The sequence below is a fragment of the Ylistrum balloti genome, unplaced genomic scaffold (assembly GCF_031769215.1).
Source record: "Ylistrum balloti isolate Yb309-2 unplaced genomic scaffold, AGI_CSIRO_Ybal_v1 Utg370386, whole genome shotgun sequence".
Taxonomy (NCBI): domain Eukaryota; kingdom Metazoa; phylum Mollusca; class Bivalvia; order Pectinida; family Pectinidae; genus Ylistrum; species Ylistrum balloti.
In genome coordinates this window covers 443,452-587,630 of record NW_026782268.1, presented here as the reverse complement: position 1 = coordinate 587,630, position 144,179 = coordinate 443,452, and the positions used below count along the sequence as shown (strand labels likewise).

General features: G+C 35.2%; 10 protein-coding genes and 1 non-coding gene across 11 annotated transcripts in view; 8 read left to right on the top strand and 3 right to left on the bottom strand.

The window, feature by feature from the left end:
• Nucleotides 1-3,470, bottom strand: part of LOC132554223 (vacuolar protein sorting-associated protein 26B-like) — a 20,936-nt gene extending 17,466 nt beyond the window's left edge. The window contains exons 1-3 of the mRNA XM_060218529.1: nt 3,459-3,470; nt 2,068-2,083; nt 1-47 (exon numbers count right to left, since the gene is read on the bottom strand). The exon at nt 1-47 is cut by the window's left edge and continues 97 nt beyond it. Of these exons, the coding sequence (XP_060074512.1) occupies nt 1-47; nt 2,068-2,073 (53 nt within the window). The 5' untranslated portion in view covers nt 2,074-2,083; nt 3,459-3,470. The remainder of the gene's footprint in view (nt 48-2,067; nt 2,084-3,458) is intronic.
• A 15,959-nt stretch (nt 3,471-19,429) lies between these two features.
• LOC132554222 (muscle LIM protein Mlp84B-like) lies at nt 19,430-33,267 on the top strand. The gene is made up of 9 exons (XM_060218528.1): nt 19,430-19,555; nt 23,068-23,233; nt 24,200-24,357; nt 24,723-24,888; nt 28,609-28,775; nt 28,882-29,047; nt 31,377-31,518; nt 32,234-32,327; nt 32,760-33,267. Exons 1-9 carry the CDS (start codon nt 19,459-19,461, stop codon nt 32,825-32,827), a joined length of 1,224 nt encoding a protein of 407 aa, XP_060074511.1. The 5' UTR covers nt 19,430-19,458; the 3' UTR covers nt 32,828-33,267.
• Nucleotides 33,268-46,931: 13,664 nt separating this feature from the next.
• LOC132554230 (uncharacterized) lies at nt 46,932-60,251 on the top strand. The gene is made up of 4 exons (XM_060218537.1): nt 46,932-47,013; nt 55,925-56,100; nt 59,246-59,359; nt 60,103-60,251. The coding sequence occupies exons 1-4, from the start codon at nt 46,932-46,934 to the stop codon at nt 60,157-60,159; spliced, it is 429 nt and encodes a 142-aa protein (XP_060074520.1). The 3' UTR covers nt 60,160-60,251.
• A 4,908-nt stretch (nt 60,252-65,159) lies between these two features.
• On the top strand, nt 65,160-68,557 carry LOC132554228 (uncharacterized). Its single transcript, XM_060218535.1, has 4 exons — nt 65,160-65,284; nt 66,909-67,087; nt 67,827-67,937; nt 68,250-68,557. Exons 1-4 carry the CDS (start codon nt 65,200-65,202, stop codon nt 68,307-68,309), a joined length of 435 nt encoding a protein of 144 aa, XP_060074518.1. The 5' UTR covers nt 65,160-65,199; the 3' UTR covers nt 68,310-68,557.
• Nucleotides 68,558-76,474: 7,917 nt separating this feature from the next.
• LOC132554150 (uncharacterized) lies at nt 76,475-81,655 on the top strand. The gene is made up of 4 exons (XM_060218451.1): nt 76,475-76,559; nt 77,242-77,417; nt 77,766-77,876; nt 81,593-81,655. The coding sequence occupies exons 1-4, from the start codon at nt 76,475-76,477 to the stop codon at nt 81,653-81,655; spliced, it is 435 nt and encodes a 144-aa protein (XP_060074434.1).
• A 4,122-nt stretch (nt 81,656-85,777) lies between these two features.
• Nucleotides 85,778-91,487, top strand: LOC132554226 (uncharacterized). Its single transcript, XM_060218533.1, has 4 exons — nt 85,778-85,955; nt 88,595-88,770; nt 90,244-90,369; nt 91,357-91,487. The coding sequence occupies exons 1-4, from the start codon at nt 85,868-85,870 to the stop codon at nt 91,423-91,425; spliced, it is 459 nt and encodes a 152-aa protein (XP_060074516.1). The 5' UTR covers nt 85,778-85,867; the 3' UTR covers nt 91,426-91,487.
• An 11,108-nt stretch (nt 91,488-102,595) lies between these two features.
• On the bottom strand, nt 102,596-106,981 carry LOC132554229 (uncharacterized). Its single transcript, XM_060218536.1, has 4 exons — nt 106,900-106,981; nt 105,132-105,307; nt 104,603-104,722; nt 102,596-102,658 (listed from the first exon to the last, which is right to left on the bottom strand). Exons 1-4 carry the CDS (start codon nt 106,979-106,981, stop codon nt 102,596-102,598), a joined length of 441 nt encoding a protein of 146 aa, XP_060074519.1.
• A 4,764-nt stretch (nt 106,982-111,745) lies between these two features.
• Nucleotides 111,746-116,258, top strand: LOC132554227 (uncharacterized). The gene is made up of 4 exons (XM_060218534.1): nt 111,746-111,876; nt 114,111-114,286; nt 115,022-115,147; nt 115,691-116,258. Exons 1-4 carry the CDS (start codon nt 111,795-111,797, stop codon nt 115,745-115,747), a joined length of 441 nt encoding a protein of 146 aa, XP_060074517.1. The 5' UTR covers nt 111,746-111,794; the 3' UTR covers nt 115,748-116,258.
• Nucleotides 116,259-119,281: 3,023 nt separating this feature from the next.
• On the top strand, nt 119,282-123,368 carry LOC132554148 (uncharacterized). Its single transcript, XM_060218450.1, has 4 exons — nt 119,282-119,372; nt 121,867-122,042; nt 122,462-122,587; nt 123,312-123,368. The coding sequence occupies exons 1-4, from the start codon at nt 119,282-119,284 to the stop codon at nt 123,366-123,368; spliced, it is 450 nt and encodes a 149-aa protein (XP_060074433.1).
• A 7,034-nt stretch (nt 123,369-130,402) lies between these two features.
• Trnai-aau (transfer RNA isoleucine (anticodon AAU)) lies at nt 130,403-130,476 on the bottom strand. The gene has a single exon. It is a non-coding gene; the product is annotated as a tRNA-Ile (tRNA).
• A 1,060-nt stretch (nt 130,477-131,536) lies between these two features.
• Nucleotides 131,537-140,263, top strand: LOC132554224 (protein FAM199X-B-like). The gene is made up of 7 exons (XM_060218530.1): nt 131,537-131,706; nt 132,848-132,955; nt 133,233-133,414; nt 134,847-135,042; nt 135,432-135,583; nt 135,909-136,036; nt 137,544-140,263. Exons 1-7 carry the CDS (start codon nt 131,678-131,680, stop codon nt 137,733-137,735), a joined length of 987 nt encoding a protein of 328 aa, XP_060074513.1. The 5' UTR covers nt 131,537-131,677; the 3' UTR covers nt 137,736-140,263.
• Nucleotides 140,264-144,179: the final 3,916 nt, after the last annotated feature.

Genomic DNA, 144,179 nt, shown 5'->3' with positions numbered 1-144,179 from the left:
TCAAGGACGATGTCAATGTCGGCACTTTGGCCAAATCCAAAGAAACTCTGAAATATAACAGAAATGTTTGAAATCCCTTACATCGCCAGAAACATGAACAAACAAGCTACACATTTCCATTCTAACTTGGATAACTTCTTGGTCACTTTAAAGAACATTGTTATCTGACGTCATGTATACATAACATTTAATATTGTTCAATTGGTAAGTCATTTCTCATTGAACATATTGTTCTATATCAACTTTTTTTAAACAAAGGAACAAAAAAAAAAAAAAAAAAAATAAAAGTTACCTATGCAAACAGACAAGGAAGGTTATTCATAATGGGGAGACAACTGTGTAAAGCAGTTTTTAAAATGCATGCACATGAAAACCAGACCATTTCTTTGTGCTGCAGTCCAAACAACCACCATGCTTTCAACTGTTATTCCTAACTATGTTTCCAATTGGATATTGCTCTAAGTCTCAATCACTTGTCCTTTCTTTTTTTCTTTTCGTGTATCATAACTTTGATAATCATAAAATAATCAAATAGCTTTGAGAAATTTGTGAAAAAGTACCATTCCAGCTTTTACACTTATTCTACCTACATATACTGAGAAATGGGAATTAATAAAAAACAAACAAACAAACCACATCAGAAAATTAATCAATGATATACATGTACCATACCATGATCATATTTTGAATTTGTCTCAGAAAAATTTACGAAAAAAAAATAAATTAAGAAGAAACATGAATTTAAAAATATGTTATTTACTTTAAATACAATGTATATCATAATATATGTGCATACTGTGGTGTATGTATTCAGAGTCATTGTTTGTTTTAAATACAAACATGTAAATATTTATTCACAATCACAAACTCACAAGTCAACTGTTTGTGATGGTAGAAATTGATATCAAGAAGCACGGACTGATATACTATAAACACTGCACCCAGGAACAAGTGTTACGTAATCGTTAGGAATATAGGACATGTTTATTGAGAGATTGTACAGCACACAAAATCAACCAGGAATCTGTGATACACACCATTGTCCAACATCAATCAGGATAATACACAAAGGACCAAAACCAGTAACAATTTAATATCAACATAAATAGCTGTCCCCTGACTGCAGAAAATCTATATAAATAACAGCACTTAAGTAGAAGCTAATGCACTAGTGAGCTTAAGGTGATTGACAGACGGACTAGTTGTCAAACAATATAGGAAACTGCACATGCCATACAAGTCGATGAAGAGTTTACATAGCCTTGAGAAACGAATTTAAACAGAAGTTAGGGAAGGTATACGTGTATATCTACAGTGTATATTTCCATATTTTCAAATCTATTTCATTGTCTGAAGAATTTATTTTTTTATTCAATTAAGACGATTTTTGCAAAAAATTAATTACATTTTTAACTTCAAACCGGGAACATGTAAATTTCAACAGTTAAATTCACATGGTAGAATAATTTAAACTTGATCACTACTTTCATTTAAGTTTTGTATGTAGAACTAACTTAATGGTATGGTATAGCTATTATAACATTATTTCCTTAAATTCAAGAATATAATTCAAAATTAATTGATTTCTGAATTCATTCATTTAATTTATTTTAAAACAAACACAAATTAAAATGGCTCATTTCCACTAGCTGTTTTCATTTTTTCACACAGATTGATAGCCACAATGAATAACAGAGAATCAGTTATGTTTGATACTGGAAGCATCTGATAAGCTCTAAAATAATGGCAAAAGGTCATCACCAATATAGGTACCAGGTACTTCACAAGAACTTATTTGGACAACGGATCAAGATCGAGCAACATGAGATACAAGTTCTATTCACCGTCGTCTTAGTTTCAGTTCAAATTTACTTTGATCATTTACATTGGCCGAAAAAAGCCTGAAAATGTTTAATTCTGTGCTTTTTATGTGCTTTAATCTTCAATTACCTTTAGTCACTAAATATTATAAGCCTGTTTTGTACTGCAGTCAGCCCGAGGATGTAGAGCACTGGTTTTATTATAGGAAATATATAACAGATGAACAAACAATTTGTTTACACTTACAATCATGGCTTCAGTTCTGTAAGAAATACATAAACATGGAGACTGAAAAATATTTTGAACTGCAGACAGATAGAAAATATATTACAAACATGACAGGACCTCATTAGATTTACAAATCTGAGGGTCTTTATATGTGAAACAAGAGGCTACCTAAATAACACGTCATAACAACCAGTTCCACATGGAACCTGACTACCCAGGACACTTCATCTTCCCTTCTGTGATAGTTTAAAAGAAATTTTGTCAGAATCTGTTGACCTGTAATCAGCCATTTTTATGAGCTGAAAATTCTGAAATTTAGCACATCAGTTACACAGTATATCTGCTGTCTACTGAATCCTACAGCTGGTGAACATGTCTGAAGTGTTTTTTCAACAATTAAAAACCTTTCTGTACTTCTACATATGATTGTTTACACACCTAAGTTGTATACATGTATGTAGTAAACAGCAGATCTCTATTTGTTACAACATGATTTGATTGGTAGAATGTTAACTTTCCAACTGGAATATTTTTACAGTTTTAAAACTAGATCTCAGCTGAAAATCTAGAATATGCAAAAAAAGCCAGCAAGAAGATCACATATTCAATTTGTGGTATGCGGATATACCAGTTTCAATTATCTCTTTCAAGACTTTCTGGAAAACTGAACCTGAACATTCAAAATCATTCATATTATATTTCAATGTATGTTGAATTGTATCTTAATAAATCTTCATCCAGGAATGTTTAAACTCTATTACTTGTGTTGGATTGATGTTTCTTACAAATGACTCGTTACATACTTTAAAAAAGCACTATATCTATGTATGTCTTCAATGAAATGGCCTGAAATGCATGCATAATTTTGTGAACAGATTTTTTCAACTCGCTAGTCGGAGATGTGTACAGTAGTGAGTACTGTATCTGCGAATGTACAGTACATAATCTTAACTGTGGAGTAAATCTGTATCTAGCAAACTACCAGCGTTTGAGAGCCTGGTTCCAAGACGCCATTACAATAATACCGATATAGCTTTTCACATTGATGACAGACCTCCTCACCATAGTGTGAATTTGCAGAAGGGGAAGTGTAACCAAATTTGATTTTCCATTGAAAACGCAAAAGATTTTGGTTGTAACATGCATTCACTGCATTACATATCACGACAGCGTTTGCTAATAACAGACGACAAACGTCATTCCGTTCGCTTTGGAGAACTGTCATACAGTCACATGATGCTGCAGCAACACGGTTAACATACCTCCCACTACAACAAGAATTTACATCAAACTACATCAGTATTACAATATAATTTGTGACTTTGGAGGCACGTTTACGCATGTCGTGTTTATAAGTGAAAGCAACGCGATAATCAGATCACTATTGCAGGTGAAACGCGTTTATTTACCATCTCTGGGTCCCTCCTCCTTTCGGCTAGTACATCAAATATGGCGTCCAGATCTCGCGGAAGTGACATTTCCATAAATTAAACTCAAAGTATTGTTAATGTTATTTATGTGAAAATAATATTTCATTTGTTGTTAAATATTAAGAAAAAGGCGAAAATTTATTAAAATGTTTCCTTTTGTATTTTGATATATTTTTTCATCATAATTTTTTTTCAGGTGCGTTCGATTAAGAAGTTACTTTTTAACCTTGTCTGTTCGATGACCTCCACTTATTTGGCTAGAACGATTAAGATAGGTCAATTAACGTTTTCCTAACGCATTATACGTAGTTATTTTCATTTCATTATGGATACGAGAAACCTCCCGACTAAATAGTCTTCGTTTATTTTATGTTGCTGGCAAGGTTTGATTTATTTAAGACTGCTTTGTATAATACAAAAGTATAACAAACTGGACTGTAGTGAAGAAATTTGAATCCATTTTTCACCAAAAATACATAACTAATTTTTTTCGAAATAAACAGTAGAAGAAGGCTTAATCATTTTCAAATTTGATTGTTCCAACACTTTGATGACTGATAGCTCCTGTTAACTATTTATATCTGTAAAAAAAATTGCTTATGTTAAAGCTATTTTCAACTAAAATACCACCCAGTGTTGTATATCACATTCCGTCCAAACATCATTAAAGCAGAGATGTATGTGATATATACGTCTCTGATTAAAGAGATAGAAATTTTAAAAAATGAGTAATTTTCCAATTGACGCATATAACTTTTGTGATATGTCACTTTAATTTATTAGTATTATTTTTGTTAAGAAAACGAGATTCACTTCTCACTAGCCGACAGAATGGCTTTGTAAGGCTGGTAAGTGCTAAGTCCACACAAACTACCTCACAGAGGCACAGGTATATAAGAATATTTTTCTGATAAGAAAAACAAGATGGCCGCCATGGCCACCATCTTGAAAGAAACTCGTGCTCAGTTAGTCTGAAGAGTTGTGACTATTTATCCGCATAATGACCGCGACATAGACAAGACAGATAGTGAAAAATTGCGGATAAATATTCTTAGTCAGAGGCCCTTTCGATTAGCTTGGTTGGGAATTGAAAATAAAAACAAGAAGAATGGAGAATGAAAGAAGTGTTGTTATTTTTTTGTCTGGTAAAAAATAAACAACATGGCATAAATGGGAGTCATTTTACAACATGATTGCATAATCAACTTATTTTCAAGATAACAGCTGTATCAATATGATTTCTTCTTAAGCATTTTATGTCATGGCGGGGAGTCCGTTGTCAGTCTGCCGTCAACTTTTCTCCTGAAACAGCTTCCTCCCTATAAGAAAATTACCCATGACACTGATAACGGGCCAGTACCATACTTCGATATAGGGCTATCAAGTTTATTCAAATTAAAGACCTTGATCCACATCCAAGGTTACACGGGTCAGATGTGTGGTAAAATCTTCAAACAACTGTATGAAGGGCATGGCCACCAGGTTTGTTCAAATATTTGACCTTGTCCCACTTTCAAGGTCACACGGGTCAAACGTTTTAAAATTCTAAACTACTTCTTCTCAATAACCAAAAGGTCCTTGGTTCTAATATTGCATCTGTAGCATATTTGAAGGACCTGGCAACCAGGTTTGTTTAAATATGTAACCTTGACCCGCTTTTAAGGTCACAGGGGTCAGAAATGCTAAACATGTCTTCTTATCAAGAGTCAAGATAGTCAAGATTCAAGAAGTTTTATTTAAAGTCACATATTACAAACAGGACAAACATTAGCACTGTAGTGCTATTCTTGCGACAAACATAGGTATAAGATTAACAATATCACAGTGCAGTTATATAAATACTATGTACATAACAAGATCAATATCAACATATCACAGTTAGTTTAGACCTAGATATAATGATTAAAGATACAGTTTAAAAATGGATTCTTGTATCTCACACAAGGATTGCTAAATGTTGTATATCAACATTATTGTGCACTGTACTTGAGTTACCTCCCCCTGAAATTGGACTGAACTTGTATACTCAATGGTGACACCAAGCAGTTTTTGTAATTGTTTTAATTAAATGTTGACTAATATGTAATATTAATCCTATTACAACGCGTATGTATTTGTCAGTTGAACCATGCACATATTAAACTATGTTTTGTAACTATTACACACTTAAAAATACCTTAAAACAATTTCACAAAGCCGGGAATAGGCCTAACAGCAAGCAGTCGTGATGCGTGGTGGAAAACCCTGATCTCAGTTACATGGAACTTGACCAATCATCTATAACAACCAGCAACACGTCATCAAATAGTACATGATTTTATCCAATAGAATTGATTCTATTTTGAAATTGGTTTCACCCGTAAATTAGGAGTTTCCTTAGGTAGTTTTCTAAACGGTGTAAACCGAATTAAGCGCCAACCAAATTAGACCGGCTTGAAAAAAGTGAACACGCATTTCTTTCATTTCATTGCATTTCATACTGATAAAACAAATATCTTTCTGGCATTTCAACAAATAAAATAAATAAAATGAAAATAATGAATAATAAAAAAAACATACATATAACAAAGGAAAATACAAAAAGTAAAAAATACAGACATTTGTAAGTTAGATATAAGTAAATTGAGAACTTTTTCAAGCTTTTTTTCATTTTTGTGCAAATAATCTATTCAATACATCTAGATTTCAAACATTCTTTTCAAAATACCTTAAGCTTTCAGCGTTATATTGCTTGATGAAAGCAAAAGCAAAAATGTGTTTCACCTTTTTATAATTTCATGTAACGAGAGAAAAGGTGTCTTTTCTAAATAAATGATCACAATATTATGAACTATAAATGTGTATACTGGTAAATAATCATCTATTGGATATATAATGCTTTTTGGCACTTAACAAGAAAATAATAAAGAAAAGAAATTTGAATCACAAAACATGTAATGAAATACAATTTTCAATGGATATATCAATTACACATATACACCAACACTATTTAAATGTGCATTATACAATTAATGCAATTCAAATTGGATTATTCAATCAATATCTAGAAAGCAATACCATTTTGAATGGATATCTATATCTTATGTAAAATACCATTATGAATGGAGATGCACCATGCAAATTACCTGCCCAGAACCAGGTTCACAATGCAATAAAAAATTTGATCTTCTGACACAAACGTTTTGTATAAATTCAATATTAGTTTGGCATGACAGGTTTTGGAGTTATGGTCAGTGGCCATACATTTCCAACACATTCTTCTCTCCTTTACTCTCTTTTTATGTGAGAGAATTGTGAGTCTGTTTTGCTTTTCTAACACTTGTTCAAGCACACATGTACCTTTGTGAGAAGTGCCTCTAAAAAACTGCTTTGTTACAATGTCGTTGAGTTTTTCTAAGCCCTGCTGGCTGTATCGGACAATAGCACCATATTTTCTGGTGAGTTCACCTACATGATACCTAAGCATATCAATGTACGGGGTGACATCTATGGCTTGATAACAACTTATGTACAAGTCACACCACAACTTTGCTTTGTATTCTATGTCATCAGCATCTGGGGTGTCAGATTTAATACACAATGCTCAGCTCTCTAAACCCATCCCACAACTTCTGAATCTAAACAGCTTTATTTCGGCCATCAAAAATCTCGGCTGAATCAAAACGGTCAAGCAGATAAATTTCTCTGGACCAGTGAGCTCATGATACTCAAATCTTTAACTATCAACGTTTACACCAAGTTCAAAATGTATTCCCAACATTTGCAACACATTTTTGAGCTTCAAGACATTCTTTAACTTATCTTGCACTGTAAAGGTAAAAGTTAAATTTTCTGTTATGTTTTCCATGCACCTAAGATCAGCGAAGATTAAATAATTTGCCAGCAATGCGTAAAAACATGTGAAGGTGATAAATCTGTGTTTGACACAGAGAAACAATTATTGCCATTTTTTCTCCTTTTTCCCTTGGACATATTTTGCCTTTGTACCTCATTGTACTTGTATTCAAGCCTAGCCCCATGAGTAGTCCCAGCCCCATGTGTAGTATCATCCATAGACCAATGTTTTGACAGATCTAATTTCTCAGTTTTGCTACATATGTAGTAAAGGCAAAAGTCTTGTCAAGCAATTGAATGTATTCCAAAAACTATCGAAAGAAATTTGTAATCACCCCAAAACATTATTTCAACTTTGAAATTTCTTTCATCGACTGTCAGTGTAGTTCCCTGTAACTGGTCTACTTCTTTTCTGAGGTCATCTAGACCAATTTCAAGGTCTTGATATTTCTCTTTTGTTCTACTAATAGCTAATGGGTAGTTACCCTGCGCAGAAGCACTCTTGTTCTCATTGATAATGGTAAAAGTCACATTTTCAACATGAACTCTCTTTCCCACATTAGTGCCATCCCCAGAAATTTTAATTCTGATGTCTCCATCTGGTGCAAAGTTTTTGTTCATAAAATATTGGACAACACATTTACCAAGTGTTTTTTCAGAGATTGTTGAACACCAAGGCCATGTGGAGTAATTTCAATATTGAACTTAGAATTTAATTCAGCCACAATCTTACTAATAGCATAACTTCTTGGAAGTGCTTTAAATAACATACTCAATTCATGGTATGCTTCATTACTAATACTGAAAGTATCCAAGATGTATATAAGGGTATTTTTGTCATCAACATTTTGATTCAAGTCTGAATTTTCTTTAAGACTTATAATCAAAAAGCTTCAAAACCTTGTCTTCATTATTTCTCGTAACTGCAACTGAAATAGGAGTAACCCCATTTTCTGTCAGAAAACTTAATGCTGTTCTACACTTATCTGTGTCTCATTTCCTAAGTTTTGATTGATACCCAGGTGTACATTCTGTGAATGGTTTGCGCTTCAGTGTTTTTTTTTTTTTTCATTTCTTGAGTTTCTGTTGCTAAACTAAACTTACATAACTTTTTTCATTGTTTTCTTTTTCCTTTTCTTCTAACTGCCTCTGACTGACTGCCTTTATTGTCTCAACCATTACCTGTGTCTCTTCCTTGTCAACCATGACATCCCAACTATATTTTGTAAACCTGAGTCCCTCCTTAAACTTCTTGATCTGATTACCACCCTTTACTTTAGCTTTCAAAGCCTTTGTCTTTAATCTGAAAAGCTCCGCACTTAAATATTTAAGACTAAGGTCATTTTGCAAAAGTTTAAGTGTACAAGGCTCTTGCACAGCTTTCGTTTCAAAACTGATCTGATGATAAAATCTAATTCAAAATTTCTCAAGTAATTACAACCATTTTCTATGACAGTATAACTAAGATTTCTAATCAACAAAGTCATAAAAACAGAAGTCTTTTGATAAATTAAAGTAAGGAATCATTAAGGAGATGTGGCAACATTCTTTGGTTGCCGACACACTTAACAAAAGTAAACACTAGCTGTGTTCCTCTAGAATTTGAACAAGCTTTCAATTCCAGTTGATCACTCTCAGGTTGCTTCTTGATTTCATATTCTCTCAAATATCTTCGCACTCTTAAGTAGAATTTCATAGTCCCCTTCCGCTTTCAACACACAGCAGTCCCCAGTTTTCCCGAAAATTTTGGTCAACATAAATCTGGATGAAATAGTATATGTGGTCCTAGATCTTGTCACTTTGTGGACAATAGCAACATCTTTTAATATTTCAAAATCTTTTTCAATTAATGGAATCCGTAGGTATACAAATCTGTTGATCTTGGTACCAACAGTAAGGTGTTCTTTGATAAGGACACCTAGATCCTTCAGAGCCTGAGGGTTGCTTTCAGTTTCAATGAATGGTTCCAATTTATCTTCTTCTATCAGTCGATCATATTTTTTACTCCAACCTGTTACAGAAATGGAATTATATAGTATACAAAAATATTTGTATGATATAGAACTAGAAAAATGTCTCTGCTACCCTATAATCCGTGGCTCGCTATATATAGTGATTTGGGAACAGGGCACAATATGACGGACAGATGGACATGTGTGCTTATATATTTATATTGTATATATGATTTAGAGGGAATTTCCAAATTCATTCAAAGTTCTGTCTACAGATCTCGAAAGAAGTATGATTGAAAGTAGAAGGTTATAATGATGCAGTGAAAAACACTGTTAAATATTTCATTGATATAAACATCATATTTACCAAATGTTATTCTTGGGCTTTATATAGATATTGTTAATTACTGTGGGAATTCTATCTTCACTCAGATTTAAGGCAAGAGTTTTAACTGGAATTAATAAAGTGAAAACATTTAATTTGACAGTTACCTATGAAATGGATTTTCACATAGCCATCAAAAGTTTCTGTGTCGTCTAATATCCGGACAGGATATAATCCAGGAGTCCATGTAGGCCTATCATCTGCCCCGAGACACTTTCCCCTTGCAGGTCCAATATCAACAGAATTCAGTTCTCTGAAATCATAATAAATTAATGAATTTCATTTCGACACTACCCAGTATATAATGATATATAGGTATAGGCTGGTTAGGGATGGGATTGGGGTTATGTAGGGGAGATGGAATTGGGATGTCGGTTGTGGTTTGATTATTAGGCGTAATGTCCTACAATTTTCACGACACCGGATTGCAAAACTAATAACTCCCGTATCACTTCAGTCTAAAATCATAAACTATTGTTTTAACACTCACTTCAACTATAAGTTAACATTGATATCATACTCACTTATAAGAACCTACCGGGTCTCCAGTAGCTCCAGCTTTGCGATTTGTAACTCTCCGCCTTCGTGCTGTTGCCCTTTTTCTTTTCTCCCGGCCTCAGGATAACAAGGGCAGGTAACTCTAATTCATTGTGCAAAATATAGTTGATATGCTCAGCATTTTATCAAATGCACGGTGACCGCCTTATATTCCGAAGGCCCAATAGTCCGAGCGAAATAAAACAGCCACCCGCGCTCGTTGCAACCTTGTCCTAATATGCGGAAAGCCCGGCAGTTCTTCAGCATCCTCATCGTCATCAACAATTTCCGCCAATATTTTGTCGAAGGTCTGTTTTATTTGGACAGTTGGGCCATCTTCAATCGCTGCTTTCATTCGGTTAAAAGCAGCTCCAGACTGGATGACGACATCGTCTGCAGGATGTTCGTGTTCCGTATTCTGAAATGTTTACAAAGGATATATTTACATTATATATAGTTTAATAACAGATTTGAATTTGTTATCTATATTATGTGACTTGTATTTAGGTGAATTTGATCTGCAAATAAATAAGAAACATTCTGTTTCACTTCTATGATAAAATAACTTAACATTTATAAATCACGGTTTTAAAATAAAATATGTGGCTACCTGTTTCAGGAGTTTAACCGACAGAAATATTTGGGCAAAATTCTGCAAATAATCGCCATTTTATATTTACAAATATATACATTTTTATATATGCACTATCTAAATTAAAATTGGTAAAAGTACACATTTGCTACATATCTCAAGTACATTGAGGTCAGCATGTTTATCGTCAATGTCGAATGAATTTGAAGTCAGCGCTGCACGACATTCCTTTCGCCAACATCGCCAATATATTTTGCGGCAAGTATCGCGATTTATATGGTATATGAATCCATTATACACAAAGATTTTACCCTGTTTGATTCCATCCATACAGTACGCCATGTTGTCCGAAGGACAAACTGGTTTCAGCTTGAGCCCTTTGTTTATACGCAAGACTTTAAAATGTGTTTTTTGTTCCCGCGCCGCAAGTTTTCATTATTTTTTATCATTCAAGTCGGAATCCATGAAACTTTTACCGTGCAGGATTTTCCCAATTTTTTCTTTTTTCTTTTCGCGCCATCTTCGCCGCTCATGTACGTAGGATTCCCCGTACTGTTTACCGTGTATGATTTCGTCTACATTTTTTTTCGCGCCATTTCTGCTTACATTCCCGTCGCTTAAAAATATAAGTCGCCTTTATAGTACAAGACAAAAAAATAGGGCCATTTTTTCTGATGATTTTTTGTACCGAAACCTGAAACAGATATTACGAAGAGTTCTGATATTATTACTTAGCTATTTTTTTTTCTTCAAATTTCGTCATTATTTCAATAACAGTGGAATAAGAAACAAAAATTTTCGGACGATCGGGCCTTCGGACTATTGGACTTTCAGACTATTGAGCCTTCGGACTTTTAGGCCTTCGGAATATAAGAGTGTCATTGGTTTTGCCCCATCAAAGAGCATAATGCTATCACCACAGTACCAGCGCAACATTACACTATATACAGGTATGGCCGTTTTAACTAGGGTCGTTATTGCAGTGAGGCAGTTTTGACCATATACCAAATAAATCATGAAATATCCTAATTGCGGCATAATTAAGAATCTCGTGGGGAATGGAGTATCTATGGTAATGAACATTAAATTGTCCAGATTTGGATAAGCTTAGGATTTCAAGGGAGACAATCGCAATTGAGAAACGTTATTGACCTGAAAAATGATAACCGTTAGATTAAATTGTTAATATTGGTGGTAATTGTGTAAGATTTTTGTATATTTGGGTAAGATAATGGTACATTTGGGTAGATTTGGGGTATATTTGGGTAAATCGTCGCGCCGGTCAATCTGCGATTTCGTTTTTTGGTCTTTTGTTACGGAGGAGAACCCACCGCCCCATATATAAAAAATCCCAAATACTTGAGACCCATGCATTCAGGCAATGTTTTATATAATTTACAACAGCGTGATAGTTATAAATCATAAATTGATGGAAAGACATTCTTCTAAATTACTTGTATATGTGTCAAAACAATTAACTGTTGTAAACCAAGAATTTCCACTCATTTTCCCCGGCAACTTTACTTTCCAGCATATTTACAACGACAGCCATTACACGGAATCACTCTCGACCCGCGGTTGTAAACATACCAAAAAAGAAATTCTCGCGAGATTAATGAAAATGGTATATTTCCAACCACAAGTATAGAGATATGAAGGGCTGCCAAGTTTGTTCAATTGAATGACATTTTCTCATTTTCAATGCCACGCGGTTCAAATACGTTATTGTCGCCATACGAGTTTAACTGGCTTGTAGCATACTTGGATGGAGAGCCCTCATGCTTGTCCAGATGAATGATCTCGGTCGGGTTTTAAGGTATCGTGAATGCCAAATGTGTTAAAAACTGGAAAAAAAATATTTTCAACAAACATTAAGTCATGCACGTGTCCGGGAATTTGTGTGGTAGAATAGGCTTTCTAGTTTGCATGTACTGACTTAACGAAATGACATAGATTTTTGTGTAACACAACAGGTGAGCGATTTGAGCCCATTAGGCCTTTTGTTTTTACCGCCCTTCAGTTCCACTGACGTAATGATCTGCAACTTTGTAAGAATATTTAGAAATCGTTTCCGTTAAATGAAAGTTTTGGGGTCTCATTATTGGAATTATTGGAAACTTGCCAATGGAAAATTCAGCATGCAGTGCTTGCTAAAATGATGTGTTGAAATTGTTTCCACGACAACCGTTAAATGCCGCAACATGATGTCCTGTCCTAGGGGAGGTAACCCGTGCTCAATGTTTACGTTTTGGGCCGTGTGCAAAATGTTACGGCTACCTTGTATGTCATATGCATGTTGGCGCGGTCAGCTCACACACCGGAAATTATCCACTCACCTGGAAATCCGTCCAAACAGGTGTGTTTTCATACAGGTAAGTGTTTAAACATAGAATCAATTATTTCTTACTTGTTGTTCTAACTTATGATTCAATGAACATGTCCAAAGCCAGGACAAAAGTTTGTTGTCATTGCTTTATTCAGACGGTATCTGTTTATTTTGCCAGTTAAGATTTGAATGATAATGCAGATATATTTGTTTACTCTGTAGTGTGATCTGTCTCTCGGGCGTGTTATATTAATCGTCTGTGTTGATTTGATCTAAACATATTACGGCTATTAAACTCAATGCCTTATAGGTCTACGCAACCGTTTATTTACTCATATATCTGCTGAGAAATGAATCATCAGTGTTTCTGGTATAAAGATGATTTTTTATCAGCGGAACCAGAGACGTATAAAAGGTAGACTCAACTTGTCAGTTGGGTGTTGTCTATAAATTATTATAATGAGTGTATATTTCCTGCAGTAGGTGTAAAACTTACCTGAGAGAAATTTTCACAAAGACTTGCCAATCTTTTAAAGCCGCGGGTTGATATATGTGGAGATTTGTCAGATTGAGTATACAATGTACAAGCTTATCTCCCCGCGGGCTCTGTGGTATGTTGAATGAATTCCTTAGATCAGGAATCTTAGATTCCAGTGTATAAACTCCATTGAAAAGTCTGAGCTTAGATCATGGTTTTACCATGGTCAATGACCTGTCAGGGTTAAACAGATTGGTTTGTAATTTTATATGACATGAATTATCATTCTATAAAGTTGTTTTTTTATTAAATTAATCTTTGAAAAATTGTAAGACATCTTTTTTTTCACTTCTGAAAATTTAAAATGAATAAGTAAATTTATATAGATAACTTGCAAGCCATTTTATATATTATATAAATACCATTTTGATATTATACATATTGCCTTTGAACAAATATGTAATTTGATTTTTTTAACCTATATTATGATGGTATGTTGGCTCTCAATGACTTGCATCTGACAATCACAACGATTACTGATTTTTATGAGATTTTTTTTTCATGTTCTTTCCCCACTGTGAATTTGATTGACAGATGATTAATGAGTCAAGGAAAACGATTTCTCATGAATAACATAATGATGTGTAGTGACTTCATTTGTCTAACACAAGAAATGTTATCAATTATATTTATAGAACCAATAACTTTTTGTACAATATATATATGTATCAATTTTGATATAGATGAGATATGTTTCATTGTATCTAAGCTCTCTGTGTTAACTAAGCTCTGTGTTAACTAAGCTTTGTTAACTAAGCTCTCTGAGCTCTCTGTTTTAACTAAACTCTGTGTTAACTAAGCTCTGTGTCAACTAAGCTCTGTGTTAACTAAGCTCTGTGTTAACTAAGCTCTCTGTTAACTAAGCTCTCTGTGTTAACTAAGCTCTCTGTTAACTAAGCTCTCTGTGTTAACTAAGCTCTGTGTTTACTAAGCTCTCTCTGTTAACTAAGCTCTCTGTTAACTAAGCTCTCTGTGTTTACTAAGCTCTCTGTGTTAACTAAGCTCTCTGTGTTAACTAAGCTCTCTGTTAACTAAGCTCTCTGTGTTAACTAAGCTCTCTGTTAACTAAGCTCTCTGTTAACTAAGCTCTCTCTGTTAACTAAGCTCTCTGTTAACTAAGCTCTCTGTGTTAACTAAGCTCTCTGTTAACTAAGCTCTCTGTGTTAACTAAGCTCTCTGTGTTAACAACTTTGTTATCCTTAATATGATATACATGAAATTTATATATTCTACTCTAATTAATTCCTCTATACAAAAAGGAAAAAAAGAAAATGAATTTATTATTTTATTAGAATTTTAGTTGATGCAGAACAAGTCGGGTATATTTAACTGGAATTGAGTGTTTTTCTGTCAGTCCATCTATCTGTCAATCAGCAGACAGAACTTTGTGTAAAGTTAAAACTTCTTATTGTGGAAGTCATTATATATTGATATATGATTAGTAGACTTGAAAGACTTGCCTTGTATTCCTAGTAGCTAGTTCATGACGTAAATTGAGAATTAACGATCAACAAAACAAAAGGAGGGAAAATATCAACCTGGAGGATTCCTGCATGGTTCTTTTTCTTAAAGAGAAAACTTCTGTAATACCAATAGTTTGACTGTAACGGTAAATGAAACCAAAATACTTAAAAATGTAATTAATTTTTTTTATTGTACAGCAATTAAAGAATTTTATAACTGATACTAATCACTCTTGTTGGTTCTGAGTGAAGCTTGCTCTTGTGGGGTAGAGAGAAGCATGAGAGGGGTTTTACTATGGGAGGAAACCGGAATACCCAGGGAAAACCAACATGGTCGGGCAGGTGACTTAAGTTTCATGTCTTGCGGGTAGGATGGAAGAATTGCACCTGGTGCCCAAATTACATGATCATAAGAAGAAACGTGTGATCTTATCTTTTCTTACATTTCTGCTTAATGCTCAACTTTGTGGTATTGTAATGACTAGTTCACCCAATGTAACCGTTCGGTGTATCTTCCTGGGGGCCTTGAGGGTTTCAGTGTGACAGCACTATAAATTTGGCTTCAGTTTTGTACTATTACATGCAGGCTTGCAAGTACCCTCCTCACATGACAATTGCTGTGGATAAAACATTAAAAACAATGAATATAAAACCAAACCCAGGAGATCTATGAGTGAGAGATTAGTATATCACCGTTACTGTACTCCCCTATTATCTAAATGCTTAAAACAAATACCTTTTAAGGTTGCAGAGAACATGCTTTGTTGAAAAGTGACCCCATAATGCATCAGATCACATCTGATTGGGAAATCTGTTTCAGTGAAAAGGTCAAATGTATTCCACTGTGCCCTGCTGCTGTAATATCTTAAACAAAATTTTTCTTGTATTAAACTTGTAAACAACAGGAAGGGAGTATCCAAAACTATCTAGTTAACAACAGACCCCTGGAATTAATATCTGGAGTGCCTCAAAACTGATGTCCAGCATATTGGATCAGCATTCTGATACTTTGGCTCTGCCAGGGAAGTTTACCAGCAATTTTTTTATTGAACACGTAAGCTAGTTGTGGAAACAACTGTGATTTGGGTCATGGAACACAACATTTCTCAGTCACTTAAACATTCTATAGATGTTGAATATATCCAGTGGCCTTTACCCCTTGTTGACCTGTGTTTGACCACAAACAAACTACTAGTGTTTTCCTGATATTACTAATCAAGGTAAGAGGTATCCACATGCAAGCTGACAATGTTTTTCTTGGCATTTGTTTTGAAAGTCGATATAAATCAGAAGGATGAATAATTGTACCTACAAGGGACATGACTGGCATGATGGCATAAATACAGATTGTGCCGACAGTGATCGTTTTGTCATGTTTTACAGCAAAAAAGATATTTCCAAGGAATAGACAAAATGTGTGTTATTTTCACAAAATAAAGAAAAATCCAAGAATGTTTTTCAATTTGTTTTTAGAAAAGAAAACCTACATTTTCCCATTTTATGAAAATAAGGACTGTTGTAAAATCAGAGGGGAAAAAGACTGGTCCACTCTTTTAATGATGGTTAAAGGCTAAGGGATTGACTTTGATTTGAACGTGATATTCCCTGCTACAGGCACTAGATAGATAAGGTAGACAATGTGTTCTGGTAAGGAAATAGTACGCCATATAGGATTAAAAGGACTTGATTCAATGTACATAGAAATATTTTGTCAAGACATATCACATGCACTATTGGCCGGCGTGACCTCACACCCTGACAATTTTGATTGCTGTAACATCTCACGCTTCCAGGAAAAATAAAAATAGTGATTTAACTCAAGAATACCAGTACACCAGTACGAGACGTCTATACCAAGTGTTTCACAAGTACCTGTCCTTCACATGTTTATGACTGAAACAGATCGTCTAGAACTGTCATTTGCAACCATATACAGGATGATTTTAAGATTGAATTCAAAATAACCAATGAAGATATTGTTATGTAAACCATACATAACGTCAGGCCCTATTTCTGTTCATAGACAATCTTTAAAGGCACCCAAGCCAAATAAGTTCAAAAATTGTTTTTTTTATGTTTAGGAGACACATCAATGAAATAAAGGATTATCTGTGTACAATTCATTGGCAAACTTATGTTAAATGTTTTACTGACGATCTTGATAAATTGGCTTCCATTGTCTGTTTTTCGAGGATAAATAACTAATAAAACGATGTATTGACAGAAGCAACAATCACCAACATCATCTTGATACGAATCTAATTTCTAAAACTGCTCGATGATGTCATAACAATAATGTCACAATACATGTGTACACAATATAATATTGGCGCTAAACGATATATCAGCAATTCACGACATCCTGGGGGCGCGCAAAAATAAACATATGTTTTAAGTCATTAACTATGAAAAACGTAGTGCATATCATTAATTCAATTAAAATCAAGAAGCAAATTATAAAGATGCCAGAAAATACGGTATATAGCTTTGGGTTAGTATCTTGTCAACAAGTAATCAGTATCAGTGGGATAGATTACATAAGACTTGATGCAAATTGCCAAGTCATGGTGTACTGTAATAACATTAGAGGGCCATGTATGAACAGCCATGATACTAATTGACTGAGATTTTCTGACTAATTTTGAACATCACCATGCAGATAAAGTTTAAGTAACTTGAGTCATTATAGCTGGTGTAGACCTGTGTTACCACTATAATTACAACTTTGTTTGTAGAATATTCTACAGACGTCTGATATCAATAACAGGTACAGTGTATTATCAATAACGAGAATTTTGTTTGATGTCTAGTCATCTCCATAATCCAATAACCTCTCATCTGTTCTGGGAAATTTGTTTAAAATTGGACACATAATACTGTCTCTTATCCTGAAATAAAGGTATAAAATCCCTCTTTACTATTCAGGTCACATATGTTTTTGAGAAGCAGTTGATGTCATATTTGCATTCGGTGTAAATTAAGCTAACAAGACTTTAAAGTACTGGTTCAGGAAATATATATTTATATTTGTATACACATGTAAGTCAGAAAATAATTCATGATGAACAGGAAAGATGTTAGATCGTTGCCCTCAGCTGTTGTGTGTCATGATCACCATCCAATGATGTGCTGAACTACATCTGTTGTGTGTCAACATGCAATTGTGTGTGAAATCACATGGCACGGATGAAATACACAGACAACAGTCTTTACCATGCACCAGTAAGGCTTCCACATCTGGCGAACATGTAAATCCAGAAATACAAGGAGTGTTAAAACTAAAAATAGATTTGGAAAGCAGGATATCATGTTCAAAACGGGCAAAATAAAAATATTTTACAACAAAAATAGTGAGGCTGATGAAGAATGGCATGAAGGAGGTACACCTCTGAATCAGCACTATCTGAACTAGATATTATTGCTGTGATAATGGTGCTGAGTTAAATGACCTACACTCTTCTATTTCGCTCGGTGCCCTTTATATTTTCATCCTGATTTTTATTACCAGTATAGACAAAGCCTGTTTTGAATGATGATAAGATGGGTTTACTGTACACGTTTGGTTTTATGTCGGGTCATTGGCTTTCTCTCAAGTGCAGCTGAAATAAAAACTGGTGGTGATATACAATATTACTTTCCATTTTTGTTCAGGTATATACTGTAGATACAAAATTAATGGGTTTCTGTTTCTTTCATAAAAATATTAATTTTTATTCAGGTACATTAGGCTCATCCAGAATGACGTAGATATGAATTATTCATACAAATTGAAGTCTAACTAGTTTCCCAATGTCTTTTCTTCTGTCAATCTGCTCCTAGTGTTCTTTGCTACTTGTTACTTGTTTGTTTTTTTTCTTTTATCAGCTTATTGTATTATTTATGTAAAATGTGACAGACTTGATGCTGAAACATGATCTGCTTGGTCCAGTTCCTCCAGGAATACTCATGATCCAGAATCATCTCTCTAATGCTTACAATGAAGTACAGTTACAACCTAGTGCAAAAGATGATGTGAATTTTTGTTCACATGGTCTCAATAACTTTTTGGTTTAAATGTTTACTCCTACTAGTTAGGACAGAGTACAGACCTTGCCTGTTCTGTCAGATTCAGTTCTTACTGCTTGTATTAAACACACAGTATGGCTAAATTGCCTTAAAAATTCGGTGAGCGAATTTTTGTTAAAAACTGCACTATGTACTGTACTAGGGATCAAAGTTACAGCCTCTTGACTGTCACTTGGAAAGTGCCCTTGAAAAATCCCAGTTGATATGAAAGCAAGTTGTATAATGATTATGATGTAATTTATGTCTTACAGAATTTTGAAGAAATTTGAACCAGCATTATAAACAGAATGGCAGAACGGTGTCAAAGATGTATGAAACCTGTGTACTTCGCAGAAGAACTTCGTGCCTTAGGAAGGAAATGGCATAAACTTTGCCTAAAATGTGGTGAGTAGTTTCCCATATCATCAGGAGTGACCCTGGGTGTGTGTACATTAAACTTGGAAGATAACTCAACTCTTCCCCGTGATGATAAATCAACTAATATAATTATAGATCTACATATCTATATATATGTAAGGAGTGATCATATGATTTATCATATATAACTTGTTAAAAGGTTCTACATTTCAATGAGAATTTGTCTACAAGGTTTGAGTGTAGTTTTTATTTCCATAAATCAAAACCATTAAGTCTAAATGGATATAAAGTAATATATATGATACCGGAATACGAATTAATGGCAGCCATCAAAAATGGGTAATAGATGCAAGCTGTATATAGTAGTCAGGTGATGTTGTTGTTTGTCACATATAACATATAAGAAGGTACTCAACACAAATAAGTAAATACACTTAATTATATCAACAAATTAATGGTATGATGATGAATATATGTGCTCAATATTAAGACAGGTTTTGTTTTCTTCAGTTAAGTGTTGTCTAAAATACCCCTGTTTTCTTTTGTGTAAATATTTTGTAGAGAAATGGTGGTGAACTTTATGAAAACTTTATTATAAAATGAGTCAGTATGATAAATATTTGCACTAAGCCTTATGGAACGACATTTTACATCACGTTCAAGGTGTCCTTCTATTCAAGGTCGACTGTGTCATCAGACCATGCAATAATGCAGGTTAAAGGATTGCAGTGTTTTGAAAAACATGGATGACTTTCAGATTTTATAAAAGAAGAAAGATATCAAATGACAGTTTAAATATTGATATTGTTTTAGATATGTGTTAATATTGTCTTAACAGAGTTATCTATCTTGATAGCCACTAATGACATCCCAATACAACTTATGACATCATAATTATATCATTGTTGATGATGTCACTATATACATATACACTTAGGTAGAACTAACCTGTTCCAGTATTTTGTAGGACTTAAAAATATCCTACAATTTTGTCCTAAAGAAGCCGACATATTTCGGCCGAAGACCAGTCAACATATAACGGCATTAATAAATAATTAGAAACATCGTATATCTGGCTTGGTGCGACCACCTCCTAATTCAGATTCTTTTCTAATTTCTGTACATTGGAATTTCAGTTATTTATTGTATATTTTGATAATTCAATTTCGTTGGTAGTTTTTCAGAAGATCCCTTCTGGGCACCGCCTTAAATCAAAGGTCTAGTGCTTTTGTATTGGAAAAATGATTTTATTACAATTTATGTTAAATGTATGGGTTTTGAAAATCCTCTCAAGTTCGGCATTACTGGAATGGAGATCAATTTATAGCGTAACCCTCCTCTACATATCAGAGTTTCCGGTAGCTACGTGATTAATTGAACATCATATTTGCGATAATAGTATCTTTGTAAATATTTGTTCAGTGTCAAATTACAGGATGTCAGTGCATCTGACTTTCAGATTTCAAAGAACCCCAGGATGGTTAGCAGGGAAATTGTTTATGTGAACAGGTTTTCTGAAGATAAAGGTGCAGCTAATTTAAAGAAAGTTTCATGCATTGATTTAATTTCGCAACATTCTTGTGAAGAACATGAAAAACCTGAAAAAACATGAAAGTGAATTTCAAAGGATTTTTTAAAATTTGGCTCAAAACTAGTGATGGATATCTAATGCTGAACAGCACTATTCCTAGTATGCGTTTTATTTCATATCATTAATCAAATGATAAAGGGGAAGATATGGGGCTAATGCCAAAGTTGAACCTGCTGTGATGTGAAAGTAAGCTATTTACTTAAAGGTGAGATAGACCCGATATGACTCATCTGTGTTCTCTCTGTATCGGTCATCATCTGCCTTATAGTGGAGAGGTTCTGTAGGAAATGCATTGGTATAAATAGGCACATCTGATAAATTCTTAACTGTATATAATTAACAGTCAGTTATTGTCCCTCGTTATTCAGTGAGTGATTTTCAGTGTATGGGAGAAAGTTTGGCTTGACTAGAAGATTTAGAGAGTGAGAGTTCATGTAGTGCTTAATTCGAAACATACTGAGAACTGGTTAAAATACCAATGTAAGAGGAGAGAGCAGAGTGAGAGATGGTAGGACAAGAGACAGATAAACGTCCCAGAGGAGGGGTAAACAAAAGGAGAAGGAGAGAGAGAGGGAGAAATTGAGGAGGGAGTAGAGGAAGATGGTAGGTTAAGGGACATATTAGTTTGAGAGGAGAAAGTCAAGACTGACATGGTAGGACAAGGGTCAGATTAGTTTGGAAGGATGGATTAGAGAGAGAGAGAGAGAGAGAGAGAGAGAGAGAGAGAGAGACATATATTAGGTTGGGAGAACAAAATAAATTGTCAAATCCTTTTTGTTGTTAGTTTTGAGTACCAGATAATCCTGACAAAAAATGATGGTGGCCCCACAGATTTTTCCATGAAAAAGAAACTTGAAAATCCTAGCTATGTAATGTACACACTCACAAATTTGGACATACATTTTCTAAAAAAAAACTCCACACATTACATGGGTTTTTACAATATGCATTATTCTACAGATGGTGTTAATTTAGGACATCAGTAATGTTTTGTAATGTTGAATGGCTTCTGTTTATTGACATAAATGTTGACTAGTGTTATATACTAAACCTCAATCTACATCTAGATCTGATGATGTTAACTTCCTATGACATTTAAAGCTACTATTTTTTATCTGTTCTGACCATAGTCGCCAACATAGATGGACACACAAAAAAATCAATGTAATAGGGTTAATATGGATGTCACTTCAGCCCCTACATAGCAACAGTACAGGTGTTACAACATCAGTTTCAGATATCTGATCTAGGTGGAGCAGGTGTGAGACCAGAAATCTGATACTTGAGAGAGAGATTAACATGTGTTTATCAGCAAGACATGTAAGGCAGCATCCACAACGCGTAATAACTCATTGAAATAGCAAAACAATTTTTATGGTTTACTAATAATATTTTCACTAGTGCAACTCGGTGTACCACTGTGCTATATATAGGGCCATTTAAGTGTATGGCATTGTCAAAGTTTTGTCTTTTGTCTCTATACCTAGACACCAAAATGAAAAAAAAAGAAAGAGAGTTTGTTTAGTTTACAAACTGTGGGACATTCCAAATTAATGATAGATCTACCTTGGTTTTGTCCTACTGCTGAAAGTAATTTTAGTTACTAGATAAGGAATTTGTGAAATAGACTAACCAGAAATAATTCTCATATTGTAACAAAGCAGAGAGTTACAAATTAGATTGCTAGATAAATAAGCAAAACATATGTACCAGGTATTGATATAAATATTTTAGGGACATTAACTTATCTTGTCTTATAGTCCAAAAGTAGTTACCGAGATGCAACAGCATACCTGTGTAATGGACTGTCTACTTGTTCATTGACAAGCATTACTAATACAAGGGGAAATAACTCCAACTTTAGCTATAACAGGTTTTAATTACTAGATAGTATTAACTGTGCATTGTGTCCAACAACAGGGGAAGTAACTCTAGTCTTCTCTTACAGCCAGTTGCAACAAATTGTTGGACAGTACTACCTGTACTGACCATCAGGGGGAAGCGTTTTGTAAGGCCTGCTACGGAAAGAATTTCGGACCAAAGGGATATGGCTTCGCAGGTGGTGCTTCAGGCCTTTCTGCCAACAGTACGACCAAATATGGACAGGTGGATGGGTAAGAAGTATATGCAGTTATGTACAGTTGAAAGATACCTGTATTAGTACAAGGGGTGCCAGGTAGGGGCAGGGGGACAAGGGCTGCCAGGTATGGGCAGGGGAACAAGGGGTGCCAGGTAGGGGCAGGGGGGATAAGGACTGCTAGGTAGGTACAAGGGGTGCCAGGTAGGGGCAGGGGGACAAGGGGTGCCAGGTACGGTCAGGGGGCTTAGGACTGCCAGGTAGGGTCAGGGGGACAAGGGGTGCCAGGCAGGGGCAGGGGGACAAAAGGTGCCAGGCAGGGGCAGGGGCACAAGGGGTGCCAGACAGGGGGATAAGGACTGCCAGGTAGGGGTAGGGGGACAAGGGCTGCTAGGTTGGGGCAGGGGGATAAGGGCTGCCAGGTAGGGGTAGGGGGACAAGGGCTGCTAGGTAAGGGCAGGGGGACAGGGACTGCCAAGTAGGGTTCAAGGGGACAAGGGTGCCAGGTTGGGGCTTAGGGATGGACATAATGAACTGTACTACTGACTTAATTTGAAAAAACATCCATGAAATATGCAACAATTTAGTACATGATCTTTTGAACATAATTGATGCTGGCAGATGTTTCAGGACATGGCAAAACTATAAAATAAATTATTAAATTTCAATAAAATTTGAGTATAGAATGAATTGTTTTCACCTCCTTTTAAAGCATTTAAATGTAAGTGAGTGGAATATATAGACTGGGAAAAAAAGTTCATACAATAGATTGTGTTATGTTGATAAGTGTCTTTTCATTTGACCAGTGAGCATTTTGTTAATTAGTGAGGGTGTTAAAATGTTCAGGATTCAGATAAGTGTTATTATTTGATGTAAGTTTTACACTGCGAGTTTGGGATATTGTATAAGGTAAGTCTTGCTAAGTATGAGATACATTGGTGAACCACATGATTTGGGTTTGTAAACACACTATCTGACGATGGGGTTGACTTGCTATGTCCAGAATCAATAACTTCGTTAAGGCTGTATCAGCGCCATTGCTCCAAACACCGGCCAGTTGGGCTGCACGGGATGCATGCCTTCGTTGTGGACACACCGTCTACTATGCAGAGGAGGTTCGTGCCATGGGACGCAAGTGGCATAAAATCTGTCTCAGTTGTGGTAAGTTGTATTCAAATTATCTGCTTGGTGCTAGTACATTTCCCAAGTACACAGAGGCATGCTCTTCAGTTGTTTAAACACATTTATTACTTTTTATGTACCTGGACAATCTATTGAAGTCAGTTTGTTTTAACAGCCATGATACAAAATATTTCACCATAGTATTATTAAATATTGAATAGAAACCAGTTTTGATTATTCCAGAAACTCTCTTTAAGCCCTGGTTTTTCAGTCATAACTTTACTTATAGACTTGATTGGACTTAAGCTACAGCTGATCTTGTTGTCAGTTGTATAAATTGCTGTAAACTTGATATGAACACTTGGTATACCTCAGTATGCACTGCAACCGTCCTACTATTTCAGGGCATTGTGGGAAGCCTCTGGATAGTTCCACTTGTACGGATCATGATGGAGATATTTTTTGTCGAAACTGCTACGGCAAGCTTTTCGGTCCTAAAGGTTACGGCTACGCTGGCGGAGCTATGCTGCTCTCCATGGATACGGGACGTCCTTACGAGATTCCCTTGGAGTAATGAACTCATTTGCATACACGTATTTGTTTGCATTTGTTAAAATGTTTCATAGTGGTCTTGCATAGAAGCTACAGAGCAATGATATTTTTCAACTTCATCTTGTACACAAATTTAATTAACATGTATGTACATGTTTATAACAACTATCCCCCCCCCCACCACCTCCCAAAAAAAATTTTTTTTAAAGAATTAAAATAATCTTTTCCAATTTTCTAAATGCACTTAAGAAGGTGCGGCTTATCCGTTAAATACGGTAATGCATTTTTTACATTAGATTTTAATAAACCTTTATATCTACAACAATTTAACATTTTCAAAACTGTACGATCACAGCTGTATATATTCAAAAGGCCATAAGCCATACCACAATACTTAAGGAATACCTACTGCTGAGGAATATAATGGTCTGAGTCAGTACTGAAAATTTGTTTCCCTCAAATTCACACTCTCTTGAAAAAATTCATGCATAATTCTGTCTTAGTACAAACATGAAAACATTATACCTCTGATGTTCATTTTTCTTTATTCTTTATGAAAGTGATGAAGTTATTTACTTGAGAGCATGGTAGTTTAGTTGTCAAGACTGATGAAAGTTTGCCTTGACCAGCCCTATAGTGCATTGTGATAGCTGAAATGTCCAATGTTATAACACGCATGATGTCCTCAGCTTCAAATAACTTACTCCAAAGGTTGAAAACTAAATCAATACGCAACTCGGACGGTACATTTAATTTCAATTTAATTTATAAAATAGGTTAAATTGAAGATGATTTAAGTCATTTGCATGTTTATAATGTTGATAGAAATGTTTACTTGTAACTTAACATGATATTGTGATTTGATATAAGTATAAAAAAAAAAGGTTGGACAAAAACATGAGAAAAATTAATACTAATTATGAGGGAAGATTATATAGAATGAGTGATTACTATTTAGAGGTAATTATCATAGGGAGATTCTCTTTATATTTCGGAACATTTTCTACAGGATGGTAATGTCAATAGAATAGAAGTTCTTATAACAAAACAAGTAGAGGATTAGAGTGTGACGTCTTGACGACATTACAGTCACTTTCATCAGACAAATGACCAGTGTGGAGCGAACTAGCACTGATGTATGTAGTGTCTGAGATGGTAAGGAATTGACCAACTTTTTCAGCTATATTAAATCCTATGTACCATAAGGTTGAAAATAGAGAGACAAGATGGTAAACAGATGATAGACCGAAAAAAGGTTTTCTTTCTGATATGAGTTAAACAGTTTGATGCCACAACACTTTAGGTGATTGGAATATCATAAGTATGTTACCAGTTCAAATAAAATCCACGTTTAACTGATGTAAGTCAAAGTCATGAGGAAGGCAAAGAAATCTATCATATTTTTATATAGGAGAGTTTTTACTTCATACAGAAGAGTGGTGTTATCTACATCTGTTTATCATATTGTTGTAATCAGTGAATTCATTTGAGCCTTGACATTTGACTATTTCAGAAGTCAAATAACTTACCTGAACAGTCAAAATGTGTGTGAAATAGACATTTCCTCTCAAACTCAGTCAAAAAGATACTTTCAACAATTAACTAAATGTCCTGATTATCAAATATTTGTCTTGTAACCATAGTGATATAGGCCTCCTACGTCACATCACAGAACAGTTACATAGGTATGTGATTAACTGTGATTATCCTGCAAATAAGCACAGGGGACCAAAAGTCTTACTTCTAACTCAAAGTTTGTGGATGGGCTTATTACAGGACAATGAAGTGGCATTTGTTGATAAATTTTCAAAACAGCAATATACATTGGTGAGATAATTACAAAGTATCGGCATATTGCTTGACAAATATATTTTAATGTGATATTCTGAATGATTCTAACGTTATTGTGTCTATGAGACATGTTATAATTAAGATACTGTACATGGTTTTATAACAAATATATGAATTAAAATCTGTTACATTATGATTGGTGTTTGTTGTTAATTTAACTGAAGCATTTTTTGTTTCTGTAGATCTTGGAACTTGCATTGGTATACATGTAATGATATTTCTTACTGTCTTGTCTTTTTGTATGTTTACTATTGTTAACCTGATTTAACCTCTATGCTTCTTCCTGTTAGAGTTGAATAATTCCATCTTTTTTGCAATGCAGAGTTATCTGCCCTTGTGACCAGGTATTGGTTGTTGCATCATTTGTTTGTAAGGATAAGCATCATTCGTTTGTAAGGATAACATCTAGAAAAAAATGGTGTGATTTTCTCACACAAATTAATGGCGTAACCATAAATATATGCTCATAAGAGCAGATAACTCTGCATTACAAAAAAAAAAAAAAAAAATGGCATGCAATGTAAAAGAGACAGTTATATGACTATCTGTGTAACTGGTAATTTCTTTTGTGTTTTTGATAAATCAGTATATTTCTGATTTGTATATTCAACCATGTTGTTATTTGACATATAAAAATGATTTTGAAGCACAACAATGCTTTGTATTTATGAAGCTTGATATAAAAAGCATGAATTCTGAACTAACAAAGGCAGCGATTGCACAGTTTGTAGATTCTGAACTTTGTAATCTTTGGGAATATCCTTGAGTATGATGTTTCTTACCTATGGAGGTTTGTGTTTCACAAGAAGCTGAGAAACACAATTATCAGGGTAGTTTCTTGGACAAGATACAAATTACTTAAGATGTAATGTGCCTCTAGCACGTTCTTCATTGAGGAAGTCACCAGCTCCGACATGGAGACCCAGCATGGAGTGACCATAGCTGTTTGTGGGACAATAAATCTACACAAACATTTTGACATAGTGAATTTAAGTATACAAAGTGGAAACTGTGTATGGCTTCAGAGCTCTCCCGGATTTTTATTTATTTCATTTATCATTGAAGATAAGGGAACTGAAAGGAACTTTGTTTTTGCTTATCTTGTTTGATATCCTTAACAAACATTTGAAGATGTTTGTGTTTCGGATAGCTGTGTAAGTAAGCATGTGAATGTGTTGTTGATATATGGTGCACTAGACTCTGCATGCTGGTGCTGCAGATCTTGCCACATTGATAGTTGCCATGGCTCTGAAAGTAGCCATGTTTCCTGTTTGTGCAGGACAGATGCTTTGGTTACTAACTAGCTTAATTTGTGATAGAAATTATCTTTTTGACTTATACATAACTGATAATGGTCAGTGGTTCAGCATTTATAATGCTGGGGAAAAACATGGTGACATGTACATGATGTTCTGTACTTATAAATGGTACATTTGTAATTATATATTTATAGAAAATAAATACATTTCTGCATCAATATTGAATCTAATAGTAGAATGAAGTAGTGATAAAAACTTCCTTTTTGGGAAGTGGAAATAATTGAAATTCTCTTTCGAGATAAAAGGTTAAAGGTCATGACCCTTTTAATTTTTTGTTTAATTAATGGATTTACAGGGAAAAATAAATTTACATACAATATTTTATGCCAAGGCGAAAATTGCTCCTGTTAAAGTCTGCAGTGAGTGATGCTTCCAAGTCCTGTAATGCCCTAGAGGACATTCTGATTGGGTTCACCAACACTTGCTACACTAATTTGAAAGTATAATAGATTGGAAGAAATATTAAAATGAACATTTGATAAACATTTAATGTTCCCAATAAGAATGCAAGAGTTCGCTACCTTTTCTCCCTAGAGTTATCTGTAATTGTTTTTTTTATATTTTTCAGCAATGTCTCGCACTATGCCCAGGCCCAGGCTGCCCCTGTTATAAACGGTGGAGGTGGAAATCGGTTTGGTGGTGGTGAGAAATGCCCACGATGTCAAAAGACAGTATTCTTTGCAGAAGAGGCCCGCGCTAATGGCAGGAAGTGGCACAAATTATGTCTTAAATGTGGTGAGTGGTAGGAAATTCTTTTTAAAAAATCGTGTTTTTCAACTAAGTGATATTGATTAACAACAACCTCCAAATGCAGTTTAAAAATGTGTTGATGATCTTTCAGCGAACTGTAATAAAATGCTGGACAGCACCACCTGTACAGACCATGATGGAGAAGCATATTGTAAAGCATGTTATGGCCGAATGTTTGGCCCAAAGGGCTATGGTTTTGCTGGGGGAGCATCTGGACTATCCATGGACACAGGCCGAGCAGGGGAAATAACTACAGAGTAAGTAACTCTAGGGTAAGGGTCTGGAAATTCAATTGGAATGTTAGAGCAAAGAATTTATCAAAAGTTGCCCTCCAACACCAGGTGACCATAGATAACATTTATTGTAATTTCATATGAACATTTATTAAGTAGTGAAGGGATGTAAATTGAAGCACTTGTCAGTGGTCGCTGGGCCAAGCGTTTTTTTTCAATGATTTATAACATCCCTTAGCAGAAAAATGTTTCAGGTATATATGACATATATTGTGCCAAATGTCATACATATATATGTAGCCAGAACACTGACGTTGGTCGGTGAGACGATACTCAGATACGGGAGGAGTCACGGAGACGGAAAACCTGTCAACCAACCAACAGTCGACAGAACACTGACGTTCGTCGATGAGACGACACCCGGACACGGGAGGAGTCACGGAAACGGAAAACCTGTCAACTAACCAACAGTCGACAGAACACTGACGTTCGTCGGTGAGACGATACCCAGACACGGGAGGAGTCACGGAGACGGAAAACCTGTCAACCAACCAACAGTCGCCAGAACACTGACGTTCGTCGATGAGACGACACCCGGACACGGGAGGAGTCACGGAAACGGAAAACCTGTCAACTAACCAACAGTCGACAGAACACCGACGTTCGTCGGTGAGACGATACCCAGACACGGGAGGCGTCACGGAGACGGAAAACCTGTCAACCAACCAACAGTCGACAGAACACTGATGTTCATCAGTGAGATGATACCCGGCACCGGGAGGAATCACAGAGACGGAAAACCTGTCAACCAACTAACAGTCGACAGAACACTGACGTTCGTCGGTGAGACGATACCCGGACACGGGAGGTGTCATGGAGACGGAAACCCTGTCAACCAACCAACAGTCGACAGAACACTGACATTCGTCGGTCAGACGATACCCAGACACGGGAGGAGTCACAGAGACGGAAAACCTGTCAACCAACCAACAGTCGACAGAACACTGATGTTCATCAATGAGACGATACCCGGCACCGGGAGGAATCACAGAGACGGAAAACCTGTCAACCAACTAACAGTCGACAGAACACTGACGTTCGTCGGTGAGACGATACCCGGACATGGGAGGTGTCATGGAGACGGAAAACCTGTCAATCAATCAATCATACAGATATGGAGAAGATACTGGACCTGACCCTCATCTTTTAAAAGTCTTACTAGGATTCAATGGAATTTTGAGGTCATCTGACCCAAAAGGTTGTTCGTTGTCCATTGTTAGTTGTCATCTGTTTGCTGTCTACCATTTTCTACGGTCTCCAGGTCCTTAGGGATCAAATCAACATTTTGAATATGGGAAATGATTGCCCTCTCTAAATGATTTTTCTGACAAACTTTGGTTAAAATCCATCAAGAAAATAAGATAGAGTAGCATTAAATATTGTCTAACTTCCCCTTTTGGGGCCCTGTCCCCAGGTCCCTAGGGGGTCAAATTAACATTATGTATAGCACATATAACTGCCCTCACCAATGATGCATCAGACCAAATTTGGTTGAAATCCATCAAAGCTTGTAGAAACAGTAGCATTTCAATGGAAAAGAATACACATAGCAATTCCTTGTATTTAAAATGTTGAATTGACCCCTAGGGACTTGATGTGGGGCCCCAAAACAGGAAGTAACTCCTTGTTTTACTTTTGATTTGATCCCTATAGACTTTAGGAAAGGGCCCAAAAAGGGAAGGAAAGGGCCCAAAATGGGAAGTTAGGCAATATTTTGCTCTAAACCGCTGTTCCTTCTTAATTCCAGGGTAGATTTGACACCCATATTAGGTCTGAAATATTACTAGAGAATGCCTGTAATATCAGTGGTCCTGAGATTGTCCTGACCAAATCTTACTTTTTGGTTTGGTCCAAAATCCAATATAAGTCGTCATGAATAAATAATGTGAACTTCTTCAGTTTCATTTGCACCATTGAGAAACTGTTTTGAAGTTTCATTTGTTAAGGAAAAGAAACAGATGATATGTGATATGTTGTTATTTTTAAGGCTTGTCAAAACTTTGATATGGTAGGCACATTAGCCATTTTGTAACATAATTGCACAACTGTTTTTTTTATTAATAAAATTTATCATATATTGGTTTCTGATACATTCAAGGAATGTGCAGAATTTGAATTCTTCAAATTTGTAATACAACCATCAGCAAAAATTCTGTGGTCCGTCCATCCATCTGTTGTCGTCAGATGACTGGTAAAGGCCGGAGCCATCTTGTTCAGTTTTAGGAAAGAAGAAAGTTATGATTATGTCTCCTATTGGATGTTTATTAACCAGGAATATTTGTTGTTTCTCCAGGAATGTATCACGACTGGCAATGGCACAGGCTGCCCCTCTGATAGAGGGAAACATCCAGCAATCCAAATATGGTGGTGCAGAGTTGTGTGGTCGGTGTGGCAAGCAGGTGTACTTTGCTGAGCAGGTCATTGGAGGGGGAAATGTAGGTGGCTTTTCCTTCATTAAAGTGGTGAAATTTGCTGAAACACATTCTTCTCTGGAGCCTTTAAATACTTAATATTTGGAATCTTCATTTATGAAATATTTATCCTTCACTGTTAAGTTGTATATCTACCATGTTGAAATTTTTTCTTTTAAGTAGAAATGTCTTGTCTTCTCAAGCTTTATATTCTTTTATTAACTTTTGTGGTGATAATAACCTAATTGCAGGGTGTGAAATTTCAAATGTGGAACGTTTAACAATATTCTCTCCTGGCGGTTCCATATTATCTGCTCTGTTGTTTGTAATATTCGTTAGGAGTTAAATTTTGCTTATGGTCATTAAAGACACAGTAAAATCAAATTCCCAGCAAGCATTTTTATAATCCATCAAAATGTTTTAATGTGTTATATGTCTGTTAACACAGATACCAATTAAAGACATGCATGTTATCCTGGTGAACTAGCACAAACTTCTGAGAAATATTAGCCATGAAATTACATAACTGTCCAGTATACAGTGCCACATTTATATATTGTCTGCATTAATATATAAAGGGGTGAAATTGTGTTGACAGTAAATTTATATCATCCACACCTGTCTGTCGGACTTTTAGTTTTCTCTGTATTTTACACAAAGCCTGCTTGAAGTGTTCTGTGCTCTGTGTTTCAGACTTACCACAAGGCCTGCTTTAAATGCTCTGTGCTCTGTATTTCAGACTTACCACAAGGCCTGCTTTAAGTGCTCTGCATGTGGAAAGAACCTTGATTCCACAACACTGACACAAAATGATGGAAGTATTTTCTGTAAAGGTGTGTATAATGTTGTAATAAATCAGAACAGAGTCTGGGAATTCATGAAAAGCAAGCATTGTTTCAATCCCTACTGTATTTTGCGGATTATAAGCCGTAGCTTTTTCCCTAGGCATTAGGGCGTGCAGCTTATATACAGGCACAGCTGGACAAAAAATCAACAGAACGAAAGAAAAAACATAATGGTTCAAGCGTAAGAAAGGGTGTGGCTTATATTCTGATGCGGCTGATATGTGAATCTAATAGAAAAAATTGTTAAAAATTGGCTCTGTGACTTTATATCAGTGTAGTTTGTAACACAGAACATATGTAAATAATGCCACTGGCACCTGCTGGACAAACATGTTGTTACAACAAAGAACACTTGTTATTTTTCTTACAAAATTGATGCCTTCATGCCTTTTTTTATTATTATTATTATTATTTTGACAGCTTGCTATGGGAAGCATTTCGGACCAAAAGGGTTTGGTTTTGGCCAAGCACTTCAGCACACTGCCTAGAGACATTACAACAGATCCCTTGTTACATATCAGAGGACCAACTCTGGGACCAGACTACAAACTCTCACCTTGTGGACTTATGAAACCAAAAGGAAATACTCACTAGAAAATTTACCTCAGTTATATCGAGTTTTTTTGCACAAGTAACAAAATTTTTATTCTGAAAATTATAAGGTCAGCTGCTATCTTACCTATTGATGGTTATGTTAAAGACTTTAAAATTTCATTTGTTTGACAGAAATATTTTTATCAGAAATGGTATGTCACTGAATTATAGTACAGAGAATCTGGTCCACTCTGCAATGTTTTATATCGGCTGATAAGTCTTAGACACAACATCATCAACACCATCAAGTATGCTTATTTTTATCGCATGTGCATTTAACTCTCAGTTCTTATCGTTGTTTTCTTTTCCATTTTATATTATATTTTTTTTTCATTATTCCAGAATTTAGAGACATTTCTATCACAATTACTTTGTTAACAATGAAATGTTAATCTCGTAAAATTAAATCTTAATAAAGAATCTCAGAAAGGAAAATATTACAAATAAAAAAAAATTGAGTGTAAGAATTATTAACGGATATTATAAATAAGTTTTAAATATCAACACTCAGATTTAGAGAGAGAGAGAGAAAAAAAGATTTAGAGAGAAAGGTTTCTGAACATTCGATGTCTGAACAGAGCATATGTACATGTTATATTGGTATCCCCAGTTTACCAATAAAAAGCCCAGGGAATCTTACTCATTGGATACGGGTACAGTAAAACACGTTTATAATGAATCTCTCGGCACTAAAATGACTATTTTGTTATAAGCATTGTTTGCTTTATACAAATTAAAAAAAACATGCATAATTTGTTACAGGAAATATTGACACAATGTTACAAAAACTGACTTATTTCTTAATGATAGGTACGTTTAGGCATTGGTTCGTTACGTGATATTTGTTATATATAGGAATTTTACATACAGATGAAATATTATATATATATTATATGTCATCAATTCATTATAAACGTGTTTTACTGTAAAGGGATTTTAGTTGGTATTTTTATTTTGGAAGTTGACACTACATGTGTCAAAAGAACTCTTAGTTATGAGGGTGGGCTTATTACCAAGCATAGGCTAATCACCTGTTATATACAGTAAATTAATGTTGTGTTTAGTTTTGTATTTTTTATGTATATTTGTTTGTTATACCAGCAATGTATTTTACCGGTAGCTTTTTATGAGAGTTTTATTTTTGTTTTAGACAATATTCGCACAATGTAAGTCAGTTTATGACTACAAAATATATACTTTTCCTTATCTGCAATTTTATTTCTTACAATTATTAACCTGATGTTTATAGATAATAACTGGAAACTCTGAATTTAAGATTGATAACTTTGAAGGGGAGTTAACATTTCCTCAGAATTTTATCATTTTTGTTGATATCAGAGATGTTGATTGTTGAACACTCTTAGCATGTGATTTAAGTGGCACACTCCACCTCAATTAGGTGTGATAGATTTGGAAAAAAGTTCTATACTTTATTAATTTATCCTACAACTGGCACCTGCCACAGATTTTTTGCTATATTCAGCAGTGATGGAAACCAGCATGTGCGATAATTTGACAGAATTACTCTCTGAATTTACTTATATATTACATGTAGGTGCTATGAAGACAATGAACACCAAAGCTATGATTGATTTTCATGTAGATATTGTTTCAGTCTATTTATCTATATAAAATGTGAAAACTGGTGTTTATCTATATAAAATGTGAAAACTGATGTTTATCTGTATAAAATGTGAAAACTGGTGTTTATCTGTATAAAATGTAAAAACTAGGATTAAATTTTCTCTCTTTTGATGTTTATATGTACTTCAGTGCTAAATTTATTCAGAAAATATTAAAACCCTGTTAATGCTTTCTTCACATTAAATCATGTACTAAGTAATTATGAAAAATCAAATCCTTGTATTTTCTCTCGTATTTGTTTACCTTGTACTTCAGTATTGTTTACAAATAATCATTTATATATAATTAGCATGTTGTATAAATTTTACCTATTCTAATCAAACTTGAACAAAGATATATCAGTGTCATTTACAATACTATAAATCACATGAACACATTTAAAAATCCAGTGACTGTACATGTAATTCTATACAGGAATCAAGAAAGGATTTAAGAAACCCTTTGAGTACAGCAAAATTTCAAAATCATAATTTATCAGTTAAATTATATACCACTAACTGCTTCATTTAGATAATGTACTAAAATGAGACTGCTTACAACATTAAAAAAAATGCCAATTTATGAAAAATGTAACAGATATGATATATATTGATTGTCATAATATTAAAAGGTATTTTTACTGTCAGCAGATACTGTAAATCATTTAGGTTTCGCATAATAATTTATTTCGCAAATGCTGGTCTAGAAATTACCTTAATTTCATGAATGAGGAGTTATTTAAGACGGGGAACCTGTGATTGGGAGGGATTTGGATTCATGATTGACTTTACTGGGATATTAATGCAAAATATAAGTGATTTACAGTTAGGTCTGACAAGGTACTGTAAATATTACATTAATATTTGTTAGCTGTGTTAGTTCACCTGTTATAAATTTCCTATAGATTTTTGTCAGAACACTCATTCTCTTGTTAATGTTAAAGACATTTTATTTACCATGCCAAGTATAAATGGTTATAGGATTTCATTTAAACAAGTCCATTAGACGTTTTCTTGACATTTGTTGTCTTTGATGCAATGTTGAATGTATTACATGTAATATGGACCAAATGAGGCTTGCAAAGTTACCTACAAAACAGCTGACCTGTTTGATATTAATGTCTATGTGTGGCCAGTTTCAAGAGTATTAAGATTTTGGGTAGAGTTACTGCCCCTGATTGAAACTTTTTGTTATTGATACAAAGTACACAGTACTTTGTAATCTAGTGCAACCTTAAAGTTTGATTGCAGTATATGAACTTTTCTTGTGCTAAAGTTCATCTACTTTGCTTATGAGAGGCAATATAGGGCTCTGAATTTATAGCTTTGTGACATATTTTAGATTAAAAGGTTTGTTTGATATATGAGTGAGGGCTATATGGGACTACTAATACTTGAAAAGTCCTATTTTGTGCTGTTTTGATATGGCTGAGATTGTGAAGGTTTATAAAGCTATTTATGCTGCCCTAGGAAGCCTGTTTGAAATTGTGTTTTGACTTGTTGAAGTTTGTTGATGTTTGAACTTTGTTGGCGGAACTGTTTTTGTCCGCAGGAACATATGTCAGTGCCTTACTTGTTAGTCTAAAACATTTAAGCCCATGTAGGATATTATCTGGATGTTGTTACAATAAGAATTGTAAGTTCAGGTGCTTTGGAATCATCAATACATTATGTTTTCATCCTAATTTTTGTTGTGTATGATTTTAAAAATTATGTCAAATGTGAAATATTTTAAAAATTGTTTAAGTAAGAATTTTCGTGAGTGGAATTTGAGACTTTATTTATTGCCAAAGAAAGGAGATTCATTTGTCTTTATATCATTATGGAAAATTAATTTCAGCACATAAATCAGTGATTAGGTATTCTAGTAGCACCAGTGTTCCTTTAGGTAAATTGTACATCTATGACAAGTATTAAACAGGGAATTCGTCCTTCACATTGCATGTATCTCAAAAGTTAATTTAAGGCACGGTACTATCTTCTGTCTCCACTATAATTAGACTATGCCTAGACTATGTTAACAATATTTCATAATCTTTCATTCTTAATGCTTTTAATATTTTCAGTAATTTATGTCTTCTGTAAAACTAACCTGTGTATATTAATGGAGTAGAAATCTGGCAGTTTTCAAAATGGAGACTATGTTCTGCCAAACGGGACAACTGGAGATTGAGTTATATAACATTTGTCTGTACATTAGGCTGTTACAGAGGAAATTTATTGTAGATAGAAAGATACATTCTGATTTTATTCAGATTTATACAATGTATTTATATTCTAAGTCATTACCTTTTTCATGTATTAAGGATTTCCAGATGTTTTTCAAGGCTTAGCTTATGTTGATATCACTGCAGTATTAAATGTCGTTAAATGTTGAGTAGAGTTTTTGTTAGCTCACATGGCCTGAAGGACTGGTGAGCTTATGTCATGGTCTGGCATCCGTCGACTTTCACTTAAAATCTCTACAAGTCATGAATGGAATAGAGAAATTTATTTGAAATCCTTCTGTAGGAATGTGTTAGTGTTGTCCTAGTTTGGTCTGAACTATGCTTGTGTGAAGTAGAATCAGTTTGTATATATAATGGGGCTTGGCCCTCTGGGGTGGGAGAAGAGAAGTGGTCGGAAGCATATTTGGGTGAAGGGGAAGCAATTTTGTAGAAATGGTGGGATTTGGCTCTCTAGGGTGGGACCAGGTAGCGACAATAGAGGAAATGTGGGAACGCCTATTTCTGTTCTGTTTTAGTCTGAAACATACCTAATTGAATGGAACCTAATTTTTCATCAAATAAGTCTGACATCAGAGATATGATGCCTAATAAGGGAAACAACAGTTCTTAAAATCCTTCCTTCTAACAAGGAAATTGTCCAAGTTTGTTCAAGGCCTGGGTCCAAATAGGGAAATTAATCGTCATATTTGAAAGGAAGTAACTGAATAACTGAATTAGCCAGGTGAGCGAGGCAGGCCCCATGGGCCTCGTGTAATGCTTTTTTTGAACTAGTCATAATTCTGTCTTATGAAATCATTGTTGCTCTGGGTATGAATTTTCTGCAGAACTTTGCAGATTATATAAATCAGCCATTCAGTTTACAGCTCAGTTTTCTGAATAAAAGTAAGAATTTGCATCTAGAAAAACTGCTATACAGTACACTGGAGCATTGAGCCTTTGGACCCTGATTTAAGGGTGTATGTCACCTACAATTTAGTGATTGGTTAAATCACTTGAAAGATACACACAGATATTTGTACATCATCCTAGATTTTGAAATAAAAGGTGATAAAAAAAGGCATTTAAGATTAATTAAGTCAGAGTAATATTTATTTGGTCATGTATAATTTTAACAGGATTTTTGTCGTCAGCTATCCCAGTGACTGTATTTAGTGTTTCAGATCATCCATGAAGCATTCCCGCTTTAATGTACACATATATAACTGGTTATTTATTTTATAAACATGTTGCACAACTGGCCTGAAAGCATGTTTTGATGTTAGAACACTTACACATTGTGTACATCAATGTTACTGTGTTCAGAAAGAAGATTAACATTCTGATTTTAAATTGCATTGGTTAAAGTGGTAGATGTGAGTTAACTTTTCCCAAAGAATGGTTTTTCTGTCAGGTTTGATATTCAGTCAGATATTGTCAGGCAGGTCTAACGTTTTCAACTACATTTTGACTACCAGCATATGAAAAAAATTCTTAAAATTGGAATAGATTTTCTGGTTCATAAATGAGTTGAGAAGTATTTCCTGGTATAAGCATGATTGTTTTTTTATGGTGAAAAGGTCTTGCATTTCTTTGTGTATTTTTGAAAGTTATTTTACTCTTCAAGATTATGCAAGGATCAGGTTTGAATGTAACCTTGAAAAGTGCCAATTTTTGTCAAATGTAACAATGTGATTTATTTTCACTGTGTTTGGTAGATTGTATGGCCTGTGTTGCTTACACAAGATTCCAAGGCTGGCGAATTTTATCAGCAAGCAAGGTATTTTCTGTCTAGCTTTTCATAGATTTTCATACATTTTGTTAAGTTTAGAGCCTTGAAAAGTGACCAGTGTGTAGAAATTGACCTGGCTCCAGTTCCTTAACTTAAGGAAATTCCTTAAACGTAAAATGTTCCTAATTGCTGTTTTTCCTGTGCTACAATGGTTCTCTGTGGCATTATTCAGTTATTGAATTTCCATAATTTAGGAATATTACTGAATCTGGAATCTGTGTACTTCTTGGCAAAGCTGGTTAGTCATTGGCCTGAAGTCGAGTTCTTGAATTTTTAAAGTCAATTGGGATGTTGGACCTGAATTTCTACACTGAGGTTTGGTTTAACCTATTTAGCCAGTGTGATCCAGAGTTGTGGCTCTGTTCTGGACCTGGATCCATTTAGAAGGATAGTTTTGGTGGGACCATCAGAACTGGTTGTGACATTAACCTAGTATTTATTGTACATGCTTTTTGTTTTTGTATTGTTTTCATTGATATTGTCTGAATAAAGCATATTTGTAGAAATGTGATTTTGTCGCGTGGTTCATTTATAAGATGGAAGATCCCGTCTCTCATGACAGGATTCTCAAGTTGTATTGGGAAACTTGCTGACTAAAGAATGCTCTTCCCCAAATGAGATCTCCCTGTGTTGATCAAGGATATGAAAGATTATATCGTTATGACCAGCTGAGTGAACATTCCGAATGATCGGGAACAATTTGACGGAATGAGATCAGGATTCTGATATGCTAAACGCCCGTGAAATTTAACAGTCTATCGTGATTTGATAGGTTTGGCAAGATTGCCGATGATATTTTTTTCAAAATGTTTTTTTTTTCGACAACAACAATGAAAAAATCCCGACAAGACAGTCATGTTTTTCTTTATTTATTTATTTACATTTATTTATTCATTTGACATTTTTTATTCATTGTTTGGCTCCACTGTACCTTATGTAAATTTGTAACAAAAACAGAAAGAAAGCAAAAATGAGTCAATCCTTTCGTTGAACGTTTTTTCTTTTGAACATTTTGATACATGGTTTGACTCTATTGTATCTCGCCTTACTTTGTAACTTTTCACTTTTGTACAATCCTGTCCTCAGGGTCGTCAGTTAAGACAGAGTTGCTTCCCTTTCATTTACGTCGAAGCGAAAAATGGTGTTATATATTCTGTAACGAAGAACTGTCGGTGTGTTGACAGGAACACCGATTGTAACTGTTTCTCGTTGCAGAAGAAATAAAATTAGTCCATGGAAAGCATTTGCCAAATTTGCATAAGAACGACTATGAAAACAGTACATCATCACACGAAACGAAAAAAAACATCAATGGCACAACTACAAATGATAAATGATTTTGTCGCGGTTTCCACTCCTTGAGCGATATATGTTTATTAATGATTTTGTGTTTGGGACTATTTAAGTTCACGATAATACCGATAACCTCAGGGTAATAACTACTTCATCAAAGTAGATATTTATTTAGGAAGTCATATATCTTTATCTTTTGAAATAAATGCATCTACGTGTACTATGGGGAAAAAAACGGTTGATATGATAGCGGATTTTATCTCTGACAACACAAACGTTTTTTGTGTCATCCGATAAGCCCGCGAACTGTCGACAATTTTCTGTAACCTGATCTAACGCCGTGTGCTTAAATTCTATAGACTGTTTAAACCTTGTCAACTTAGCGTTAGAAGAAATGTGTTTACTTTTTCAAATTTTACTTTTAAAAGTCATCTTTAATGCTTATTTCAATCTTCCGTAGGTTCAGTATTAAACCCTGATCCCTACACAAATCCGTTACAGACCATCGAGATTTAAAAATTAATATTGTCCTGTCTACTCTCTTTTCCCGGTATGTCTAAACATCCGGTCAAGCAGACTCAAGCAGATTGATAATTACCTAATATAGCCATACGGATTAAGCGATATAACGACCTTGATTTTTGAATTGTTGGTTGAAAGATAAGTAAACTTTACACAAGTGAAGAGGCGTTTCTGACAAATCATGTCTGGGCCGTAATCTTAAGATCAATAGGGTATTTATGGAGAGGCAGTATCTAGCACGTCCCAGTTTTCTTGTATTTCAATCCCCGATAAAAATATGTTCATTGAAGGCTGCTAAAATTGAAAATTTTTAGTGAATGTTATGTACAGATTTTTATTACGTGCCAAACTTAGCAGAAAATTTGTTTACATAAACAAGGTTTTTCACATCTATTATCAAAAATAAATTTGTATAAGTCGGGAATAATGATTTTTTTTTACGTCTTTCTGTTAGTTTACAACACTGGTTGTGATCCTAGTTGTCTGTTCATACGTCTGTCTGTTACCTGTTTACAACACCGGTTGTAATCCTAGTTGTCTGTTTATACGTCTGTCTGTTACCTGTTTACAACACCGGTTGTAGTCCTAGTTGTCTGTTTATACCTTTGTCTGTTACCTGTTTACAACACCGGTTGTAATCCTAGTTGTCTGTTTATACGTCTTTCTGTTACATGTTTACAACACCGGTTGTAATCCTAGTTGTCTGTTTATACGTCTGTCTGTTACATGTTTACAACACTGGTTGTGATCCTAGTTGTCTCTACAACACCTGTTGTCATCATGGTTGTCTCTACAACACCGGTTGTCTTCTGGTTGTCTCTACATCACTGGTTGTCACCATAGTTGTCTCTACAACACCGGTTGTCTTCATAGTTGTCTCTACAACACCGGTTGTCACCATAGTTGTCTCTACAACACCGGTTGTGATCCTAGTTGTCTCTACAACACCGGTTGTCTTCTGGTTGTCTCTACATCACTGGTTGTCACCATAGTTGTCTCTACAACACCGGTTGTCTTCATAGTTGTCTCTACAACACCGGTTGTCACCATAGTTGTCTCTACAACACCGGTTGTGATCCTAGTTGTCTCTACAACACCGGTTGTCATCATAGTTGTCTCTCTACATCACCGGTTGTCACCATAGTTGTCTCTACAACACCGGTTGTCATCATAGTTGTCTCTATAACACCTGTTGTCATCAAAGTTGTCTCTATAACACCTGTTGTCATCATAGTTGTCTCTACAACACCTGTTGTCATCATAGTTGTCTCTACAACACCTGTTGTTATCATAGTTGCCTCTACAACACCTGTTGTAGTCAAAGTTGTCGCTACAACACCTGCTATCATTATAGTTGTCTCTACAACACCGGTTGTAATCCTAGTTGTCTGTTTATACGTCTGTCTGTTACCTGTTTGCAACATTGGTTGTAATCCTAGTTGTCTATTCATACGTCTGTCTGTTACCTGTTTGCAACACCGGTTGTCATCATAGTTGTTTCTACAACACCAGTTGTCATCAAAGTTGTCTCTACAACACCGGTTGTCACCATAGTTGTCTCTACAACACCGGTTGTCATCAAAGTTGTCTGTACAACACCGGTTGTCACCATAGTTGTCTCTACAACACCGGTTGTCATCAAAGTTGTCTGTACAACACCGGTTGTCATAAAAGTTGTCTCTACAACATCGGCTGTCATCAAAGTTGTCTCTACAACACCGGTTGTAATTATAGTTGTCTCTACAACACCGGTTATCATCATAGTTGTCTCTATAACACCGGTTGTCACCATAGTTGTCGCTACAACACCGGTTGTCACCATAGTTGTCTCTACAACACCGGTTGTCATCAAAGTTGTCTGTACAACACCGGTTGTCATAAAAGTTGTCTCTACAACACCGGTTGTCATAAAAGTTGTCTCTACAACACCGGTTGTAATTATAGTTGTCTCTACAACACCGGTTATCATCATAGTTGTCTCTACAACACCGGTTGTCATCAAAGTTGTCTGTACAACACCGGTTGTCATAAAAGTTGTCTCTACAACACCGGTTGTCACCATAGTTGTCTCTACAACACCGGTTGTCATCAAAGTTGTCTCTACAACACCGGTTGTCATCAAAGTTGTCTGTACAACACCGGTTGTCATCAAAGTTGTCTGTACAACACCGGTTGTCATAAAAGTTGTCTCTACAACACGGGTTGTAATTATAGTTGTCTCTACAACACCGGTTGTCATCAAAGTTGTCTCTACAACACCGGTTGTCATCAAAGTTGTCTGTACAACACCGGTTGTCATAAAAGTTGTCTCTACAACACCGGTTGTATGTCATTGTCATCAAAGTTGTCTCTACAACACCGGTTGTCACCATAGTTGTCTCTACAACACCGGTTGTCATCAAAGTTGTCTGTACAACACCGGTTGTCATCAAAGTTGTCTGTACAACACCGGTTGTAATTATAGTTGTCTCTATAACACCGGTTGTCACCATAGTTGTCTCTATAACACCGGTTGTCACCATAGTTGTATCTACAACACCGGTTGTCATCAAAGTTGTCTCTATAACACCGGTTGTCACCATAGTTGTCTCTACAACACCGGTTGTCATCATAGTTGTCTCTATAACACCGGTTGTCACCATAGTTGTCTCTACAACACCGGTTGTCACCATAGTTGTCTCTATAACACCGGTTGTCACCATAGTTGTATCTACAACACCGGTTGTCATAAAAGTTGTCTCTACAACACCGGTTGTCACCATAGTTGTCTCTACAACACCGGTTGTCACCATAGTTGTCTCTACAATACCGGTTGTCATCATAGTTGTCTCTACAACACCGGTTATCATCATAGTTGTCTCTATAACACCGGTTGTCACCATAGTTGTCTCTACAACACCGGTTGTCACCATAGTTGTATCTACAACACCGGTTGTCACTATTGTCACCATAGTTGTCTCTATAACACCGGTTGTCACCATAGTTGTCGCTACAACACCGGTTGTCACCATAGTTGTCTCTACAACACCGGCTGTCTAAGTTACATATATAATTCTTTCGTTTAGACATCTATTAATACACTTCAATGTAGCTATACTTAAATGCCTTTGTAGTTCGGATCTATTCAGTGTAACCTATTGTAGGAGTCATACACGAGTACAGAAGAAGCCCGGATACAAGTATGTTTCACGCCTTATATTCCTGTGTTAGATTTACGTGTTAAGCCTGTTCGTGTTGTGGGTTTAATTTTCTCTACACGATCACATTATCATTCGTATTTCTGGCCATTTATATAGCGTGACATTGGCAGCATATCATTTTGTAATACAGCAAGTCATGTGTATTTCTGCAAGCGCTCAAGACCGTAACTAGGCATTAAGGCCACGATAAAATTAAGTTTAATTTTTCTGCGAATGTGAAAATGTGGCAGCATTTTGACAGATTCAAAGGGTTATGTTGTTCCCAGAAAAATATTTAGTGAGAAGACAATGTTTTTTTCACATTGCTTAACAGAAGAAATCTAAAACTATGTATCATCATGAACCGGTGAATACTCTTTTCAACGCTTTTTTCACCTCTCACAGAAACCTGGCTAAATTAACCGTTCTGTCTGGTTACATGCTCACGTCCTCACTAAGGATATTTTCTCTTCTCATCCTAACTTAACCATACAATTTTTCTTCCTAATGTTTTTCAAGCACATGGTTCCCGGCGTTTTCCACGTGAGAAAGCTTTTTGGTTCTGTACCAAGCCACCACATAGCTAATAGATGAAAATGAATACTTGATTAATACAACATAACGTTTTCTATCACCTAAGATACTGACGGAAGCGTCGCTGGTCACACCCAGTGTTAAATGATAGGGACGGACGTTATGCCAATGTGCCTGCAAGTTGACATTTCAACTCAAATGTCACAATCAAACGTCCCGGATATTGACCCCATTTATGTATTAGCGTTAACATGACATAAAACAAACAAAGCAAACCAAATGCATCACAAAATAACGCTACAAGGGACGTCTCTATAAAAAAAACCCAACTAATACAGCCCACAGAACATCACACTTCGGAACGTCTCTATAGAAATCCAACAAATACAGCCCACAGAGCATCACACTTCGGAATGTCTCTACAGACATCCAACTAATACAGCCCACAGAACATCACACTTCGGAACGTCTCTATAGAAATCCAACTAATACAGCCCACAGAACATCACACTTCGGAACGTCTCTATAGAAATCCAACTAATACAGCCCACAGAACATCACACTTCGGAACGTCTCTTTAGAAATCCAACTAATACAGCCCAGAGAACATCACACTTCGGAACGTCTCTATAGAAATCCACACTATACAACTTACAGAATACCACACTTTGGAAATCTAGATAATACAACTTACGGAACATTTTAACAATACAACCCACAGAACGTCAAATTCGGAACCTTATTTCAGAAAGCTAAATAAAACAATCTACCGGACAATCTGTTGCCGGTTCGCGTACGTCTCCCGATAAATAGACGCGATAAAGTTTTTTAGAAATGTTGATGTATAAATTACTAAACATTCAGAATTTAGCAAAAAATATCATTTCACACCACTGGAAACAAAGGTGTACCATAAACCCATTTTAATCTCCCAGAGCTAATTCCCTTTCAGAAAGTACAGCGAATTAATGATAAACTTGACAGCAGATCGGGACCAAAGATGTGTTGTCGAGCTATATTAAAGAAAACCCAACAACATTTATAATTCAAAGAAACAAGTGGCTTATATTAACAAATTTTGGTGTCGTTGTATTAAAAAAAGTTGAGAAAGAATGAGTCATGACTATCAATGTATAAGCATGTATGTACACATCAAAGTCAATATTTACTTAATACTTTGAACTTTGTGTGGACTCTTTAAATATTTACATTTCTTTACATAATCCTATCAACACAGAGTGTTGTGTCTTTATTTGATAAAACATAACGTGATTATCAGTGACATGCAAGTCTATAATATTAATCACTTAACGATGGAAATTTTATATGAACATAATTTAATATACGATGTGATTTAAACACTGACTTTCTTTATGTGTTATAAGATGTTGGTAATGTGGCAAATTCTACGGGTATAGAATAAACAGCGACCAGAAGCCTGTAAACATAATGTTTTTATCTGGACATAAAAACGTCACAGAAAATAAATGGACATTAAATTTCGTGTTATTTAAAGACAAACTCTATAGACATTGAAATTTCGCAGAAAACAAGCGGACAAAATTTCCTGTTATTAAAAAAAAACTCTCTGGACATAGAAATGTCACAGAAAATAAATGGACAATACATTTCGTGTTATTTAAAATAGATGTAAGTCAGTATTTCCGCAGATGAGACTGGAGAACTTGAAAATGATTTCCAGCAATACGGACTCATATGGAAAACATTAGTTCAGCCGGGAGAAGCTTATATTTGATATTGATATCCATATACATTGTATAACAATACTGAGTTATTTGAAAAAAAATACGAGGTGATATCAATGTTTTGAACATCACATCATACTTTTATAGTCTTGTTTATCAAAAAACAGTGAAAATAAACTGGTCTCTTCAAAATCATCAACAGAATTCAAGGGGACAATTATATAACAGGCTCTTTAAATGTCCTTTTTTAGTTTACGCGTAGCACAGGGTTAAGATATTGACAAGATGTGTTTATGAAACACTATGCCCCCGGTTGCAAAAAAAATCTGAAGAGGGACATTAAATCTGTGTTGTGTAAGGTATGTGTTAATTGCATGCAAAATTAGTGTAACACTTATGTCTTCATTGTGGTAATGATTTTTTTTACTTTCAAATGTAGGTCAAAGGTCATGGTCAAGGTCACACGGTCATAAAGGTCTTGTCACAAGTCGCAAAGATGCCAAACATGCAAAATATGAAAGCCCTACTTCTTACAGTGAAATATTTATGGACAAATTGACAAATAGACAAGACATAAACAACATGCCCCCGATCATTCGATCCGGAACATAAAAACGTCTCAAGACATTGCGTTTTTCACTGGTATTAGCAATGGAGGGAAATTCAAATCACAGACATAAATCAACGAAACGTAACATTCCATGTAAAGTAGCTGTGCATCAGTGATTTTTTCAATTACATGTCTTACATGACACTGGTATTCGGAAGCGTAAACGTGTCTGATTCTGAAACAGTATAAATGGCGGAGTTTCATTCTAAACATACACAGGTATAGTAATGACGGCTTTGATATACGGAGCGGGGCGACATTTGCGTGATTTGAATTTGATTTAGTTCAACAGAAAAATAATAAATTCAAAAACCTGCTGTTTGGCATTGATTTATTTAGAACAAAGTGATGTTAATGACTGCCATGTATGCAGGTACGCTTCGAATAATTTATATACATATTTACAAACACGGAAATATATTTAAAGAAACATGCGCAAGTGTGAATTCTCGTAATATCTCGTGATTGATTTGTTACTTCGCCTAACGTAAAGTCTTCGGCACGAGCAAGACTCTATTTTTGGTGTTGCTTTAAACATGTCTCAATTCGTCGGAAGATGGAGGGCCGAAAAAGCTTCCGATCAGGTCCCGGGTTACGCGGAGTTTATATCTGTTTTAGGTAAGGTTTTATGATCTCTGTAGGAGTCAAGAAGAACAGTTTTGTTTGAATTTGTCAGTCTTGTTGTTTGCACCTACAAAACACCAAAATACATATTCGAATGATAGTATAAACAACATATTGTCATTATTATTAATTTTCATGTTGTTACTTTTAAATATTTGTTTTAACACGCCTAAACGTCATTATGAATATTTCGTTTCTTTTCTGAAATCGTACATCGACGTACACCATAGCTGTCAATAGGTCAAATGTTCCAAAAAGCTCACGACCTGTTACTTCATTTGTGGACATCAAAAATTCAAACTGCATTTCCACATATACACAAACCACGGAATAATTGTTATAGAAAATGATATGTTATCACTGATCCAAGAGATTATCACGGTAGTTCTTCCGTGCCATATTTGTTTTCAAAATCCAAAATACTATATCCATTTAAACAAGAGTGATACCAAATTCGTACCTACAGATAAAAGAGGAACACAAAAGACGGCTTCCTTAAAAATTGTATAATTTGAAAAAACCATACGATTTTCCAGTACTGTAAATCCTACTTTTTCGAGGGGGCCAAATTTCGTGGTACTGTAAGCAGTAGTCAATATATCAAACAGCACTAAAATTATTTATTTTGATTTTAAATTGTTTATCATTGCATGGTTTATGAATGTGTTGATGAGGAACATCCACAAAAAAAAAAAAAAAAAAAAAAGCCACCGAAGATAAAAGATTTCACAGTAATTTGTTTAATGGATATTTACCTCACAATACACGTAATTGTAATAATAAAATCCCAAAAAGATAATTAACAGATAATTAGGTAATGATTACGGTACAATTAAGTTGTGATAACGAGAAACCGCATATCAAATCCTTATTGTTAGTACATAGACTTCAAAATTTGGAAGCCGTACACATAATTTTGATTAAAGTTTTGATGTAGTGTGCTGTCAAATTTGACCATACAATAAACATCGGTTACCTTTATTTTTTGCTGAAAATTCAAGTACGATGATCGGCTATATATTTGAAAAAAATACGACAGCCTCGTGAACATGGATATACTTTTGACGTATCGCTTCATCTCCCTTTATTCTTTATAAACAATTGTATTTAAATTTCTTTCCCACGTATTTTCTATGGGTCTTTTAATATGCAGTGTACTCACCTTCCTCAAGTACACTCGATGTGAATTTTACTAATTAGATATACCACCTTCATTTACGTGTGTGTACCTGTTGGGAAACAGTCCTGCAGTCTCTTTACATTAAATAAAAACCTTTAATTTACATCATTTATATATAGACTCGGTATATTGGTCTGCATATAATTTCTCATCAGTATATTATACTTAAAAGTATAACTATTAATAAATCAACTTGAAATGTATTAAAATTAGACTACGTAAACTGACACTATGGACTGAAATGTAATACACGTCTATTTCTCATTTCAAAAATTCAACAAGCAGATGATTATATGGAAGTTGAAATGAAATTTCATGTTAAAATTTACTTCCGTTTGAAAAAAATGATTTTATCGACTTGAAGCTTTATCGAGTCTTTTACCAAACTCTGCCTTCTGTTGGTATATGTCTAAGAAAAGCATAAGTATATACAGAGATGTAACACACACACACACACACACACACACACACACACACACACACACACACACACACACACACACACACACACACACACACACACACACACACACACAGGAAACACACCCCCCACACACACACACACACACACACACACACACACACACACACACACACACACACACACACACACACACACACACACACACACACACACACACACACACACACACACACACACACACACACACACACAGAAGTAATTTCTGACACCAATTAATAGGTACGATGTAGATGCATGCACTGTAGTGAATTAACTTAATAACGTTTATTCCTCTGTCATGCGGACGAGTTTTATCTGCAATCTTAAAAGGCGATTTGACTTGAAATATATACTAGTATGGGTTTTTTTCTCTCTTTTCCACCAAATTTTGGTTTTAGATCCGGTTACATTACGATGACTTGTGTCTATGTCGTGACAAATCTGAGTCATTAAATGCTATCTTTTAACTTCATGTCGCAGAGTATTTCGTAATAGGATGAGCAATATAACTGGTTAACCTATTGTCAGTGTAATACGAGCCATGAGCTTCATGCTATCGTATATTCACCTGCGTTTATCACAAACATGTTACCTATTTTTTTGTCAGTTTTTGAGATTGCAGATGGCAGATAATGCTGACGGACTTTAAATGTCCAAGGTTTGTCGAAACCTGCAAATCATGTTTGAATTCATACACATGTACTTGAATATCTTTTAAAATTTTGTTATACAACATATATCTTCTTTTTTTTAGAGAGAGGGTGGGGGGGAGGGGGGATGAATCACGTTCATCATTTCCTCCCCATGAAAACCTTTCTTAAATCCGCCAAATATGATAAAGATTCATTTAACTCCAACAAATTTATGACGCGGTGGAAAATCTAAATTGCAGATCAATAATTTAATCGACCCGCAGTAACATAACCCCGTTGTAACGTACCACAGACTACAACAATTTGAAATCTATATCGACACATATTAAGCCACATTAGGCTACCTTTCATTCACATGGGGGAATCTAGGGCTCAAGTGTCACTCTTGATCATGACCAGAGTTTGATTAAAACGCACCTTGATATTTAATAATCTTTATCAGTCTTCCTTCTTCATTATACAAGCAACATGTGTCTACATGTATAACGAAACGAACAGGAATCACCTAGAAAAGTTCAACGGCAGAATAACTACACGTGTTACTGAAAGTATACTGAGAGTTTGATTAGCCATCCGCTATCGATTAAATTCATTCCGAGGTTTTGGTGATAGGAAACCATACATTGTATGAAAAAAGATCACTCTTCAAATCAACAAAATCGAAAATCTCCGGGAATATGATAATTGTGAAAGATGATTGACTGAGAAATGTTCCTCTACGAACATACGAGTATTAAAAACCCAATGTTGGTCACAACACAACTTGCTTTCCGTCCCCTTTCTCGCTATATTTGTGTATCCGTTATAACTCCCTTGGGAACGCCTAACGCCACGAGACTAAACGGTTGTTGCTCTGTTCTACAGCAACTCAAATCAAAGTCTTTAAAATTGTCACTTGCCGTCCTCTAGTTTTAAATGATGACTTTGAGGGTGGTAAGTTAGGCTTCATGACAAATAAACTTCAACGTTTAGACCCTTAGTATTACTAATGAGTCCTAGAAGGACGAAACAGCTGTATGATGTAGCATCACTGACGAGTCCTGGAAGGACGAAACAACTGTATGATGTAGCATCACTGACGAGTCCTGGAAGGCCGAAACAGGTGTATGATGTAACATCATTGAAGAGTCCCCGAAGGACGAAATAACTGTATGATGTAACATCATTGAAGAGTCCCCGAAGGACGAAACAACTGTATGATGTAGCATCGCTGACGAGTCTTAGAAGGACGAAACAGCTGTATGATGCAGTTTATTTCATTGTTTGGCTCTACTGTGTCGAAATCTAAATTTGTCGTTAAAGGTGCTATATTCACTTGTGCGTCTTTTGTACAATCTTTCATATAGCTGATGGTAGACACTGCTGGTGCACATTCAGTCCCTAAGGTTTGCCAAAACCTGCATGTCACGTTTTAATCAATTCGAATAGTGTATGGCTCAGTATACACTCATGTACTTGACAACGTCATAATATATATATTATAAAAAGAAATCTATAGAATTAGGAGGCAAGTGCACCTCCTCGTCTATATTATTATTTCTACCAATCACTTCGTATTTCCTCAGTCGCCTCCTAGTCTTCAAACTTTAAGCCCTACTATCACTGACGAGTCCGAAGGGGACGAAACAGCTGTATGATTTAGTGTTTAGCCCTACTGTATTCAACTCTAAATTTGTATCAAAAAAGCGCTTTTCACTTGCGTGTTTTTTGTACAATCTATAAGTGGCCCGATTCCAATTAAAGTAAAACAACTTTTTAAGAATATATTAATAATGACCTGCATAATAATTGAACATGGGACGATCAAAGTCTGCGAAAACCGCGTAATTATTCCGCGGTCTACTTTTAAACCGAGAAGTTCCAATCAGCGAAAAATTACTCAAAACACACACTTTCAGCATAGTGTATGTACTTGTGTGTATATGGTGGTATCTGTGTGTGAATGAATAAATGATCACATTTGATATGGTTTGGGGTATAAATCAAGGGAACATGTCTGTCTGAAGGTGTCCACATTGTTTCAACATGTTTGTGTGGTAGTGTCCACATTGTCTCAACATGTCTGTGTGGTATTGTCTACATTGTCTCAACATGTCTGTGTGGTAGTGTCCACATTGTCTCAACATGTCTGTCTGAAGGTGTCCACATTGTTTCAACATGTCTGTGTAAAGGTGTCTACATTGTCTCAACATGTCTGTGTAAAGGTGTCTACATTGTCTCAACATGTCTGTCTGAAGGTGTCTACATTGTCTCAACATGTCTGTGTGGAAGTGTCTACATTGTCTCAACATGTCTGTGTGGTAGTGTCCACATTGTCTCAACATGTCTGTGTGGTAGTGTCCACATTGTCTCAACATGTCTGTGTGGAGGTGTCTACATTGTCTCAACATGTCTGTGTGGAGGTGTCCACATTGTCTCAACATGTCTGTGTAAAGGTGTCCACGTTGTCTCAACATGTCTGTGTGGAGGTGTCCACATTGTCTCAACATGTCTGTGTGGAGGTGTCTACATTGTCTCAACATGTCTGTGTGGAGGTGTCTACATTGTCTCAACATGTCTGTGTGGAGGTGTCTACATTGTCTCAACATGTCTGTGTGGTAGTGTCCACATTGTCTCAACATGTCTGTGTGGTATTGTCTACATTGTCTCAACATGTCTGTGTGGAAGTGTCTACATTGTTTCAACATGTCTGTGTGGTAGTGTCCACATTGTCTCAACATGTCTGTCTGAAGGTGTCTATATTGTCTCAACATGTCTGTGTAAAGGTGTCTACATTGTCTCAACATGTCTGTGTAAAGGTTTCAATATTGTCTCAACATGTCTGTGTAAAGGTGTCTACATTTTCTCAACATGTCTGTGTAAAGGTGTCTACATTGTCTCAACATGTCTGTGTGGTAGTGTCCACATTGTCACAACATGTCTGTCTGAAGGTGTCTACATTGTCTCAACATGTCTGTGTGGAGGTGTCTACATTGTCTCAACATGTCTGTGTGGAAGTGTCTACATTGTTTCAACATGTCTGTGTGGTAGTGTCCACATTGTCTCAACATGTCTGTCTGAAGGTGTCCACATTGTTTCAACATGTTTGTGTGAAGGTGTCTACATTGTCTCATCATGTCTGTGTGAAGGTGTGTATATTGTCTCATCATGTCTGTGTGAAGGTGTCTACATTGTCTCATCATGTCTGTGTGAAGGTGTGTATATTGTCTCAACATGTTTGTGTGGAGGTGTCCACATTGTCTCAACATGTCTGTGTGGAAGTGTCCACATTGTCTCAACATGTCTGTGTGGAGGTGTCTACATTGTCTCAACATGTCTGTGTGGTAGTGTCCACATTGTCTCAACATGTCTGTGTGGTAGTGTCCACATTGTCTCAACATGTTTGTGTGGTAGTGTCCACATTGTCTCAACATGTCTGTGTGGAAGTGTCTACATTGTTTCAACATGTCTGTGTGGTAGTGTCCACATTGTCTCAACATGTCTGTCTGAAGGTGTCTATATTGTCTCAACATGTCTGAGTAAAAGTGTCCACATTTTCTCAATATGTCTGTGTAAAGGTGTCTACATTGTCTCAACATGTCTGTGTGGTAGTGTCCACATTGTCACAACATGTCTGTCTGAAGGTGTCTATATTGTCTCAACATGTCTGTGTGGTAGTGTCCACATTGTCACAACATGTCTGTGTGAAGGTGTCTACATTGTCTCAACATGTCTGTGTAAGGGTTTCAATATTGTCTCAACATGTCTGTGTAAAGGTGTCTACATTGTCTCAACATGTCTGTGTGGTAGTGTCTACATTGTCCCAACATGTCTGTATGGCAGTGTCTACATTGTCTCAACATGTCTGTGTGGTGTCTACATTGTCTCAACATGTCTGTGTGGTAGTGTCTACATTGTCTCAACATGTCTCAACATGTCTGTGTGGAAGTGTCCACATTGTCTCAACATGTCTCTGTGGAGATGTCTACACTGTCTCAACATGTCTGTGTGGAAGTGTCCACATTGTCTCAACATGTCTGTGTGGTAGTGTCTACATTGTCCCAACTTGTCTGTATGGCAGTGTCTACATTGTCTCAACATGTCTCTGTGGAGATGTCTACACTGTCTCATCATGTCTGTGTGGAAGTGTCTACATTGTCTCAACATGTCTCTGTGGTAGTGTCTACATTGTCTCAACATGTCTGTGTGGTAGTGTCTACATTGTCTCAACATGTCTGTGTGGTAGTGTCTACATTGTCTCATCATGTCTGTGTGGTAGTGTCCACATTGTCTCAACATGTCTGTGTGGAGGTGTCCACATTGTCTCAACATGTCTGTGTGGTAGTGTCCACATTGTCTCAACATGTCTGTGTGGTAGTGTCTACAACATGTCTGTGTGGTAGTGTCTACATTGTCTCATCATGTCTCTGTGTGGAGGTGTCCACATTGTCTCAACATGTCTGTGTGGTAGTGTCCACATTGTCTCAACATGTCTGTGTGGTAGTGTCTACATTGTCTCAACATGTCTGTGTGGTAGTGTCTACATTGTCTCATCATGTCTGTGTGGTAGTGTCTACATTGTCTCAACATGTCTGTGTGGTAGTGTCTACATTGTCTCAACATGTCTGTGTGGAGGTGTCCACATTGTCTCAACATGTCTGTGTGGTAGTGTCCACATTGTCTCAACATGTCTGTGTGGTAGTGTCTACATTGTCTCAACATGTCTGTGTGGTATTGTCTACATTGTCTCAACATGTCTGTGTGGAAGTGTCTACATTGTTTCAACATGTCTGTGTGGTAGTGTCTACATTGTCTCAACATGTCTGTGTGGTAGTGTCTACATTGTCTCAACATGTCTGTGTGGTAGTGTCTACATTGTCTCAACATGTCTGTGTGGAGGTGTCCACATTGTCTCAACATGTCCGTGTGGTAGTGTCCACATTGTCTCAACATGTCTGTGTGGTAGTGTCCACATTGTCTCAACATGTCTGTATGGCAGTGTCTACATTGTCTCAACATGTCTCTGTGGAGATGTCTACACTGTCTCAACATGTCTGTGTGGAAGTGTCCACATTGTCTCAACATGTCTGTCTGAAGGTGTCTATATTGTCTCAACATGTCTGTGTGGAGGTGTCTACATTGTCTCAACATGTCTGTGTAAAGGTGTCTACATTGTCTCAACATGTCTGTGTGGTAGTGTCTACATTTTCTCAACATGACTGTGTGGTTGTGTCTACACTGTCTCAACATGACTGTGTGGTAGTGTCTACATTGTCTCAACATGACTGTGTGGAGGTGTCTACATTGTCTCAACATGTCTGTGTGGTAGTGTCCACATTGTCTCAACATGTCTGTGTGGCAGTGTCCACATTGTCTCAACATGTCTGTCTGAAGATGTCCACATTGTCTCATCATGTCTGTGTGAAGGTGTCTACATTGTCTCATCATGTCTGTGTGGAAGTGTCTACAGTCTCAACATGTCTGTGTGAAGGTGTCTACATTGTCTCATCATGTCTGTGTGAAGGTGTCTATATTGTCTCAACATGTTTGTGTGGAGGTGTCTACATTGTCTCAACATGTCTGTGTGGAGGTGTCTACATTGTCTCAACATGTCTGTGTAAAGGTGTCCACGTTGTCTCAACATGTCTGTGTGGAGGTGTCCACATTGTCTCAACATGTCTGTGTGGTAGTGTCCACATTGTCTCAACATGTCCGTGTGGTAGTGTCTACATTGTCTCAACATGTCTGTGTGGTAGTGTCCACAGTGTCTCAATATTTCTTTTTGGTAGTGTCTACATTGTCTCAAAATGTCTTTGTGGTAGTGTCCACATTGTTACAACATGTCTGTCTGAAGGTGTCTATATTGTCTCAACATGTCTTTGTGGTAGTGTCCACATTGTCTCAACATGTCCGTGTGGTAGTGTCTATATTGTCTCAACATGTCTGTGTGGAGGTGTCCACATTGTCTCAATATTTCTTTTTGGTAGTGTCTACATTGTCTCAAAATGTCTTTGTGGTAGTGTCCACATTGTTACAACATGTCTGTCTGAAGGTGTCTATATTGTCTCAACATGTCTTTGTGGTAGTGTCCACATTGTCTCAACATGTCTGTGTTGTAGTGTCCACATTGTTACAACATGTCTGTCTGAAGGTGTCTACATTGTCTCAACATGTCTGTGTGGAGGTGTCTACATTTTCTCAACATGTCTGTGTGGAGGTGTCTACATTGTCTCAACATGTCTGTGTGGAGGTGTTTTCATTGTCTCAACATGTCTTTGTGGTAGTGTCCACATTGTCTCAACATGTCTTTGTGGTAGTGTCCACATTGTCTCAACATGTCTGTGTTGTAGTGTCCACATTGTTACAACATGTCTGTCTGAAGGTGTCTACATTGTCTCAACATGTCTGTGTGGAAGTGTCTACATTTTCTCAAGATGTATCTTTATTTTATTCAATGTAATGCATACAACAGTAGATTTACAAAATAGATTCAGGTTATCAAAGGGAGATAGATTCTGTTTTAGTCTTTCTCAACTGCTCATATCCGTCTCAAAGTGAGGCTATAATTACACCCGTGTCTGTTAACATAACAATGGCCGCTTTCGACTATTGGTGATCTGTCTATTTCAGATGTACCAGCCCATGTCCAGGAAATGATCAAAGGTAAAACAGCCACATTAGAATTGACCCTTGAAGGGGATACATGGACCTCTAAGTCCAGCCTTGAGGGCATGCCGGGAAGGATCAACGTATTCCAACTCGGACAGGAAGTGTCATCAGAGAGGATGGACGGAACAGTACAAAATGTGAGATTGTCAGATTGATTAGTAAACTTTTCTATAGCGAACACCTATCAAGTTATAATAATGGACTGTTTGGTTTTTTTTTTAATTATATATGCGTTTTAATCGCTTGTTTGATGTCGTTCCCTTTCGGTGACTTTTTCTCCCCACCAGGTGTTGGTTCCTATGACATTTTCTCTCCACCAGGTGTTGGTTCCTATGACATTTTCTCTCCACCAGGTGTTGGTTCCACCAGGTGTTGGTTCCTATGACTTTTTCTCCCCACCAGGTGTTGGTTCCTATGACATTTTCTCTCCACCAGGTGTTGGTTCCTATGACATTTTCTCTCCACCAGGTGTTGGTTCCTATGACATTTTCTCTCCACCAGGTGTTGGTTCCTATGACATTTTCTCCCCACCAGGTGTTGGTTCCTATGACATTTTCTCCCCACCAGGTGTTGGTTCCTATGACATTTTCTCCCCACCAGGTGTTGGTTCCTATGACATTTTCTCTCCACCAGGTGTTGGTTCCTATGACATTTTCTCTCCACCAGGTGTTGGTTCCTATGACATTTTCTCCCCACCAGGTGTTGGTTCCTATGACATTTTCTCCCCACCAGGTGTTGGTTCCTATGACATTTTCTCTCCACCAGGTGTTGGTTCCTATGACATTTTCTCTCCACCAGGTGTTGGTTCCTATGACATTTTCTCTCCACCAGGTGTTGGTTCCTATGACATTTTCTCTCCACCAGGTGTTGGTTCCTATGACATTTTCTCTCCACCAGGTGTTGGTTCCTATGACATTTTCTCCCCACCAGGTGTTGGTTCCACCAGGTGTTGGTTCCTATGACATTTTCTCCCCACCAGGTGTTGGTTCCTATGACATTTTCTCTCCACCAGGTGTTGGTTCCTATGACATTTTCTCCCCACCAGGTGTTGGTTCCTATGACATTTTCTCCCCACCAGGTGTTGGTTCCTATAACATTTTCTCTCCACCAGGTGTTGGTTCCTATGACATTTTCTCCCCACCAGGTGTTGTTTCCACCAGGTGTTGGTTCCTATGACTTTTTCTCCCCACCAGGTGTTGGTTCCTATGACATTTTCTCCCCACCAGGTGTTGGTTCCTATGACATTTTCTCCCCACCAGGTGTTGGTTCCTATGACATTTTCTCTCCACCAGGTGTTGGTTCCACCAGGTGTTGGTTCCTATGACATTTTCTCTCCACCAGGTGTTGGTTCCACCAGGTGTTGGTTCCTATGACATGTTCTCTCCACCAGGTGTTGTTTCCACCAGGTGTTGGTTCCTATGACATTTTCTCCCCACCAGGTGTTGGTTCCTATGACATTTTCTCCCCACCAGGTGTTGGTTCCTATGACATTTTCTCTCCACCAGGTGTTGTTTCCACCAGGTGTTGGTTCCTATGACATTTTCTCCCCACCAGGTGTTGGTTCCTATGACATTTTCTCCCCACCAGGTGTTGGTTCCTTGGTTCCTATGACATTTTCTCCCCACCAGGTGTTGTTTCCACCAGGTGTTGGTTCCTATAACATTTTCTCTCCACCAGGTGTTGGTTCCTATGACATTTTCTCTCCACCAGGTGTTGGTTCCTATGACATTTTCTCCCCACCAGGTGTTGGTTCCTATGACATTTTCTCCCCACCAGGTGTTGTTTCCACCAGGTGTTGGTTCCTATGACATTTTTTCTCCACCAGGTGTTGGTTCCTATGACATTTTCTCCCCACCAGGTGTTGGTTCCTATAACATTTTCTCCCCCGCCAGTATGTCTGTTTTTGGTTGTATATATACAAGAGATCCTATGACATTTTGCCCACCATGATCTGTGTTTTGGTTGTATATATACTCCCATATGCCTTTTTTGTGTTGTATATATACGTTCAAATAATAGTTATAATTGTATGCATGTTTATGGTTGTATATATACATCCCATGATCCTATGACCTGCCCGCCTTTGTATGATCTGTGTTTTGGTTGTATATATACAAGGCCAGTTTAATTACAAAAAAAATCCCAGAGAGATTTTTGACACACCATTGTATGATCTGTTGTTTGATTGTTGTATATATACAAGAGATCCCATAGAGATCTTAATGCCCGCCATTGTATGATCTGTTTTTGGTTGTATATATACAAGAGATCCCATAGAGATCCTAATGCCCGCCTTTGTATGATCTGTTTTTGGTTGTATATATACAAGAGATCCCATAGAGATCCTAGTGGCCGCCATTGTATGATCGTTATTTGTTATTTATATACAAGAGAGCTAAGAGAGATTTTGGCGCCCTCATTTATACAAGAGATTTTCAAGAGGTCCAAATCCCCGTATTTGTATGATTTTTTTTCGTCTCTCATTAATGAGATCGTTTCCGTCTCTTTTTTCCAATTTGACCATCGTTAAAATACATTGTGGATAAAGTGAATTCTACATTTTAAAGTTGGGGCAGATCCATCTGGCACTTCAAGAAATAGCAAAAACAAAACTTAAATTTTCAAAATCCAAGATGGCTGTCTAGCAGATTTGTCCCAAAATTAAACATTTTCAGATCAATTTTCATATACAGAAAAATCCTACTGGCCTTTAAATGTTCATAAAATTCTATCGAACAGAGAGAGGAGGACTGGGTCTTTGATCAATAATTAATTACGGAATGTGTATAAGGCTTGGTAAAGATTGAAGAGACTTAGTGAAAGACACATTTTATAGAAAACTTTTGAAAAAGTTAAATCCCTCAAACTGTCCAGGGTTTAAATATGGTCGAGCAATTGTCTTGTTGTCAACATAATTAATTTTAAGGGTTAAAGCTCCTGTTGTGTCAAATATTTTAATTCAAAGTTATTACAATGGCGATGTCAGTGTTTTGCTAGTTCTTACTCGTGTATCTGTCATTTTTTAACAGAAATTTACATCTTGATGACTTGAAACCAGCCTGACTTACCTCGTTTTGTTTGTTTGTTTATTTTTTTATTCCAAATACGTACCTAGTAATTTTTCACCTTGTATGTTATAACAATAAAACCAAGATTACAAATGTCGCCCGCTTTCATATAGAGCGTACACGCTATAACATACTTATCTCAAATTCCGTACGATAAACGGCTGAAGACAATATCTTGGATTTGAGCTAAACGTTCATATGTCTTTGTTCCCAGTTTCGGAATACTATCGATGGCGAGACATGGATTGAGGAGATCACGCCGGTATCAGACCCGAATGGAAATTCCACTGTGACAAAGCGGACGGTCAGTGGTAATGAAATGCACGTTGTAAGTATTTAGATATTCTAAAAAAAATAAAATAAAAACAAAACTCGATCTTTTATAAGGAAATGACGAATTATACCCAAAATTTACAAAAACTCCATCTCTTATAAGGAAATGACGAATTATACCCAAAATTTACAAACCGAGAGTATCAGTGAAACTGGCCAATGTTCCCAGGAATCGACTTATTGGACACAAAATTTAATCAAAGGGCAATAATTCTGTAATTAAGAAGTTGCAGGCTCTGAATTTGGTATACTGTACATTTTTTTAGTATGATTAATGTATACACCAAGTTTCAATAACTCCTTAATTATGCAAAAAGAGAGTTATATTTCTTGTACGCTTCACTTCTACTCATCACGATCTATCTACTTATGAAGTTTCATGTTGATACCTCTTATAGTTTTTGTGTTATGCTCCGGACAATATTATGACGGACGGACGAACGGCCGGACGCCTAGACAAAACGGCGACTAATGTTCTCCCTTCGGGGAGCATCAAATATTAAAATGACATTAGAAAGCAGGTGGATACACATATAAGACACAAAAAGGTCAGTTTTTTGGTCGTGCTCCGACATTTTTTATCCTTATTAAATATATATAAATGTTTAGTCATTTCATTATCAGTGTAGAAATTACCACCTTTGCTTTACATGATAAATATCACCATGATTAAGAGAGTTCCGCAGAGATACGATATCCATGCTACGTCTTAATGTTCTTTCATTATTTCTATTCCAGAATGTGACCATTGTGGGACACGGAGTCTCCATATCATTTAAGATGTTAAAAGAGTAGATTGTATTTCACTTAATCCATCCATCATTTTCGGCCATGCCCAGTGTCAAGTAGAAGAGGAGATATGCTTTAGCAGTTATTCAAAGACATGACTAGCCATTTGTTGGCATATCTATCAGATTTGCTGAAATATAAGCATCAAGAAAGGTTATGTCGATGTACATCTAGGAAAATATTGGATTAAAAATGTTTCATTTGCTTATTTGTGTGTTTGTTCCTCGCTTATATAGCTTAAGGTTTTAGATGTACAATCAATTTTTTACAACTTACATGGCGAGTAGACGAAGTCAGGCAAAAACTTCAAAACATTTAAACTCAAGTTATCTATTGAAATGTGTTTTAACTAATGTATATGACGGTGCATTATACTTGTTTTACCTAAACTAACAATAGTTTATCGGCAGTATTTAAATACAATAATGGTGACTGTTGGTTAGTTGACAGGTTTTCCGTCTCCGTGACTCCTTCCGTGTCCGGGTGTCGTCTCATCGACGAACGTCAATGTTCTGTCGACTGTTGGTTAGTTGACAGGTTTTCCGTCTCCGTGACTCCTCCCGTGTCCGTGTATTGTCTCACCGACGAACGTCAGTGTTCTGTCGACTGTTGGTTGGTGGACAGGTTTTCCGTCTCCGTGACTCCTCCCGTGTCCGTGTATTGTCTCACCGACGAACGTCAGTGTTCTGTCAACTGTTGGTTGGTGGACAGGTTTTCCGTCTCCGTGACTCCTCCCGTGTCCGTGTATTGTCTCACCGACGAACGTCAGTGTTCTGTCGACTGTTGGTTGGTGGACAGGTTTTCCGTCTCCGTGACTCCTCCCGTGTCCGGGTATTGTCTCACCGACGAACGTCAGTGTTCTATCGACATGTTCTTTCAATTGCTTTACATGTTCTGTAGTCGTCTCCTATGTGTAACACTTAGTCCTTCATCATCACTGACGAGTCCTAGAAGGACGAAACAGCTGTATGATGCAGTTTAATTCATTGTTTGGCTCTACAGCATCTAAAAAAATTATTTAAAGTTCATTTATATGTCTTTAGAACAATGGTTACAATATCGCAAAATAAAAATAATGATTTACTAGGAATATGTCTGCAAGTCAAACTTATGCGTTTCGTGATAAATAAGATGAGTATTTTACATACGTTTTTAACATGTATTTGTAATGTTTATTGATGCCCTATTGCTGTGTAGTTGGATAAAATCTTGAAGTATGAAGACTATGTACATGATTAATGGGTAACGGGGCACATTATGATTTTAAAATCCATAAACTGCCAGGAGTGTATGTATAGATTCCATTACTGACTCTGATAGCTGAATAAACACGGACTGGCAAAATTATGGTAAATGTTTGTACAACAAGACAATTAAAGTTTGATATGGATTCAAGTATATTGCATTTATCTTCAACTCAGGAACACGCGAATGCAATAACACCCATATTGATCAGCAAATCAACAAAGAGCGAATATACGTCGATTTTTCTTACACTAGAAATCCACATTGTGACTGTGGAGCCACTTTAACTGTTTTGCGTTAAATAAATTCATATTTTTTTTTTACCAGAGTCCAGATTATATTTAATTGTTTTATGTATAGAAAATTGGGATGCCAGTACATTTGAGAAATTAAGACAATATAAGATAATTCAGTTGACCTTTTGAACTTGGTTTAGGTGTACATATATTCTGTATCTATAATGAGACTGTTTTGTTCTCGCGTTCATCACATGGTGATGATGTGGTTACTAGGGACTCTCATACAGGATAGGGAAAGACAGCACACGCTAAGACGCTTCTTACGAAAGGATAGCGTTATCATTTTATGTAGCGTAACCATGTCACATATTGCTGACGTCATCAATTTCGCCTCACATTACATAGTACATAAATGATGACGCAATGAATAAATTTCACAACTTACCATATGTTACCTTTATTCAATGTACGTTAGGAAAATAAAAAAAAAGTTTTTTTTTTCGTTAACAGAGTTGTCTCAACCCGCGGCAAGCCAAATCTGTACACTCGAGTTGAGTTCTCACTGTCTATAGACCAGCACAACCACATAAAAATCTTCGTCCTCGAGTTGAAATCCCCTCGTCACTACTTTCGTCTATCACTCAATCGAAGGTGAAAGTTTACACCGAAGATAAGTTAATCATATGAAAATAGTTTAATACTTCAATCACATGTATTGACACGAATTTTCCACAACGTTTAATGTAAAACCAATATTAATGAATCATTGATTACAGATATATATTTTTTTTTTAAATTTCGTAATAATTATGTAATGGATGAGTTTGTATGTATATAAGACCCTGCCAACAAATTCACCAATGACCACTCTTGCAATGTAAACACACCCAGACAGCTGAATAGCGTCATTGGTATTTTTCCGATGGTATAACGGCATGACAGGCATTGATCTAAGTCACCCCTGTCGAACTGGTAAAGTACGGCAGCCAGAAGGTATCAACGCATATGATTAAAACGACATTACACATTGTTTGTTCGCTTGGTTTATCGCCGCGTAAACAGAAAGGATATTTTTGAGGCGAGATTTCCTGTTATAGATGGTGACTACATCATTGAACAACATGCGAGAGGCCCGTCGGATGTCATCCATAGCAACTAGTGTAAAGAGTCTTGCCCAAATCAGCACTGACAGTTCCTTCTCTCAGCTTCCTGCTAACATATGTTAAATAACATAGCTTAACCTACTAAAAATAACAACGGAACTTACAATTTAAAGTAAGTTAAAGATAGTTAAACCAGGGCAAATAGTGAAATATTTATTTGTTCAAGTTCCGTTGAATTACAGTAAAGAATGATAAATTATGTTTAAGTATGCCGAAAGAGGAGTTAATTAAAGTTTGATCATGATAAACCTTCGTAAAATTGCGTCAGGAAGAACGCTTAAATACGCACAATTATAGTGAAAGTTGTGCGTAATGTATACGAGATATCACGTGACTAAAATAGTTTAGGTAGGTGGTAGTACGTTCAAAGACGTTTGTTTATTGCTGTAGATGTATTTTGAACATGTTCAAAAGGTAAATCTCCTCTAACGACTTTCTCGAGGATTTTAGAAAATATTTTGAAGAAATACTACGGTGAATTAGTATAAAGTCTGTTGAGTTACGTTTAAATACGTTGAAGGAGGTTATTCTAAATACGTTAAGCTACGTTTCTAACGCATAATTAATGAAGGCTTAAGTTTAAGTGAAAAGATTTGAAATAGAAAATTGATAGATTAGCGAGTGTGGCATACGGGTAACATCAGTGCGACCACTTTAATATGAGATGAAATATATTCGTACCGTAAATATTTAATTAAGTCGAAAGGACGAGTTGTTCTTAGCTGATGTAGTACACAACTCTTATCATTTGGACCATTATCCTCGTTAAAAAAAACGTACGGACTCTATTAAATATCATACCGAATCGGTCTTTTTTATTTCATCAATCTACCAACCTTATGAAGTGTTGGACGTTTTCAAAGACCTGAAAATGTCGATTTATTAATATAAGTTTATTTAAACATATATCAACACGAATTAAGTCCCTAACCAAGGAGGTCTTGCGGTCGGGCCTAAATCTTCACCGCAACGACATTTTTCAAATTCTTATGATTGTACAAGTAAACGAATTCTTAAGTTTTATAGAAATGGACACTTGTATATACATGTATACACTCAACATGTAACATGTAATTCATTTCCGCACGCTAAGGAAACGAGATGCAAATATTCATCATTTTACAGGCTAACCACAGAAACGTAACACCCTACAAACAACATAGAATCCTATGTTATGATAAACATTTGAGATTTTGAAGTCTAGATTTAAAATCTTGGGAGTTGTATCCAAAATTGTTATCTATATCTAAAATCTCTTTGGTTTGTATCTTAAAAAATAATTGGTATTTTTGTTATTGGATATCTATTGATTTGTTTTAAAAATCAAACTCTGATTGTCAAATGACTTTGTATACATACAGTGAATATAAAATACTCACTGTGCTTTGTATTTCATACAATGTATAGTGTATTGTGATATCGTCCTAAGATCCACTGTTAAAGAAACTCACACCATATTTCATGTAAGTAATATGAAACACTTCATTTGAATTAAATTAACATAATTTCGTTTCAACGTAATCATTTTTGAATTCACACTTTTTATAGGAATAACAGGAAAATATTTGCATATCACACCCCACGACATGTTAAGGGAGATTTTAAAAGTCGACATAAAGTATGTAACTGTTAAACATACCTTATTTGACATAAACACACATCATTTCTTACACCAATGGTTTGATCATCCCGAGATAGTCATTCCTCGTGGTCAGAATGTGAAGGGACTCCGCTATCCGCATCAAAATACATAATCCAACTTTTAAACGTTGGGTATTATCATTTGGAAACGTGACATTACTTGCTTGGATTGACAAAACTGTATATGGCGGATGCCGTCGATGTAGTAGAAGACGCTTACTCTTCCGGAACACTTTCACTGAATTTGTGTTGGAATTAAGGTTATGTTAACCTGTCCTTTTTTTCTTTGTTGGTTTTGCATACAGGCGGTTATAGTTCTACTTTCTTGGTCCAGACCAGAACCGGTATATAAAATAGAGTGATACTCTTCTGTAGAATAAACACCATGTTTATCTATATTTATTTAAAGTATAGCATTAAATTAAAGAAAAAAGAATGTTCAAAAGAATAGAAACCATTTCTACGTGAAAAATGTACTTTACTAAGACAACCTACTAAATTTGAAATTTAAAACACATCGTGATTAAGCAAATATTTCATTCGAGGTTCGTCCAGGTGATTTTGAGAGCTGACACTTGTATGTAAATTGTGAAATATTTTAATTGCAGAAAGTAGGTTGCTCCTTCACAGCTGCCGTAATGGCTGTACTGTGAGTCACATTTAAATGTATATAACTACACGATTACGGACTCGTGTGCTCAGTCCGTGACAGATTTCTTGAGCAGTTGTATTTTGCTATCTACATCTAAATCTCCAACATGTCGGACGCTTTCCTTGGAACTTGGGAAGGAACCACACCATGTGGGGAGGCCAAAGGATTTGATGAGTTTTGCGAAGAGATGAGTATGTTTTGAAAAGCAACAATTATCAAACTTTATGTAAACGGCATCAAACATTTTCTTTGGAATTGTTTTGTATAGCCTTGTCAAGCTGCCAATATCTTCATATCTAATGACTGACGTTACAAAGAAAATAGATATATATGTAATACATGGTGAATATTGTTTACAGCATTTTTTTTTCAAACGCTTGACATACCGTGTGACTTTACCTGTTTAGGTATTGGCAGTTATGAGTTTATAATACATTGACAAAATTGTGTTAATATTAAAAATCTTTGATTTTTATTTTTGAATTTGGGGAAAAACTTCTCTCTATCTGAGTTTTGACAGGCTTTTTTAAATCACTTACCTCCCTTGCTTCAAAAATTATTCTTTTCGCGTTACATATGATTCTAATAAGGGCTAACGATCTGTATGCTGTTTATTGATTCGCCGTTTTTCTATAATGTCCCTAATTTAAAATTGCTTTGAAAGGTGTTTCCTTGTTTGTATATCTTCTTGTAAATCTTTGTTAATCGTTGGTAAACCTGTTACCACCACTGTGTACTTATAATTCCAGTATTGAACAACTTGTGTTTCCATTTGATCACATATTACGATAAAGAGACTTCCACGCTGTGTCATTGTTTTCATTATTAACCGTCTTTGTCATAGGTCATTCTTTTAACATCGGGTGTGGTGAAGTTATCACTGTCTGCAAATTTGCTTAGTGTATTTTGTCAATGGACACATATCGATATCGCCAGGTAAGACTGAAATGCGGTAGATATGAACTCACAACGTTAAAGTCGAAAATGTAATTTAACATTAGGGAATGTCAACAGAAAAAGTAACGACTGTTACTATTACAATAGAAAGGCAGAACAACAATTAGATATTTGGATGCAAAATGCAAAAAATAAAGCACGGTGACGCCTTCGTTTTTAATCATGAAAAGTACATCCTCTCTCTCTCGGTTCTGGTTAGTGTTGAGCACACCGGTATATGAACAAATTTCAAACATGAAATGCGATAAAACTACAGCAAGACAACAGTCATAAAAAGGTGTACAAGGATACTCCTGAAAAAATGCATAGAGAGAAAAAGCATGTTCCCGAAGGGTAAGCGTCTTCTACTTCATCGATGACACCCGCCATGTAAATGATATCAAAGATAAATACCCAGGACCCACCAGGCAGCTTCATAACTCAAAGCGAATTAGAATATATTCCAATGAATTCATTACGATGGCCGAAAAAAATTCCCATAATCTTAATCTTTTACAAAGTTTACAAGGAAACTGATAACCCAGGGTTGAACAGTGGAATTCAGAAAGATAAAGCAATATCGCGCCCTCCCGATTTTTGGGTAGTGTTGAACATACGGACTCAGAAGTACACAGAATGTCATATCCAACTTGAGACTAGCTATTGTTGGTCATGGATAACCATACGAAAACTCTGCTTTTAGCTAACATTTAAATGGTTTGGTAGCTCTACAGTTTTAAGTTGAGTTTCCAACATGCGAAAACGTTTCAATAACAACATTTTGTACATTAAAAGTCAATTTTAATTATATAATTCTTTTTGTTTAGACATCATAGGAAAGTTTTTCTTATGTTAGGTATCTGTTTATTTCTGTTACAGAAACACCAGAGAAAATGATTAAAGAATTCAGTAAAACGGTCTTTTCATTGGCATTAAGAAAAAAGGATGATAGCCGCTGGGATATCGATATGATTATCGACGGAAAAGTTGCAAAATCAACAGAGTTTACATCAGGGAAAGAGTTTGACACAGTGGGTTTGGATGGGAAAGAGTACAAGGTATGAATTTGAATAATAACTGAAAGAACTCGCGTTCTAAGTTGGAAATCATACACGTACTTCTTTTCTCTATAGTTTTATTCGTTGATTTTATTTCCGTGGTTTGCCTGCAGCCATGAAACACAAAGCAATTTTGATATAACATAGTGTTATTTTTTTATAAAGAATTTGCGTGTATAGTATCGCTCGTAAGAGTTTTATCAGGAGTTCGGAATATAGTTAGAAGTAATTGTAATGAAAAGTACCACTGGCTTTGTGTGACAATATCTTTTATGTATCTGCACACTACGACAAGAAACGACACAACAATGAACATGAATGAAAAAGGCCATCCTTACAGAGAGGGTGACTTTGTATTTATTTATGAAATTAAAAACATATCTTACATTTTCATAAACCATAAAATGAACAAAAAACAAATTTTTCAGTAGTTATAATAAAAAGCCAATGTGGGGTTAACAAAAAAAAAAAAAAAAAAAAAACCGCCAGTAGAAGTAATTGTGATGAAAATTACAACTGGCTTTGAATGACAATATAATTTCCAGTGTTACAGTCAATATATATAATAATTCAGATACCTTGGTAATATTAATAAATGATAATTAAACTTCAATATATTATGTTACCCACTATTAATTCCTAAATTTAGGTATTGGTTGTATGCTACGGTGTCCTATCTGATGTCTTATTGATACCGTTATAGAACGAACAAATACATCTTGGCATAATTTTGTTGAAGATTCTTCTCGTCATGAATGACACTGAGATGACAGAAAATGCTGTACCAAAGGACGGCAGCAGTGCGGGATCAAAGACAACACGAACGATCAAGGATGGCATCATGACTGTTGTATGTGCCATCTATGTACAATGCTATTTCAATTTATTCTTCACATTAACTCGGCAAAGGAGGATGGGGGTGGGGGTGGGGGGTGGAGGCTATATAATGAATAGTAATATGACATGCTTAACTGCGAGGGACGAAAAAAAGCATGATCCAGTTAAAGCCAGTTTTTGACTCTTCTCTCTTCTGTATCAAACTTTATAACTCTATCCTTTTCCAAATGATATGACATTCCGATACATTATATTCCCGAATTTTATTAAAGAATGAAACAAATTTTATTCTGTCGAATCGTAACAAAATTTTATTTTGTTTCAGAAATCATCTGCGAATAGTAACCCAAATAAATGCATGACATTTACCATGAAAAAGAAGTAGAGTCAGTTATACCTGTAAAATGTCTGTTTATAAGGATGTGACGACCATTTCGCCGAGAACGTAGAATGGAGCTGCCCATGGTAAACCAGTTGAAATGTTCAAGGAAAAACGAAGATCACAATTGTACACGTCAGAGAATTATGAATGAATCTTGACAATATGAATATCAATATACTTTGCAATATCACGTGTTTGTTTTAACAGCTTTGTTTCTATTTGGGACTTACGCCATTAAATTGTTAGTTGAAGTTGTTTGATTGTGTGTCGTGATAACATTAAAGCTATATACACATATATATATTATTCTCCTGTCTATTGAATATCAAGCATTGTTAACTGGAAAAACAATGAAAACTGCATGAAAGAGATTTCTTGATCGTGTACTGGTTGATTAATATAGCTATTGTTCACAAATTATTTCATATTGAAATTAAATATCACATTATATTTACATTTTGCATTGTCGCCTTCCAAGATGGCGTCATTTTCGCGCAGTGTTAACCTGCTCTACCTCAGATAACACAAATTGCAGCATATTTTTATGTCAGTCATTTAGGATTTTCAGAAAGGACTTCCAGTAAATCAACAAACTGAGAAAAAAGTATCATCTGATTGAAATTACAATATTTTGAAATATTATCAGAAATGTAAATATAACTTTTGAACTATATAAGATTGCATTTATTTTCAATATGAATGCCAAGTGGACGATAGATATGTAAACATGACGTCCGAACTATTTATCCGTCACCCAGATTGCATTCATATCGGCAATAAAAACAATAGAACTACCGCACAATAGTTAAGGATACTACCTTAATTTTCACAAGAGCGTTGGGTAAGACCGAGTTAAAAAAATTCAGGAATGCATGAGAAGAACCCTTGGTTTGACGCTGATAGTACATTGTGTACCTGAAGAACATCATCTTTACGGTACAGTTGTGTATTTAATTAGACAAAATTTCATTATTGCTTGCTGGTTATCCTGACAATTATAACATTACAGAAGGCGTCAGATCACAGAAGATTTTGTAATTATCTTCAATCAACGAATTGGTCATTTTTAGCTAAAAACAACTATGCGTTTTGGGAAATGATATCTAGTTTAAATACTGAAAATTTAGTCCTACGGAAACAAATTTTAGTCAGATTATGTAAACACTATGGTTCTGAATAAGACATTGTTATGCAGAAATATAATTGATATTCATTTTAAACGAACGTCATACTACTTACAATCAAAGTATTGTAATATACAAGATACATGAATATACATGGTATACAATAAAACATGTAACTATAGCTCAGATGATCTATTTTTATGGCAAAAAGACAGCACAAAGAACCAAATCACAGAAGGAATATTGAAATAAACGAAACAGAACATGCGTAATGTATAAGGCATTGCATCAACATAAAAATGAGTTCATAGCACAAATAAAAATAACTATAGCTTTTTACTGAATTAAATTAAAATCTCAAGAAAGCTAATTCAGTTAAACATTATTTTTGGTAAAAAAACATCCTTATAAAACAAATATATATATATGAAGATCTAAGAACAGGTGGTTGGGCCAGTCCCTACCAACCAAATTCCTTGACCAGACAAAATAGAGATATAAAAAGGAAAAGGAAATGGAAAGTATAAAAGAGGGACCATACCAGGTGTGGATCAACCTCCGGAATTCTGGAAAGTATTCGCATTTCCACAATTCATTTGGGAGGCTGTTCCACATCCGGACAGCCACATAGGAGGAAATAGAGAATATATAGAAAACTCATTGATATCTGTATGTCAACGTGTATCATAATATAGAAAACACATTGATATCTGTATGTCAACGTGTATCATAATATAGACAACACATTGATATCTGTATGTCAACGTGTATCATAATATAGAAAACACATTGATATCTGTATGTCAACGTGTATCATAATATAGAAAACATTGATATCTGTATGTCAACGTGTATCATAATATAGAGAACACATTGATATCTGTATGTCAACGTGTATCATAATATAGAAAACACATTGATATCTGTATGTCAACGTGTATCATACTATAGAAAACACATTGATATCTGTATGTCAACGTGTATCATAATATAGAAAACACATTGATATTTGTATGTCAACGTGTATCATAATATAGAAAACACATTAATATCTGTATGCGAACGTGTATCATAATATAGAAAACACATTGATATCTGTATGCGAACGTGTATCATAATATAGAAAACATTGATATCTGTATGTCAACGTGTATCATATATAGACAACACATTGATATCTGTATGTCAACGTGTATCATAATATAGAAAACACATTGATATCTGTATGTCAACGTGTATCATAATACAGAAAACACATTGATATCTGTATGTCAACGTGTATCATATATAGACAACACATTGATATCTGTATGTCAACGTGTATCATAATATAGAAAACACATTGATATCTGTATGTCAACGTGTATCATAATATAGAAAACACATTGATATCTGTATGCCAACGTGTATCATAATATAGAAAACACATTGATATCTGTATGCCAACGTGTATCATAATACAGAAAACACATTGACATCTGTATGTCAACGTGTATCATAATACAGAAAACTCATTGATATCTGTATGTCAACGTGTATCATAATATAGAAAACACATTGATATCTGTATGCCAACGTGTATCATAATATAGAAAACACATTGATATCTGTATGTCAACGTGTATCATAATATAGAAAACACATTGATATCTGTATGCCAACGTGTATCATAATATAGAAAACACATTGATATCTGTATGTCAACGTGTATCATAATATAGAAAACACATTGATATCTGTATGTCAACGTGTATCATGATATAGAGAACACATTGATATCTGTATGTCAACGTGTATCATAATACAGAAAACTCATTGATATCTGTATGTCAACGTGTATCATAATATAGAAAACACATTGATATCTGTATGCCAACGTGTATCATAATATAGAAAACACATTGATATCTGTATGCCAACGTGTATCATAATATAGAAAACACATTGATATCTGTATGCCAACGTGTATCATAATATAGAAAACACATTGATATCTGTATGTCAACGTGTATCATAATATAGAAAACACATTGATATCTGTATGTCAACGTGTATCATATATAGAAAACCCATTGATATCCATATGTCATGCGTAGAATCTCAATGATATTTTACATCTTCAACAAACAAACAAAAATACCGACATGTCAACATAATCATATTCCAAAATCAAATTCCATAAAACTAGGTTAAAATTTGAAAAAAAAGAAAAGATTCACACCGTGACTCCGGGAACCAGGTGTTCCGGAAGATTAAGCGTCTTCTGCTTCATCGACGACATCCGCCATGTAATCCGTGTCCAATCCAAGTAAGTAATGTCACGTACACAAATGAGAACAGGGCTTATAACAACGGAACCAACAGCAAAACTAACGTCCAGCTCCATATCACACACACACAGATATGATAGTTCTCAATTAGATCACTATGGCGACCGTAAAACTTCCCCTTAATTTTCATCAATATATATATATTTTTTAAAAATCTGATTAATGAGTTTGTCCGTTAGTTAACGACTTCTTGCACAAAAATCATGATTATGGAAACAGGCCCTTGAATGTCGAACCAACTGTGAAACTGTGTTAAATGCATCAGCTACACTAGTGCATGCTATACAGAATATTAAATGTTATTAACAGCGATACTGTCTGTCTCTTTTTACTAAATAATGTCTCTAGCTTGTGATCCAACACAGATGTTTTATAGACAATAAAAAAGAGGGAGCAAGACAAAATCTTTAAACCATTTTTACTTCTTTGGTCCGATATTTGCTAAGGAATATGACTTTAAATAATTTGAAAGCTATGTGAGTATGTATGTGTGTATGATCGTTTTGCTGTGTTTGTCCTGTTTTCTTCATACAGCCGTGCTAAGTTGGTGATTATATATATATTGTCTGGAGAACTGAACAGCTGGATGATCACCCAAACCCACCCAGTCCCCACCTTTTTGATTGACAATGGTTAATGCTGATTTCGAGTTGTTTAAACCAGATCTCTGGCTGATTCAAAGTTTATTCAAACTATTTAGTGTACGTCTTGGTTTTCACAACACCATTATTTTAGTTGATGATAGGCTTGTATATTTTGATAATATATTGTTTTCTCTAATTTCACATTTTATTGTCTTAGATCTGTGTTATGATGTCGAAAGTAACCCGGGTCCAGAACAGAATGTGAATTAAGTTAATTTAAATGCAAGATCTCTCAGAAACAAAATAGCACTGATAGAAGCAGAACTTGAAGATAATGATATTATTTGTATAACCGAATCACATTTAAACCCATTAATTTCTGACCTTGATATCCAAGTACACTCTTTTAATCCCAATCCTCATAGAAAAGATAGAACTACAGGTCGGTGTGGTGGGATTATAGTTTATTATAAGGATACTGTTGTTATGAATAGGAGAAGGGATTTGGAAAGGGATGATATTGAACTATTATGGTCTGCAGTATTAATTCATAATCACAAATTTCTACGTGGTTGTCTATACCGACCAGAAAGTAATATTGATTACTGGACTAAATTAGATGATACACTGACCAGAGCTACAGATACTTCAATGGATGTTGTACTGACAGGTGATATAAACATTGACATGTTACATATACCTTTAAATGACCATTTATCAATGCTTCTTATCAAACATAACTTATCTAGTCTTATAAATGAACCCACAAGAATAACATCTGACAGTGCAACTTCCATTGCTGTTATCTTCACTAAGAACCAAAATATAGTTAAAAATACTCATGTGTCTCCACCATTTTGTAGTGACCATTCCTCAGTACATGCTTCCGTTTCTTATTCCGTATTAATAAAAGTAAGCTATAAAAAAACTATTCTAAGATATGAAGAAGCAGACTTTGATAGCATGAATAATGCTTTTAATGATATAGATTGGTTGAACCTGTCATTAAACCAGGACTCAAACACATTCAGTAGTACTATAGTCAATGCCATTGCAGATCAGGTCAATAGTTTCATTCCTACAAAAATAATAACTGTGCGTCCTAATGATAAGCCATGGATGAATTGAATTGAATATTAGATTAAAAATGAGACAACGTAATAGAATTCACAGAAAAGCTAAATTAGGAAATAATCCTCATTATTGGGAAAGATTTCGAACTATACGGAACGAGACTATTGACCTCATTCGTGAGGCAAAGGCAAACTACGTAACAAAAAATCGAAAATTCACTTCATTCAATTCATCACCCCACAGAAAAAGTTGAACTTCTTACTAATCACTTGATTAATATTTCTTCATCATCACCTAACCTTGAATTACCTCAGACAGCAAATCCCAATACCCCTACTCACTTGCAAATATTCATGTCACTGAACAAGATGTCTCTGACCAAATAAATATTCTTAATACTAATAAACCTCCTGGCCCTGATGGTGTTATTCCTAAAGTTGTAAAAAACCTTCATGCCTCTCTCAAATTACCTCTTATGCTCCTTTTTAATAAAACATTAGAATCAGGATTGATACCTAACAGTTGGAAACAATCAAATATAAATGTAATGGTTCATCTAATGATGTTTTTAATTACAAACTAATTTCCATAACTTCATGCTTCTGTAAATTAATGGAAAACTAATTTTTAAATATCATTTTAACTATTTGACTGAAAATAGCATACTTACAAAGCACCAATCTGGCTTTATACCTGGTGATTCTACTGTTAATCAGCTCCTGTTTATTTATAATGAAATTGTTAGTAATATGGATAAAGGAAAGGAGCTCAGATTTGTTTTTTGTGAGTAAAGCTTTTGATAGAGTTTGGCATGAAGGTCTCTTACATAAGCTCAGATTATATGGTATCCATGGAAATTAACTTCAATGGTTTGAAAACTATCTTTCTGACAGAATGCAAAGAGTAAATACTGAAGGTTATTTTTCTCAGTTTAAGAATGTAACAGCAGGGGTACCCCAGGGATCTGTACTCGGACCTCTGCTGTTTCTTATTTATATTAATGATATCATTAATAATATCTCTACAAATGTCAAACTTTTTGCAGATGACACTTCCTTATATGTAACACAAGCACACTAGCACTTAGGACTCACACTTCAAGAAAATGCCGCATGGAAACAACACATTCAGAATATATATATAAAAAGATCTTAACAGACTAGACATTCTTCGCCTTGTAAAAACAAAAGTTAATAGGAAGTCATTAATTGAAATATATGTAGCATTTATCAGGCCACTCTTAGAGTATGCGGATATAATTTGGGATAATTGTACACAACAAGACAAAGATCTTCTTGAATCCATACAACTTGAAGCAGCAAGAATCATTACAGGATTGAGATCTGGGACTTCACATGAAAACACTAACCGTAAGAAGAAACAAACACAAACATATAATGATATACAGAATTATACATGCACAGACACCACAATATTTACAAGAAATCTTAGATCCCTTGATTAATATTCAAAATAATAACCCCTATCCTCTCAGACAAACAAGGCTTTTTAACCCACCTCTGTGTAGAACCAATACTTACTTCGAAAGCTTCTTCCCTCACATGTGCCGCACGATTAATACCTCTAACACTGACTTCTCAAATTTTCCCTCCATTGCAGCTTTGAAAACAACTTGAATAAAAATATAGAATCTGATAGTAGATCTGTTATAATATTTAAAACAGAGGGTAACAGAAGGGCTAATATTATTCTTTGCCAGTTAAGAAACTCCTGTAGTAACCTAAATTATGATTTATACAGAGATCGTCTTACTAACAGTCCTGCATGTACCTCCACTGCTGCAAATGAATCGGTATCTCATTACTTTTTGGAACGCCCTTTGTATGATAACCAAAGAATCTCTATGTTTAATTCTCTCGTCAATTACAACAATCATAATCATACAGATTTAAATATTCTTCTTCATGGCTGTCCAGCTTGTGATGAGCCTACAAATAAATTAATACTTGAGGCTGTTCATACTTTTATTGGTACATCGCGTCGTTTTACCTTTTATACAATTTAGAATGGCAAGATGTATGCTCTAGTCAACATATTTTAAAATATATTATTAATTACTTTTAACGACAACTGAGTAAAACATTAATTGAGCATGTCTGCTGGTGAATAATGTATAATGATATTTCTTGTACAAAAGAATAATTCTGCTAATATTAATTACATGTAAATGTTTTAAATGGACATTTGGTCAAACTGTCAATAATGTTTTTCCTATATATATGTATTACTTTCTATTTATTATACCTTAAAAATGTTGTACAATATATTTAGTATACCTTCATGTATGTGTGTATGAGTGAAAGTAGGATGAAAGTTAAATTATATGAATTACCTCCCTTTACTGTTGTAAAAGTTACCTCCCTTGCGTTTGTTGTTTTTCATTTCTTACTATATGTGATCTACTTCTGGCCACTTCAATGTTTGGAGATAGTTTACATAGGCTTTGCCTGTTATTCAATCCAGTTTGACGTTTACATCGTGTCAATAAAATTTGTTGAAATGAAATTTATATCCGAGTTTCAGGTACACACTACAAAATAATGCCGAGTTGCTTCCCATCACTGAAAAATAATCCTTATAAGAAATATCCTAAATATCCTTTCTGAAAAACGATGAAATCCGACTCCAAATTTCAATATGTGAATTATTTCATTGGAGATCGTCGTTTTGGTAATATCAATCAGATTTTTTTGTCAATAGTATTAGGACACCACTTTTCTACGTAGCTATTGAACCTTCCTTTTCTATATAATCAAGCATGCTAGAACCAAGGTAAATCGCCAATTGGTGGTATATTTGAAAAGATGACAAGGGGAAATTTATTTTGAGGGAGTTGTTTAAGAGTGTACAGTAATAATTCATTTTCATTAATCACAACGATATAAATAGCTTGGGTCCAAGTGTACGTGTATTTAAATTGCGTTTAAGATCTGGCTAATCTACTCAATCGATTTTGTTCTGGTACACTTTAGTTCAAACAAACAAAACGGTATATCAGGGTTTTCTTTTCGTCTGTTTATTTGATATTTTCAACAATGGCAGATAATTTTACGAAGAACTGGATAATGGAAATACCTTATGGTGATCTCGATGGCTTCGACGCTTTCAATGCTGCACTCGGTAGGTGGGACACATTCTCTGATATTTATCTATTTTCAATATCATGCATATGTAAAGGTCTTTATTCAAGTCTGTCTTGTATCGCCGAATTTTTAATCCGTTTGTTTTGTAATGAATAAGTGAAGTTGGCGACAACGGAAACACCATTGCTAGTAATGGATATAAATTAGACATTTCGCCTTTTGTCTGACTGCATATAAGATATCTATAATACCAGTTAATGTTATTGTTTATTTCTAAAACATTTTCTACTCTAAGTAATTGAACATCTTAAGAATTACGGTGCTGATAATCACCATCCCTTCTAAAAACTGACATTTTAATCTTTTTTGTGTGACGTTATCTAGATTGTCTTAGATTTTGAAATAGTTTACAATATAAATATCTTTGAAGTTATATAAAACGACTGCAAAGTTATCTCTCTCTTTAAATTTTAATTCCTAAAAAAAAAACTCAGAAAGTGAAGGAAATAAAAACCAAAGAAACACAAATTTCGACGAAATTATCTTACGTGATCAATAAATAATTCGAGAAAAAGTGATGGAAATTTCAAAATGTGAATATTAATACAAATTTATTATTAATAACATATTGAAAAATGTTTAGTTTGTCCTGTGACAACGTAGCGTTTTAAAGAAAAATAAAAGTTGTGTTCATAAGTTGTCATGGTAATCTATAACAGGAACGGACCCAGCGGTAGTTACTAAATACAAGGAAATGAAGATATCATACAAGTATTCTCGAAATGGGGACACGTGGACATGTGACGTAGCTTTGAATGGAAACCAAGTGAAGTCCTTCCCCTTCTCATTCGACAAGGATATGGAGCAAGAAGGGATGGATGGAAAAATCTACAAGGTTTGTTTTAAAACACGGAGTTTCAATCTGACCAGGTATATTACAACAAGGATGTTCAAATCTTACTAGATATATTTACAGCACGAACATTCAAATCTTACAAAATATACTTACAGCATGCACGAATATTCGGAAAAACGTATAGAAACGCAGTGTTTTACTGTGTGAGAAAGAGCAAAAAATTCACGTCAATACATTTTTGTATGTCTACCATCATTTTTGATATCACACGATTCTTTGATCAAACCTAAGTATTTAATGAAAATGAACATTTTATTTGAAGCAAAAAGGCAAACGCACCTTATGTAAACATCATCATCCAAAGATGTAACTTTGTATATTATACAGTGCATTTATAAGATGGAGGGTGATGTTTGGGTTGAAACTTCGGTGCCAAAAGATGGCGGCAATAAGGGGGTAACAGTACGAAGGTTTATCAATGGAAATATCATGACCAGTGTAAGTATGAGCCTTTTCAGAGGATAACTGGTGTTTATACCAGTCATCTGGGATATAGGGATATAGTAACAGGTGTAAGTACCGCTAATCAGGGATATAGTAACAGGTGTGAGTACCGCTAATCAGGGATATAGTAACAGGTGTACGTACCACTAATCAGGGATATAGTAACAGGTGTAAGTACCACTAATCAGGGATATAGTAACAGGTGTACGTACCACTAATCAGGGATATAGTAACAGGTGTAAGTACCACTAATCAGGGATATAGTAACAGATGTAAGTACCGCTAATCAGGGATATAGTAAGTACCGCTAATCAGGGATATAGTAACAGGCAATAGTACTGCTAATCAGGGATATAGTAACAGATGTAAGTACCGCTAATCAGGGATATAGTAACAGGTGTACGTACCACAAATCAGGGATATAGTAACAGGTGTACGTACCACTAATCAGGGATATAGTAACAGGTGTACGTACCACTAATCAGGGATATAGTAACAGATGTGAGTACCGCTGATCAGGGATATAGTAACAGGTGTGAGTACCGCTAATCAGGGATATAGTAACAGGTAGTGTACCACTAATCAGGGATATAGTAACAGGTGTGAGTACCGCTAATCAGGGATATAGTAACAGGTGTGAGTACCACTAATCAGGGATATAGTAACAGGTGTGAGTACCACTAATCAGGGATATAGTAACAGGTGTACGTAACACTAATCAGGGATATAGTAACAGATGTAAGTACCACTAATCAGGGATATAGTAACAGGTGTGAGTACCACTAATCAGGGATATAGTAACAGGTGTGAGTACCACTAATCAGGGATATAGTAACAGGTGTAACCGCTAATCAGGGATATAGTAACAGGTGTAAGTACCACTAATCAGGGATATAGTAACAGGTGTACGTACCACTAATCAGGGATATAGTAACAGATGTAAGTACCACTAATCAGGGATATAGTAACAGATGTAAGTACCGCTAATCAGGGATATAGTAACAGGTAAGAGTACCACTAATCAGGGATATAGTAACAGATGTAAGTACCGCTAATCAGGGATATAGTAACAGGTGTACGTACCACAAATCAGGGATATAGTAACAGATGTGGGTACCACTAATCAGGGATATAGTAACAGATGTAAGTACCGCTAATCAGGGATATAGTAACAGGTAAGAGTACCACTAATCAGGGATATAGTAACAGATGTAAGTACCGCTAATCAGGGATATAGTAACAGATGTAAGTACCGCTAATCAGGGATATAGTAACAGGTAGTGTACCACTAATCAGGGATATAGTAACAGGTAGTGTACCACTAATCAGGGATATAGTAACAGGTAAGAGTACCATTAATCAGGGATATAGTAACAGATGTAAGTACCACTAATCAGGGATATAGTAACAGGTAGTGTACCACTAATCAGGGATATAGTAACAGATGTGAGTACCGCTGATCAGGGATATAGTAACAGGTGTGAGTACCACTAATCAGGGATATAGTAACAGGTGTGAGTACCACTAATCAGGGATATAGTAACAGGTAGTGTACCACTAATCAGGGATATAGTAACAGATGTAAGTACCACTAATCAGGGATATAGTAACAGGTGTACGTAACACTAATCAGGGATATAGTAACAGATGTAAGTACCGCTAATCAGGGATATAGTAACAGATGTAAGTACCACTAATCAGGGATATAGTAACAGGTGTACGTACCACTAATCAGGGATATAGTAACAGATGTACGTAACACTAATCAGGGATATAGTAACAGGTGTACGTACCACTAATCAGGGATATAGTAACAGGTGTACGTAACACAAATCAGGGATATAGTAACAGGTGTAAGTACCACTAATCAGGGATATAGTAACATATGTACGTAACACTAATCAGGGATATAGTAACAGGTGTACGTACCACAAATCAGGGATATAGTAACAGGTGTGAGTACCGCTAATCAGGGATATAGTAACAGATGTAAGTACCACTAATCAGGGATATAGTAACAGGTGTACGTAACACTAATCAGGGATATAGTAACAGGTGTACGTAACACTAATCAGGGATATAGTAACAGATGTAAGTACCACTAATCAGGGATATAGTAACAGGTGTACGTACCACTAATCAGGGATATAGTAACAGATGTAAGTACCGCTAATCAGGGATATAGTAACAGATGTAAGTACCGCTAATCAGGGATATAGTAACAGGTGTAAGTACCACTAATCAGGGATATAGTAACAGGTGTACGTACCACTAATCAGGGATATAGTAACAGATGTAAGTACCACTAATCAGGGATATAGTAACAGGTGTAAGTACCACTAATCAGGGATATAGTAACAGGTGTAAGTACCACTAATCAGGGATATAGTAACAGATGTAAGTACCGCTAATCAGGGATATAGTAACAGATGTAAGTACCACTAATCAGGGATATAGTAACAGGTGTACGTACCACTAATCAGGGATATAGTAACAGGTGTACGTAACACTAATCAGGGATATAGTAACAGGTGTACGTACCACTAATCAGGGATATAGTAACAGGTGTATGTAACACTAATCAGGGATATAGTAACAGGTGTAAGTACCACTAATCAGGGATATTAACAGGTGTAAGTACCACTAATCAGGGATATAGTAACAGGTGTAAGTACCACTAATCAGGGATATAGTAACAGGTGTACGTAACACTAATCAGGGATATAGTAACAGGTGTACGTAACACTAATCAGGGATATAGTAACAGATGTACGTAACACTAATCAGGGATATAGTAACAGGTGTACGTACCACTAATCAGGGATATAGTAACAGGTGTACGTACCACTAATCAGGGATATAGTAACAGGTGTAAGTACCACTAATCAGGGATATAGTAACAGGTGTACGTACCACTAATCAGGGATATAGTAACAGGTGTACGTATCACTAATCAGGGATATAGTAACAGGTGTACGTACCACTAATCAGGGATATAGTAACAGGTGTACGTACCACTAATCAGGGATATAGTAACAGATGTGAGTACCGCTAATCAGGGATATAGTAACAAATCAGGGATATAGTAATCACTAATCAGGGATATAGTAACAGTTGTAACAGGTGTACGTACCACTAATCAGGGATATAGTAACAGGTGTAAGTACCACTAATCAGGTATATGATAACAGGTGTGAGTACCACTAATCAGGTATATGATAACAGGTGTGAGTACCAGCTGTCTTGTTTATAGCAAAGCGTGTTAGTGTTGCAAGTATATCAGTCTTGGGGATTTGTTTCGAGGTTTGTATTGAAATATTAAGGACCTTAGCATCATTGTGGTGCCTTAGAAGGTCGAAACAGCTGTATCATACAGTTTAATTCATTGTTTGGCTCTACTGTATCTAACGCTTAATTATTATGTGCTCTTTACTTGTGTCTTTTGTACAATCATTGTCAAGACTGTCCAGTCTGTAAATAAGACAACTGTATTGCGCCTTTAAACATATTTAGAATGGCTCATACAGCTGTTAGAGGGTTTTACCTGGATCAATTTGAGAACATGGTGTGTGTAAGCAGTTGTACATACCTGTCACGTTTACTACATCTTAAAATCAACCGCATATTTCCTTCATCAAACCGCATATAATGTATACGAGTTGCTCACCCTTGTAGAACCAATAATTATGTTAACATTTAATTATTTTCAGAAAACAACTGTCAACGGGACGGATCCACCCATCTCCTTAACGATTCCAAGAAAAGGAATGTAGAACCTTTTACAGTTAAGAAGCGTATTTAAACCTTATTTTTGCGATTTCCTCCCTTGTGCTTGTATGGCTGCTTTGCAGTATCTTGGTTGTGAATAAATTATATACTACAGACGTTTCTTATTTGATGTTTTCTTTCCATTTCCTTGAGATGTGTTCAGATTTCGATTAATTGATTAAAAATTGATTAATAGATAAAGCAGCCATCTTGGCCTTGTATTGAAAGTGAAAGTAGATCTATTTTTAGAAAAATCCTATAACGAAATCACATCACTCTTAGACCATACCACTGGTATCACTAACTAGTAATATCATGTTATAAGATATACAGAATGCATATTGCAATTTGGGAATCCATGTATTTGTTTAATTATTTGTGTAAATATACCAATGAGTTTTTTTGTAGTTTGACTCCGGGGAGAAAAATAAACCTTAAAGTGCCGCACAACTTGGTTTTCTTGAGTACATCAAAATGGTTTGTGGTAGATGATCTCGTAAATATTCAAAATACAAAATTTGTAAATTCATCGGTGTCAACTGTATTTAAAAATTCTTACTATGTTCTCATCAATTTTCTTTAACTACTTTCTTGGTAACAAATTCGGTTAACCTACACCGTTGTTTACGAATCCTTAAGACAAACAGGTGTTCGAGACTTGTACCTTATTATAACTTTTATGTGAAAGTCTGACACTGATATTCACCAAGTGCTCAACAATGTCTGTCATACAGAGACTAATGCAAAATAACATGTGAACAAATATTAACCGACTCATTATTACAGGATATACTTAGTTACACAAACCGACCACTGTTTACCATTATACACCTATTCAGTTATAAGGACAGTGTAATTCAATACAAACCCTAGACAGAAATCATTATATAAGAACTGGTTTTACAGGTTTGTTTTATTTGTTATCGTTTAAAGACTCGGCAGCAGAACATTTCAATTAGTAGTGTTTAATGGTCAGACAGCAGTAACGTTTCTTGTGTGTTGTTTAATGGTCCAGCAGCAGTAACGTTTATTGTGTGTTGTTTTATGGTCCAACAGCTGTAACGTTTATTGTGTGTTGTTTAATGGTCAGACAGCAGTAACGTTTCTTGTGTGTTGTTTAATGGTCCAGCAGCAGTAACGTTTATTGTGTTTTGTTTAATGGTCATGCAGCAGTAACGTTTATTGTGTGTTGTTTAATGGTCCAGCAGCAGTAACGTTCATTGTGTGTTATTTTATGGTCCAGCAGCAGTAACGTTTATTGTGTGTTGTTTAATGGTCAGACAGCAGTAACGTTTATTGTGTTTTGTTTAATGGTCCGGCGGCAGTAACGTTTATTGTGTGTTATTTAATGGTCTGGCAGCAGTAACGTTTATTTTGTGCTGTTTAAGGGCTCAACAGCAGTCTTATTTCCATGACGTTCCTACATGTTGAGAAAGATGGTTTTATCAAATCGAGCAATTCAATCTCGAAGCTTACCAGATCCTTCATTATGTGTCGCTATTTCATACATTACTTTGAGGTTGAAACTCAATGCTGATGTGGAAGATTTAGAAAGGAGAATGAATTTCAGGATGAACACCAAACGTGGTAACTAAACTACGATAAGAAAGATCAAGAAAGAAAGAATGAGAAAGCAAGCCAGAAAGAAAGCAAGCAAGAAAGAAAATAAGACAGAAAAATGAAGACAGAATGAGAAAGAATAACAGAAAAAAAACGAAACAAAGAAAAAAGAGCGAAAGAGAAAGAAAGAAAAAGAGAAAAGAAAGAGAGAAAAAGAATGAAACATAAAAAAAATTCCAAGTGTGACAATGGGAACCGCAGATCTGATTTTGTATGTTTGATGCTGGCTATATGTACAGCTAATTTTATGTGGCGACACATATAGAACTATTGTCCTTTATGTTTCCCCTTACTTGTGTTAACCCTTAGGAGCCTAATATAAGCTTGTTTTTGATTGGCTGAGATTTAAGCGATTGACGTCATTAGGAATCCAGCCTTCTGATTGGCTCATAAGGTATACCTTTCATTAGAGAAAAAAATTTCATTGGCGCCATTTTGTTTTCGAAGAATTGCTCAAATTAATTTTAATTTAATCTACGAAAAACCAACAACCCACCCATTATTTTTCCCACCCTATACTTAATTAGGCTATATATACCTTACAAGATTTCATTGTTCTGTTTATGTGGCGTTGTTCTACCTAACCCCCACCTTTATATTAAGTGTGAGAATTATATAAATACTGTATTTTTTTTATAATATTTGTATGTATCTGTTAATAGTTACATATGTTTCCTATAATTAATAATAAACTTGTCACTTTATGGTGGCCATTTTCAATTCATACTTATCTTTTAGTTTTCTGTATGAGGAGTATACATAAATAGCTCTTTGGTAGACGTCACGGTAGAAACTTCCCACACCCGATTATGCATAGGGAAATGTTAAAGTCACACAATGGTGTTATATAACAAAATGACGTATGCATATATCTCATGGATGTTGTTTTATTTAGTGAATAAATATGACTCATATTTTGTGGCAGAAAACTGAATAATTTAATACTGTTCGTGAACTATTTTCTGTTTATTTGGATACCTATTGGTGATTGTTAGTAACGTTTAAGTGGAATCAAACTCAAGTGCAGTTGCCGTGCATTAGGTGCACACAGCACAAGAATAAAATTCAACTGTGACAAAATTATAGTCACTTCAAATTTAAACGTATCTCCTACCACTGTACTTGTAATGTTTAATGATTTTTCTATAACAACTACAGAGTTATTTCCCTTTGGTCAGTAATCTTTTATAGTGAGCGTTGTGTATACGTTCAGCCTCATTCTGAGTTTAGCATCACTACATGCGGTCAACAGAATGTCGTTCTCCCCATCAGAATAGATTTGGTCCGTACAGTTGTTTTAGCAGAGCACAGTGATGTAAGATAACCTTTACTGATCTACGGAAGGAAGAAGGGGTGGAGGCGGGTTAAGACATAATTTCCAAAATATATGCAAAACAATCAAAACACTGACTGACCTGCTGTATGCGTCTTTTCTCTTTGTGTCTTTGTCTGGTATTGACTTGATGCGCATGCTCATCACACCCTTTCCCCCCTTCATCATCAAAACCAAAGGCCGCGAAATTTAAATTGTTTAAAATCATACCAAGTATTTAATATTATTTACCAGATATAAACCACACAGCAACAACTCCTTGCATGTATAAAGTACATTAAAATGTCATTTAATTATCATTTTGTTTTAAGATACAGTAGTTTCATTAGCTGTCAAGTCACATACATGTTGATTTAGGTAGATGAAACGATATAAACAACAGGCCCTTCGTTTCTCGCTGCAATCCGATGTGTGATTTTTTTTATAAGTGGTCCTGTAACAATATATCATGAATGATTTCTTTCTAGATAATGTTTATATCAGATATCTTGAGCATGTTTCATTGTGCCAGAGACGTATATAACGTTATATACGTCTCTGATTGTGCGTAACAAGCACATTTATTTAGTAATTGAGTGTTTACATTTTGGTCATCTCGCCCTACAAAATGTAATGGGACGAATCGTCTTAGCTCCGTATGATAGTTTAGGTATGTTTATACAGCTATTTTATAACATCAGCTAGCCGTATAAAGTCTCAGTTTAATTTGTAAAGTTTATTTGGTCAATCTAATAGGTTTCCAAATGTAACAGTTACCTGGTGTGTAATGTAAATGTATTAGAATTTAGTCAGCAATTTGTAAACAAATGTCAAATCAGAAGTCAATTTCAGTTTTCTTAGAATGTTTTTTTTTCTGTATTTTTACATACATATAAGAACTACGACAAACAAAATAAACTTCGTGATGGCATGGAGGAGTCTGACATTTTTATATCTGGTTAACTAGCTGCAAATCCAAAAGGCAAGTATAGTACTACTTATTACACCTCGGACTAGAATGTCCTAAAATCATTGGTCAAGATACGTCACATGGCTCCGCCCTCGCCCCCGCCCCCTATGAATTTTACTGACACTATGGCTCTATAGAGCGTCAGCACGTGACTATCCAATTTCTAATAGCCTCTTAAACAGGTATGCAAACAATTTCTTTTAAATTTACCTGTGCAAAGGACAATGAAATCTATAAATAAGCTGTACTGGATCTAACTAGCTTAATAGTGACCGTAAACGCAACTGTCCACAGGAACGTACCCAGCTCTTAACAATGGATGGTTCAGGATTTGCAGGAAGTTGGGTGGATGATTATCCCGCAGGACAATGTAAAGGCTTCGAAAAGTTTATTTCTGGAATGGGTAAGGACAATTTTTAATCTTGTAGCTAATAACTTTTGATTTGATTGTCAATACTAACCAGAAATCCCAAGGTATCAAATTTGCTTTAAATGCGGGCGTATATATCAAATTCACAGAAGTTTCAATATCTCGAACTCATAATAGTCGAATATATCCAAATCTCTGTTTAGTAATAGTATATTAATTTAACTCTATTGCCATCATAACATCACTGCAGTCTGGCAAAATCTCCTTATCAATTGTACGTGTAATTGTCTTGTTATCAATGGCGTGTTTCGATTTCTAAATCACGGTGTCAGTTTTAACTAAACTGATAAAAATATCTCGAAATCACTAATGCAAGTGTCTGCAACCTGCAACAAGCCTATTGTAGGTGTAAGTCTCGAAATTCTTCGAGTAAGTCAATACTTCGACATAAGTGTAGTGTAAGTATAACAATTAAAAATCACTGTATTGTTTGTGTTACGGCATCGCAAGTTAACATACTGGTCAGTATGTCGAAATAACTGTTGTGTCATGTTTTTGAATTCGATTTAAGAAACAAAACGAATTCACTTTAGTGAAAATATCAAATTTTTATTGTTAAGTAATAAAAACTCTTGATTCACTTCAAATATTTAAACAACAGAGAATGCCATAACGTCATAAAAATTACAGTTGTACATCAGTACAGACGGCGGTTTAGGATAAGTGTACAACAGTACAGACGGCGGTTTAGGATAAGTGTACAACAGTACAGACGGAGCTTTAGGATAAGTGTACAACAGTACAGACGGAGCTTTAGGATAAGTGTACAACAGTACAGACGGTGGTTTAGGATAAGTGTACAACAGTACAGACGGCGGTTTAGGATAAGTGTACAACAGTACAGACGGCGGTTTAGGATAAGTGTACAACAGTACAGACGGAGCTTTAGGATAAGTGTACAACAGTACAGACGGTGGTTTAGGATAAGTGTACAACAGTACAGACGGTGGTTTAGGATAAGTGTACAACAGTACAGACCGTGGATTGGGATAAGTGTACAACAGTACAAACGGCGGTTTAGGATAAGTGTACAACAGTACGGACGGTGGTTTAGGATAAGTGTACAACAGTACAGACAGCGGATTGGGATAAGTGTACAACAGTACAGACGGCGGTTTAGGATAAGTGCACAACAGTACAGACGATGGCTTAGGACAAGTATATCATAATATAGACAAGTGTTAAAGATGAGTGTTGAAGACAAGTTTGAAGCAGATCGGGCGATAGTTTAGGATAAAGCTTGTTTTTAATAGATACCCAGTATATCTTGATCAAATTGACATCAAAGTTATACTCAAAACTTGTCGCAGCGTGAACGGTTTTTAAACCTATAAATAGACCGCACTGAAGGTCGGTACATGCTCGTTTAAATAAACTACGCGCATTCATGACCCCAAACCTAAAACTTTATTGACATTAAGTATTATTCTAGTCTTTTCTGAACCAATATCGGCACCAGTTCTGTTTAAATGAAACCGTTATTTAAATATTGTTTAAAGTATTATCAGTGTTGTGTCCGTATCCGTATATGTACATACCCCTGAGTCAGCAGCTGTTTTTCATTGTATTAAGATAGAATCAATTTTTTTCATTGTATTAGAATAGAATCAATTTTTTCATTGTATTAAAATAGAATCAATTTTTTTCATTGTATTAAAAAAGAATCAATTTTTTTCATTGTATCAAAAAAGAATCAATTTTTTTCATTGTATTAAAAAAGAATCAATTTTTTTTTATTGTATTAAGATAGAATCAATTTTTTTCATTGTATTAAGATAGAATCAATTTTTTTCATTGTATTAGGATAGAATCAATTTTTTTCATTGTATCAAAAAAGAATCAATTTTTTTCATTGTATTAAAAAAGAATCAATTTTTTTCATTGTATTAAAAAATCAATTTTTTTCATTGAATCAATTTTTTTCATTGTATTAAAAAAGAATCAATTTTTTTCATTGTATTAAGAGAGAATCAATTTTTTTCATTGTATTAAGATATAATCATTTTTTTTCATTGTATTAAGATAAAATCAATTTTTTCATTGTATTAAGATATAATCATTTTTTTTCATTGTATTAAAATAGAATCAATTTTTTCATTGTATTGGATAGAATCAATTTTTTTCATTGCATTAAGATAGGATCAATTTCAATTTTCAAAATTCGAAATTACGGAGCCCTTTTAGGGACACATAAAAATATTCTTTTTATCTCGTGAGTACGAGATAATTAATTCATGCACACAAGATGATAACTCGTGTGCATGACATAATAACACGTGCTCACAAGATAATAACTCGGGCGCACGAGAAAAAACAAAATTGTGTGTCCCGAAAGGGGCTCCGTTCGAAAAAACCAACTTATCATTATCAAATCTGGTTTAAATAAAATGCGAAATATCATGAACTGAAATAAACTATTTGGAAATATTTCTATTGCGAATCATGATATCTTGCAATGAACGGTATTTACTATGACATATTACCGACAAACACACTGGGCATTAGACATGTAATTAGAAGGTAAGACGACGTATCCAGCACCATTGATTTCATGCCATGTTGTTCCTTTGGAATACATTTTCAACAACAACTTACTATGTTTGTTGTTTCAGAGTTGAGTGACGATGAGATCAAGTTTTACAAAGGATTTGTCGGATCCCAGATCACTACAGTAGACGACACAGAGTGGTCCTACACCTACAAAATTGGAGACAAAGAGGTGACAAATAAATTTAAGATTAACGTGCTGAATGAAAAGGATCGCGATATAGAAGGCAACGAATTCGAGGTAGGTGGATGACGAGAATTATTTGGTAATTGAAGTATAGTTGCAAAAAACACACCTTAAATATTCTAATCTTTACTTAATTATGGGTTTAGTGCTCATCCCTAGATTCTGATTTTTCTTGCGGTCGTTTTGGATTTTTCCCCAGTCGCCTCCTAGTCTTCAAAATTTAGCTCTTAGTATCACTGATGCGTTTAAGAAGGACAGAATAGTTGCAAGATGCAGTTTATTTTATTGTTTGACTCTACAGTATCTTACTCTCAATTTGTATTAAAATGCGCTATCCTTTTGTGTGTCTTTTGTACAATCTTCAACAGAAACATTATGTCAAAGGTATTTACTGCAAAAAGACGAAAACAGGTGATGATTAGCTCCTTATTATGTACAAATGGTGTTAATATTCTTAAAGATGAAAATGTATCCATATTTGGATTCAAGTTACTGATGATATATTGTTTTCTAGCCAAGCAAAAGGATTTTAGGGAAAAGAGGAAGATATGAAACAGTTTTGTGTGACTGGTTTGGTTGTTATATTATGACATAGTTCCCGTGGTGTGACTGATTAGATCTCCGTTGTTTGGCTGCCAAATTTCCGCTGAATGTTTCATTTAAGATTGTACAAAACAAACAAGTGAATAGCCTCCTTGAATAGTTAGTTATAGTAGAATTAAACAATGCTTTACACTGTACCATAGAGTTATTTCTAGGAATCGTCGGTGATGCTTCATTACACAGCTGTTTCGTGCTTGTCAGTTATGATAAGGGTATGAAGCTTAGGAGTCTACAAAGAAAATCCAAAATGATCGAAAGAAAGTCAAAACCCAGATAGGAATGTGCTCTAGCCCTATAATTCAATCAATTTCGTGGTAGACAAATACCTTATTATTCAATAATAAGTCAAGTACATGTATATACTCTGAGCTGAATATATATAAACATGACATTCAGGTTACAGCAAACCATGGGGACTAAACAAAATGTCCACTAGAAAACATGTTAAATTGTAATCGACTTGTTGGACCATGGGGACTAAACAAAATGTCCACTAGAAAACATGTTAAATTGTAATCGACTTGTTGGACCATGGGGACTAAACAAAATGTCCACTAGCAAACATGTTAAATTGTAATCGACTTGTTGGACCATGGGGACTAAACAAAATGTCCACTAGAAAACATGTTAAATTGTAATCGACTTGTTGGACTCATCATTCTTAACCATTAATTATTCGATTTCCTTGTTAGTAAGGTCCTTTCCTGTTTACCATGTTCTCATTTGGGAAAGTGACATCACTTAAATGTACTTGGGTTGACGAAGAATTACATGACGGGTGTCGCCAATGAAGAAGACGCTTTCACTTCCGAAACACCTGGTCCTTGCAATTTTTTCGTTTGTTCATATTTTACTCTAGTCTGATAAAAGTTTAGTTCAAATAGCAGTTCTGCTGACATGTCAGTATTTTCTTTGTTATTTCAGATGTTCCCTGAATTATCTGACGATGGCTTGAGATTGGTTGAGAATACGACAACCTGGAGGCCACAGGGAGTGTTTAAAACTAAAATGGAAAGAATTCTCACTCCAGACGGGCAAAACCAACACATTGTGAGTAAACTTTAAAGTTTTGATTGCTGGACAATGAAAACTAGCAGTTTTGGTCATATCAAAGAAATAGATAAATCGTTTGGGAGCCGCTAACTAGAATTCAAACTGAATACTAGGTAAAAAAGGTAAGGTAGGCAAGTTCCGTTCAACTTCAGAAAGATAGTATCACCAATTTTTTGAGTAACTGTTTAATCGTTATATAAACTAGGAACGAGGAACATAATATATGTCCAACTGTGTAGATGCATATTTGCATAATTACAACAAATATATTTGTTAAGTATAACAATGTCACTGAATAATTTATGAAAAGAAAAGAAACAGATATAAGGCTTTGTGTAAATAAATATTTAATCATCAAAGGATGAGTGTGTGAAAACGGTACAATATTCATTGTGATTTTAAGCCTTTGATACATTTGAGGATACATGAATAAGTTATATTCGAATCAGATCGATTTGTAGTCATGTAAGCCTATCCATTGGGCATTAAGATTTTTTTTTCTATTTGGTTAATCTTTGGCAAGAAATATTGCCTATCGGTAAAATTTCAAACATGATTTATGTAATCGATTCTATAATAGAGTTCAGCATCTTTATTTTGGCGAAATGAGATTGTGATTTCGGCAGTGGGTCTCGTTACATTTGATAATCACGTTTTAACATTACTCTCTTACACTATGCTTTGAAACAGAATGGTAAAGAGATGCACCCCTTGTTTTGTTGAAATAGTAAATGTTTAAATGTTTTAACACGAGTGCTCTATGCGAAAGCATCAGCAATTCGCTCTCACCGACATCTCATTTTTACATTTGTTCGTCTTCTATATATCGCCTGAAGACTTAATATTTTCCTATACTTAGTGTAAATATGCAAAACTGAAAACTGCACGAAGCCATGAATAAATACCCGATTTCAATCGGTTAACAAGCATTTTTTTCGCATCTGCTTAATGTGTCGCCTTCATGTTCATTTTTTTCTGATGCAGGTGATAACCAATACAAAAACTGGAGATGTTATGGAGGGTGACATGCACAGAGTAAAAGATGTTCAATGAAGATGGAATAACATTATGTGTTCCTTTTTACCGTCCGACCAGAGTGTGTTTCAAAGCAGCTATCGAACTGAATACAAATCACTCCGGTTCCTTTCAAAATAAAAATATGTTCATCTGAGACTTGTTTTTGTTTTCAGTTTCGTCTTGCATACATAATTTTACCTCTATTTTTACAAAAAAAAAAAAAAAAAAAAAGACACAAACGAACTTTGTATTCTTTCTTATAATATCCTTTGCATTCTAGTAAACAGCTTTCATTCGTTATTGACGAAATTTTCGTGAATAGACGAGCTATGTTTGTAAAATGTTCTGTATTTCTAAACGTCTTAATATTTTACAGATGAAATTTTCGCGCAAAATCGTAAAAATATCCCAGCGAAGAATGATCGGTTATACGGTATTATGTTAGATCTTACGAAAATCCGAACGTGATGTTTTACCCAAAGACACGATTTGTTTGTCCTTTGGTAAGACAAGGTAAACATACGTTAAGCCTTTAATACAAATGGGACAACAACAAAAAGAAACTATCGACCTTATTGAATTAGCAATAAATGGCAATTTCTTTGATTTCATCTTGTCCCTGAAAATTAGGCAAAATCATTAAACCTGATGCCTCAGGTGTAACGGACAAGATTCAACAACAGTGCTGTTATGGTGGTAGTTAACTTCAATGCTTTGAATTAATTTTATTTCATTGAGATTACACTTGAAGGTCAGGGTCATATTACATTTGTGTTAAAGACTGTAAGGTGCAATATTCAATAAAAGAATAGTTTTAGGTACCTGAATCGATGGACTTGACCGGAAGTAGAATTTAGTTTAGTTTTCTTGTTGACTGATTATTTGTAGCAAAAGTCCACTGCTATTCATATATACACCGATGTTACCGGCTGCTACGTCGCTGGATCATATTACATTATGAACCTATACGAGTTGTCTACTCGCTGTATTTATCTGGCTCTAAATCTGTGCAAACAAGGTGTGTTTATGAAACACTATACCCCCGGTTGCAACGAAATTCTGAAGTTGGACATTACAGCTGTAGTTGTAACGCATGTGATAATTGCATGTACACTTTGTGGAAAACTTATTCCCCTATCTCGGTAGTTTTTTTTACTTTCAAACGTAAGCCAAAGGTCACGGTCAAGATCACATGGTTAACAGACTTTATCAGAGATAATCCAATTCTCTGGTATGTGAAATTGACTGACAATAGGAGAAAGGATAACAAAGAAAGTTATGGCAGGAGCAGGCTGAATTAATGGACAGGTCTTCTGAAACTCTGCATTGTGGTTCAGATCACTGAGAGACACCAACACACGCCTTGACAAGAAAAAGAGTGGGGATCCTAGTGTGATCTTCACACAGAGGGAGGATTGGATCTACACCAAGTTTGTCTTCATGAAAGGAGTGACCCGCCACAGACCAGAGTTATGGAGGCATGCATAGGAAGTTCCTGAAGGCTCTCTGATCTTCAATTTTCAATTCAACCGTAATGTGGTCATAAAGGCCAAATTGACGCCGCCTTCCAATGCAAGGTTTCACCCAGATTGTACGTCGCATTCTACCCCTTCTTCTGTATCTAGCATACTCAACTGCCATCTGTAACAAATCTTGGTGATGTTGCAGCACAGCAACCTCCATCTCTGAACTGCTGGTACAAACTGATACAGATTTGGAAATAACCCCCATACGCTGGAAATACGCATGTAATACACATGGAATAAGTTGGCTGCACGCTCAGAACACGTTAGGCATCAATTGAGTACGTTAGACTGTCGTTAGAACTACCATCATAACGTTAGCCATTCGAAAGATACACGTTAGACAAAGGTTCATTATATGTTCATCTAATGCTAGATTTCCTGGACGTATGAGTAACGTACCTTCAGCGTACCTCTAGCGTGTTCAGCGTATGAGGAACGTATGAGGAGCGTAAAATTCATACGTCGGCATACGCTGAATTTTTTGTGCATGTTCGTAATTGTTTTTGGCCGTCAGCGTATATTAGCGTACACCGACGTACCCCGGATTACTAAAAACGTATTCCAGCGTACCCCTAGCGTGTTTCAGCGTATGTCAGCGTATGCCCAAATATTCCATACGTTCCTCATACGCTGACTTTATACGCTAGAGTGTGACAGCGCCTTTAGGTGCAATAGTTATGGGGGAAGATTAAAATTGACAATAGACAAACATACAGCTCAAAAAGCAATATACCCCTTTTTTTTGGATCCAGGAGCATAAAAAGATAAACGAAAACATTTCGATAGTTGAAAGTGATAAATACGAATGAACTTTTAAAAAATTGTTTGTGTATGTGTGTGTGTGTGTGTGGTGTGTGGATGGTGGTGTGTGAGTGTGTGGGTGCGTGGGTGTGTATGTGTGTGTGAGGGTGTGTATGTGTGTGTGAGGGTGTGTGTTTGTGTTTGTGTGTGTGTGTGGTTTGTGTGTGTTTGCGAAAATATTGCTACGTAGTTGTTTTTTAAACTTAAATCCCTCTCAATAGGTTGCTTATATCCATTGCAATGAATTTAAAGTGAAACAGCACCATGTATGTAATGACTCTACAACAACATGCATGACTGCAGGAAAACAATATGAGAAATGCATCTAAGGGAGGACAGTAGGAGTCTCAAAATGGAACATTTAAACGTCACTATGTCCAAATTGTACAACATGTTTAAATGAGTTTTTTTAAAATATGCAAATTAGATTTATCATTTAATACATTATAACACACACTGAAAGAGTAATTTTATACTGTGAGATAGGCTGTTAAAAAACACAAATAATGCATACTTCGTTTCCTCCATCACAGATCACACTATAATGCATACTATCTATATATATATGTGTGTGGATGTGTGTGTGTGTGTATGGTGTTGGTGGTTGTGTGTGTGTCTGGGCGTATGTGTTGGTGGTGGTGGTGGTGGTGTGTAGGTGTTGTGTGTGTGTGTGGGGGGGGGGGGGGTCGTGTGTGTGTGGATGCAAGTTGTTTCTATACAAAAAGTTAACGATGAAAAAAAATATAAGTGTGTGTCCTTGGATGTTCGTGTGTCCTTGGATGTCCGCTTGTTATATTTTCCATGTAATTCCAGCTACTAACACGGTGTGGAGTCGGGAATAATACAATACAGCCGTGTATTTATCACTACTTTGATATTATGTTATCAACCCGGACAACGATTTCTTAACAACACAGTCTATCCCAATATGTTCGAGATATCGCCGACTAATTCTATATACGGTCATACTATGTAAATGCAGAAATCATACACCAGAAATTCATCAAAAAGCTGACAATACGCTGAAATTTAATTGTGTCAACTTGTATATTTTCTCATTTGTGAATGGTTTGCTCGTTTCAATTATTTTTTTCTTGATGAAACTGAAATTCTTCGAGTTAAGATGTATGACCTCAGGATTCTCGTTATTATCAAATGTGAAAGACACACTATTTTGGTGCTGGAAGTTCAGTACTAGTTATTCACTGTCATTGTGCATATACAAAATGATACAATTATCTGCTTGATTAGGGTATTTACAACAAAACCATTTTCATACAGGTTTGTGCTTTCCAAATTATTAAATGACTCAAGGTAAAAAAAAAAAAAAACACATAAATGACTCAGAGTAACACTTGTTTGGTTTGTGAAGTAAACACCACTGACGTTGACCCAAATAAGCTGACCGAAAACTGATTTAGCCTCGCTTTAGGTTCAGACAACAGACAACTTATCATATGCGGTCATTTTTTCTTCTTCAAAGTGTGACATTGTACTCCTTAAAACAGTAGAGAAGACTTCACATAATTTATCTATCAGTAAGGTCTTACAATGGATGGGTCTGGATTTGCAGGAAAATGGATGGATGAGTGTGCCATAGGGGAGTGCAAGGGCTTCGACACATATTGTACTGCAATAAGTAAGAGCATTTTTCTAATTTTTTCCATAACCTTGATTAATAACCACCTGTTACACTTTTTATACCATTCAACAAGTTATCGTCTATATGTATAGATGTAATACCGACATGCAAATGGAGACTTAAATTACTAGTTCTGGCGTAGTTGAACTTGAGTGTGTTAACTACATCAATACTATCTTATTGCTTTCTCGTTGATGATTTGTGTTTGTGTGTGTGTGTGTTGGGAAATTAAATGTCATTGCAACAGCCAGTCATGTAAGGACGGTGTCAAGATTCAAGAGAACAATAAAAAGAGAATAATATCCAAATATGTTATCAGTGGATACTTAAAATTAGGGACTAACATAATAAACTATATCTCTTTTTCTATTGTTATTAAACAAATTAGTACAACCTAGTGTCATTCCCCACTGTATCTGCATATATATTAATCAAATGCATAAAGACCCTATGATTATTAATGATCTTGAAATAAACCAACAGATATCTCTAACACATTTGCAAGAAAAGTCTGTCCCAAAATGTTAACAAAAGATATCATTGCGGCATTTGAATTGTATGTGATCTGAAAAAAGTGAATAATCGGTAATATGGACAATTTACTGCAATGGCATATTCAGGCGTGTAGCAATAGATTAATCAATTCTGTGTACATAAGTAAAATTTCATGGAGCGATGCTTTTTGGAACCCCAAATTTTTCTAATTTCTATATGGATTTTAGAAGAATTTTAGAAGAACGTCAAGCACAGTAATGCTCGGGGTTTCATGTCCACAGCAATGTCCATCAGAAAGGTAGAACAATCGGAAAGGCGATGAAAAGATAAGTTTCAAGCGTTGCCATGGCAACAACAAAAACCTGCCGTATTTTCAATGTTCCCTTCAGTAAAGGCAAAGAAGATAACAATGGATAAAACAAAATAGATTGTGCATTATTGGTACTTGCGTTGTATTGTGATGAAATATATTGAATATATATCGAAATCAATGAAACATACTTTCAAAAGAATTTTCAATTCAGAGTTGCCTGAAGAGGAGATAGAATATTACAAGGATTTGGTCGGAATTCAAGTCGTTACAATTAATGGCAAGGAATGGTCATACACAACAGAAGTTGGAAATCAGAAAAAAACGAACACATTTAAGATCGACGAGGAAAATCCCAAGGACAAGGATTTTGGAGGTTATGATTTCCAGGTATGTAACTTTGTTATTGTATGAAAGTCGACGTGAAGTGACCTTGTTAAGAGATTAATATCTACACTTCCTCAATTTCATTAAAGGTGTATAGTACCTCCCAATCTGAAGCCTTAACTTAAATGAAAATATAAGGCATAAAGTAGTGGGCTACAAATCACAATATGTAGTCGCTACATATCATTTATAGGTTTAAAATTCAGTATGTTACAATATCAAAACATCCCCATTCGTGATTATTATAAATTAAATTTTCGGATATCTTTAAACATTGCCTCTGCCTTGGAGAGAAAAATCGTCTATGAACATTCATTTATGAATAAGAATTGCATCTAACCTGAACTATACGATTACAAAGTTCACCAACTAACTGGGGTATGCAGGAAGTCTAGCTTCAACTGGGGAAAATTCGAGACACCTTGTTTGTGCATAAATATTTGACTTGCATCATGACAAGTTTGCCACAAAGTCACATGCGAAAAGATCAGAATTCAATTGTTGTTGATAATATATTATCATCAAGATAATATACTTTCACAAACTTTGTCTGTCTTCATCCAAATCATTTGAATGTATGATAATTGTTTCTTCATTACAGATCCTAACAAATTTGCCCCCTCTGACCTAGAATATGGGTCAATGTCATTTCGTCATACAAGAAACCATACAAAGAGATATCATGAATCTAGACATTTTGGCTATTGCGAAACGAATAACGTCATACTACGGCATATTCTCCCTGTAACGGTTGTCTCAATAACATCACAAATATCTTTGAAGACCTCTGACATTACATTACAAAACTATTCCATAACCCAATATTTCTCCGGACAGTGCACGGTGTATATAAACAAGAAACTATATGATATACATATAAACCCAGACATTTGACCAGAGAACACATGCTATATACGGATGTGCCGAGACATGCACCTGTGCACACTATTCATGTTTAAATGATGTTTTCTTAAGATATGCAATCTCACATTCATGATAGCAATGTTTGCGCATATGCTCTTACATCACTATCTGTACTAAAAAAACCAAGAACAATGAACTTAACTGATATCAAGGATTACTTGTCATTTTTTTCATCCATGCACCGCTGTTAAGTTTTTGTCAATGGATTGTGAAAAAAATTATTGAATAGATTTCATCACAGTTTAGCTTGAAAATTAATTACCAAATACTCAGATGTCATTCATGTCTAAAATGCAAGCTCTCCAGACCATCCAGACACAATATTACACATGTCACATCACATACGTGGATACAAACTCAAAGTTACGTACTAAGATAAGAGGAGTTATACCAAGATAAAAACAATGTACGAAAACAAAAAATGAAATAGGATATTTATCGGATATACTAATTATGATGCGTCTAAGTAGTATCTTTTGTACAGTCTTCGAGATTGCAGGTGTTAGACACGGCTTGTCGCCTACATTTACTAAAATACGGTGCTTTTGCACCCCACTCAACCAAAACAAGAAAACATTTCAAAGTTTTGAGGCAATCGCCCATTAATCAATTAGCAAAATATGTTTGCGAATGTTTTATTCCCTGAAGACTTGAGCTTTAGTTGAATGCGTTGACTCATCTTTTGTTCATTTTCAGTTGTTTCCGAAGTTAATTAATGAAAAGAAAATGATTGAAGAACAAACGACTTGGAGGTCTAATGAAGTTATTAAAACTGTTATGGAAAGAACCCTCAATGAGGCCGGAGACAAACAAGATATCGTGAGTTGGTTTACTTGTAAATCGTAGACATTGTATATGTCAACATCTCTCCTTGAGCGACAAATCTTTGTTTTAATTGTGTGGGGCAAATTTATATATAAAGAAAATCCTCAGTTCCTAAGCTGCAGGATAAATAAACCTGAGTGAACTTTATCCCGTTTTTACTTTTGTCAGATATGAAATCATGTACATTAATTTTGTTATGCAAATTGGTTTTGAAGTTTACAGACGATATCCACAGTAATTGTTTTTTAACGAAGTGTGCTTTCATAGAGTGATGGCTGTGGAATATCATTAATCAACAGAATCTATAACCTTATTTGCAAAATGCTAGAGTGGATAATCAAAATTTCGCGATATTTACATTGTATTGCCTGATGGACCATCCATAGTTTGAATCAGTTAGCTTTATCAGTTCTAAAATTTATCATAATGAAGAAGACATTATGTGTTTGGAGATTTATATTCTATAGCATAGACGTCATATCAAACGTTTTCAATACTACACCGCCATGGGTCTGTCAGCATCTGTATAAGGATGATTTTAATCGTGACAATCCGAAGGACCATCCTCATATGAAATATAGTGTGTGATATATATCTTTGTCCTATCAATAAATCAAGAGGCAAGGGGACATAATTCTCTCAACACTTAGATCAGTAGCAAAGAATTGACAAGCAATATGTCAAAAGGTTTAGAAAGAGTACGTGATGACTGTAGAGGCACTGATTCGGATCATAATGTTGTGTAATTAACCTATTTATCGTTCATGGTAATATACCAAAAGGAGATATGTTATAATGTCCTTACTACATTTAAAGTGAAAGCGACAAAGTTAATAATTATACTTCAGGAGCGAAAAAAGTGGACAAGTTGAATTGGAGCAAAATATGCATCATTGCCATTTTTGTGTCTACGACATCGTAAGAAAATTAAATTCCTGATTCTGTACGGAATCTTGTTATCATTTCCTTGTTATCTTCATCAGTATCACTTTAAGCATCTTCTTGATTAATTCTCTTACTACATTGGTATTTACGTGTGCGTTATTTATGGTCAGAATATGCATTGCCAACATCTACATTTTCCCGTGTAATCTGAGATTTATATAATTCTTGTGATGAATTGAAAACAGCATTCACTTGTATTCGTGAGAGGTAAGTATAATGTAAGTCAAAAAGAGATGTAAGTATGTAACATCAGTAACAAGAGAACCGTGGCCAGAAAAAAAATCATTTACACAGCTATATCTGCATGTTTACACTCCAATGTCTCATCATTTTCGTATATTCTAAAGAAAAAGAAAAAACGGCATCTAGTACATTTGTTGATATTGATTCAGTCTTTTTTTCCGATACAGGTTGTCACCGAGGTAGCTACTGGAGCGCGTTTGGAGGTTGTTATGGTCAAAGTGTGATATGCAGAACCATAACAAGTATAAAGTTCGATATACCATTTTCACAATTCTACTCAAACGTCGCAGGGATGAATCCTGTAAAAATATAATTGTTTAAACATTAAAATGCGAAGAAAATGTTTAGATTTTGTTTTCTCTTCTCTTTCAAAACGGTACTTTTTTAAAAGGAGACAAATGCATGCTAATCAGATGTATAATGATATATTTTAAGCGTTGTCTGAAAAAGCTGTATTACACAAGGCCAAACGAATCCTAAGAATATTTGTTAATAGAAATAACAATTGAATTACAACAAAACTCCATTAAGTCGAACATAAGTTCGAAAAATCCGAGGACAAATAACAAAAATTATTTTCAAGAACACTGGTCGGGATCAAGCGACCAGTGCGACGAATAGGGACACTGGGAATGTATGTGCTAAACAAGAATGATTTTTTAAAAGGGTGTAAGATATCAATTGTAATGGAGTTTATGGGACATACTCTACAAATTAAGAAAAGTGAAATGCAAATAAAGCTAATAATCAAGTTCTCCAAACTAATCCGCAGTTTTCTGGTAACGGTCTTTTGAATAATAGTATAAAACCAGGACAAATATATGAACAAAAGAAACATTTACACGGAGATTCCTGAAAAAGTACAAGGAGGATAAGGCCAGGTGTTCCGGAAGAGCAAGCGTCTTTCGCTTCATCGACGTCAACCGCCATGTAAATCATGGTAAATCCAAGTAAGTAATGCCATGTTCTCAAATGATTATGAGGTATTCAACAACAGGACCATCACGTCTACTAAAGAGCAACAAACACATCAAACTTGATATCGCATAAGGGATCACGATGACGATCGTCGCCCTTCCAGGTCCATTACATTAACCTGCATATCTGTTTCAGATATCTTGAAATGTGCGTTTCTTTTGAATTATCTCACCTTGTATCTGACAATCAGCATATTCACAATTGTTAACTCCCGGTTTTTGAAACTCCTGTGTTGGATTACGTACATGTCTGTTGATCAACATTCTCATCATCAGGCCTGATAATTCAAAACTATAAAGTAATTATCTTTTAGTTTTTCGCTGTTGGAAAACATGGAAAATATCCCTCCTACAATCGAGGCTGTCGTCATGTTTTGGTATATCATCAAACTTGTTAATTCCTTTGGACGCTTTACAAAAAAGAGATGACAAGATAACATTATTTTCGATCTGTCTCCTTCACATGCAATGTCATGTATTGTGAAATGGTTCTCGCTCAGCTTTTATTTCTGAGTTGATAGCAGACTTAAAATTTGTATATAAATAGCCACATAAAATACATCACATTAATTACCAAGTATTACATTCTTGTTGCGCGAATCGGCCTGCCAGTATGTTTTGAGAGTGTGATTTCCAAAAACCGCGTCCATGGTTAATTTTCTCTGGCCTGTTTACCAAAGCAGCGATCGATTTCGAAGAGATCCATCTTATTAAGGATTTGAATCACCTCAACTCAAAAAAATGTGAAGTTAATTATTTCAGGCGATTAGGCAGAAAACAATCACCTAGTGACTAGAATCCAGCCGAGTTTGTTTACTAATAATTAGTGTCTCTGTTACTCTTTAAATGTTAGACTTGATATTTGACTCTAGTACCTTCAGGCTAAAAAGTAGACTTACGTTTCGACATGAAACTAGGTCACTTTAAACATTCAAGGTAAGTAGGAAACTTTGAAAAACAACGCTGAGCGACTGGTGTTAGACGAACGTACCGTGAATAAGGTGTGTGTGTCTGCTGACTTTGCTAATATTGTTTGGCAGTAATCTTTCGACTTAGTAATTTCGCAATACATCGATGACCACAATCAAGTACGTTCCGCTTCATATAACACGTCTCCATTGCAAATGCTCATAATTTCCGAAGCCTGCATAGACGTAAGCATCTAATCAGTAATTCTAGACTTATTGTTATATATAGGAATGTGTAAAATATATGTATATATATATATATATATATATATATATATATATATATATTTATTTGTTTACAATTGCTGTGTTTTCCCCCTAATAAAACATAAGAATATCGACTGTGTTTATACTACAATAAATTTAGTACAGAACGTGCTAGATGATGACGTAACAATATTGACGTAGGAATACATTTACACACAAGTCAAAGGTTGCGGCCCATTCATGTTTACAAACAAAAACCACGTGTTGCTAGCATTGACCAGTTCTGTAGATAAAATTACTACACACAAACTATTCCATTTGTATGACCGATTTCCTTCAGAAAACATGAAGAAAATAGTTGAAATCGACGAACTATTTGTTTGGTTTCCGAGGAGAAAAAAGTCTAGCTGTCTTGGAAGCTGTTCCCGGAATTGAACGTCATTTTCACTTTCGTATTTAATTACTTGGAAATGGCGAAACTGAAAGTATTTTACTGGATTATTTTTTAAAGTAAAAAATTGTAAATAAAAGGATTATCTTTAATTTTTTCTTTGTTTATGAGGTATTTAATTTATCAGGATTCGAGTTATAATGCGGAATCTAATTGCTATGAAAATATTTTATTCAGTGAAGAGACGTGTTCTGGGAAGTATTTAATCATGCCGATATATAACTTGAATATTTTTTTAACTTCTTAAGACAAACTTTTGTCTGATTTATAACTTTAATTTACATGATTAACGTTAAAAGATCCAGCTGCAAAGCAGAAGACAAACCACCTCCATTCTCACTGACAAAAATCCACTTCCTTTTACTCATGTTCTTCCAAATATCCAATCACACCTATATGTGATGTGTGTCCACTTTTATACAGTTGTTCTATGTATAATGAAAATTTACAAATAATGTCCAGTTACGAAGCCACCTCCATATCACACATCTTACTTCTTATTGGACTAAGATGTTTTACGCGTCATACTGAAAGTCATTGTTTGTCCTGATTCAAGGTGAGTTATTGCCTAAAACATAAAGAAAACAATTGAGATAAACACAGATCTTAAAGGCGTTCAATCACTTACAATTCTCAGTATCGAACGAAGTATCTGTTAGAAGTATATGGCGAAGAAATTTGTTATGTGCATTTACATTTATCTTGCAACCACCACACGTCAGCAGATAACTAACCCCACATAAAGCAATGTTTTATCCGTTAGTAAAAACTGCTGTATCCGTCAATACAAACTGTTTTAACTGTCCAGACATACTGCTTAAACTGTCAATAAAAACTGCTTGATCCGTCAATACCAACTGTTTTAACTGTCCAGACATACTGCTTAAACTGTCAATAAAAACTGCTGTATCCGTCAATACAAACTGTTTTAACTGTCCAGACATACTGCTTCAACTGTCAATAAAAACTGCTTGATCCGTCAATACAAACTGTTTTAACTGTCCAGACATACTGCTTAAACTGTCAATAAAAACTGCTTGATCCGTCAATACAAACTGTTTTAACTGTCCAGACATACTGCTTAAACTGTCAATACGCGCTGTTTTAACCGTCGAGACAAACTGCTCAATCCGTCAATACAAAGTGTTTTATCTGTAAATTCAATCTGCTTTATCCTTCCAAACTAACATCTTAAACGGTCAAGAGAAACTGCTTAATATATCTATACGAATCATGTGAACTCTTTTAGAGTTGAACTCTGACGTTCTAAGTTTCAAGCTAATATAAAAAGAAGTGAGTAAAGTTTAGCAGTATAGTAGTATCTAACGAAAAAGATCCCTTAGGTATGTTTTAGAAATAAATGTACGACGTGAAAGTATGATGAAATTCAATGTTATATGTTTAATCCAGTCTTGGAATAGCTGCAGTCGTCAGCTGTTTCACAGTCAAACTATCGTCTGTCATGGCAATCAGGAAAAGATATAATCTACAGTTATCCTACCGATATTTTACAAATAAGTGGCCATACAAACTGAAATCTACCAGCCATTATCGATCAATTCTGAATCACAACAAAGTCGTTCGACGTGTACGCCATTAACCGTAAAATAGACAATCCGACAAATACAACCAAAATATCATTCGGAAATAGTGCAATGAAACCCTATAGTTTATGATGCATTACTCCTTATCAACAAGAAGGATATTTGCAAAAAAGATGTTCATCCTTTATAAAAAGCATAAGTTGATGACGTTCTCGGTATCTCTGAAAGACGTTAAGTTTCTGTGTATCAGAGTACAGCTGACAAACTTGGTATTTTTGTCCGAAAAGTATTCCTGGATTTACTAAATCATTGGTCAAGCATTTAAAATGTTTATCATCAGGGAAAAATGTATTTGCGTGATATTTTTATACATATATAAGTCAAGTTACTCTGTCGACAGAAAAGAGTGTTACTATATGGTAACTGTGCCTTGTAAAGCTTAAACACGTGAATATAATTTAAAGGCATTGACAACATCCAACGCGAAACGATATATCAGGCACATGCAGAAAGGTACACATTAGTGTTAAATGGTTGCAGAATAAATAGAAAATATTTTAGTATCTTATAATACAAGGGTTTAATTTTGGCTCAGGACGGAAAGACAAAGGTAATTCGCAATCCCGTCTTCCCTAACCCTCGCCAAATATAAAAGTGATATTGTAAGATTCTAACTATATATTCTTTATATGTTGAGTAAATTTGGTTGTGGATTTACGTCCTTGCAACAGCCCAGATCATGCAAAATCGCTGTCCGCTGTTATAATACTTTCATTGTAAAATAGCACAGCCTAGACACGGTAGCATAACATAGGAACTGGCGACAATGTATTGACAAGGGATTATGTTCTTGGTGATGACCATGATCAGTGAACACAAAATTGCGACTCAAAGACTGAGGACATAACGGCTAAGGTGAGCTAAAAATAAAGGATGTAAATGAAGCTGGTGCAAGTGAATATCCTTACACAATTCATAGTATCGTTCACAACTGTCCTTTCCATCCGGGTTTTAACTTCACGCCCTGAAGGAAGCCAAGTATCGGTCACCTCGACTAACTTGTTAGGTTGTTCCAGTGTGGGCGTAGTCTATAAACAAAAACGAATATTTCAAAAAGTCGTTAACGCATGACTTATACCGCAAGAATCTGAAGTTTTCATTGTTGGTTTCAAGGGTTTAACAATTTGAATATTTATTCCACATAAAGATACATATACGCATTTTATGTTTAAGAATTTTCAAGAACAAAAAATAGTAATTTGAAAAATTTTGATTTTTTGCTAAGCAATTATGCAATAAAAGTTCACTTTTCAAAAAGAGAAATATGAAGTGATTTAGTTACCAAGTATTACATACTTCATTAGAGTTTTAATAACTCTTCTTGGTGCTGGATATTAAAAGTTAAAAAATGATCAGTAATTCGATCTCAAGAACTATAACTACACACTTGCAACCAATTACGGTGGGGTGGAGATGTTTAGAAATTCTATTACATACAATGGTTTTGTTTCCTTCCATGTCGATATCTTCCGGATTGGTGACACCAATTTGTAACACGTGCGTCTGAGTGGTGTCCCCAATTGTCAGATCATATGTCCACGTGTCACCATTTATCTTGTACGCGATAGCCATTTTCAAATCTTTATACATCAGCTTTCCTTGGGGAGTCACACCTATGTCAAAGAGATGTACAACAAAAATAAGTTTTCTTGGTCTTAACGTGTCAACAAAGCATGAAATATATGTTAGTTTGTTCCAGGTGACATCTCTATAAGAGTGAACGTTTGGTGAAAAGTTAGGCCGAAACAATCGAAATACTTCGAATTAAAAGGGGTCATCGATTAAAAATTCAATTTCAAGTTTTTTATTCAAGTTCCAGATAATGAAATTCGATTGTACACGATAACTCAGCCAGCTCCTCGGATGTAACACAACACAGCAACAAGTTCTAATAGATATAAACGACCCCTCGGAGAATATACATATATTGACAAACACATTCAAATTAATATAATGCATAATATAATGCAAATAGTCGTAATACCAAGGCCACGTCAACTGCGAGAAAGAAAAGATTGCATAAAAAAAAAAAACACACACACAAGTGAGCAGCACCTTTTAATACAAAGTTAGAGTTGGATACAGTAGAGCCAAAGGATAAATGGAACTGCATCGTACATCTCTTTCGTCCGTCTAGGACTCGTTAGAGATGCTAGGAGTCCTAGTAGGCAACAGAGGAAAAATATAATATAATGAATAGATAGAATAATAAAAATCAAGTTTGCATCAGCCCTATAAGTCATTAGATTGAATATTTTTATATATCTGTTAAGTTTAGAACAACGTCAAGTACATGTGTATTTTCGAATGTATATACTCGTTTCAGTAACAATTAATATATATCAACATACCAGATGCATTTGTACTCACTGTCCACAGTTTTGGTTATGTGTAAATAATTACCTCTGGGTAGGTCGTTAGCAAACTACACACAATACAGGAAATAGTTGGGCAATACGGTAAGAATAACATAAAACAATGCGTTTTAGCAGAGAAAGTATTTGTCTCCCTTTTTTGTCCTCAATAAAGATAACCAAACTAAGTGTTCATTTTATGTTAAGGGATTAAGAGAATCTTTCACCCCTGCGTTTTATAGACAGGGATATCTCAAACCGAGGGCTATTTTTTCACAGTTTATAGCTCAAGGCTTCACGTAGCACTTACCGGCTTCCGTTCAGCAGCAATATATTTGAAAATGAATTGTCTTCGTTAATAGAAACAGGTGTCAATACTATCTCATATGTGTACTGACAACGCCTTTAAGACCATTTATCAGCCTTCCTTTTGGGTGATACAATAATGAAAATACAGAGATGTAATCTTTAGGTAGTTACACATATACCTAAACATTAAATAACTTCTTTTCAAGTGTTTACCACATGCATGCAAACAGTAAAACCATGAATTCAATTTGGATAACATAAATGTCATAATCTTTATGTGAGGTTATTCCCTCTACAACTGGTAGTGTTTAGCATTTTATCTAAATTGTCTCAAATAATTATGAATTATTACAATTCTATTTACGATCTTCACTCATTATCTGGCTGATGTGTATATTTGGTAGTAATTGTATGAAGAGGGTTTTCATAAGTTATGCCTGTTGCCCAACACCTTTAGTCAGCAAAATCATGACAATGAAATATTCTAAAATAAAAATAAAAAAGGAAAACAAAAACAAACAAAAGTGAACGTGTAGACTTACCCATAGCATCACAAAATCCATCATAGTTTTCAGATTCTCCTTTAGTTTTGTCATCAACCCAGTGGCCTTGAAACACCGACATTTTGTATAGTATTCTTTATATAGTCTTTCAGAAAATTTGAAAAGTGTGCATCCAAAGTTAAAAGTGGAATCGTTCACAAATGCATATCCACATACATGTTCTCATTCATTACCTAAATGGATGCAGGTTTACAGGTAAAATAAAGACTTACGTTAAGTTCTATAAATATTATCAAAATTATTTACAAATCGTCGGCTATACTAGACACTAGCATAGACTTTTTAAACTCTCAGTTAACACACATAGGTTAAGTCGTTCAGTTATCGTGGCCAAATGTCTATTTCCTAATCCTACGTGTAACCAGACTTAATCTCAGTTAATCTCCTTTAACTCTTTCATTAATGTATTGCTGATAGAAAAACTACTGCTTTGTTTTGAATATTTGCTAAAGAATACTTAACCAATACACAATACACACATATTCCCTTTTCGGAAACAATTACTTACAGTAATACTTATTAAGTTTCAACTTATAACTTACGTGTATATTAGTCCTCCAGTGTTCTGAACACGTATCAAAAGTTATATTTTGGAGTGTGAAGGCCATAAAAAACAACACAAAACGTAGAAAAAAAATTCAGTTTGGAAATAAGGAAAGATTTTTTTTTAGTAATAATACTATCAATAATATTGGTAAAACAATCAAGCCAAGTGTTCATGGTATGTGGATGTCTGGGAGTTTGTTTGAAAACGACTAACTTACGGTTTACTGGTTGCTCGGTTTGAAATTTGTTACAACCTAAACATCTGATAATATTATTGGCGCTATGTGTAGTGTAGTTTCCCGAACAATATGAGTAACTGGACAGGACTTTCGATGTGGAATAAGAGTATTGAAATATTGAGGAGGAAATAATTTGTAAATTCAAAATTTCAAAACGTGTTTGATAGTGATGTCCATTTCGCGTCTATCATATTTTAAAGACGACCCCGTATGCATACAAAGACGACCCCATATGCATACAAAGTGTATGCTTGTATTGTTGTTGAGCGTTTCAGGAAGCGAAGCTATGATGTCTTTGTGCAAGCCTCTTCGCGCTTATGCCGACTTGAAAGTCAACAATATACTGTTGAAGCACTAAGGAGAAACCACAACATGTCAGCGACAAAAACTGTCTTTGCACCGCTACAATTCTAAGAGTTGTCTTGTCAATAAAGACCAAATGTGAGGTAGCATAAAGAGTGGGTCAGGCGAAAAAGTATATTTGCTTTCAGAGAAAAGATCACATCCTAAACTAAGTTGCTTCTTGTCGGCAAAATCAATCATGCGTATATTTGTACTTAAGTTAAATTTCTTTCAATCAATATTCTAACGACATAAACATTGCGAGTTGGTAAAACATTATTCGATACTTCACTGCAAGATAGATTGTCTGGAATGTATTAATTGTGGAGTCGTTGTTTATCAGACTTCGAGCATGTCGTGCCTCAGCCATTACATTGAGGACGTTAACAATATCCCGTGATCTTGAGAGACACAAGGTACACGTGCTCTCATGTGGAGACAATAATGAGGTAAACTTCATTGATCGAGGTAAAATGCGATTGAGCATGCCGATCACAAAATACAGTAATCGCGTTACTTTGTCAATTTAGGTTACATGTCCCAGAGGAGGGCAAAAGGTCGTAAAGATCGCAAATATCATGATGGTACATGTTTATAGTGCTATCACACTGAAGTATACCAGCAGAACACCCCACCCGTTCATGCTTTACCAACACCAGGCTATTAAGTCGTTACACAACCATAATGTTAAGCACTAAAGAGAGATGGAGACAAATTTCAACACCTTCATTACAAGGGACAATGCTCAAACAAATTCCAAGATGGAATGAAAAGATTTTTTTCTTAGAAAGAGATCGAAGATAATATCGCAAATTTAGTCGCCTCTTGCGTGAAATGGGGACGGCAGATACTATTGTGTGATTAAGGCGTTGGGTTCTGTGGCCTCATGGGTAAGTTTTATTTACAGTTCAGCTCAACTTTGCTGTAGTACAACGGCGACTGGTTTTTCTATTGTTAAATAAAATGACTGGTAAATACAGTGTAGTTTTGAGTGGCTTTGGTTTAGTACTTAATTGTAATAGCCCTGTAAAGAAAACGTCAGAACTAGTTCCGAGCTGTTTAAGGATGCATGCAAGAACGTATTAAAGTCTCCCAAATCCTCGCACTTGAACTCGAGGTCGCAATATACATGTATAACATTGTTTGAGTACACTGTATTTACAGAGCTATTTTTTTTACAAACATCATACTCCAGTCCTTCGATTATCTATAACACAGATATTTACAAACCTACACGGATTTTATTGTTAATCGTTTACACATGTTACAGTGTACACAAAAGGTCCATAATAATTAGCTTACCCAAACTTAACGGTTTTACAACACTGTTATATACGTGACAAGTCTGGATACGTACTGGCTAGGTCTCCCAAGTAACCAACACAACACTAACGATTTACCCGGCTATATATTTATTGTTTACAAAACGATAGAAAATTGAGAGTAATGCAGAGGTAATGAAAATAAAATTTCCTTTCTGACGGGATGAGATTTTAGACGATTCATTGCTGTGACATAAAGAGACGTCCATTTAATGTTTACGTTTATAATATATATATATAATGTGTGTCCGTACACTAGGGCTGGTCACGTGTTGCACCTTGCAAACAGAAAACCTTTAAATCTGAGTGTATGCAACTATTTAGTATCTTTTCTACACGTGTCCAACCTATAGATTTATGGCTTAATTAGGAAATATACTTAGTAGTACTCTTATATATTTAGAAAATAATTACAACCTACCTCACATTTATCTGTAAATCATTTCTAAATTGATATGAACCACGATTGAACCGCTAATATGTGCATAGATGAACGATAGCAAAGCTAGTCTAATTTTCCTGTCGCGCACACTTCGTGCGGATATCATGTAGCGTTGTGAGATCCCACAACTATAAGAGAAAATCATACAGTTTATACATCATTGTCGCAGTTTTGCAATGTCTGGTTTTGATGAGGTTTTCAACATATTTTATTTTGGATCTTATTAGATCATAAAGATATATTATTTCTTTTGTTCAGGATAAACTTTAATTTGAAGATTGAGACGGGTACAGGTCATAAAAATTCCGGACGCATCGATCTGGGTGGTGATCAGGTTAATATATTATGTGTCGGTATCAGAATTGACATTGTAGGCCATGCTCCCAGGTAATAATTCACTCTTTTCATCATGCATAGTAATTTGCATTGCCTTGTTACTCTGCACCCTCTAGCTTGTCGATAAATTTCAATTACGTAACAACTGTTTTGTATTCGGTTTCTTTTTTAAAATTTAAGTATTTGATTTGCTTGGTATTATACATGCATTATGCAAAGGAAAGGTACGTTTACATGTATGATGTCATCCAACTGAGTCTTCTAAAAACATGTTATGTTACGTTCTCAAATACACACGAAGGTGTAACAAAGGTATATTAATCACTCTATCAGTTCGTTGGATACAACCGGCTAAGATCGCTTTTAAAACGGTACAAACACATCCAGATCTACAACTCATTTCAGTTTGGTGATCACCGGCAAAATACTACTAAAAATAATAAGTTATAGTTCATACTTCACGTCTTTTTGAAATAGAAAGTTGTGTTTAGGATAACTATAATGCAGATTTAGTTAATTTTCACACCATAAAACAGTTCATAAAATAGGACACTTATTTGGTTGTCAATACGTCAAGGTCAAAAGCATAGATATTATGCAAATAAATGCAATATTTAAAAAGAAAGTAGCAAGGACGTTATAAATCATTCGTAGCCAATGGATTGAATGTTCCCAAAGGTACTCCGTAGTAAACGTACTCCGACAAATGTAATTAATACCGAGATTTACTACATTTGAAAGGTGTTAAACACCTGTGTGTCTCAGGTTCGGTACGGGTAGGCTGTACATTGGCTTTGACCTAGTCAGGCCCCGGTCTATCTACGTCAGTAGTTATGAACTTATTGTTATGCTGACCAGGGTCAATTTATTCTCACATCCAACTTCGAACAATGACTAGCTCTTATAGAGCAAACTACACAGCTGAATAAAATATTGAATCAATAGCACCAGATTACGACGTTACGCTTCATGACCAAATATGCCGGGGTAAGGCTTTTGCCAAGTTGCGCATACATAAAAATGCCTATTTCTTTCGATTGTACAAAAGACACACAAGAGAATAACATCTTTGCATATTTAAAGTAAGATACAGTAGATCAAAACAACTTGTTTAACTGCACCATATAGCTGTTTCGTCCTTCAAGGACTCGTCAGTAGGATATCATAAGTTTAGCAACTCATAATTTGTCTACAGAAACTTAATGTTTCAGCACTGGGTTACCTATAATTCGTATATAATGATCGATTAACTGATTAAGCTGTAGTTGAACCGAAACAAACTGTCTATCTTGTATACGCAGTATTGGGTACAGGCGAGTCGATATCATATATTAGGGGAGCATAGGTTAATCCACTTCTAACGTTTGCAATTTTGGTAATAACACATACATATACGTGTAATGAACAATCTAAATATTATATTATCATTTACAAATTAGGCTAACAAGATTAAAGAAATAAGATCACCAGAGTGTATTTAATAAACATCCGGAGAGAATGAAAGCTGACACACCTGACAAAATGTGATCACCCGGCAAGCCATGTTTGATCTCACCTTGCATTGTACTGTAGCTGTTAAACCAGGACCTGTCTACAGATACCGCACAAAGTTACCTGTGTTTTTCTAGTCATATTACAGCATCAACAATGTCGAAATTCTTTGGACAATGGGAGATGGACGATATTTGCGAGAAATCTGAGAATTTCATGGCATTTTGTGAAGCTGTGAGTAAGTAACACGCCTACATTTAATACATTTGCCGGTAGGTTTGTGGAAATGTCTATTTAAATTTGCAGGAATGTTTCTTTTAAATGCGAAGATTGTCAATATTTGTACAGCTAAACACGTATCCTTCCAGTGTTATTCATGTAGGTAGGTGGAAAACAACATTAACCTGTTGTTGTTTCTTGACTACGGTTCTCTTCTCAATTCCATAGTCAAGCATAAAAACCTTCTGACCTTTTTTCATTCAGAAACGTTTACCATAAAAATGTTTGAGAAATTCATGATAAACTCTCAAATCGCTCATTAAATTAAGATAACGCGTATAAAATATCAGTATCATTCAAATAACTGTGAAAACTGATTATATATATCATGATATAACATATTACACGTAGTGTATACAGTGCAACTCTCTTGAAATTAAAGAACATTTGCTTCAAACTATTTCTTTTTGACATCGTCATTTTTATCTTTACGTTGAGCGTGTATTTGATCGTAAAAGGCATCTAATTGTTCTAATTCGCCATTTGTCAATACTCCCTTCCCTCAATTTCATTTGTTGTTTGTTACAAACTATCCTGATAATACCAAGCTTTAGAGTCGAGAACCCATGGAAATATACAACAGAGTGCATTTTACGCTCCCTGTGTGTACCTTAGCATTGCAAATGGCCTAATGTCAGTATAAAGGAACTGGTGGGCTGTTGTGCTACATTGCCCAGAAAATGGGCCCGTCGTCCATGGACACTGGGTTTAAATAACCCAGGCTGCTGCTTAAATACGTTTTGACCCCGATAGGAAAGTATTAACTTATAAAGTCACTTTTAGTTTTAAATTCGACCATTTATTTATTGCTCTGCCAAATCCAAGTGCTACTTTTATTAATATTTTGAATACAACTCTCTCTGGCTTTTTGTGGGGCGGGAAAAAGGATAAGGTAAAAAGAAATATTATAACGAAGAACTATACTGAAGGTTGTTTAAAGATGATAATTATTAAAGTTTTTATTTGCGCATTAAAGTTAGGCTGGCTTTGGAGATTTTTCGTAAACCCCTAAGTTTTGTTGTCATGTATTGAAGGCTTGGGACCAATTGTTGATTTGTTAAGACAAAGATAGGCAACTCTTTCCTCTGATGACTCCTCTATGGTATAATTCTAAAATCTATTTTTCACAAAGACTGGTTCACTAAAAGTATTAGAGTGGTGAATTACATGATTAAAGATAAACGTTCAAGTATGTTTTATTCTTTTAACGAATTTATTGAGAAGTATGGGTTAGAAACTTTCTTACAGAACTTATAAGTACTTTTGGAAGCACTACTTATCCCTTTTACTATCAACAAAGAGTCTTTTGTATTTGGTTTTTTATCTGTGAGAAATGTGCATCATAATATTGACAATGAGATTAATATAAATATTAAGCAGTATATTTATAATACTAGGTGTTTAAACACTACTCTGAACATATCTACTCCTGTAAACTAAATAAAGGATCATCATAAAGCTAAAAATATATAGCAACTGGTAAGGGAGATCACTCCCTTGAACGTTTCAATGAACAGTGGAGAAACTGGAAAAAATACTCTTACTATAAATACATTTTTGTCCAGGGCAGGCAACACATTTTCTTTCATCCAGTAAGCGTGACTTTTCTTTTTGACACCATTTCCCCAAGACTCATGGCACGTGAAGATATTTTTTCTATCTTGCATAGAACTGCTTACCCGAAGACAATTTCTCTTGTCCTTCATTTTACTTTGCCTGTTTCCACCACTTCCTTTTTCTATCTTATCTCTACCTACTTCTACTATTTTCAAAAAAAAAAAAGAAAAAAAAACTTGCTCCAAAGTAAATAGAGAGCTGTCTCTCATGACTTTTAAGTGTTTAAACTGAAGATCGGTGTTACAACTGCAGGATGTTGATGAATGTTGCAGCATTGTCTAATGTCTTTGGCAGTGATAGGTTGTTGATGGTAATTTCGATGAGGATGATAATGGCAATGATAGGGAATTTGATGATTTTTAAGTGTTTATGATGATGAAGACGATGATGTCGCAGCCCACGGACTGAACCCAAAGCCTCCCTTTTCTGACCAGGTAGAAAGTTCAACTTAAAGCCTTCCTCGTAACTTCTGATCCACAAAATATGACCCACTACTCTTGCCTCTACACTAATATCCTATTCCATGCAATAATCGAGGTCTTGGTGTAAAACGTATTATTTTCTGATGTCTTGCAGAAATGACAAAAGAGGAAATAGAATACTACAAGACGATGCGAGAAAATATAACTTACTCTGGGCAGGGTGAAAATTGGACTTGCGAGATTGCCATGGGCGACACGAAAAGCAAACACCAGTTTACACTTGGAATAAAAAATCCACCAGAGAAGGGCATTGATGGGTCAATCTTCAGTGTAAGTCGCTTGAATATTTGAATATTTTTTGTAGATTAAGCTCGCTCCAGATACGGTGCTTCTTCATAAAGTTAACAACTCGCTGAATTAAATGTTTCCTTCAATCAAGCAAATCATTGCACACATAACTTTGCTGTCACACGAGCGCTCAAAATGGCAAAATGATGCAAGAATGATAGGATTTGTATTGATGAAATGTATATAACCAACCTACTAAACAAACAGCACAAATGCTAAATAACTATCTACACGAATGAATTCTGCAATCTTCAAATACCCATGGCATGTCTGATGCCGTAACGATCTATACTGTAACCGGCTCACGATGAAGATTTCAACACATTTTAGCTCCACTACGAAGAAACTGACACATTTTTTGGATATTTTGGCATTGTTTGCTTAATTGATGAAACACATCTTTTGCTAATTGCTAATTTATGTTAGTTTCAAGTATACAGTTACTAGACATTGCGCTCCGATTTGCAAGAGGTGTAAAATGAAATAAGGAGTTGTGAAAAAATCCCCCTGATACGCAGTCTCGCTGTCTTGGGTTTGGTACCATGCAGTATGACTATGTCTAGAGATTATCAATTTTGGGAACATTTCGACGTTCAAAAAAGACCTTAATTCAACCAAAATGATTACCATCCCAGTATGGTATTTATGATTAAACAAAGTATCGCTGTTGCTATGCAAAACAGATCGACAATTTCTTTGCCAAACTTTCTATTATAGATTGAACCTAAGCTTGAAGCGCCAGACAGACTTGTAGAGATATCCACGACAAGGCTTCCTAAACACGATAAAGATGTGGTCACCGAGACCGTGCGGATCTTGACCGCTCCAAATAAAATGAAATCCGTATGTATTAAAATTTACAGCTCGTTTGGAACAATCCGACCTCGCTATTGATTTTATTTTATCAATCAAAAATGGAAAATATCTAAAATTATGCGTGTTTTTTTTATTTATAAAAGTGTTCATTTTCGGTTAAAAAGCAATTGCAATGAGAATTCAGATTACTTGGATAATCTTGAAAGTTTGAAACAAAGAATTTTTTGTGTAGCTTCCAATCGATATCTTTACTGACATTAAACAACGATTGTACTTGTTTTGTTCTTTAAATCTGGATTTACTTTTTTCTCTATCAAACAGTGCATCAACAAACAATAAGTAACATACGTATGTAACAAACACACGCGGAACAGTAGTAATTATTTTACACGGGGAAGATAATGTATTTTTTCTAGGACCAATGTCAGAACGGAAATTCTTCCGTCAGTCTACCGTTATGATTTAAATATACATTATTTCACTGACATATTTCTTTCCCATTAAGAGTATTCAGTCGAAAAGCATGTCTCTAAATGTTTTGTTGAAAGATATCATTTATCTCTTTTGCAGATTGTAAGAGACGTTGCATCAAATGTCTCAATGACGTTTTACGCAACACGGAAGTAATGTTTCCCATTAAATACTGAACTTCCATGCATAATGCACTAATGAAGATGGGACATTATTGAATTCCTGCGAATCACTAAAAGTTACTTAAGTGTACTAACGTGACGCAACCAAAATTGGAACTCATTATAAAGAAATAAGTAAACAAATTCTAACGAGTGTTTGTGTTTCTCTATACCTTTATCTTTCATTTTTTGCTTTGGTTTCATGTCAGCAGAGCATGTTTCTATATATATAGAACACAGTAAGGCATGCGTGATTTAAAAATGCAAATCAGCAGGTAGGCGTACCCAAAATGGAACTCCTTTTGAAGGAATGCTCTTGAACATTTTTTTCACATTTTATAAACGTTCACTTTAAAAAAAGAGATTCTGTGTCAAACATTTTAGATGTGTTTTTTGAGTTACGTTACATTGTTAGGTGGCGTTATCTTAAACATTGTGTGATTAAATAGCTAAAATGTTCATGCTTTTATTATCAGATCACATTGATAATAAATGGTTTTGCCGGACTGTTATGTAGTTTTCTTTTTACATTATTCAGTTATTTACACATACGTATGCGAAAACGAATTTGTTTAGAATACTCAAAATAGCACAGTAAAATTTTGCAACTTCTATTGAATAATACAAGGTTTTTTTTAATTGGTTTGTTAAACTCTTCGAAAAATTCAAAAACAAGTGTGCCAAGAGATATTACAAATTCATATAGGTGTGCCATTAGTTTGTTGGAAAATCTTTCTATCAATCTCGAAGAAGTTGTCAACCAGAAACACGATCATTTTGGTGATTTCGTCATCCGTATATATCCGAGAGAGAGAGAGAGACAGAGAGAGAGAGAGAGAGAGAGAGAGAGAGAGAGAGAGAGAGAGAGAGAGAGAGAGAGAGAGAGAGAGAGAGAGAGAGAGAGAGAGAGAGAGAGAGAGAGAGAGAGAGAGAGAGAGTTCACAGTTCACCTTTATTAGAAAAGAAAGTTATCACCACGAATCTAAAAATCTATACCTCATGTCTCCAAGGCTTCAACATTTAGACCCTTATTTAGGCCCTTAGCATCACTTTATAAGGAAACAAACAGCTGTATGATGAAGTTTAATTCATTGTATGCCTCTCCTGTAATTCTTTCACTATGTTGTTCACTTGTGTCTTAAGTACAGCCAATAAGAGAACGGATGCGTTCTTTCAAATCTGAATGTGAAAAGCATAGGGTGTTGAAAATTGATCTAAAGTTCTTCAGAATATTTTAAAACCCAGGTATATGAATTCAGCTTCTTGAGTTATTATAATCACAATAAAACTGTAACCCAGATTTTATAGTACTAAAAATGGTAGTAAGTTTTGTAAGGTATGATTGAACTGCTTGATGAGTCAGCAATGCAACACTGTTTATATTGATTCTTGTGCAGTTTAGGAATCTAATGCAGCTTCGGAAAGACACACACATGCACTTGCCTTGCATACACCGAGAGATATTGAATGACCTCTGCTGTTGAAAAGACGTCAAACAATAAAACAATATAAACCAAACCATGACCACCAAAATTTATTCAAATGTAGAACTTGATAATATGATGAAGCAATGTGAAAAACACTTAATATGCAAACGAGTATTTTGATTTCAATAATGGTGAACGGCAAAGTTTGACATTTTGACCGATAAAAAATCAAAATCGTGCAAAGTGTTGGATATATTAAGCATATTGAGGATGTGTCGTGTAGAAAGTACACACATTTCATCGATAATTATCCTGAGGTGAGTCATTCAATGCATGTCAGTTATAAATACAGGTGATATTCAATATTACGTAATCTATTATATACTGATTTCGTCGGCCAGGTAAAACACTTGAGTGAAGGAGGTGTGAGAACTGAACGACATGCCCTGCAATATTTATTCATTTTCCCAAAATCCTAAATCAATCACATTGCAAAGTTGAATTTTACATGCTGCCCCCTCCCCCTCCCAACGTATATCTTGGAACCTTTATGTTTTCTTACTTTTCTACTTCACCATGTCCCCGTTGACAATGCTTCGAATTTTCCCCTTTCAGTTGACCATTTGCCCCTGTTATGTCTCTCCCCTGGCAGAGATATAACAGTCTTTAAATATATAGTTACTACTTCCTAAGTTCAGCATTCTGGCAATGTAATTACTTTTTGCCCATTGTCTATATATCGTGGCCAGATCGGGTGTCCTGCTAGAGGCCTTGGGTATACTTAAGCGAGGTAGCATTATAAAGTCATTAATGCACTATCGCAGGAAACCTTACATGAACATATCGTATGTCGCAACACCTGCGCTCATCTAGCACATTTAGAGGCCGTCCTTAAATGCTCCTGGTTGCTGATAGAACGTTCATCAATATCAAATAAATCATATTGGTACCTTTGGTATATTTGTTGTTATGGTGGCCATTGCTGATGCGTCTCAAAACGACGTCACCATAACTAGAAAACGAAGTAAAAAGCTGGCACACAGTAATAATTCCTACAAATAGTAACTCCACGAGGTTGCACATCTGGATGAATAAATGTTTCAATCAAAAACTTTTATAAAAGACTGAGATCCCTTTGTTAAGATACATGGCTTCTGCACACTGCATAACATTGATGGAAATTTACACAAATTATTATTACCCTCTATTGTCATACTGATTAGCGTGAATCTACGATTTTCTGATATATACACGGACTTGGAATTTATTTTCCAGCACCTTTACACTGTTAAATGTTAACTTTACCGCAACCATGAACAAAATACTGTTGTTATGCATTCCACAGAACATGATCAATATTATTATAAGAAATAAATAGTATGTTGTATCACTAGTTTTCTTGTGAAAATGCCATTCCTTATTATAACAAACATGTTAAGGGTGTTGAAAGTACCTTGACATTTTTTCTAGTTCAAATAATTTCATTCTGAGTCTCAGAATAAAGCAAAACCAATTTACGTATATAAATATGTATTTATATACATATATCCATTCTGCCAGCTCTTATTGAACTTATTGAACAGTCATTACATTTGAGGTACACGTCAGATTAAGCACTGTATGTGTAATTTACTTTGTAACCCATATTTTCACCCATGTTACGGAGTGACGTTTTATTGTACACGTATGCTAACCGGTTTCTGCCAAGTGTATATAAATATACAGGCTTTCCTTCCTTTAAGTAACCCTCACTGTTGAAATACTTGTTATCTGTCACTAGGTTAACCGTAATGGCCTGTCTTGTGAACTTATGATTTCCATATCATTTGTCGTCGAGTCTTTCCAAAGCTTCACTGTAGGTACTGTGGTATTTATCAAATAAATAGAAATTAATTATCGCATGATAAACTGATTATTAGATAATAATCAGTTGTTAAATATATGCACTTTCCACAGCAAAAAAATGTCATACCTAACAAAACGTTATCGCCCAGAATGCCATATTGATCTAACCATACACTGGACTTTAACCACACATTGTAAACTAGAACACTTCGGCGGACACAGGCCAAATCTGTGCAATCTAGTCAAGCATATTCATCATGGCCGAAACGTCCAAATTCCTGGGTCAATGGGAGATGGACGATCTTTGTGAGAAATCTGAGAATTTCTTGAACTTTTGTAAAGCTGTGGGTAAGTCAACTTTGTTTAATCTATAAAACTTGTTTATTTTAAACAAAGGGCAAACACCATGTCCTTCTTTGTAGAAATCCGAACTTGTTACAGGGTGTTGAAATATATAATTTTCATGTCAGCCTCAATATTGAAATCCTTGTCTTTTGAATACCGGGAAACTTGATCTTATTCTCCTTGTACATTTTCAGGAGTCTCCGTATTTGCTCATGTTTAGTTTATATATGTAGATATATTCTTGTCTTTGTTATAAACTACTACGCTCGAACATTGATTTAAGAAGTTTCTCTATTATGTCTTACCAGTTGTCTGTTCCTGCTATTCTACACTTCACAAATCTGTACAAACTGCCCAGTAGATAGGCTAATGATTTTTAGTAAGTATATAAGTAAGTTATAAATGATCAGATACGTTTACTTTACTAAAATTTTCTGAATTTGGAATGTGTAAGGGAAACAAAGGAGTCGTTTTGATAGAGACAGTGGCACTAACGGTGTTCTATGAATAGAGTCTCGAAAACTTGAGCAATGGTCGTGTAGCAAGAGCACGCTATCATCTGTCGTAGGGAAACCGACTTTTAATTTTGTAAAACAATAAAACGTTTGTACATGGTATAAGCTAGATGTATGAAACAAATAAAATCAACAACATAAAAACCCCACACAAACAAAGAACTGTTACTAAACTTGTCAACTGTTTCCTTTTGTCCTATTAGGGCTACACAGGAATGAGTATAATTAGTATACAGTCGAACTTAATAACTGTATCTGCTGCCTGATTGTATGATTGTAAGCAGTGACATTAAACATCAAGAAAATACGATCATAGTAATATAATCATAATTAACATTTAAACGGAGACTCCTGAAACAATACAAGGAAAATAAGACCAGATGTTCCGGAAGAGTAAACGTCTTTTGCTTCATCGACGACACATGTCATGTAAACCTTGGTCAATCTAAGTAAGTTTTGTCACATTCTCAAATGCGAACAAGGCATACAACAGGTAAACTTCCTCAAATCAAACACGTCCAGCTTCGTGTCGTACAAAGAAAAAGAATATTTCTCAATAATATCACTATAATGTCCTTAAAATTTCCCCATTGTTTTCAACCGCCTGCATCTATTGAACACTTATGTTACGAGTTTGTCAGTCAGTTGACGACTTCTTGCACGAAAAACGTGATAGTGGGTTACAAGTCACAGTTGATTACAAAGTCATAAGTTGGAGATGCAAGACTATTGTTATCCAGAAATGGAAAATTCACAGTAGGGTTATTGAAATCATCACGTATCGTTTTACGAAATGATCGAGATAAGCAGCTGATGAAGAAGAGTCTGTACTTTCTTTGATTTCCTGTTCTGGTAGATATATACAATGGACGTAGTCAATAAATTTCTTGTTCTTTAAAGACAAGACGTCATCAATATATCTGAAGATGAAATGAAACGACTTTTCAAAATCTTTGTTACCTGTTTTGATAAATTTTTCAATATGTTCATCCTCGTTTGAAAACAAAAACAAGTCAGCTAACAGAGGGGCGCAGTTGGTGCCCATAGGTATGCCAATAGTTTGTTTTAAGATATCACCACCAAACTCGACGAATATGTTGATAACCAGAAACTCGATCATTTTGATGATAAAAATTCTGGTATATTTCTTCTATGATTTGGATGTCCTTTTTCACTAAAAACGCATTAGTATAGTTCACAACCATATATCTCTAACGTCGTTCACCTTTCTTGGAGAAGAAAGCTCTCATAACAAGAGAACGAAGGCGTTGCTTTAGTTTACAATTGAGTATGGTAGTGTGCAAGGTGGAAAAATAAAATGTTCTTATAAAAGAAATGTTTTAACTTTAGGTCAGTATATTTTTCCTTTTCTAAAGATCTTTCTTCTTCCTAATGTTGCCCTTGAGACTGTCCCACATTTGGTCAGCACTGCAGATGGAGCATAAATATTGTACCATTGAATAGTGGTTGAATGCGATCAAACATTGGATATTTCTATTTTCTGCTTTTCTGGAGATCTTTCTCCTCTCCATTGTCTCATGTGGTTTGTTTCTTTCCCCTCACTGAGACATACTAGTCTTTACAAATGGTAGGACGTTAATCAGTACAAAACTGTACCCTCTTAACGCCCGTTTCTACGTGACTCTGCCTGTCATGTTTTGACATGGAAGAAAAATCCCAGATTCTGTACGGAATGGAAGAAAGTTTTAGTCGTCTCTCACGACGATACAGTGGAATACAAGAAACAGAAATCAGCAAAAAATCATTCTCATCCTGCCGGGGATAAGGACGCAAAGTCTATTAAAACAAATTAATATCTTCCTTTTATTATTGAGAATTGTGTACTTTCCTTGTCATCCAATATACACTGCTGTCAGCTTGTCTTTCATCGTCATATCTTACTTCGTTATTGTCCTGTTTTTCCACTTCTTGACGTGTTTTTTCTGATTTTATGTATGTCCTTTTCGGTTCGTTTCCTGAAGCCATGACACCGGACGAAATAGAATACTACAAGAAAATGCGTGAGACGATAGCTTACTCCGGCCAAGGTGACAAATGGATATGCGAGATTTCAATGGGTGAAAATAAAAGCAGGCATGAATTTACATTAGGAATTAAAAACCCACCAGAGAAGGGGATAGATGGGTCGACATTTTGTGTAAGTATTCCGTTCATATACAAAACAAAGATTAATAATCGTATTCAACCTTTTTCTGGCAAGACCTTTTACCGTATGTCGTTAATGTCTAATATATAGAGATGATAATGACTTTGATCTAAAGTACATTGTGAATTTCGTTTTAGTATAAAAATGTACCATATCAAAGCCGAAACTACTCAGGTTGAAACTAGAACTGTCCGAGGGCCAACCCAACCCCCTCCTCCTCACCCCACTGTGTCGTCACCTTCAGTGTTCCTACAGTAGAAGGAGCAGCCAGGATACATCGTTGCGTCTACAGACAGACGGATGGACGGACAGTCAACCTGATTATTGCTTAACCCCCCTTGCTTCGTTGCATAAATCTTAAAAATTCGTCAAAACAACCTGTGATATTTTCATCAACAATTCTTTTGTAGATTGAGCCGAAGTTAGAAACACCAGACAAACTCGTAGAGATAGCCACCACGAAACTTCTTGGACACGATAAGGAGGTTGTCACCAAGACCGTGAGGACTTTGACTGCTGCCAACAAGATGAAATCCGTACGTATGTCATTGATAGAACTATTTTCGTTTCCAATGATTAACGAAAGGTTCGATTTATATATCAATCACAGCAGTATCGTCAAATCTGGTAACAGATATTCTATGTTTTTTATGTGTCTTCATTAACGATAATCCAGGGGTTACAATCGCTTTCGCTCTCTTCACCCCTGAAACATGTCATGACAAAACTGAAAGCACAAGCGGAGTAATTTGATTGGTTCCATGATAAAAAGACTGACCAATCACAGGATGACACTCTCCCATTGGAGATTACAAAGGAGAAACACCCATCTTCAAAGCCATTACAATATACCGCTATGCGACCTCGAGATCCGTTTGATGTACATCAAATGACAAAATTAGTCTTTCTGTTTTGTCCACAAGGTGTTGCATATGGAACCTTCAATTTTGCCATGACATGTTCCAGAAGTGTAGAGAACAAAAGTGATCGTAACCTCTGAGGTCACGATAATGATGCATCATGGGATTATTTTATATGTTTACCAACATATGAAGTGACATTTTTTATTATTAAACCGAAGTCTGTTTGCGTCCTTAAAGTATCGTGTCAGCGACTACTTTAATACCTGTCATGAAAGACAGAAGTGCTTAATATCAATGCTTACAAAAAACAATTGTTAATGTTTTGTTTTTAATTTTGTTAAGTCTACAATTGACGCCGATTTTTTCTATGTGTTAAAGGGAGATAACTTTATTTCAGATTGTTACAGATGTAGCGTCAGGTGTCGCCATGACATTTTATGCAACACGGAAGTGATAACATTGTGAAATATAGAACGTTCGCGTGTATTCCATAGATTAAGACGAAACATTCCTATAAGTGATGTTGGTGCTTAAAGAATTCATTATTAGTTTGCAGTGAAATTTGTATGTTTACATTTTGATACCATGTGATAACGAAAGATTGGAAAATAAATATCATACAGAGAATGATTGTGTTTTAATTATCACTTACTCGCATATAATCAAAGTCAATTTCATGACAATTCAGCATTCACAAATATTGACTTAATCGACTGTGCGTTATTGTTTCCTAACTTAAGAATTGTCGATACTGATTTTACTAACAATGAGTGTAGCTAGCGTAACTAAGATACGCTGAAAACAACATTTCATTGTTGTATCTACGGTAAATATTATGGGATGTTTTATGCAAATTCACTGACAATGGGAATCTCAGGTAAATATCTGAATGTTTCTGTCTATATATTATGAGTTTGTAGTTCTGTTTATTAGAATACTACGGAGCCCGTTAACTGACATGCTCCATACTTATTTTATTTCGTTTTTTCGAAATAATATTTCGTTTAAACGAATCATTATTTCGAAAAAACGAAATAAAATATTATTTCGATAAAACGAATTATTATTTCGAAAAAACGAAATAATAATTCGTTTAAACGAATTATTATTTCGAAAAAACGAAATATTTCGAAAAAACGAAATAAAATAAGTATGGAGCATGTCAGTTAACGGGCTCCGTATAATACTTACACATTATCATCTATTTCCTTATATGTCAGTGTCTTGCAAAACGGATTCTCTACGCCGAAACGAATTTTCGAGCGAGTTGAATAGCTTACTGATAAAAGTTGGCAACCCCTTGTTGAACATGTGTCTAATGTTGACAGAGACCTGGCGCATGTTTGCCTTAACCTTTCTGTAGTTGTTAAATACCACCACTTTTGTGTCCCTTTAAGGTGTTACTACGCAAAGGGATAGTGTAGGGTATTCAATACTGATCTGTTCCAGTACAGGTAGTGTTGTAAAATTAGACTCTTCTACGGAAACTAGCGTACACACACCTGGTCTAACAAGTGACGCGTCTGAGACAGTTCTGCAGTGCAGTGCAGTGCCTCCATATCTATTGCTGACTAATTATTTTGCAAATTGATAGCATGCACACACATATTGACAAATACATGTACGAGAAAAATCAGAAATATATTTAACACCGTGTTTATCTGACCAAAGGCATGAATTAACTTAAATAAACCTCATAAACATTTATGATAATTTAAGGATTAATTACTGAAACCAAACGCATGATTGGTCCGGTACTTACAACATGTGAGCCATCCCATAATACCTCACTATGACAAGGGACACAATTCGATGTACAATACCTGAAGATTGCGCTATACTGTCATTTACTACATATTCAATTTTAAAGGATTTATTTTAAGTTCACTAAGAATAAACTCGTTTGAAATTGATAAAATGTTCCGCGACACACTAAATTTGAATAACGCGTACAAAGTGTATTACGGACATCAACTGGGGACCAGTCTCAACTACCCAATAGGAAAAACGAGAAAAGAAATTGTTAGAAAAGTAAAATCGAAACAAACCTTTGATATGCTTCCCCCTTTCAAAGCAACTAAAATTGTAATTTAAGAAAACCTTTTCCATTACATAGCATCTTGTCTTTTTGCATAAATCCGTGATGCTAAAATGTAGGTAAATATGTTTCTCATTTGGCCATTCTAGTGTCTCTATAATGAATGAGAGTGATAGTTACAACTACAAAGCGATACAAGGATACAACACTGGATATTAGACTGAAATTTGAAAATAAATAAATTTCGCGATTTTCATATATCTGACAATTTTAGAAGAACGTGAAATAAATGTGTATATTATCATACAGTATATTGGAAAAGAAACGGTTTATTTCAGGGAGTATGTCGTGGAAAAGATGCTAGTTTTAATGGCTTGTATGATTGGTGAAATGCTATTTTGTAGCGTAGCAAAGGACACGGTTCCATTGGAGTATGAGACTGGGACAGGGGAGACAACTCGAGTTAGAAAGGAAACTTTTAACCGATAGATATTTTGTCAGTGTCTGACAACCGACAACAATTGTCTTGAATCGTAAAATTATAGTTTTAATTTTTGTTTGATAGTTCAGATGAACATCTTAATATACAGATATAAGTACGTGATGCGAGCAGTGTTAAATTATCTATCTGCAACTGTAGCATATGCTATAAAAATATGGCACCCTGTATCGACTGTGATGTCGGTAGACAGGACAATTTTTACAATGCGTGTTTTTCATAAATAATATAACAGTTGCGATATTCTTTTCAGTTTATGCCTTTTTTTCTTCTATTTTTCATCGTTCGGCAAGAATGCGTTTTTCTCTTAGCCAAATGCAATGTAATGCAAATTTGGTGATAACTTTTCGTGACCAGCGGTCAAAATTGTCCATAATTTGCCTTTGATTTATATTTTCATCATTGACACTGAATAAATCCGGTGCATCCTATTATCGTAAACTTTAAAAAAGAAATTTATCAACAAATGCTCGCCACTTTTGTCTTTCTTCGCCCTCGCCAAAATGCGGCTTATATTTTAAGACAATCACTATGTATTATATTTATCCTGAAATACTCTGAAAATTCTGACTATCGAAATTTCAACAATTTGCTAGGTTTGTTTACCTAAGGTTGATGTTAGGTCTGATTACGCACGCCAAAAATAGTTACTCCGCACTTGCACGAAAATATAGTTCCACACTTCATTGGATATAAAAAAGCAATACATTTTCGTAAATGAACTTGTTTGTTACATTACATAAAATCGCTTATTTAAACAATTATTGATATTTATAAATGAAACATTTAAAAAAAATCAAAAAGTAATTCTGTATAATTAATGCACGTGCTATGCAGTAGCTACTTACCACCACTGTCGAATACAACAAAAATATGTCTGGTAACCTGATGTATTCCGTAAACGATGGTGTCACGATACAGAATAAACATGTACATGTATTTGATAACATATTATCAGATGTATGAAATTACGAAATGTACTGAATTATAGGTCTATTGTGCCTCTCTATCTGAATTTAGACTTTTCTTTCGATCACTTCGGATTTTTGCCTCAGTCGTCATCTAGGTTTAACACTTAGGCTCTTTGCATCACTGACGAGTCCTAGAAGGACGAAACAACTGTATGATGTAGCATCACTGACGAGTCCTAGAAGGACGAAACAACTGTATGATGTAGCATCACTGACGAGTCCTAGAAGGAAGAAACAACTGTATGATATAGCAACACTGACGAGTCCTAGAAGGACGAAACAGCTGTATAACGTATCATCACTGACGAGTCTTAGAAGGACGAAACAGCTGTATGATGTAACATCACTGACGAGTCCTAGAAGGACGAATTAATTGTATAATACAATCATATTATTTCTTTTTTAATCTACTGTATCTTATTTAAAATATCACCAGTGCTATTCACTTGCATGTTTTTAAACAATAATCTTTCTAGGCAAAACGACAGTACACAAATTGTGGATGAAAGATTATACCACGCATGGTGACAGAGGATAGTGAACAGGAGACAGTTTGTAGTGGAGGCAGGTATTTTTTCTTAATCATTTTCCCCCACCTTTTCTTGTCGATGTTTTGTTTTGCCTCGATTTTCACTCAACACATATACTTTCCTCGCATATGTGGGGTAAGCCATCCGGAAATGGGAAATGAGACTTTAAACGATGTGAAATGAAACCAATCCTTCCTTTCTTCCTGCAAGTGCTTCGTTTTTAAAATCCCATTCAGAATACCATTGACTTTTTAAAATGCCTTTTCCCTCGTTTCTACTGGTTTAGCCAAAAGCGACTATGCGTGTAGGCAGAGACTTATAAACATCACTAGTGTAAGGGAGTTAACTCAAATCAATGCCAGGGTTGTTAACATACAACAGGGCTCAAGAACTGATTGTTGAGAAAAAGGGAATAATATAAGACTCTTTCAAATGCGAAGGTTTTACCATATTTTGTAACCCCGAGGGTGGAATATCCCTATCCTACATACACACATAATGAAAGAGTATTTTTCTCTCATATCTTTACCAAAATTTTGGGAAAAGGACAGTCGGTCGCCCATTACCTTCATTTTTTTCATTTTTTTAATCCAAAGTTTTTATAAAAAACGAACTGGATATTCTTAACGATCATACCCATATTTTGCAAACTTTCAATTTGCTGTCAAATTTCAAACCATTTTCCGGTATATTGCAGGATGAATATATTATTCGCAGATGAAACAAAAAACAAAAATGATCTCTGTGTGACTACATAGTATGTGTAAGTAAATATCCGCGAAAAGAAATTGTTCCGTCAAATACTTCAAAGAAATCAACAAGGAACGGATTTTTATAATTCAACATATAGCTTTATCATCAAAATAACATATTTGATCATTTTAAGAAATATATCAATGTATCTTTTTACTGTTTTAACATTTTTTCAAAATACTGTGACGCTGACATGACGTCACCATAGTCAAAGGAATTCCATTCATAAATTCAAGGCGTGACGTCACACGATCTCCTACTCCGAGGAGTAGCTGTCGCTCTCGATCACCATGATTCGACGACGTTTGGGTGGTGGAACATTTGTGGTGATATTTACGGTGATTTGGCAATTTTCAATGTGAGAACCAGCAAACAAGGATTCGATGCGAGTTTCAGATTGTTTCTGTGATACAGGATTGTAGGTGTTAACCGTGTTTTCTTGTTGTGATGGCGATGGTAAACACACTGTGACATCAGATGTAGGCCTAGTAAGTGTTGAAGTTGATGAAATGGTGGCAGAGGATGGTGTTCGGTTTGATGGAATTAATTCGGAGCTTTTTGTGTTTGACAACATATTGAAATCTGTCATTCAGTGTCCTGTAATTATTCATCGACTGTGTGTTTTTACGACCCGTGACATAAACCTGCAAGCTATCGGGTACATGGTTATCGGTCATTTTTTGTACAAGGGATTTTCGGACGCTGTAAGAGTTGTCTCCCCTGAACACATTACTCCGCGCACGTGTTTGCCCATTTAAGATAGAATTTTCTTACATAGCTATCTTACATGGGCAAACTCTATCCAATATGGCGGGATATGACAGAAAAACAAGAAAACTTTGGTGAAAGTCTTGAGCAATTTCTGAATACTGAATGCAATGCTTGACGTCCAAGATATTGTATTTACTGCAAATGAATTGGACAATTGCCTGTAAATGTTTGGATGAGAGAGTCGCAATATTTTTGTTTCAGCTGTCAATCCACTCATGAAGTTATATACCTAATTCGTTAGACAGAACATTTCTATCTCTGAAATGATAATTTAATGTCACTTTTCGCATTTATTATGTTATTGATATATTTACATTTGTATTGACTCTTCTCATTTCTGAATTTTAAAGATTTGCATATCAAACGAAAATGTAAATATCAGCATAATGATTGCGCATAAGGGCACTAAATCATCATTTCAGAGACAGTAATATTTCTGCTCGCTGGAGGTAACCTGCAACATTTCAATGAGGGCTATTTGAGTTGTTGGTTATAAGACCAAAGCATGAAATTGTCACTGTCTTCTTGATTTGTTTTTGTTTGTCGTCTTCATCGTTTGTCATACTTACGCATAGCTTGATGTCATCGGCAAACTATTAGTTTGAAACAACGTCAGTAACATTGTTTAGGAAAATTAAAAACAGAATCGGACCGAATGCATTGCCTTGCGGAATGCCGTAACAACCACGGGCCCAGTCAGAAGCCTCCCCGTTTGATAACACTCTTTATGTTCGAACAGGAAATATTTTATCAATCCTAGAAACTTTGCTTTGGTTCCATATCCATGAAGTGTGTCGAAAACTTTTGTAGTCCAAGTATAGTGCATCAATGCTGTTTTTGTTGTCTGACTGTTCAGTTCAAATATTCATTATAAAGTTTAGTTTAAACATATTTTATTGCCAAAACAACAAGACAAATGGATTGGGCACAAGTTATATCAACATTATCGACGCCCTCTCCCATCAATATACATATAAATTTTAAGGCAATGGCATACAAGAACAACATAATGAAGTATGATATACATGTAACAATTAACACATCATTATAATTTTATACCAAGCTGGTTTCTTATCTTAAAGTGTAAATCTATTGCTGGACCTTATGTAAATTTGCACTAGATTAAAGATATTTTTATTAAGTTTTAACGGTAATTGTCTATCCCCAGAAAGTAGTAGTTCTATGTCAATGTCATGATTAATATTTGATGCGTTTAAATTATTCAGCATTGTTAGTCTCTGATTTTGATAATTGTGACAAACAAAAAAGAAATGATGTACATCTTCACAGGCAAATTATAAAGATCAGTTAGTTGACAGGCGAATAACCTTTCCTAACACCATGTTTAAGTGTTTGCTGTTTAGCTTGTTTTCATCCATGTGTTCAACGATTTCGTCCCTCACTAACTTTCAAAGACTTTTGATGCAACTTTTCTGCTTTTTTCCCAAAGATAGCTAATAAATTGGTAAACGTTCAGACCTTTGGTACAATATAGCTGTCAGAGTGCATGATCCACTTCGCAGTGTCACACAATAAATTCTCATTATTGAATAAAAAAACAAAGATATTGTTTGAAGAGAATTTCTGCCAAGAACGTTTTTTCCCTCCACTTTTTATGCCATTTGACCCATTTGGTTAAGATGACCATTGGTCATTTCTATAATGTTTCGCCTGTCGTCATGTCATTTTTATTTCTTGTTGCCTCTCCGGGATTTCAGGGATTTGGTTTTAAATTTTGTCTGTCATAAGTCTAAACAGATTTCAAACAAACATGGCCCGAAACACTATTCGATGAGGAAAATCTTAATTAATATAACTGATTCTAAGGGTTCTATATGTTATTATGTGTCGGTGATTTTAGTATATGATCAGTCATCACATTTGGAATATTGTTCTCTGAAAAAAACGCAAAAAAAAATAATTTGATGGCCAGTGTGGGGGTCGAACCCACGACATTCGCGTTATTAGCACGACGCTCTAACCGACTGAGCTAACCGGCCTTGTTGACAAAGGGGAGGATTTGTAAAATATATAAAATTCACTTTTAAACATCTGTCCATCGACTCCAAGTGGGCTTTTTAGTTTATTCAAACTTCTTCACTACGGTAGCAGTACACAGGTTTCTCGGCGTGGCCATGGAGTGATTTTTTTTTGTTCATTAGATTACCCCATTATAAAGACATTAAGTAAAATTAAAAAAAATAAATTTGTACTAAAATTGGTCTTGTCATGTTAAAGTGGACAATTTGGGTTTTCATTTTTTTCAGAATAATATTTTAACTTTGTGTTGGAGATTACTATTTGGGTAATCTCGAATCTGTGTCTACAAACCAAAAGCCAACTTTACAGGAAGTGAAATTTTCATAGTGTTTATATGTAGTCATGTTTTGAAGGATTTCTTAGTTGGAATTTGCTGAAATGTAAGTATTTTGTTGCCATTACAGTGTTGTTGATTTCAAGATGGTTGTTAAGTAATGAAATAAAGGTATTTGAGAAAGTTGTAGTGTTAGGTTGGAATTAGCAGTATTTTTGCATTTATGTTATTTGACTATGTAGGTAACTCTGGCAATCACATGTTAGAAATCAGAGGAATTTTTTTATTTACACAAATTTTATCTCTGTACTATTTATTTAATTGTTATGTAGTTTATAAATATATATACATGTAACGATGTATTTTTCATAACCAATCTGCTATACCTGTATATCTCAAACATGATAAATGATTTCAGGAAAAATGCAAATCAACTGTTTCCTGCTACCTACATTAATTAATAAGTTATGTCCCTTGAAATGGCGGGAACCATCTGATAACTTTCTAAATTATGTGCCTCTGAGATACATGATATCTAAATATATATATATTCTTTTGTCTTCGTTTTACTGCTTTAAAGCTATCGAGCCATAATAAGTTTCTCTGTCATCTAGAAGTGAATACCAGCGGATTCTTAACGAGTCATGTGATTATCGATTGCCCATATGTAAAAGCATGTCCAATCAAATCTCTCGTCACAAACACTATTCGGGAGAAACTGTGACGCACATGTCGGCATGTTTTGTGGTCCACGTTGGTAACTACAATGTCTATGTGATACGGAAGGTTCAGTTTAAACTAGTGTGTGCATACTTTATAACACAGAATTACTCGACAAACTACCAAGCACCTCACTCTTGGCTCCGGATACGCAAGTTGCCTGTAAAATGATGGCAGACACCGCGGTCTCCGCTAGGTATGCGTAGATGGTAAACGTGGAAGAGACGCCGGCTTGTGACCAGAGACGTACATGCTACTATGGTATTACATCTCTGGTATGGTAAACAGCCAGTGTTCAGAATTGGAATGGTGTGCTAGTGTATAAAATTGACTTAAATGATAGACATTTTGGTAAACCTATTAATTTTTTTTCATAATTACATAAACATCATGTGTAAGTGGACATTGCTCAATTTCATACACGTTTCACTATTTAGAAGCCTGAGTTTTTCTTTATTTTCACATTTACACCTGTAGTGTAAAAAAGACCAAAAGCACAATATATTTTGAACTAAATATTGGACACTATGAATACAGATATAGCTTAAAGCATCGCCAAACACGTGGTATACACGTGTTTTGAAGAACATGCACTAGCTTACTAGTTGACATTCTTGCTCCAGACGGAGACTATATAACGTGTTATATACGTCTCCGCTTCAACTTCGCGATTTATTTTAACCCCGTTTTAAAGAATGTATTAAATGTATGACCATGCTCTCATGTCCAAACACTCCGATAACATTTTAAGACATATGCTTTGCATTATAAAATCAAATGTGTGATATTATTCTGAGATCAAGGAATGAGGATCATGATTATTTAGGTTTGAATAAAAATAAAATTTTGCATGTTATATGTTGTACGATGTTGATGAGAAATAGGCCAATGGTTACAGAACTAGAGTATTTTTATAGCTCTCCCTGTACAGTTTTAAGCATAATTCTTTCAAACTATACAGAACTCAAGGGGTCTCATTGAAAACATGCAGTGGAAACTAAAACTATATACATGTATTCATAATATAGTGTTTAACTTCATCCGTTAATTTATCTGGGGCACTCAGCTGGTAGAATTTTCATACTAGCCTTGTGGTAAGTGCATGGCTCTCGATCTGCCAGATTTGGGGCTGATATTCGGCCCCATTCCCAATGCAAAATAGTATCTTTTTTTTCCCAATTTAGACCCAAAGTTTTCCCAATTCTAAGGAAAACACCATTATTTTTCCCGATTCTAAGGGCCCCAGGCCCCAGTCCCAAAATGGGGTGTGAGAGCTCTGAAGTGTATGTGTTAGCCGAGACATAGCTATAGTTTTACTTTATGAATTGTTGTTACAGCCCATGGACTACAGAGTCAATCCTCCTGAAAGACTTCGATTTAGCCGATTTTGGATGTCTCGATGGAAATGACCATGAAACTGTGGCATTAAACAACAGTTATGATCGGTAAATATATCTGTCTTTGATCTGATTTCTTGACCGAAAGACTAGCTGAGAAATGCACAATTTGCATATGTTTTTAAAAATGTTTTGAAAGGATCCTATCACACAAGTGCCATGTTAGCATGAATTGATATTTTGAAAAAAATTGTACTGATTCTTGTTATTAAAACGACAATTTTTTCTGAGTATTCAGGGGTGTAAGGTAATTAAATAATTTTGAAACTTAAGTTTTGGTATGATCCAAATTTGAAAATGTATTAAATTAACTTTACTTTTTCAGTGTGTGGAAGCAGTCTTCTTTGCATAGCCACCAGAATCTATCCACAGGGACAAGTGCAGCAAGCTCCGACTGTAGTGATGAACACGATCTATATCTAGACATCGATGCAGATTTGAATGAACATCTTTTTGGAGACATTTCCACTTCATTATTGAACATCATTCAGGACACAGATGTCTCAGGTACAAAAAGTACTAAGTGTTTTGTCAGTTGCTGATAATAGTTGTGATTTTTTATTGCATCCGACAATAGCAAATCTTTCCAGGGATCAGTCTAGGATATAGGGAAAAGAACCCTTTTTTTGACTAGGGAAAAATAGCATGGGTTCCAAAGGGTTACAGGAGGAAGCCTCCTGGGCTGAAAACTACTTAGTTTTTTTAGCATTTTGCAATTGACAACTTTGGAATAATGTAAGATTTTTTTAAAAATACAAAATATACAAAATCTATCAAATTCTGCTCCATAGAACTTCAATATCAAAATGTAATCAACGCTGAATAAGGGAATATATTGTAATATTTAACAGGAACATTCTGCAAGAGGGGAATTTTAGCTGAACTATATAACACCAGTAGTAAAATAATCCTAGATTGATCCCTGTCTTCCTATATTTGACAGAATAAAAATGCTTGTGAAATTGTGACTATATACTAGCAAAGTTTAATTTAAAGGATTTTGAGTTTCATGTTGATAACATTCTTAACTGATTTTAAAAAAAAATGATTTCAACAAGATTTATATAGTGTTCATACTTAATGTCAGTAGTGTATGAGTATGTAGAAAGTTTGATGTTGGGATGGTAAACAAAGTTAGGATGTATCGTCTAATTAACTATAAGTGATTGGTATAACTATCAAAAAGCTATCATTATTGTTGGAGAAAATTGCTATAGGAATTACTATTACAATAGTTTTGAAGTTGTCTAGTTTTATTACCTTATATTAAAGTAACATAAAAGATTAATTGATTATTTACATGAGTCAGTTATGTAACACTATCTTCATTGTCTTGTTAATGTTTTTTTTCAAAAAACAAGTCTGAAGTTGTATTGACTTCTTTGATATGATTTTGTCAGTCTTGGACTTTCGTTGTTGCACTTCCACAATAATATTCCAAGCAGTGGAATTTTTATCAAATTTGATATTGATCATGGATGGTGAGTCATTATATTTCTATGGGCTTCACTACTGTGAAGAACAGTATTCTGAACACATCTGTCATATTATAGTATTGGTTGGTCGAGTGGCGCAGTGGTAATGCACTCGCCTTTCACCTAGCCGACCGGGGTTCGATTCCCGGTACAGATGTGAAAAGGTAAGGGGTCACCTGCCCGACCACGTGGGTTTTCCCCTGATACTCTGGTTTCCTCCCACAATAAGACCCCTTGCGCGCTTACATCCGGGCCAACAAGAGTGATTAGTATAAGTTGACATAACTTGTTTCACAGTTGTTGTAAAATCAATAAAGTTTATATTATATTATAGTATTTTTCATCATGCCAAACAAAGGTGACATGTTATTTTCAGAAGTGGAAATAGAATTTAAACATAAGGAATATGTTATATGAGCCTTCTGTCTTAAATAGCTAATTGATTTGTTTCTCACGAATTTCAGAAACAATTGCTCTTGCTCAGGATTTTGACTGGCAGAGTATCTCCTGTGATTCCTCTAATACGGCTGCTACGTCAGAGATTGAAGATAATCTAAACACCAGTTGCTCAGAAGGGGATATAACTCCAACTAAAAGTCATAGTAAAGTTTCATCAAACTCAAAATGCCGTTCAGAGACATTTACAGACAGCATAAAGTGGTATGTATAATCAATATTACAAATGAAATTTAATGTGTAATATGAAAAACTGTAACAGCAAGGTATAATCTTAATTTCAATCCACTAAATCATTTTATCTCAAATTTCTAATATGTTGTCTGCTTTCCATATTTCATGTCTCAGTAACTTATTAATTGAGGGATTAATGTCATTAACTGTGAAAAAGTATTTCAAATTTGGTAAAATTAAGATGGAAATGTAGCAACATCTCCATTTTTTCTTTCTCCAAATTTATTTGGTTTAGTTGAGTGTGAAATTTTTACACAATTAAAAGAACAGATTACTTGAACAGAATTTTTTGATCGTTGTTGTCTTGCTCACCATTCTAAGAATGGTTCTTACTTAACATTCTGTTTGGTTTTACACAGGACATGTCTGAGTCCTGAGGAGCGAGTCCAAGTGGTGGAGGATCTTAGTCATATTGTTAGTCGGGAATTAGGACTACGAGAACAGATGGAAGTGATTCGGATCATCAACCCTTCAGCTAGTGTATCTCCTACAGACACCGAGTTTGTCATTGGTATGTCAGTTCTGTCTGTCCTCCATGAATCCAGATCAGTGTTCTTGATAGTAGGGTAGCTTAGGATCTGTAATGATGTCTACTTCTTTACAAATTGAGATCAACATTAACAACTTGATCGGTTTTCATTAAAATTAGAACCAAATTCATACCAGAAATTACCTATTGGCAGTTTTGATTCAAGGTGTTGAAGTCAGAAGAATTTTTGGGTTATTTTAAGAAATGGAAGAATTTCAGATGGCCCTTTTGATCACAATTCAAAAGAGGGATAGGTTGGTAAAACTGAATGACATACAATACCATAAGGATTACATGTCTATTGTAGAGCTGGACTCCCTGAACGATGAGAAGTTACAGAGGATAAGAGAGTGTGTATGTAGACATGCAACAAATCAGTGTAGCCCAGACAGCTCACAAGAAGATAAATTTACTCCTAGTAAAAAGTTTGACAAGGTAAGGAATTTTGTAAAATCATCACCAGCAAAAATATTCTGAACATCTGGTATATGATAATGTGTGCCCAATGAGCAGTTCCATATCCCATAAAATTTTGATATCTAAATTTCGAAGTACCAGTGTTAAACCTTGTGTGTGCAAAGTGATTGAAGTTTGATGTATTTTTGCATGAGACCCTGCTCAGTTTCTAATGGGAAGCAGTCTCTCCTTTAAAACACTTCAAAGATTCAGTAATATTACAGATCTCTGTTTTGCATCGAGTGTTGTTCACAGTTAGGCACTACCGTTTCTTCCTGTTAACAGCTGTTGTTGAGAGGATGCAAAGTTAGTGCAATATAAAGAAACCGGTAATAACTACTAGTGCTATTTGTCGAAGTGTTGTACTAGATTTAATGCCGGCTAACAGCTGACAAGTTTCTGTTCTGGTGTAGTAGCGGTCTTGCTTTGTCTGAACTTAACAAATCTCGTTCAACTGACCTGAGACTTTTGCTGAAGTAATTGTGCCAAATTTCTGGAGTTTTCCTGTCTTGAGATGACAGAAAGGTCGAGAGTCCTTTTAAATTAAGAAAAAAGTCTTACTAAAGCAAAGGTTTTTATCCTGTTTTCATTTTATTGTTTTTTGTGGTGGGGGAGGGAGGACGGACTAATGGGGTTAAAGGGATATAGTATTACCCAATTCACCCCCAAATCTTTAGGGTCATATATAGATATCATATTATATCTAATATGAACTTCTTAAGAAGCAGTCACTTGAACAGATTTTTGTTTGTATAGGAGCCATGGGGAATTCACATTTTACTGACATTTCCTTGTCATTATGGGGAGAGGTGCTGGAGCACAATACCATTCATTGCCTTGTTTCAATGTTGGGCTCTTCAAATTACATTTTATCAATAGTTTTCTTTGTCATTTCATATTGTAAACATATTTTGTCCACTTTGTTTTGGTATGTTATGCAAAGTTTTCAGTTTAGATCCTAGTTGTGCATGTTAATGTGGAGAAGAAGATTGCCACCATGTACTGAGGATGTTTGATTTTTAACTTTTTTAGGTTAGGTATTGCTATTTCTGAAGAACAATGGAAGAGATTGGTTTGAATGGTTTCCATAACGTTCAGTATAATCCCATGTTTTGCAGCATAATTCTAATGGGTTATTTCTAAGAATGCTGGTGGAAAATAAACTTAAGTATTGCCTATCATTCCTTTGTTAGGTATTGAGCGGCATTCACTTTCTGGCACTACCGTTTCTCCCTGTTAGCAGCTGTTGTTGAGAGGATGCAAAATTGGTGCAACATTAAACAACCCGCAGTAACTACTAGTACTGTCTGTCAAGTGTTGTACTAGGTTTAGTGCTGGCTAACAACTGTTCACAATAATTCGTATTGTTTGTCTTTTGATAAACTTGTTCTAGAATCTAAACAGCTTTGACAGAAGCTTAATATATGGAATAATTACACGCAGTTAAAAAGGCCCAATTTCATTTGATTGACTTGCTTTATAACAGAAACTTAAAACACGTGAAAGGAGAAGTCGACAGAAAGCCATCAGACAGCGTCAGCGAAAAGATTACAGACAAATGCTGAAAGAGAAACGCAGTGGGTTATTTGTGAAAGAGGAAGTGCTATCACTTACAGTTGAAGATCCTGGCAGTTTGCCTGTAGATGATGGAGATGGCGATATAGACATTCTGGGATAACCCTAGTGTAAACTACCTAGCTGTAATTAGACACACATTGCATGGTCAGACTTATTATTGGTGTCATTTATAAATTATTGAGACAAGCCAATGTTGGGGTGACCAATTATCCTTCATTATTATCAATGATACAACATATATGTTATGTCCTTAAAATATGTTACGATGTCCTCATTAGATTTCAGAAAATGAGAAAACCTTATTATTTTAACATACGGGAGAAGAGTACTAGTGCTACCTTCTATATTTGTTAAATTTACAATTTAGTTATATTTTCTATGCACGGAGAGCTAATTTTGAAAATGTATCATCTGTTTTAATTTTTTATACACCTGAGTGTTAATATTGTAGCACTTTAATAAGTAATAATGCTGCTATGATGATAGTGCTACCTCTGTTCTAGCAAGTGTTCATTGAAGTCTGTAATTTTTTTTTCCTAATATAGATTTTATTATAAGATATACATGGAAGCACCCATCCATTATTTACTATACACAGTACTGCCATTGGTTAGACATACTCCCTATACATCAATTTGTACAACCCAAGCAATAATAATATATAAACATGACAAAATTACCAAAATTGGATTTTCAAAATGACTTTTAATACATAATCTTGAACATAAAAAAATTTGCACATCAGAAACAATGCCTTTATACAGTATAGAAAAAGTTTAGATATTTTTGTACTTGAACTGGTGTAAGTGACATGTATGATTATATTATATCTAACGGGACGCCAGAGATGCAGAAATGTTGTAGATCACATTAGCTTTTTTTCAACATTGTGGTTTTAATTAAATATTTAGTGCGTGTATATGAAGATAACGTTAACATACTGATTGTTTGCACGGCAAAAATGCTCCCTTTTGTGAACATTTTGATATAGAATTCGTCAACTCTATTGGTTGACATACAACACCAGTAATCAAAATGATCCCAATTAATTTGATAACTTACAAGATAAAAACGTTAAGCACTACAAAATTAGTGTTGGTAATTTTTTTTTCAGTTTTTCTAGAATGTAAGAAACATTTCTGTTGAATGATCGAATGCCCAAATTGTTAAAATTGTAGTGCTCTTTTTTATACTATTGAACCGTATTGTAGAAATGGGAAATAATTTTGTTTATATATTTGTTATTTGTCATGTGTAAGCTTACAACCCTTCAATTTGTGAAGCTTACTAAGGTTAAAACTGAGTAGTTAAATGACCTGTATGATCAATGATGGTTTGATAGTTTTTTTTCTACATTTTGAATGCAGTGTGTTATTTCCTACATCCTCTCCTTACATTTCTGGTGTTTACACCTCCTTGACTTAAATATGTGTAAACTGGGATATACAGTAGTATACTTGTTACATACCTTAGGAACCTGTAGTTGTGTGCTTAAAATGTATTTTTAGATATCAAAAACAATGCCTCTTTTCTGATCTCTGTGTGTGTACATTGTCCGAAAAAATGGCAATACAGAACTGCACTGTTTACAGTGAATGCTTGTGTCTGTTGCCGTTAACTGTAAAATTATAATTTGTATGAGGATGTTTATTTCTGTTAAATTGATACTTGTTCTTAATCCATGATTTTTTTTTTGTCCACAAATGAATAAATGTGAATAAAAATGGACATGGATTGCAATACTATCAGATTTGGTGAACAGGATATGTGTGAAATTAAGTACCAATGAGAACAATGGCGTCAAGATACAGATCATTATGATAATATCATGTTGTGCTTGGGATAAATTTTTCATTCCTTAAATTTAATGAAAACTCATGTTTTCTAGACAAGGTCTGTCTTGGTTTTTTTTCTTTTTTTTTGTAAATGTACATGTAGCAATGCTCAGAAATGTGTGTCAGTCTGCATTACAAAATTGGAATGGATTTCCACCCTTATTATACTATGTTGATACTTGTGTTTTGCATTCGTTATATGCCCTATATTGTATCTCCTATTACTATTTTATCTATCAAAATTGCCTGATGTCAACCTTTTATGAATTTTGATAATAAGTCTTACCATGCCAACAAATCAGTATTTGTTTGTTCAGTGTGTCCTGGTAGTGTTCATCACCTCAGTCTGAAATATCACTATCATTTCTATCATAGATATCATAAAACTTCTTTAAGCCTTCAAATTATATTTTTCATACTGCAGTTCAGCTATATTCAAATATTTTAAACGTCAGTTTTTAACATGTTATAGCAAATTTGAAATTTGCGCAAAAATGAATATGCTCTTCCAAAATTATTGCTTTCTTAACAGAAAATAAGATGAATATTAATAAGTTCACAACCTCTTCATGTTTTTCCCTTTGGCTGGACCTGAGGTTGAAGATGTTACCAAATGCAGTTCATAAATATTACTGGAAAGCATGACACTGTAAGGACTGGGCACAGTGCCAAGTAGCCTGACCTCCTGACCTTGTCTCTTTGAGATGTGCAATAGATCATGATTTTTTTCAGACTTGATGGCGTAGTCCATGACACACTGGACATGAATAAACAAATAAATCTTTGATTGAAATTTGTGTTGTTTTGTTTGTATGCATACCTTTTAAGCCTGCCTTCATCAGATGTGGGGTATTCAAACTGCCCTAATACATGGTCCGACTGTCCATCTGTAAACAATACTTATCACTATTGAGAAGTACAGGGTAGGTCTTTCTCAAAAATGCTGATGTAGGTTCCCATAGAACCTAATTATGCCTTTTTAGCCCACCATCATCACATGGTGGTCTTTTCAAATTGTACTAGGTCCGTCTGTATTTTGTTATCACCATTTCCTGAGAAGGACTGGATGGATCTTTCTCAAAGTTCCTATGTAGGTTCTTCAATGTCACAAGTTGTGCCTGTTTGCTTTTGGGACTGATCAGGAAAGTAAAATCGCCGACTGGCGGCCATCATGGATTGTGACTTTGAATGATTTTTATCGCTATTTCTTGAGAACTACTGCATAGATTTTTCTCAAGGTTCATGTGTATGTTCTCCTTGATCCCAATTTCTGCCTGTTTGATTTTTGGACTTAGAATATATATTGGAATCACCCTGTCAGACCGTCTGTCTGTCCGGAATATTGTGTCAAGTGTATCTAAAACGTTTGGCATACTACATCAATATTATATAGAAGTTGTGCCCATTCACCTTTCGTTAATTTCGACATTTGGAAGAGTTACGCCCCTCCTTGTAGATATTCTATAGAATTTTGTGTCTAGTAAATATAATGAAGTACAGAAGCAATGTTTCTCAAACTACATACCTATAATGTATAGTTGTTACCTTTCACTTTTCATTTACACTTCATCAAATGTTGCAGCTAATTATAGCCTATAACTTGACATATTAGGAGTTCCGAAACCGTTACCATGAAAACAGTTAGGAGCCTTCTCACTGGTCGAAATTAAGATATTATCTTACTAAGTTAAAATTGGTATAAAAAGGTTTAGGGGGATGACAAATACAATGATAACATTTCTGGGAAAAATTGTTTCTATTTGGTTGCCATGGTGACCAAATGAAGACCTCTCGGAGGAATTTTGTTGTGAACAACCCCTCCAAAACTATTGTTGATTGGGGAGCATGGAGTATTAGTCGGCCATCCTGGGGACAGTCTAGATATTGTTATTTTAGCAAAGGATTAATTTTAAAATTTTGTTGGTAAGAGCAAAACCGGAGAAGGGAAAAGATCCAACGTGCAAAGAACAAATAGAAGCCAAACAATTGTGGGCGCCAAAATCCCTGTGTTATCTCTTGTTGATAATGTGACTGATCACAAAAATGCCATCTTGGATTTTTACAAAGAAAGTTTGTGATCGTTATTCCTTGAAATATAATATGGATCTTTCCTAAACTTTAGATGAAGTATCTCCTTACCCCCTGGTTGGGCCCTTGAAAATATTCAACTTTTGAAGAACAAATGACTAAACCGTTTTGACAGTGAAGGTTAAGGCGAAAATGAAGGTCAGAACGACCTACTCATGGTACCCATACAATTAGTATTAACTATTTTGGCGTCATGACGTGGTGTAACGAGGATTTTTGCGTGATATTATATAACACAATGGCCGTAATTCCAGGATATATATTATTAATTCTTCGTTAATCCTTCCATGTAAGCACCCGGCATTTACAAACAGGTCACATGTCAGTTAATCCGGTACTCGTGTCATTCAACATTACGTGTAGCAGAAATGTATTATGCAATGTACAATGATAACGTATATGGCCTTTTGGTCGGTAAAATTCGTTTTAATCAGCGCCATGATGCAGACTTGTCGGGTGACATGGCATGATTTCTAGAACAGGCGTTAGATAAAGGGTACTACAGGAATCGTCAGAGCCGGGCCACCTTGTCCTGCGAAAGAGGAAAAGACCATCCATATTTAATAAGTCTGCGAATCTGTATGTCGTCGACTTGACGGCAGTTCTGAGCCGTGTTTTAAATTAATTTTTGGTGACTTGACAAAAATTATATATGTATTGAATGGATTTTGAATTTTCATTGATAATATTTAACTGTCATTTTATGGAAAGGTATGACGTCACACCGGCCTTTTTCTGATACCCGCAATGGCCTATTGTGAAGAAGGATATAGGTTATGTTATTGAGATGTGGCCGTTTTTATGTCTATATTTGTGACACATAACCTAAACTGAACCTCATGTAAATTCAATATATTTGTAGATAAGTATACAACAGTTTAACGCGTTCAATCAACGTTGGCTACCATTGGCTATATTTGTCTAGTATTCAAAGTGTAAGAGAGTTCGTTAAAGTACAAAAGTTATGTCCCTTCCGTTGTTTAACTAGCTCTGCTTGTTACAAAAACTGAGAATATTGAATATCGAAAAATCAGATTGGCTGTAAAATCTTGGATCACATTTGAATAGACTATGGAATCAGTTTTGGTTAAAATAGAAGTTTGTTTAAATCAACAAACACAAGAATGAGTATAAACAAATTGAGCAATGGTCAACAGGAATTGAAAATCTAAAAAAAACTCACAAATTTATAAAGATTTAGTTCTCTAAAACATGAAATAGATAAACCACGAGGTCATTAAAAGTTTTAAAATGGCACCTTGCTCGTTTTAAAAAGTGTGAACACGAGTCCAGTCTAACCAACCCTTTTTTTGAGGAGGGGGGCGAGGGGAGAGGAGGAAGGGGTAGTTTTAAGGGGCGGGGTTCACACCAGTTCCTTCTATATAATACTAGGAGATTTTACTTATTACAAAAAGGGAATCTGGCGATGATATTCAGGCAACGACATATGGTATAACTGGATTTGAAAAAGTGAAATCTCTTTACATTTACCGAATGGAGACTATCCCCACAACTGTAAACGACGAGACAAGGTATAGACATCCAGTGTGATTGGAGAACGATGGAGAAAGATGTCTTCTGTATGATGACGATTCAGCACATGTGAATATAGACATCTTATATCTGCAACTGATGATGATTTTCTTTAAAATACATTTGGGAATATTCAATCATGTTTGATAATGGCATATTCTATTCGTGCCCTGGTCTCTTTTACCAAGGATATACTCAGCATGTGTTCAACATACTATATCTTCATTGATTTTCGGATTTCTGACCAATAAATCAAGACCGCATACAACAGGGTTTTTAACATACATTCACCAAGTAATATAGGAAAGGATATTGACGTTTCCAATAGAATCATTTTTTGTTATTTTGAAATTTTGATTTAAAAAAATGTTTTGAGAAACACGTTTTGAGGGCTCTAACGATATATCTTTACTTGTCAAAGATGACCATTTCTAAAGATTACAAAACTGATACACGTATAGAAAAGCAAGGAGATGAATCACTATGAGAATGATGGAAACACGAAAATAGATTAACCGATTTCTGTGGTAGATGTATTTAAAGTTTTGTTTGTAGTGTTTTCATCAAATAGACTATCAAATTGGGTATATTTGTCATAAAAAAAACTTGTACAAGTGAAATAACGTATCTCTGTGATAATTTTTTTTATAATATGTACAGCTTTGTCAGATCAATATTTTAGCATTCCGTAAGTATTTATCTAAATAAAATAAGATTTCAAAATAATCTAATATTTTCATTGTTTTATTAGAACGTCTATTTACCTGTGTCTGCTTATAACTGTCACTGTTGTGATTGTAAACACCTGAGATGTCTTTTGATAATTAACATCTCCTCAAACCAAATTTATTTTGCCTTTTTACCTCTAAAGCTCCCAAAGGTTAACTGAATTGGAATGAGCTTTTGAAAAAAATCTGTTGGTGAGATATCCTTGTCCCGGCAGAGGCGAAACTGTGTCTTTGACTAATCAGCAGATTTTGAATTAACTCTGGGTCTCATATAAGCCCCAAAATTTCCAGAATGTGCGTTAATTACATAGAAGTCAGATAATTCATGCCTAATATTTGATACAGATGTATAATACAACA

What these genes read in the sequence shown, in the direction of transcription:
- LOC132554222 (XM_060218528.1), top strand. Translation starts at nt 19,459, where the DNA reads ATGGCAGAACGGTGTCAAAGATGTATGAAACCTGTGTACTTCGCAGAA. An exon ending in GCAGGGGAAATAACTACAGA is followed by an intron (nt 29,048 to 31,376) that starts GTAAGTAACTCT and finishes TTGTTTCTCCAG; the next exon opens with GAATGTATCACGACTGGCAA. An exon ending in TGGAAGTATTTTCTGTAAAG is followed by an intron (nt 32,328 to 32,759) that starts GTGTGTATAATG and finishes TTATTTTGACAG; the next exon opens with CTTGCTATGGGAAGCATTTC.
- LOC132554230 (XM_060218537.1), top strand. Translation starts at nt 46,932, where the DNA reads ATGTCTCAATTCGTCGGAAGATGGAGGGCCGAAAAAGCTTCCGATCAG. An exon ending in TGGACGGAACAGTACAAAAT is followed by an intron (nt 56,101 to 59,245) that starts GTGAGATTGTCA and finishes CTTTGTTCCCAG; the next exon opens with TTTCGGAATACTATCGATGG. An exon ending in GTGGTAATGAAATGCACGTT is followed by an intron (nt 59,360 to 60,102) that starts GTAAGTATTTAG and finishes TTTCTATTCCAG; the next exon opens with AATGTGACCATTGTGGGACA.
- LOC132554228 (XM_060218535.1), top strand. Translation starts at nt 65,200, where the DNA reads ATGTCGGACGCTTTCCTTGGAACTTGGGAAGGAACCACACCATGTGGG. An exon ending in TGAGTTTTGCGAAGAGATGA is followed by an intron (nt 65,285 to 66,908) that starts GTATGTTTTGAA and finishes TTTCTGTTACAG; the next exon opens with AAACACCAGAGAAAATGATT. An exon ending in AGGATGGCATCATGACTGTT is followed by an intron (nt 67,938 to 68,249) that starts GTATGTGCCATC and finishes ATTTTGTTTCAG; the next exon opens with AAATCATCTGCGAATAGTAA.
- LOC132554150 (XM_060218451.1), top strand. Translation starts at nt 76,475, where the DNA reads ATGGCAGATAATTTTACGAAGAACTGGATAATGGAAATACCTTATGGT. An exon ending in TGGATGGAAAAATCTACAAG is followed by an intron (nt 77,418 to 77,765) that starts GTTTGTTTTAAA and finishes TATATTATACAG; the next exon opens with TGCATTTATAAGATGGAGGG. An exon ending in ATGGAAATATCATGACCAGT is followed by an intron (nt 77,877 to 81,592) that starts GTAAGTATGAGC and finishes AATTATTTTCAG; the next exon opens with AAAACAACTGTCAACGGGAC.
- LOC132554226 (XM_060218533.1), top strand. Translation starts at nt 85,868, where the DNA reads ATGGATGGTTCAGGATTTGCAGGAAGTTGGGTGGATGATTATCCCGCA. An exon ending in TAGAAGGCAACGAATTCGAG is followed by an intron (nt 88,771 to 90,243) that starts GTAGGTGGATGA and finishes TTGTTATTTCAG; the next exon opens with ATGTTCCCTGAATTATCTGA. An exon ending in ACGGGCAAAACCAACACATT is followed by an intron (nt 90,370 to 91,356) that starts GTGAGTAAACTT and finishes TTTCTGATGCAG; the next exon opens with GTGATAACCAATACAAAAAC.
- LOC132554229 (XM_060218536.1), bottom strand. Translation starts at nt 106,981, where the DNA reads ATGTCGGTGTTTCAAGGCCACTGGGTTGATGACAAAACTAAAGGAGAA. An exon ending in TGGATTTTGTGATGCTATGG is followed by an intron (nt 105,308 to 106,899) that starts GTAAGTCTACAC and finishes TCTTTGACATAG; the next exon opens with GTGTGACTCCCCAAGGAAAG. An exon ending in TGGAAGGAAACAAAACCATT is followed by an intron (nt 104,723 to 105,131) that starts GTATGTAATAGA and finishes TTTTGTTTATAG; the next exon opens with ACTACGCCCACACTGGAACA.
- LOC132554227 (XM_060218534.1), top strand. Translation starts at nt 111,795, where the DNA reads ATGTCGAAATTCTTTGGACAATGGGAGATGGACGATATTTGCGAGAAA. An exon ending in GGCATTTTGTGAAGCTGTGA is followed by an intron (nt 111,877 to 114,110) that starts GTAAGTAACACG and finishes GATGTCTTGCAG; the next exon opens with AAATGACAAAAGAGGAAATA. An exon ending in CTCCAAATAAAATGAAATCC is followed by an intron (nt 115,148 to 115,690) that starts GTATGTATTAAA and finishes TCTCTTTTGCAG; the next exon opens with ATTGTAAGAGACGTTGCATC.
- LOC132554148 (XM_060218450.1), top strand. Translation starts at nt 119,282, where the DNA reads ATGGCCGAAACGTCCAAATTCCTGGGTCAATGGGAGATGGACGATCTT. An exon ending in GAACTTTTGTAAAGCTGTGG is followed by an intron (nt 119,373 to 121,866) that starts GTAAGTCAACTT and finishes CGTTTCCTGAAG; the next exon opens with CCATGACACCGGACGAAATA. An exon ending in CTGCCAACAAGATGAAATCC is followed by an intron (nt 122,588 to 123,311) that starts GTACGTATGTCA and finishes ACTTTATTTCAG; the next exon opens with ATTGTTACAGATGTAGCGTC.
- LOC132554224 (XM_060218530.1), top strand. Translation starts at nt 131,678, where the DNA reads ATGATGGCAGACACCGCGGTCTCCGCTAG. An exon ending in GACACCGCGGTCTCCGCTAG is followed by an intron (nt 131,707 to 132,847) that starts GTATGCGTAGAT and finishes TTGTTGTTACAG; the next exon opens with CCCATGGACTACAGAGTCAA. An exon ending in AGACACCGAGTTTGTCATTG is followed by an intron (nt 135,584 to 135,908) that starts GTATGTCAGTTC and finishes TGTCTATTGTAG; the next exon opens with AGCTGGACTCCCTGAACGAT.